This window comes from Gopherus evgoodei, chromosome 2 (genome assembly GCF_007399415.2).
Source record: "Gopherus evgoodei ecotype Sinaloan lineage chromosome 2, rGopEvg1_v1.p, whole genome shotgun sequence".
Classification (NCBI taxonomy): domain Eukaryota; kingdom Metazoa; phylum Chordata; order Testudines; family Testudinidae; genus Gopherus; species Gopherus evgoodei.
This window is the reverse complement of record NC_044323.1, coordinates 11604150-11748328: the sequence shown is the minus strand read 5'-3', so window position 1 is coordinate 11748328 and position 144179 is coordinate 11604150.

Sequence of the window (144179 nt, the reverse complement as noted above, 5' to 3'; positions counted from 1 at the left end):
CGCCAGAATTATTCAGACCCACAGTCCAGACATAATATGCCTGTGACATTGTGCACTGTATATGGTTTTATAAAAAATTAATAATAAGTGAATATAATGTAACAGGAATATGCTTCATGCAAAAGGTCTCTTGTAAGGTATCATTACAAAGCTTATAACCTACAGAGTGTGATCATCCTATTTGTATAAATGTACCACTCTTGTATCTGAAACTAGAAATATGAAATATAACTCTGAGGGCCTATTGTAATTATGCAAAGTGTGGGCCATTAATGGTGGTTTGGAATCTTGATGACTCCCATTAACTAGGACCATTGTCTGCAAACGGCTGTATTTTACCTTTAAGTCTTCCTGTATATGTGTGTGCTGGCAAGTGGGTAATGAAGTCTTGCAGTGACATTTGATCATGTCACCTGATCTGGAATCCATCTTTAACCTGCTGTCTTTCTATTGAGAAAGAGGGGCTGGGAACTCAGAGAGGGACAAAAGGATTCCCGCCTTATGCAAAAGATATATAAAGGGGTGGAACCAGGGGTGAAAGTAACTTAAAGGACTTACTGGTACTCTGGAGTCCCTAGGAGGGAGAGGGCCTCAACTGGAAGAGGCGTGGCCTCTTCTGGAAGAGGCAGGGCCTTTAAATCCCTGGACTCTTTGAATCACCCCGGAGCTACCAGCTGCACAGAGCTATGGGTGATTTAAAGGGTTTGGGGCTCCAGCTGCCCTACCGCAGCGCAGCCCCAGGCACTTTAAATCATCATCGTAGCCTGAGGGGCTCCCAGCTGCCACCCCAGGCTCTGGTGGAGCTTTAAAGGGCCCTGGGCTCTGCTGCAGTAGCAGCAGCCGGGAGCCCCATGCCCTTTAAATCACCACTGGAGCCAGTGGTGACCTGGAGCCGGTTCCCACCGGTTCTTGCTAAATTTAGAAGCCCTTTTAGAACCGGTTGTCCTGCAAGGGACAACGGGTTCGAAAAGGGTTTTTAAATTTAACAAAAGCCCCAGCAGCTCCCTGCCCTTCTCCTGGCCCCAGCTCACCTCACTCCGCCTCTGCTTCCTCCCCTGAACGCTCCTGAGGCTTCCCCCGTCCCTCCACAGCTTCCCGTGAATCAGCTATTCACATGGGAAGCCTGGGAGAGCTGAGAAGGAAGCAGCGGCTTCCCGCAGGTGAGCTGGGGCAGGGGGGCAGGGGTGCGAGGATGGCTCCAGCTGCCGCGCTGCTCCGGCCAGCCCCTGACCTTGGCCGGCTGAGCGGCGCAGCTCCGGCCCGGCCCCCAGGCCCAGGCAGTGCAGTAAGGGGGCAGGGAGCATGGAGGGGGTGTTGGATAGAGGGCAGAGGAGTTGGGGGGGAGGATTAGTGTTGGGATGGTCAGAGGGCAGGGAACAGGGGGACTGAATGGGGGCAAAGGTCCCGGGGGGGCAGTCAGGAAGGAGCACGGGTTGGATGGGGTGGCAAGGGGCAGTCAGGGGACAGGGAAGTGGGGTGGAAGGGGCACGGGTCCGGGGTGGGCTGTGAAGGAATGTGGGGGGTTGGATGGGGCAGGAGTCCTGGGGGGAGCATGACCCCCTCATGGAGTGAGGAGGGGGGAACCAGTTGTTAATATTTTGGCAGCTCATCACTGACTGGAGCCCTGGTGCCGCTACCCCAGGAGTCCAGCAGCCAGACTTCAGTGGTGATTTAAAGGGCCCTGGAGGTAGCAGCAGTGGGAGCCCTTTAAATCCTTCAAAAATCACCGACGGGGCAGGATTTTTGCAATTCCTTCTCAATTGCATGAAACTAGTCCCTAGATTGCTGCAGGGGTCAGGGGGAGGACCCAAACACCTATGAAACGTTTAAAGGTTTTCACTCAAAAACCATCCCTATAGCTATTGAGAGCAAACACCTTGCATTTTCTGGAGTTCTGAAATTTCCTATATTTCAAATTGCCTTGTGCTTCCCTGCCAACTGGTCCCCCTGCCCCACGCCTCCAGCGGCACCCCGCCAGAGCCTGGAGCCCTGGCCCTTTAAATCATCCCCAAGCCCTGTTGCTGGATCCCTGAGGAGGAGGCAGCAGGGCCCTGGAGGTTATTTAAAGGGCCGGGGCTCCGGCCGCTGGCGGGGCGCTGCTAGGGGTGTAGGGTAGTGGGACCGGCTGGCAGAGCGCTGTTTGAGGCACAGGGTAGGGGGACCAGCTGGCAGGGCGCTGTTGAGGGTGTAGGGCAGGGGGCCTGGCTGGTGGGGTGCTGTTGGAGGCACGGGGTAGAGGGGACCAGCTGGCAGGGCGCCGCTGGAGGTGCAGGGTAGGCGGGACCAGCTGGAGGGCTGCTGCTGGAGGCGCGGGGCAGGGGGGCCAGCTGGCGGGGCGCTGTTGTAGGCACGGGGTAAGGGGACTGGTTGGCAGAGAAGCACAGGGCAATTTGAAATATAGGAAATTTCAGAACTCTAGAAAGTGGAAGGTGTTTGCTCTCAATAGCTATAGGGATGGTTTTTGAGTGAAAATCTTTAAATGTTTCATAGGTGTTTGGGTCCTCCTCTCCCCCTCCCCAGCAATCTAGGGACTAGTTTCATGCACTTGAGAAGGAACTGCAAAAATCCTGCCCAGTCAGTGGTTTTTGAGCAATTTAAAGGGGCCCCAAGCCCTTTAAATGGCTGCCAGGGGAAGTCAATGTGCCTCGGTAGAGTGCACCGGCTCTTGCCAGTATGCCATACTGGGGCGCACCGGCTTACTATCATCTCTGGGAGGAGCCATCATGAAGAATCCCCTAGCTACCACCTAAGCTGGAACAAGAGCTGTACCAGGGGAAAGAATTGTGCCCAGGCCTGGAAGGTGTCCAGTCTGAGGAAAAAACTTACTGAAGCATCTCTGAGAGTGAGATTATCTGTATTCAATTTGATTAGACATAGATTTGTGCATTTTATTTTATTTTGATTGGTGACTTACTTTGTTCTGTCTGTTACTACTTGGAACCACTTAAATCCTACTTTCTGTATTTAATAAAATCACTTTTTACTTATTAATTAACCCAGAGTATGTATTAATACCTGGGGGGGGGGCAAACAGCTGTGCATATCTGTCTATCAATGTTATAGAGGGCGAACAATTTATCAGTTTACCCTGCATAAGCTTTATACAGGGTAAAACGGATTTATTTGGGTTTAGACCCCATTGGGAGCTGGGCATCTGAGTGTTAAAGACAAGCACACTTTTGTTAGCTGCTTTCAGCTAAACCTGCAGCTTTGGGGCAAGTAATTCAGACCCTGGATCTTTGCTGGAGCAGACACGAGTGTCTGGCTCAGCAAGACAAGGTGCTGTGGCCCCAAGCTGGCAGGGAAAGCAGTAGCAGAGGTAGTCTTGGCACATCAGTTGGCAGTTCCCAAGGGGGTTTCTATGATTGAACCCATCACACGCCTTTGGAAAAACCCTTCCCTTTTAATTACTCGCTTTATTATCCACAGGCCTCTTTTGTGGCACTGTCATTCCCGATCACGAGCAACACCTCCTGACAAGGGCATCGCTTAGGGGAACCCAAATATTGTGACACCAAGGCAAAGGCTTCATTGGCAACTTAATGGACGCCCCAGGCTGCATTAAATTTACATCAGGGTTTCCATCAGAAATAAAAGCACACAGCCATAATCTTTCTTTGTGCAGGGATGCGGGCAGGAATTCTTTAGTGTCTGGAGTTCACCTGCAGTCAAATCTCATGGTAATCAGCTTTGCCCATGCCCTGCAGCTGCTGGGAGAAGGGGTTTCACAGGCTGCATTTTAGGATGCTGCAGACTGTATTTTGCTCCCTGGGCATACAAGAACTCAGCGCAGGTTCCATGCTGCCAGAACTGACTCACACCATCTGAATGCAGGATCAACCTAGTTGCAACCCACAGGGCAATTTCCATGGGAAGCAGCTGTGAGGTGGGGGTGGAGAAAGTTCTTGAGGAATTCTTGCAGAATTTCCCTGGAATAGTTATTGTGAGAGTGAAGCCAACCCCCTATGGAATGGACAGTAGGTGCTGTGCCTGGACACCACAAATCCCAGGAGATCCACATGAGGCCAGGGCTCTCCACAAGGAGACTATCTGCCCTGCCCCAGTGCCAGGTCTGGGCTTCTTGCAACCCGGTATCTAGGTTCTTACTCCATGGCCCCAGCACTGTGATAACTACAGCAATCCCAGTTCCGATTCCTGGGTAGGACAACTCTATTAGAGCTGAGCTGCCACTGAATCCTGAGCCCTCAAGATCCAAGGAGGTTGTCAGGTGCCTTACGGGAGTCAAGTAAAAATGAACAGAGCCTGTTTACCGTATCCAAACTGTTTACCCCAGTGGTTCTCAAACTATTGTACTGGTGACCTCTTTCACATCGCAAGCCTCTGAGTTCGACCCCCCCCCCTATAAATTAAAAACACTTGTTTATATATTTAACACCATTATAAATGCTGGAAGCAAAGCGGGGTTGGGGGTGGAGTCTGACAACTCACGACCCCCTAAGGGGTCCCGACTCCCAGTTTGAGAGCCCCTGGTTTACCCTATCCAGCATCTCAGAGCATCAGGCCCTAAAAACACTCGGGTGTCCCTATGTTCTAGCAGGACAGGCACCCAGCAAATCAGCAGATGTGGCCTCACTGCTTTGAAGTCCAAATGATATTCAAGGCCAGTATAAATAACAGGCAAAATTTCAAGTAAACAAACGTGCTTTAAAATTGGTAGATGATTTTACTGGCAGCCAGTGAAGAGCCATGATGTGATCCAAAATCTGGCTCCAGTAATAATTAGCCAGGCTTTAAGTTTTGGGGATTTTGTCCCAGGTGTGAAACTCCCAAGTTTCCTGTCAAGTAGAGTGAGTATAATATTCCAGCTAAGTCATCCCATCAAATTGTGCTTCCATATTTACAAGGATGATTGTATCATCATGAACCAGTTAGTATGCATGTGCACAACTGCTCTCTACTGGATGGAATCAGAACTGCTCAACTATGTGTCACAAAGCCTATAATGCAAAGAGTGATTCTCCTTTAGCTCATGTAGTAGAGTCCTGTGTTTTCTATCGCCATACTTGCTGTGACATTCCAAATGGCCATGGTGTGCAGAATAGTGACAACCAGGAAGTCCTGGGATTTTGGAGGGAATTGGCCAAGAAGACAGCTACAGCAGAGGAATTTAATACAGTGTGCCTACCCCAGGGCATTCATAGGAACTGCCCTACCATGAGAAGAAGAGGTGAACATCTGCAACAATCCTAAAGACAAGACACTCTTCAGAGCATCTCATTACCCACTGTTCCCACCAGCGTGCACACACACACTGGTAGGGAGCAAATTCTTCCCTTGGATGCTTGCAGCCATCAGTGACAACAGGGGTTATGTGCATGGCTCTGAGACGGGAATTCAGTCCAAGGACTCCATCCAGGTTGGTTGAACAGAAAATCTGACCCTCTTTGATTAGATGGATAGATTCTATCCTTTGTCAAAACCAATTGAAGGCTAAATTTATTCATGGCCAGTTTATACCCATTTCTTCTTGTGCTACTATTGTCCTTTAGCTCAAATAACTCTTCACTCTCCCTGGTGTCGTCATCCGCCTCCTCCCTCCCAAATGTATTTTTAGATATAAGATTGCACAAGCATAGCCGACGGCAGAAATTGGACCTCATTGTTCTATTGCATTGTTTGCTTAGATCATGCATTTTGAACAGTACACTTGTATACAGTACAGCACTGTTAAATTCCTGCTGTGAGTTAGGCGAAAAGCTGAAAACTTTGCTGGTAACAGGCGTGTGAGTGAAGTGGGGGAAAGCATTTTATCGGAGTCCATATTGCGGTATCAGGTTCACGAGCGTGTGCATCCCAGAGTGCAGACCAGAGAAGAGGTTCTAGACAGGGGCTGCAGAGAGTGTCAGCTCAGGTCAGTTTAGTCACTTCAGTTTAGATCAGCAACCCTGACCTGAAGCCAAGTTTCAGAAGCCAAAAGGCACATGTGCCCTTAACTTGACAGCTTTCAAAATAGATGCTTTAATTTGACCAGAACTTCAGGGGAAACCTCCTGGTGAGCAATTTCCTTCTTCTTCTAACCAAGACAAAGCAAAATGCACCAGGCCCAAGCACATAACAGCAGCAGGGCTAGCCCTCAGCTGGGGAGGTCCCTGTGTGAAGCAACATGTGGCACCTCATGCACAAGATGGGAAGGGCTCACCTGGAAGAGAGTGTCCCATAACAATAGGGCTCCAAAATATATGAGGCCATTGACCCCCTTTTGGTGAAGCTCCAGTGGGATGGTCCAGTGATTAGGGCTCTTATCTATGAGTTGGAAGACTGGCATTCAAGTTCCTGCTCTGCTAGTCTTCCTCTGTGACCTTGGGCCAGTCACTTAGCTTCTCTGTAGCTCAGCTCCCCAGCTGTGTGCATACTGAACAGATAATTGTCCTCTTCTATCTCCAAGGGGTGCTGAAAGGCTACACACATTAAAGATTGCGGCTGCTCAGGTACTATTAGTGTCATTAGTACCTAAGATAGAGCAATGGCACGTGGGTTCCCATCCCAGCTCTGTCATTGAGTCTTGGTGTGACCTTGGCTGTTACAAAGACCAATGTTTTTACACCGGGTCATCTAAATAGCAGCATCTGGATTTTCTGAGGTGCTGAGCAACCACAATTCCCACTCCCTTCAGTGCGGACAGGATTGGGCCCTTCATCGCCAAGCTCAGCCCCTCCATCTAGGTGGCCAGTGACTGAGCTATGGGTGGGGAGCTAGAAGCACCGTTTTCCAGTGAGCGAGCCAGTATTTCCACTGCACTTCACAAGTGGGGGGGTCTGGGATGGGGCCATTCAAAGAGGAAGCAGTGGTCTGACCAAACCCCTGGCCTGTGATTTTAGAAATCCCAGGTTTTTCCCCAGAAACCCCAGCCCCAACCACATCACTACCCTGTTTGGGGTGATCTCCTGGGGCTTTGGGATGACAGAATGGCGAAGCTGAGCAGCACCAGCACCTGGGGGCTGCAGAAGGAGACACATTTGTAAGGAACATGCCCAAGCTTGCCTAGAAAGACTCATCTTCATGCAATGGGAGCCCTGTTAAAATGTACAGCCACCCTGCCTCTCTGAGAAGCGTAGAACAACCGTGCATCTGATTCTCCTCTCACAGTGTAAGTCCACTGGCTTCTGCAGAGTTATTCCTGAGTTACACCTGGGTGAGAGCAGAATCAGGCCCATCCTCTTCAGAAAACATGTCCTCGCTAGGTCCTATTTACTGCTTGTATTTTTCTGCCTTTTAGATTAATAGTAAAGATAGCTCTGGATTTCTAAGCCCCCCCACCCCACACCAGTTCCAGGTGCTCAGATGTGGCAGGGCCATCTCTCATTAGCAGAGATCTTAGCAGCTGTGGGTCCAGTCCTCCAAGTGGGTGAGCTCTCAGGAATTTCTGAGTGCCCCTTTGAAGCTGGCAGGCCAGGTGCCAGCTCAAGCCAGGATCCCCAGGCCTCAGTTTAATATTGACAAACCCATAGCTGGAAGCCCTCTGGCACACCTGTGTGTTACTGTTGTTAAAACAGGCCTTAGAGGTATAAGAATGTGATTAGCGTTTAGACTCCATTGAATGCTCGTGAGTTGCTGCCTGCATTAATCTTACTCACAACATCTATACTCCATATTGCAAGGTAATATCTGAGCATTTGCATTGCAAGCCTCTGTAACTGTGTAAATCACCAGGCAGGAGAGAGACATTCATTAGTGTGGAACGCTGGTCTCCAACAGATGGTGTTTTGTCCTGCCCAGCAAGGAAAGATGGACTAGAGTGGAACATCAAAGAGGACAGAAGATTTTGTTGTTTACTCTTCCTACCTCCCCCAGTGAAGATGAGTCTTGCAAGTGAATTCCTCCCATCGGCAAATGTTGCAACTCAAGCAGAATGGGGGAAAGGTACAAAGGCCGCTAACAAGGAGAAACGGCACTTTATGCTTCTTGGATTCTAGGGGGCAAGGATTACTAGGCATAAGCAAAAGATCCTCAGTGCTTAGCCTGGGTTAGGCCTAAAGGACATACAAAGCTTGCTGATTATAGAAGCATCTATTATTTTTTGAAACTTAAGATTGGAACTCATTTATGGGTATATATGTTTACCCTCTTTAACCTTATAAGTAGCATTTTTGTTTCCTTTTCCTATATAATAAATCTTCTGATAGTTTATTACAGGATTGGCTATATGGGCTGTCTTTGGTGTCAGATCTAAAGTGCAGTTGACCTGGTGTTAGCGGCTGGTCCCTTGGGACTGGGAGTGACCTGAATATTGTTGCAACACTTGATGTAAGGGACAATCTATCACAAAGATAGGCTCTCCTGGGTAGCAAGGCAGATCGGAGTTTGCAAGGGGACTGTTTGTGACTCTGTGTATAAAGGAGTTTACACTTGATAATTGGTTGGTGAAATCTAAGTATGGAACTCACAACCAATTTGGGGTTTGTGCCCTGCTTCTTAACAGTCTCCCCTGCCGTTGGTACTCACGCTTGTGAGTCACTGCAGGACAGCTTGACAGCCCTCAGTTCCCATTAGGATGCTCACCATCTCCTGGGGCTGAGCCCCAGCAACTCCATACAACCAGGTGCCTGCTGATAGACAGGGGGAGGGCGGGGAGAGGGGCAGAGTCAGGGCAGTTGGCTTCAGCAGTGTTACTGAGCATGCTCAGTCCACGTGAACCTGCTCAGTATAAGCCAAATAGCAAATCTGTAGCGAGGCATGTGACCCCGCATCCCCTCTCTCCCATCACCTCTGCATACAGCCAATGAGGAGAGGAAGGGAAGGATATCAGATCCAAATGAAACCACAGGGGCAATTGTGCTTGTTAGAAGGTAATTACCCATAGTGGAATATGGCCAGGATTCTAGCATTAGCATAACAAATATGCTGTCTAAATGGAATAGATGCTGCTGTTTGCCATGAGGTATAAGCACCAGCTCTCTAAAGGCTGTATTTTTAGCACAAATTAATAAGAGAACACTCATCTCTGCTGAAATGGTAGAGTCCACCAGTCAACATTTAGTCAAAGGACAATTTTTTTCCAATGATAATAATGTTCCCATATTTGGTATTATATCCCCCTGCTCCCCATGACGGAGTTAAATATCATTATCATCATTTCACAGATGAGGAAACTGAGACACAGAGAGGATAAGTGACTTGCTTCAGGCCACAAAATTAGTCGGTGGCAGAGATGGGATTAGAACTCAGGAGCTATGTTTGCTTCTAGCTGCTTTGTTCCTGAGCTGGTTCAGAAAATATTATCTCCTTCTCTGATGCATCCAGATTTTCTTGACGTAAATTGCTGAAATTGCTGAAAGAGGCATTTATTTCAAAGTTCAGCACGTTATGCACAGGCATAGCAGTTGAGTAACTAGAAAAATCAACTTAGAATTGCATCACTGGGAGTTAGAATGTTTGCTCAGTCTTCATGTGAGATGAAGCAAGCGCCTGCCTGTCCTCATCCAAGCGTGCGCAGTCAAGAGATAAGGAAGGGTTTCTAAAGTGATCCCTTAGAGGTAGGGATTTCAGGCATGGATGTACCTCAGCAAAATACCCCTCACAATTCAGGGCAAAAAAGGGCCTCTCTATACTGATAATTATTCACTAAGATACAACACACACAGAGGGCCAGATCCTCAGCTGGTAGAAATCAACAAGCCTATAGTGAAATCAAAGGAGCGATGCCAGTTTGCACCTGCCAAGGATCTGGTCTTTCCCAGTAAAATGTAAACCCATTATTTTAGTAACATATCTGCGCAGTTCCATTGATGTCAAGGCCCAGTCCTGTAAAATGCAGCTCGAGAAAATGATTGTCCTCCAGAGACTTCCAACTGCATTTGGGGCCAGTGGGACTGACCAAGTGCAGATACATTAGCTCCTTCCCAGACTGCTCCGCAATATGAGCCAGCTTTTTTTGCCTTCTGTCCATCTGCATCTCCCTGCTCCTGACAGGGGACTTAGGAAATGGAGAGTGTTTTCCCTGCCTGATAGATTTCATCCTGTATGCAAGATTTAGAGCTGCTCCTAGGTAGGATTCCCCTGCATCCCCTGCTCCAATTCATTTAAAATCTCGCATTACACACTAAAACATACTGCTCTGTGCTAGCTGCCACATTCAGGGATTGCCCAGCTGCTAGGGTGACCGGATGTCTGATTTTATAGGGACAGTCCCAATATTCAGGGCTTTTTCTTATACAGACACCTATTATCCCCCATCCTCTGTCCTGATGTTTCACACTTGCTATCTGGTCACCCTAACCAGCTGCTATGTTGTGTGTACAAAACGGAAGAAGTGAAAATACAGCTGTGGAATCTGAAATTTTATGGGTTTAGCGAAGAGCTTTTACTGCTCTCTACAGAATCCAGCTTCTCCTTTACTCCTTCATCCCAGGCTGGCTTTGCCAAAGGGACGCTACATCTCAGAGCATTCGTCTGCAAATGATTTTAAATGGAATTGAGGCCCGAGGTTTGATTCATACTTGCCTTTAGTTTTAAAATACACATAAAGAAACTAGTTATTGCCTGTAACCTCGGCTATGGTGAAAACTGAAAGTGTCAGATGTTTGGCTCAGATGCACAATCAGAAGTACAGATGCTTCTCAGGACTGTTTAAGCCTTTGAAGTCTTTAGCCTGGAGTTGTGAAAACGGGGTTTCTTTCATGAGTGTTCCATCAAGAAACACAATTTAAAATCATTCAACCCCCAAACTAGATTTGATTCGAATGTTAGAGGAAGGTTCTGGGCAGTTTTGTTTTTGTTTTTCTTTAGTTTTTTTTTTACATCTAGACTGGCTCAGCCATCTCAAATTTTGTGATCCAGTAGCCAGAGAACACAGCCAGGAACAATGCACCTGCTAATCTCAGCTCTGACAGTTTTTTTCTTTGAGTTTAGGTAAATCACTTAGGGTTTGTCTACACAGGGAGTTATTCAGGAATAGCTATTTCTGAATAACTCCATGTGTGAACATGCTTCTTCTGGAACAGGAGTGCTTTGCTCCTATTTAGACAGACAAGCTGGGTGAGGTAATATATTTTATTGGACCAGCTTCTATTGGTGAGAGAGAGAGAAACTCTTGAGTTTACACAGAGCTCCTCCTCAGGCCTGAGAAAAGTACCGGGGTTATAAATTGTTGTACTAAGCCATAAATCCAGTGTCTCTATTCAGTCCATGATTTTTAGTGTCTAGCAATGTTACGAATTTAAGATCCTAGGCTCATCTTCTGAAGATGTTGTGCAGGTTTCCTTTGACGATGAGACGTGAGGCCTGATCTACAATCAAAAGTTAGGCTGACCCAGCTACACTGCTCAGGGGTGTGACCTTAAACTCCCTCCCACCCCTGCGTAGACAGTGCTATGTTGACTGGAGCGCTCTCTCCCATCAGCTCAGAACATTTTCATCAAAGCACTATAGCACTGCAGCTGCATCAGTGCAGGTACGCCGATGCAGTGTTTGTAGTGTAGACCTGCCCCTAGTTAAGCCGACCTAAGCCCCAGTGTAGACAGTGCTAGGCTGATGGAAGAATTCTTCCGTCAACCTAGCTACTGCCTCTCAGGGAGGTGGATTACTTACACCAATGGAAGAACCTCTCCTGTTGGCATAGGTAGTGTCTACACTGAAGCACCACAGTGGCGCAGGTGGAGCACTGCCGCTGTGCCACTGTAGCATTTCAAGTGTAGACAGGCCCTTAGAGGTCAGATATAGAGTGATGGCTTTGTGTTCCTGTTCAGCACAGTGGAAGCTAAATTGGAAGCTAAAGAGGACAAACTGTATTAGATTAAAATTCAGGCACCCAAACCCATATCCAGGCAGCTAAACAAAATGGTCCAATTTTCAGAAATTCTGAGCAGCCACAACTCATGCTAATATCAATGGAGTTACTCCTGGTTTAAGCGAGAAGAGGCTCTAGCCATAATCTTCATTATTAGAGGTACAGAATATCATCTTTATTGGATACATCCCATCAGACTGACCGTCTGTCTAGAACTAATTAAGCCTTCCAAATGGGTCCAGAAATGTTATGTTGTTTTCACGGATTGCGACTCAGACCCATATACTGAGATGAGGCAGTCAAAGGGCGGTACCAGGGTCAGACAGGCCAAAGTTTCTCAACTCCCTCTTTCTCCCTGGCTATAGTTCAGAAGCTTAGCTTGAAGGTTAACCAAAGAAACAGAGAGGCTCAGCTGCCCTTCACCTGTGACTCATTCAGCTGCTTTCCACATATGTTCACACAGTCTTAATGCTGAACACGGGTTCAACATCTCTGAGACTTCCTGGGAAACACGTGGAGCTCAATCACTTCCTCCCAAGGAAATGTCTCCAGGAGGGCGCTCTGGAAGGAGTCAGCGTCTGTGCTGAGTTTTCTGAGGACTGCTCCAGCATGGCTGGGATGAGGCTGATTCACTGAGCAGTGTCCAGCATTGTTTAGAGCTGCGCTTTCATCATGCCGCCCATCTGAGAATGCTGGGCTGGTGGCTACATTAGAACAGACCACTTTGGATGTCTGTGCTGGGGGCTCCCCCGGCTGGTGTTTTGTTCCAAACTCCTACCCCTTCCGTAGGGCTGGTGAAACTCCCCACCACCACCACCCCAAAACCTTTGGGGAGGCAGAAATTCACCAGAGCTCACTCCAACATCTTTATCAGGCCAAATGCCCTCTCTAGCCTCAGACACCAATCAGGGCTCCCCCTTCCCTTGCAGTTCTGGAAAGTCTCACATGCAGTGCATGCAGCAGAACCATGGTCATCCAGCCGGGCTGCTCCCTGGCCCATTCTGAACCTGGAGCTCAGACTCCTTGGCCCGCTGTGACCCTGCATCACCACTACCATGTGCCCTCTCCAGCAGCCTGTACGGTTCCTTCTCAGTCCCCCAATCCTATCTTCCAGTTAGAGGAAGCAGGAAGGGGGAAATTCCTGCTATTTCTCTAGCTAGCCACAGCCATGGGGGGTGTAGACAAGCCAGCTTCTTCTAGCTACCCATCCCTCAGGGAGGGACTCCAAGCACAGGACCAGCCTTCACAGCTGATCTGTGGAGTCCAGGCTCCACTCTCCATTGGGTACATCTACACAGCAATTCAATATCCATCGTCAGTTTAGCCCAGGTCAGCTGACTCGGGCTTGCGAGGCTTGGGCCGCGGGGCTGTAAACTTGCAATGTAGAAGTTCGGGCTCAGCCTGGAACCCGAGTTCTGGGAGGGTCCCAGAGCCTGGGCTGCAGCCCAAGTCTGAACATCTACATGGTAATTCTTAGTTCCATGCCTCAGCTTCTTTATTCCAGCATAGATGTACCCATTATTCTTATCTTGCTGACACTGTGTGGAAAAGACAAGACTGGCAAGTGTTGAAGTCTTAAGGACTGTTCTTTACATTGTACAAGTGATCAGGACATGTGTGTCATCACAGTGCAGTCAAATCCCCCAAACAAATACTTGACTGTGGAGCAGGGACCATGTCTCTGAATGAGTTTGTATGATGCCTAAGGAATGAGATCCTAACTCTGATTAGAGCTCCTAGCACTAGTAGAATCTAAATATTAAACAACAGAACTCAGCCGAATTTTTCAAAATTCAAAAACAAAAACAAAACAAAAAAAGGAAGAAAAATTAGACATTTTGTTTTGCCTGTTTCCCCACCAGCTATGAAGCTGGCCAAAAGCATTTCAGTTTTGGGGGAGAAATTCCAAACATTTTTTGTAATGTCTGCTCTCTTCTTTAAACAACACTAGCCACCATAAAAGCTTGGTGTTGCTTGTGCACAAGCTTTAACAAATAATTACCTCAGGACTGACCAATTTCCACCCAAAAAAGAATTTGCAACTGGTGACTGTTGTTAGAGGCAGGGTTTTTGTAACCGGGTTGGTTCCAGGATATTAGAGAGACAAGGTGGGCGAGGTACTATCTTTGATTGGACCAACTTCTGTTGGTGAGAGAGAAGCTTTTGACCTAAATAGAGCTCTTCTTCAGGACTGAGACAATCCCATCAACAGAAGTTGGTGCAATCAAAGATATTACCTCACCTACCTCGACTGCTGTTAGACCCAGTTCAGACTGGAAGCTTTGGGGCAGGGGCTCTTTTTGTTCGTAGCAAAAGGAAGCCCTCATCCATGACTGGACCTGCTAGATGCCTCTTCTTTCAAGCTAGCTCTGCTGATCGTGACCATGGAAAAAGCTAGTTTAAGGTTTTTCTGTAGAATTGCAGCTGCTGTCTCATTATTATCATCTGTACCCAGGGCCAGTGCAAGGATGTTTTGCACCCTAGGTGAAGCTTCCACCTTGCGCCCCCCCCGCACCCTTGCCCTGAGGCACTCCTCCCCCTGCTCTGAGGCAACCCCTTTGCGGCAGCTCCCCACTCTCCGCCATGAGGCACTCCCCCACCACAGCTCACCCCTGCTCCGCGCACGAGCACAAGCACCCCAAGCGCGTCGTTGCTGCTTCACTTCTCCCGCCTCCCAGGCTTGCGGCGCCAATCGGGGAGGAGGCAGGGCAGGGGTGAGCTGGAGCGGGGAGTTCCCCTCCGTGCCACGCCCCTCCCCCGTTACTTGCTGCAGGTGGCCCTCCCTGCGCTCCCCTGCCCCAGCTCCCTCCCCCTAAATGCTGGTGGCTACCGGGGCAGCCGAAGATCTGGCCGCCACGGTCGCTGCGAAGAAAATGGCACCCCCCCAAATGCCAGTGCCCAGGACAACCACCTAGGTCGCCTAAATGGTTGCACCAGCCCTGTCTGTACCATGGTAGCATGTAAAGGCCCCAACAGAAATCAGGGACCAATTGGACTACGTGCTGTGCATGCACGTTGCTAGACACAGTTCTTGCCTCAGAGAGCTCACAGCCTCTGAATGGATGCACGTGGAAAAATACTTTCTCTAGACAATTTAAAAATCATCCACTTTGTTTTGTTGTTTAAAACGCAGTGTCAGATTAAAAGTCCCCAGCCCATGTGAATGAAGATCAGACAGCCCAGGATTGGGGATTGTTATGAAAAGAAGCCTTAGGATTGAAATGTTTGTCATCTTGACCTTGGAAGACCTCATTACCTACATTTCTCACTCAGACCTGAATTAGCACCATAACAACACAGGGCTATAAAACTACATGTAAACCTCCCAGCTATTTCTGGTTTACAGAGGCTCTCTCTTTTTCAGTCTAACCTAGTTTTTCAATGGAAGCTTCCTAAGATCTAGAAAGAGACGTCCCAGTTTTCCTCCCTATGTAATTATATAAAGACAGGCCTATATTAGTGGCCTTTTGCTGCTTTTCTAGTCAGTTAAGGATGCTGTCCTCTTTGGAATAGTAAGGAGCTGGAAAGTGATTGACCTCTGACCCCTGGCTTCGGGCCCAAAGCGAGATGGAAGCAGCTTTCTTCTGCTTTCCATGGCACATGAGAGCTTCCTATTAAGCATGTCATTAGATGTCGTTTGCATTGTCAAGGTCAAACCTCATTCTGCAGCTCCACAGGCTCAGAAGACCCTACGTAGGGCAACCGCCCTAGCTGATCTGCAGCACTGAGACAGATGCTCTGATGGTGACGGCACTGGATACGGGTCTTGTCTTCACTACATGTGTTCTCACAGTAACAATTCAAAGGAAGGCAAGGAAGTTTCATGTGAAAACTACAGTTAGCAACAGGGGGAGCCTCGTAAAACTCATGTGAAAAGTGCAAACTGCCTTGCCAGCACTAGGACTGTAACCTGAGCTAGCTCAGCCAAGCTAAGCACACACTCTTTTTCTCACTGTGCTCCAGACATGTGGGGTCTTCAGGTGCAATAACACAAATAGCAACACCTCTGAACCCCATGCTGGGGTGCAACACTCCCCGGCTGGCTCCCCTGGCAGCAGCACAGAGGATACGGGTGAGAATATTGGTGTCTTGGAGGAAGCAGAAGAGGACCAGAAAGGGAGGCCAGGCAGCGTGTACATAAATCAGCAGGCATCAGGGCTATGTGGTCGGCATGCTATGGAGTACAGCAGCCACTCTCCATGACATGTTCCCTTAAAGACCATGTAAATTCCTTGCTAGGAACACATAGAAATTCCTCCTTGGGGGACACACCACTGGACAGATTTTGGTTTTGCAAAACCAGAACCCAGTGGGATCAGACTTGGGTTCAATTTTTTTGAAAGCTCTAGTGCTAGGATGAAGGTGGGTTTGGATAAATGGTCCCAGTTCTGACCTGTCTTTACAAAAGAACTCTTTCCAGCTTCAGCCTGGAACACTTGGCCAGTGTGTTCCCATGGATTGTAATGGGCCTTGGAAAAGGCCTTATATCAATGCATCAATTAAATGCCATTGAGTTCTGCAGATTGGGATGGGTATGGATGAAGAAGTGGATGTGTGTGGATAAGAAAAGGCCACGTAGCTGGATATGCCCTGGAAAATGTGACAGGCCATTCCAAAGCCCCATGGCATGTGTGACATGCACAGTGCCTTGGCTCAGCTGGAAACTGAGTTCTAACAGAAAAGCAACCTGGAATGGACAAGACTTAGCAAGTTTGGGAGGCTGCTAGTGGGCTCTTCCTGACTGAGCGGTAGGTCTTGGAACGGAAGCTTGGGACTAGGAGTGAGACAAGCCTTGGGCCAGGAAGTAGAAGCAGGGGGGTCATGGGGAAGGGGAGAAAGGATGCCTCCTGGACAGATCTGGCAATGCCTGTGGGATATGGAAGGCTTTTCTGGCTCTGAGTCTCCTGACTCATGCTGTATGTATGTCATAAGTAACAATAACACTGAATCAAAACCACATCCATACACAGCCTTTCCCTGTCTCCAGAAGCTTGGGGTTAAACTCACCCTTGGATCAACCCCACTGCAGTCAGTGCATTTATTTGAGGGGATGAGTCAGACACCCTCGCACCCCCAAATCTTGAGATTGCCCCCCATATCATGATTAAAACAAAGTTATATTGTGTTTTTGATCTATCATCTGATTTTCAAACTCCCCTGGGCCCCTCACCACTCCTGGTGTGTGATAATCATTGTGGCCAACTCTCTAAGCTTCATAAAGAGAGGTGATTTGGACCTCTTGCTGGAGGACTCAACTGAGATCAAATTTACACTGATTTGTCACTAATGCTGCCTGATAATATACTGCTTCCAGCTTCCCCCCAAGCCCCAACCTTTTAATTAATTCTGTGCCCCCATAGACCCACATCTGCCTTTCCCCAGCCCAGCAATTAATTGTGAACCTCTAGCCCTACATCCGTCCATCCCCAGCCACACATCATTTCTACTCATCACCCCACCTCTGCCCACTCCCTACGAGCAATGCTCCTCCCTCTCTCAGGCCTAATGGGCAGGGAAACTCCAGGGCTAGTCACCCCCTGATCCCCCTCTCCAGATTCAGTGTTGCAGAAACAGAGAGGGAAAGGGGGAACAGAGAGCAGACTGACCCATTTTTTCAGAGGAGGGGTATAGCAGTGTGGATGCCTGCTCCTGCCCTGAAGGGGTAAAAACAGCCTTGGGAGGGGGCTGTGGTTGGAGAAAGCAGCTTTTAGGCTGGGCTGATTGGGGGAAGTGGCTGCAGCTGGGGCCATGCCCCAAACACTCAGCTGGCCCTATAAAGGTAAAGAAGCCAGGGGCAAGGAGTCTTCCTCTGCCTGTAGAGGGAGAAGGGCCTGGCTGTAGGGAGTGAGACAGGGTACCTGAGTGAAGCAGGGCCAGGGAAAGGCTAAGGAGCTGGGGAACTCCAGCCTGGAAAGCCCCAAGCTGCAGCCTAGTGTTGGGCTAAAAGGTACTGGAGGTTTCAGAGGCAGCCCAGGGGTAGGCCAAGGCAGCAGGTCCAAATCCAACCTTGCCAGAGATGAGTAGGCTGATACTGCAGTCTGCCCCAGGGCACAGGGGTTAGACAATGACTGGCAGTAGCCATATGCTGAGGCCAGGTGTGGCTAGTGGGTGGAGGCTCCCTGGGGAGGGGAGACCCTAAGACTGGGGGGTTACTGCCAGGGGGCAGCACCCCCATGTAAAGGGCATGGGGGCCAGATGACAGGTGGATCACTGGCCTGCAGAGGGTGCTCCTGAGCTGGAACAAGCTAATTCCCAGGAGTCACCCGCAGGAGGTGCTGGGGGGGTGAGTCTGCACATCTACAAAGGGAAGAAGGCAGCAGAGGTGCCCTGAGCTGATGGGCTCTTTCGGCTCCTCTCCTCCCCAGCCCCTCTTGTGAGAATGGGGTCAGATGCTCCTTCTCCCTTCCCCTATGGAACCCAGAGGAGTTTTTGGGTAAGGAGGGGGGCAGAGCTCGGCCTGCCTCCTGAAGTAGCTGATTGGTGCTCTTCCCCAGGAGATGGAAAAGTGGCAGCCAATCAGATGGGGTCTCCCCCCCACCAATCCAGGATGAAAATCCTGTAAAAGCTGGAGCTTCGGGTATCCTTATGGGGCAGACTCCAGCTGGGGCTCAGATCGCTTTAGGTCACAAGAGCTGCCAACATGGCTCACAGATTCACTTCATATGGTGAGCGCTCTCTGCACTGGAAGATGAGATGTCTGTTTACCATGATGGAAGAGGTGGGAAATGGGGAGGGGGCAGGAACAAACACCCCTCCACAATACTTCTGGCACATGCTCACGTATTGAATTTCTTACAGTGACCTGAGCAGTACAAAGAGGTACTGTCCACAAATATTTAGTCACCATGCAGCCAAGTATCCCTAAAAGCCCTTGCTCGTTTGCCTCTGCCTGAGCAATGGGCTTTGCTTAGCATTGAAAGGAAGGGCGGTGATTTATTTGGAGTCCCTGGGTTGGGGAGACAGCCATGCAGATCTATTCCTTTGGGCTTTGTGAATACAGAATACTCCCGTTTATCCAAAGTCCTACTATTCGAACCTCTGTATTATCCTAATACCTTCCTTGTGCCCCACGTAGCTCATGTTGGGGGACAAAGAAGGGATTCGGATACCGTGCAGGTTCAGATAATAGAGCAGAGGTCCCTGGCCAGGACTGCGAGGAAGAGGAGGATTAACCCCTGGCCATAGGGGCAGCCACCCTGCTGCTGCTGGGGCTGTGACAGCACAGGTGCAGATGGCTTCCAGCACTGCTGCAGAGCTGGTGACACCTGATCCCTGCAGGTGCAAGGTGGAGGGAAGGCTACAGTTCTGGCAGGGCAGAGTCCTGACCGGGGGTCTCTGCTCTGTCCGCACTTTGCGCTTGCAGGGATTGGGCTCTCTTCAGCCCTGCTGTCATGGGAGTGCATGAGCAGGGCAGAATGAAGACCGCAGGCCAGGACTGCGAGGAGGGGGAGGATGAGCCCTGGCCAAAGGGGGGTGGAGCCTACTGCTGAATGGCTCCACTTGCCCTCTTGATTATCCAAACTCCCACTTAGCTGAACAAAATCCATGGCCCCTGCTAGTCAGATAATGTGGGGGTAGGCTGTATTCCACATCGGTCTTCTGTAGACTGTAAGCTCATTGGCACATGGCCTATCTTGTATTAAATGTGTGCATAGGGTTCAGCACAGCAGGGGTCTCTCTTCAGGGCAAGGGACGTCTATGGCTGTTTGTACAGTCCCCGGTCCAATGGGTCCCCTCTCTTGGCTGGTCGCTAGGCTCTATCATCATAAAAAGGTTAATAATAATTACTCTGTATGGGGCCTCCAGACACTACTGCCGTGCAAATGACAATGATGGTCCCTGTGCACAAACGCCAGATTTCCCCCCGAAGAGGCTTACATTTGGGCAAAGAATTCAAAGGACGAACACAAAAGCTTTGCCTCTTTGCGACCCCGAGAAAACATGACACTCCACCAAAAGCGAGACTCTGTTCACACAGCTATCTGCAGGTCTGTCACCTTCCTGGCCTCCTCGAGTTTTAATGAACACTATAAACTTGACTAATGAGGGCAGCTGGCAAAGCTGAAGCCACCCAAGAAAAGGAGATTGGCTTGGAAGAGCAAACATCCTTTGCTTGAGAATTCCCTATGGCCCCCAGCCCCTGGTGACCTCCTCGTAGACACTGAGTTTCAATGGGAGGTGGGTATCGATCTATCCTAGACATTCCCATTGAAATTCCCAGCCTGACGGGTTATCAAAGCAGGCAACTGGGATAACAAATGTGCTGGTTCCTATTGGCTCCATATGCAATTGGAGTAGCAAAGAGGATGGGATGAATATCCTTGTGGTGCAGCCTTCTACCAGTATGAGGAGTGAGAAGGGCTGGGCAGCAAGAGGGGGAGCCTGAAAGGAAAGGTGATCAACAAAAATATCTGAACAAGAGAGGCTGAAGTGGGGGCACGTTGACCAAAAGCTGAGGTCTGTCTTTTTGAACACAAGAAGTTGTGTTTTGCCTAAAACCAAGACATATTGCCTTTCAGAGCAGGCAACTCACTTTTGTAGCCTTAGCTAGTGCATTACACGTGCACAAATATTCATTGCTAGCCTACTGGCTTCAAAGTCCTCCTGTCTTACAGAAGATTTTTTTAAAAACAGGAACTTAATGTGACCCAATGGAAATCACCCTGCAGGGCACGGAACCTTCAACAGCACAGGTCAAATTTTATGGCTCCTCCAGGAGTATTCTCTAGAGCAGGTCGGAAATTTCTTTTCCCCCCTGCAGAACACTGAGACTTTTCATCAAAAAATGTTTTCAGTCTGTGTCTGAAAACAAAAAAGAATTCAGACAAATGAAATAATTTTCTAAGAAAGCAGACACTTCTCGCAAAATTTTCCATTTTGTCAAAAACCCAGACATTCACTGAAAAAACTTTCAGTGGAAAAATTTTGACCAGCTCTACTATTTGCTCTGTCCAGCTACCATTTCAAAGATTATGGTTTGGGCTCACCTTTAATTTTTAGTGTAGAACCTTCCATTGACCTGGGCTTTGCTAAACTACCTTCTTCAAAAACTGGCCACTTTTCTCCAATGACCAGCAACGATCTCACAGCAGATCATAGGCATCCACTTGGTGGGTGCTCTGGAGTTGGAGCACCCGTGGAAAAAAAACAGTGGGTGCTCAACACCCACCAGCCACCCGCTGATCAGCTGTTCAGCAACTGGTGGGAGGAGTGGGGGAGGGGGCAGAGTGGGAAGAGGTGGAGCGAGGGCGGGGCAAGCTCAGGGGAGCACCCACCCGGAAAGAAGAAAGTTGGTGCCTGTGCAGCAGAGGACATAGCCAGTTCTCCTATACAACTGTTTAATCTTATATTGAAAATCTACTATAGTCTGTTTAAAGGCATGACATGAAATTTTACTATAAATAATGACGATGAAAACTATGGCTGGGAAAATAAACCCATCAAGATGAAATTTCTTTGATTATTGTGATTGTGTTTGCTCACTGGCTCACCAATCCAGTCTGAAAATTAACGAGCACCTACTGTACCTTGGCAACTCTATCTGGGTTATAAAACTAAACAGCAATCAGAGCAGTAATGACCATTAATCTCATAATTGTGACTTTTTTCCTCTCTGCTTTGCCCTTTCTTACTCACCTCACTTCTGACTTATCCTGAGCCAGCAGAACAGGATTGTCTTATTGTCTTTACTACAATAAAGGTACATTCTAAATTCCCTAGACAACGAATTCACATTTATTTGTTGTGTTACAGAAATATAATATTTGTTGTGAATTAATAGGAAAGAAAAGCACATTGTAGCCATTTGTCAACACGAAGATGGCCATCGCCTCAGGGCAGGGGAAGTCATCGTTGTGTGCTTGAATAGAGTCTAGTGCAACGTCTATGACTGGAGCCTCTAGGATAGCAGTTTTCAACCTGGAGTCCGTGGACTATTGTTAGGACTTCCCCTGGCCCTCCCTTGGTTCTCGTCATGCAGACAGAAAGCAGAAGGCCAGAGTCCATAGCACAGGCAACACAATATTTACTGGGGTTACCAAGCAAGCATAATCCACAGCTCTGTACACCAGCAGAGCTTTTCATTTCCCCCTACCTCTTTCTTAGTAAGCTTAATTATATCTATAGTGCTCGCAATGGGCTGTGGGTATTGTAGGTAGGGGGAGGCTGTGCCTCCCCAAAAAGCCTAGTGTGGCCCCACTTCCACTCTGTCCCCAGGCCAGGCCCTCTCCTGTGGTTCCCGGTGTTCTGCCCTGGCTAGCCCAAGTTGGCTAGGGCTGGCTGGCCTGCATCCCAAAGGGACTCAGGGTGACTGGTGCTGGGGCCACGCTGCCTGGCGCACCAGGGCTGGGAGCACTGCAGCTCCACTGCCTGGTGCTCTGGGGCTGGCCACCTGGCACACAGGGGCTGGGGGCACTGCAGCTGCATTGCCCAGAACACCAGGGCTGGGGATGGCCCGGCTGCTCGGAGCACTGGGGTTGGGGGGGCACTGCTGCCAGCGCGCTGGGGCTGGCCGCCCAGTGCACCAGGACTGACCACATCGCCTGGCCGCCCAGTGCACTGGGGCTGGGGGCACTGTGGCCTTGCCGTCCGGCTGCCCAGACCACCAGCCTCAATCCCTGCCCGCTTGGTGCTGGCACTAGGGGGCTGCAGTGGGGTCCTTTGGGCTCATGCAAAGGAGGGAGGCAGAAGGGGAGGGGCATGGCCTTGGCACAAGGAGAGAGCCTGGGGGCTAGCGTCCCCCAACAGATGGGTCACTGGCTGCCTTTGGTGCCTGCCCCTGGTACCAGCCCTTACAATTTATGGTCATGTTCCATTTTGGAGGCTCTAGCATCTGGGGGCTTCGGTACCACCTCTTTTGTACCCCATGGGAGGGGTAGGGAGTAAGGTTGTGTTCCAGCCAGGGACACCTTTTCTTTGGCTTTAGTGTTTCTTATATCTTTGCCCCTCTCAACTGGTTGCTTGACCTTGTCTTGAGATAGGAGTCGAGGCAGTCGTATATTAAACTCCCACCATGTCCAGCAACTCTTTAGCACTATTTCTTATCTTTTCTCATTATACTAAAAAACCCATCTGGTTGTAGGCAAAGCAACACACACTGTTTTTGTTCACATATGTTAAAGAGGATATAAGAATATCAAAAACCAAACGGACAAACAAAACCCAACATTCTATCTCAGGTTAATAAACAGGCCTAAATACTATATTACCATCACTAACAACTATAGCACCTCTATTTGAAATTTTTTAGGGGTTGGCAAATAACAAAAGGTTGAAATCCACTCCCCTAGAATCTACCATAATACAAATATGATTAGGGGGCTGGGGCACATGACTTACAAGGAGAGGCTGAGGGAACTGGACTTACTTAGTCTGCAGAAGAGAAGCGTGAGGGGGGATTTGATAGCAGCCTTAAACTACCTGAAGGGAGGTTCCGAAGATGATGGAGCTCCGCTGTTCTCAGTGGTGGCAGATGACACAACAAGAAGCAATGGTCTCAAGTTGCAGTGTGGGAGGTCTAGGTTGGCTATTAGTAAACACTAGTTCACTAGGACGGTGGTGAAGGACTAGAATGGGTTACCTAAGAAGGTGGAGGCCTCTCCATCCTTAGAGTTTTTAAAGGCCCGGCTTGACAAAGCCCTTGCTGGGATGATTTAGTTGGCATTGGTCCTGCTTTGAGCAGGGGATTGGACTAGATGACTTCCTGAGGTCTCTTCCAACCCTAATCTTCTATGATTCTATGATAAAAGGGAGAAACTTTTGCTATGCTCTCTCTTTTCCACCTCGATCTACAAATACCACCACTAAGCCAGTGAAGTGCTAATCAAAGGAGAGAGCCTGGCTGAAGGGCAACCAGCCAGCCTGTGGCGAGAAGCATCTAAGTTTGTAAGGGCATTGAAAGTGTTAAGATCAGCTTCGAAAGCGTTTTGTTTTTATTTCATTTGATCAAATTTGATTTGTTGTGCTTTGACTTATAAACACTTAAAATCTATCTTTTGTAGTTAATAAATGTTTGTTTATTCTACCTGAAGCAGTGCATTTGTTTGAAGTGTGTCAGAGACTCCCCTTGGGATAACAAGCTTGGTACATATCAATTTCTTTGTTAAATTGACAAACTCATATAAGCTTGCAGCATCCAGCGGGCATAACTGGACACTGCAAGACGGAGGTTCCTAGGGATGTGTCTGGGACTGGAGATATTGGCTAGTGTCATTCGGTTGCACAATCCAAGCAGTGGCCGGCCAAAAGTACTCACTCACATAGCTGGAAGCAGCATACATGCCAGACGCTGTGTGTGAACAGCCCAGGAGTGGGGAGTCTCACAGCAGAGCAAGGTAAGGCTGGCTCCCAGAGTCGAGGATTGGAGTCACCTCACAGATCAGTGGTCCAGATAACACCAGGGGAACATCACAGTTTCCTCTTCCTCTGTATCCCTGCCTTGGCCCAGGTGTGGCTAGATCAAAGGGTATGTATCTACTTTAAGCTGGCAGGGTAATTCCCAGCATGAGAAGACATACCCGTGCTCATTCCGCTCAAGCTAGCATGCTAACAATAACAGTGTGGCCGTGGCGACAGGAGGGGCTATCCACCCTGAGTACGATCCTGTCCCAGGCCATAGGGCCATGCTCGGGGCAGCCAGCCCCTTGCATTGCAATGGCTAAACTTCTGGTTTGAGCTCAATCTGACCTAGAACAGGTATGTCTCCTCCAGCTGTAAATCACACCCCTTCACAAAGTACTGCTATTGCTACTACTACCAGAAGATCTAAGCATCTCACATCCTCTTAATGTATTATCCTCACAACACCCCAGGGAGGTAGAGAAGTGCTGTTAGGAAGAGACACTAGGCAGTTTGCTTAAAAATCACACAAGAAGTCTCCTGCAGAGGAGGAAACTGACCCTGATCTCCCAAGTCAGCACCATAACCACTACACCATCCTTCCTTTCTTGAAAAGGCACCATAAATGTAGCTTTGCTGAGAGGATTCGTCATAACTAGGCATCTATGGTATCCTTCAAACAAGCCTGTTGTAAGGTTCCTCCTTGTGGTGTCTAATTCCCATCTTCTTGTAATATAAGCAGGAGTACATTATATGCAAACAGCAGCACCATAGCTTTTGATTGCCTGAACCCAATAAGCAGGTACCAGACAAAAATAATTATTTTTAAGTCACATTATTCCATCTCAGAGGAACCCTGTTTGCTTTGCAAACTTTTGCTGATGCAGGAGAAAAAGAAAATCTGCCCCCAGGGTAGAAATAACCATCCCAGCTCCTTTTTCCAACCCAGAGCAAGCTCTGAATGAGAGCAGCTGCTGAACAGAAGTCTCTCCAAATAAGGGTGGTTTAAATTAGTAGAATTCTGGCTAATTAAAAGACCATAAAGACATAATTAAAAGAACGGAGACCAAATGATATCAAATTAGTCCACCAACCGCCGTCTTCTGAGCCATTGCAGTAAAGTGCAGATTGTTGCCTTCACCTACCATATCCAAACCACCTCCATTCTTTGAATACGCGAGCAGGAAGGAGGTTTCAGAATAGTGTGGGATTTAGATGGGCGAGGTGGAGGGGGTGGAGAGAGAGACTCTTCATTCAAATGTGAAAGGGAATCCCCACTGGGCAAGAGAAACCTCAGTGAGAATTTCTCCTGGAATTTCCCCCCAACAATCGTGAGGGAGGTGAGCCTCTCTAGGAAGGGGTGAAATTTAGCAGGCTGTTCAATCCCCTGGCTAATTTCTTCTCTCACACATCACTGCTCCCCTTGTGCTGCTCTGTTCCCACCAGGCAAGGAGCTGCAATATACATGTGGAATCCTCAATTAAAATGTCCTGGAGTTCGCAAATGAGCTCAGGGGGCTCTGCCTACCAGAGGGCTCTATCCAAAGCCTATTGAAGTCACCCTTGGTGGCGGTGGGCTTTGGCGCAGGCTTCTAGTTAGAGAGTCTGAGGCAACAGCTCAAAAAAGAGAGGCCACAGGATGGTTCCACTGCCTGCGAGGGGTAAATTCCTCACCTCCCGGAGCATCGTTTTCAAAGGCTGCTTTTCTATTTGATAGTCCTGCTGCGAAGTAATGGCAGACCTGATGTGGAAATGAACCACCATTCAAAAGCCCAGTGAACAGACACTTCAGAGATGAATGATAACTGTGCTGAATGCTGTATCTAGCTACCATATGCCAAGAAAGTGAGCACTGGCACCATCTTTCAGGTAGGACTGTGGATTTGTTCAATCCCAACGGATAAAGAACTGGAGACAACACGGCCATAAGTAAGAAACGCAAAGTGTGGCTTCCAGCAGAAACAAGAGTAGCACAGCACTTATGGGTTTGGCCAGGGGGAGGTGCCCTTTCAGTTTGCCTGGCGGAGCCACTGCCTATGGACCATAACTATCCACAAAATGCTAGACCCATCTCTTTGCTACAGCTTCCTCAGAACTAAAATAATAAAGAGCATTGTAGACGGGGGTAGGACTGCTCTACTTTACAGCTGTCACACATAGCCTGCAGCCCAGAATAGCTGAAACACCAGTCACATACTCCCCTGCCCTCAGTACACCCCTAGCATGCCCCTACCCTACAATAAGGTGGTAGTACAGGGCCGCAATGTGGTCCTTACACCATGCTCTGGGCTTGCAATTCCCAGTGGGGGGAATTTGCATCTCTTTATGCCAGAGTAGCATAAAACAGGCCAACCCCTGCTCAGGATGGACCCTCATCAGGACAAAAGAAAAGTGTGTGTGTGGTTGGGTGTGTGCGCGTGCACACACAGGGACTCTCTTTCTTTCAGTCATCATGTTTCTGGCTGGCAGCTTGTCAGAAAACTTCCGCCCCACGAGTGAAATGTGTTGCAAGGTATGGACCTGGATGGCAGATGCTTAAACACCATCTGGTGTAAGTCTCCCTTCCAGATGCTTCCCCTGCAAATTCAGGCTGCTTTCTCCTTGTGACTGTTATGGAGAGTACTTATAACAGCCCAGGGAGACCTTACATTTTTCTCCCTACACATCATCATTTAGTTTTATTTGTTAGGAGAAATGATTTTTTGTTAAAGGGAGTGCGGACCTTTTCCTCCTATATGCAACTATCGAAGTGAATGATCCACAGTTCAGAAACCGTCGCTGCCATAAACTATTTCAGTCTAATTCACGCCAGCTCCAGCGCTGGCAAGGAAAGCAGATGACAAGCAGCGTATTCCAGTCAGTGGAATAAAGCAAGATACTTGTAATGACTCAAAGAGACACAGTTAAGTACTTTAGGGACAAAACGGAGTGTTTCTTAAAAAAACAAAAGGGAGGGGGACCTGGAGTGTAAGGAAAGCTTGACTCATGGGAGTGCTGGTAAAACATGTGATGTTATCAGTTCGGTGTAGCACATGACTTGTGACAATGGTCAATACTCTTGTCATATGACAGTATCTACTGACCTTGCTGGGTGCTAGTTACATTGCATGATTATATAATTGGAGATATACCTATCTCCTAGAACTGGAAGGGACCTTGAAAGGTCATTGAGTCCAGCCCCCTGCCTTCACTAGCAGGATCAAGTACTGATTTTTGCCCCAGATCCCTAAATGGCCCCCTCAAGGATTGAATTTACAACCCTGGGTTTAGCAGGCTAAGGCTCAAACCATTGAGCTAACACATTTATTAAAGTCCTTGGTACAATGTTAAAAATTATCTGATGTGACAATTATTTATATTATGGTAGCATTTAGAGGTGCCAGTTGAGATTGGGGTCCATTGTGCAAGGCACCGTACAAATACATAATAAGAGACAATCCTTGCTCCAAAGAGCTCACATTCTAAATAGACAGAAATTAAATGACTTCCCCAAGGTCCCACAGGAAGTCGGTGACAAAACCAGGTGCCCTTCTAAGTCCTAGGCCAGTGCCTTAACCATGAGACCATCCAGCACTTCTAGGTTAGCTTTGAAATGACTGCCATGCTAAGCACTGCACAGCCCACCGAACCCCAACTAACTCCTGAAGTCAGAAACTGGCCGGGCAGCTAGTAGCTATGTTCTTTGGGGTAGTCTGGGCCAGCCCTGGTGGCACCTGGATAGTGGGGAAAAAGGAAGCAGATGGGAGGATATGTTCCTGTGAACACAGAATCCTCAGAGAGTTGACATATTCAGAGCTGACTTACTGCATAATACAAATCTGTTGAATGGTTCTGTGTTCTGTGGTCCGATGTTGTCTTTGATATTTCCGGGATGAAGGAACTAACTGCAGTGATGGAACTCCATGTGATGCAAACACTTTAAGACTCTCAGAGAGATAAGCACTCTGGGAAGACCAAAAAGTAGTGGAATCCCTGAATACTGATGTGGGATGATGGCAAAATGTGGTTAAATTAATGAACTTGTGGGCCAGGTCCTCAGCTGGTATAAATCATTATAGTTCCCTGATGTCTGGAGAGCTAAGCCAATGGACCCCAGTTGAGGATCTACATAAAGTGCTTCCATAATCTTATGGCCCACCAGTGAGTCTCATTTCCTAAAAACATTGTGTGTCATAGCTGGGGATTGATGTGCAGATTTGAATAAAATACAAACTGACTCAGCCGTACTTCCCAAATACAAACTGAACTGGAGTGTAATCTGATATTGTTGTTTCAAAAAAATGTGGTTATATTAAAAAACCCCAAACCTTCTATTTATCATGCCACATCACTTCCTGGTTTCATCCAAAAGCAGAAGCATTAAAGTGCAGCGAGAAAGGCTGGAAAGGTGGAATCAGGAAGGACCATAAATCTTGCTAGACAGCCTAACATCAATATACTTCCTCGCCCAATTTCCAAGCCAAAGAGTTTTGACCAAGCTTTAAAGAAACATCTGAAGTTTTGGATGCTTCTCCAAGCTAAACCTCTCAATCTTTCGAGGGTCACCTATCGGTAGTAGTAAACTTTGCTTGCTGCCCATGTAATTTGTTGATTATGCAAACACACACCCCTTAACACCAACCTTTCACGAAGTCCTCAGAAGCCACCCACACACTCTAGCCATAGACAGTCAGACGGCGCTGATTTTAAGTGAAAGCAAAAAGATTTTTCTCCTTCAATGCTATAAACGGACAGCGGCAGTGAAACTTCCAACCATGCAGATTTCACCCACAGACATATCATCAGCAAGTTGATGGAAATTATCAGTGAGAGATACCTTCTAAAAGCCAGCCTAGACATGAAAAACTTATTTGGGAGGTAGAATTGCATAGGTCTACAGAGGAGTCTGAGCATGGTAGTGTGTTGTGTTTTCAAAAAGATGAAATGGGAGTGGGAAATGTTGTGATTGTTTTTAAGGTCAGAAGCCTCAGTCAAGAAAGAAACAGACCTAGATGCACACAGACAGCCAGGGTTCTGAAAATAGGAAAGGATGGTGTGGATGTGCTCTGAGAATCCTGAGAACAAAGAGAGGGACTATTCCTTGAAAAGTGACATGTGCCAGACCCTGTAAAGATCCATGACCAAAGGAGCCAACCCTGCCCAGCCAGTGAGACAGGCTGTGTGTAAGGCTTGGTGGGGTTTCACTTCTTGATGCTTTGTACAAATACTGGTTTTGATTTTCAATCTATGTAGGTTTATATTAATCTTCGCTTCCCCCAGCACACATTTTGCTTGGAATAGACTCAAAAACTTCCTAGCAAACCAAGGGCAAGATAGCCATGTTCCATCACCATCCTAGCCAAAGCGGGGGAAAACCACAAGTTTCAAATTATTGGCAAGCAGCAGCGTAAACTGGGCTGGGTTAATGAGAATCTAGGCCCAAACCTCAGTGAATCTTTGGAGCAACCATGTTCTTGCTTTGAATTTGTAACAAAACCCCAAAGGAGGAGAATGTAATATGGCATCAGGCTTCTTTGTGGCCAGTCTCTAGATGTGTGGTGGAGACTTTGCTTCAGGATCCCAGTACTACAGCTGGACACTGTCTCTAAAATGGGCCTAACCAGACTATAGGTCCAAACACCTGGGAATCTTGGAGGTGTTCAACATCTGGATCCATATTCCAAATCTGCAGTTTGGCCGACCATTAATTTTGATTAAAAGGATGGGGCTCTTTTAAAGTTAGGGAGACAGAGCTTTGATCTAGAACTTTGTTTTGTGAGATACTTGCAGTTGAAGGGTATGTCTACATCTACAATTTTGCAGCGCTGGTTGTTACAGCTGTATTAGTACAGCTGTATAGGGCCAGCGCTGCAGAGTGGCCACACTTACAGCAACCAGCGCTGCAAGTGGTGTTAGATGTGGCCACACTGCAGCGCTGTTGGGCGGCTTCAACGGGGGTTCGGGGAACCCGAGAGCAAACCGGGGAAGGAGACCAGCTTCCCCGCGGTTTGCTCTCGGGTTCCCCGAACCCCCCTGTAAACCGCAGGGAAGGAGACCTGCTTGCTCGGGGATTCGGGGAACGCGAGAGCAAACCGCAGGGAAGGAGACCTGCTTGCTCGGGGATTCGGGGAACGCGAGAGCAAACCGGGGAAGGAGACCAGCTTCCCCGCGGTTTGCTCTCGTGTTCCCCGAACCCCCCTGCAAACCGCAGGGAAGGAGACCTGCTTGCACGGGGGTTCGGGGAACGCGAGAGCAAACCGGGGAAGGAGACCAGCTTCGCCGCGGTTTGCTCTCGCGTTCCCCAAACCCCCCTGCAAACCGCAGGGAAGGAGACCTGCTTGCTCGGGGATTCAGGGAACGCGAGAGCAAACCGCAGGGAAGGAGACCTGCTTGCACGGGGGTTCGGGGAACGCGAGAGCAAACCGGGGAAGGAGACCTGCTTGATTACCAGAGGCTTCCTCAGGTATGCTGGGATACCTGCTTATTCCACGGAGGTCAAGAAAAGCGCTGGTAAGTGTCTACACTTGATTACCAGCGCTGATCCTCTACACCCGAGACAAAACGGGAGTACGGCCAGCGCTGCAAACAGGGAGTTGCAGCGCTGGTGATGCCCTGCAGATGTGTACACCTCCTAAGTTGCAGCGCTGTAACCCCCTCACCAGCGCTGCAACTTTGTGATGTAGACAAGCCCGAAGAGTCTAGAGGCATCTCTAGAAAATACCCTGTTAAAGTAACCTCTGGTCACATCACTCCAGCATATAGATGTTGCCTAAGAGGATTGAAGAGTGGAAATTCCTATGGAGTCTCATTGCCCTTTGGGTTCAAGAGCTGCTGCATGACAGTGCCCTATAATTTTAACTCATCATTTCGTGGCAGGCTATCAAAACAATAGAAATGTAGGGCTGCAAGGGACCTCAAGAGGTCATCTAGTCCAGCCCCTGTTCTGTGGCAGATTAAGTAAACCTAGACCATCCCTGACAGGTGTTTGTCCAACCTGTTCTTAAAACAACTCTAGGTAACCTGTTCTGGAGCTTAATTATTCTTACAGTTAGAAAGGCATCCTAGTATCTAATCTAAATCTCCCTTGCTGCAAACCAAGGTGATTATTTCTTGTCCTACCCTTGGTGGACATGGAGAACAATTGATCACTGTCCGCTTTATAACAACCTTTAACTTATTTTACATATTTATATATGATCATAGCCCCTCCCCACTCAGCCTTCTCATCTCTATACCAAGGCCTAGTCTACACTTAAAAATTAGATCAACCTAATTACATCGCTCAAGGCCATCAAAAACTTCACACCCTGAGTGCTGTAGTTAGGTCAACCTCATCCCCACTGTCAATGCTGCAAGGTTGAAGGAAGAATTCTTCCATTGACCTAGCTACAGCTCAGGGTCGCCCAGAGGAGGGGGACAAGTGGGGAAATTTGCCCCAGGCCCTGGGCTCCGCAGGGGCCCCCACGAGAGTTTTTCAGGGGCCCTGGAACGGGGTCCTTCAGTCGCTCTAGGGGCCCCGGAAAACTCTCATGGGGCCTAGGCCGCTGAAGCTTCTTCTGCCCTGGGTCTTCAGCAGCAATTCAGCGGCGGGGGGTCTTTCCGCTCTGGGACCTGCTGCTGACATGCCCCGAAGACCCGCTGCAGGGCGTTCTTCTGCCCCGGGACCCGCCGCCGAAGTGCTGGGTCTTTGGTGGCCCCCACCGCTGAAGACCCCAGGCCTCCTGAATCCTCTGGGCAGTCCTGCTGCAGCTTCTTAGAGAGGCGGATTAACTACATGACAGAAAAGCCCCTTCCTTCAGCATAGGAAGTGCCTACATACCAGTGCTTGTAGTGCAGACATAGTCTAAACATGCCCAGTTCTGTTAAGCTTTCCTCATAGGCCATGTTTTCTCTAAACCACTTATCATTTTGGTTGCTCTCTTCTGGACTCTCTCCAATTTGTCCACATCTTTCTTAAAACTGGACCCAGTACTCCAGCTGAGGCCTCCCCAGTGCTGAGTAGAGCAGAACAGTTACCTCCCATGTCTTGCAAACCACACTGCCATTAATACATCCAGAATGATGTTTGCCTTTTTTGTGACAGCATCATGCTGTTGACTCAGATGCAGCAGTTACTGCTGGGGATAAGGCCATTTCTTCTCTTAGTTCTTTGAGTTGTTATGGCCTTGTCGGGAACTTCGGGCCTAATTCTGACCTCTCTTCTTCTGGGCCTGGACAGTGTCTTTCTTTGTATTTGTGCAGCACCTCACACAATAAGGACCTGCTTCTAAGTGGGGCCTCTGGGGGCTTGGAAAATATAAACAGGATGATAATCCTACACTAGTTTTACATTACTGTAACCCAGTTGATTTCAATGGTGTTTTGCCTGATATTCACCGTTGTAAGAACAGAATCAGGCCCACAGACTTTTTAGCATCAACTCCAAAAGGGGATAGGTTATGGTGATCAGAACTGATTAGCCGATTCGAAATGCAAAAGCAGCAAAAGTGCCAAGTTTAATCATTTCACTTATAGGAAACATCTCATCAATTTGTAATGCAAATCCACTTAAATCAACCCTTGAACCGGAGCTCAGAACAGCATTCTCCAGGAAAACAAAAGGGAAGAAATTCCCACATGCAACTTGAGCAGCTGCCACTGGCTTCTGAGATAAATTAACGCTCCATAATACAAGAGGCATTATGGGGATATAATGTCAAAGTGCCATCAGGGGACTGCAACCTATTTTAATAGGAAATTAAAAAAAACACCAGCTAGCTTTATTAGTATAAAATACAAGGTCACTGCACAGCATGATTTAGCCTTTAACCTATTTTGTATAATTCCAAGAGACTGGAACCTGGATTTCCACACTACGATCTCAGTTAAAGCCATGAGTGGCATGAGACCCTGTAACTTGTCAGCATCATAACTGCAAATTGCATTTAATGTTCTACCATTGGGAGCTGCTGGTTAGTGCCTGCTTTCCAGCATAAGCCCTAGTGCGGGGCAGCCAAACTCATTCTGAGGAGCTGGCTGGATTCCATGTTTAATTATGATTTGTGGGCAGGGGTATGAATTCAAGATGGCATAATCCCTTCGATCCATAGCGGAAACCCTACTGCTGTCAGTGGGAGGTTAGCACAGAGATCAAAGGGGAGAACACCACTTGGTGTAGTGACTAAACTCTTATTAATCCCCGTATTTCCTCCTTCGCAGCAACTCTCAATTCACGGTTTCGCTCCCACTCCCACTCCCTACTCCATTTAGAGAAGAGGGCTGTACTGATGTCTCGGTCCAATGCATCACAAGCGTTGCTATGCGCCTGTTCTGGAAACTTCCCTTTGAAGCCATCCAGACACTCTAGCGCCTCTGCCACATACTTCAGCTCAAAGAGTGGGCCAGGAGGAAGAGGGCTTTCAAGTGGCCTGGGTTCAGGGAGATGGCCTTCAAGCAGTCTCTTAAAGCACCATAGTCATCCCCATTCCATCCACTAAAAGAATCAGCAATGGAAATTTAGCATTGGCACTAGGCTCAGGCTTGGCCTTTACAGCTAATGCCTCCAATTAGATTAACGGGGCAGGTATCTTTGACTCAATGTTTCAGGCTGTCTGCAGATTCAGACACATACCATGATCTGACCCCGGGGCCACATATTCGAGACCCCTGCTTTAGTGCAGTGCTTTTCACCATCAGTCCAGTTAATCATAGGCCTGGTTCTTGCACCTTGTGTTGCCATTTTCACCTGTGCAAATTGGATGTTAATAGCTACCAGATAAAAATGGTAGCCTTTTGTACTGCTATGCAGTCACCAATGACGGTACAAGGTGGGAAATAGTGAAGAATCAGGCTCCAGAACTGGATTGGATTCTCCTCTGACACCAGGGTACATTAAATTAGGAGTAACTGCAAAGGCCAAATGGAGTTACCCCACTGTAAAACTGGTGCAAATAATTAAAATTTGGCTCTTACAGACAGCTTCCCACCCACTGATCTCAAAGCATGACTTTCAAAGAGCAGTGAGTGTCACTACCCCATTTTACATATGGGGAAACTGATGCACATCAGGGTGAACTGGCTTGCGTGATGTCATAGAGCAGGTTAAAGGGGAAGCCAGGAAAAGAAGCCAGGTCACCTAACTCACAGTGCAGAGCCATATCACCTGGGCCACACTGTCTTGTTTGAAGAGAATCAGTTTCAAAAGGCTTCAGCTCATGTACCAAAATGAGGAGCTTGAGTTTTATACTTGAGTCAAGGGCAGCTGCAGAGTGCTTAGCACCTCTGAAAATCAGGCCAGTTATTCAGGTGCCTCAGTTGGACTTAGATGCCTGACTCTAGGCACCCACCCTGGAAAATTTTGTCTTAAGTGACTTGTGTGAAGTCGTTCTCAGGAAGTCTGTGACAGGGCCAGAAATAGAACAGAGATAGCCTGGTTCCTGTGCCTTCACCACAAGCCTGGCCTTCCCCTATTCCATACGGTTCTCACATCCTTTTCTGCAGCCCTACAGAGGCATAAGGGTCTGTAAGTCCCTCTCTCCCCATGCCCTGCCTGGGTCACGAGTATGGATATGAAGGGGACAGCAGGGTTTGTGGGTGGAGCAAGAGGATAGGGCCTGAGTGGAGTCTTGCTTGGCTCCCTCCCGCTCCCAGCACAGCCAGCAGAAGTGGAAAGTGAAATTGGCTTTGTAAATACAGTAGCTGCAGTGATTCATTTCCCTCTGGGATAGGGTGACCAGATAGCAAGTGGGAAAAATCAGGACAGGCAGTGGGAGGTAATAGGTGCCTATAGAAGAAAAAGCCCTGAATATTGGGACTCTCCCTATAAAATCTGGACATCTGGTCACCCTAACCTGGGAGCAAGGGCAGAGTAAAGAAGGATTTGTAACTCAGAAAAGGATTCTAGTATGCGGTGCAGCTACATGCTGGCCCTCACTGAGGAGTAGAAGATGGGTCCCAATCTTGCCACCAGTTCCACTCGGACAGGAGACCAAAGTCACCTTTTCCTATTTCAAAACAAGTCTCCTCTTTGAAGTGGCACATGGAGACAGATGCAGTTGAGGACTTGAACATCTATTCTCCTTGGAGCTTCTTCCAGTCCTGGTGCAGTTTGTGAGGAGGAGGGGAAAAATTGCCATGCATTTGTACAATACCTGATATCGCCCAGCTAACGAACGCTATGTGGGTTAAATGCATGTAGGAAGCAATACAGGAGAATATCCATTACATTGTAGGAAAACAACCCCAACTCTTATCCATCTCTCTGTGCCTGAGGAAATAATTTAAGGCAGACCACATTCTCAAAGAGTTAAATCAGCCAGAGCAGATTGCAAGTTGGTGCTTTAGCCATTTTAATAGATAATGGTTAGGCCACGTCATGAGGCTGGGTTTTCATGACGCTATCAAGCAATCTGTAATTTAATGTTTAAAATGCAACCTTGGCAATACAATTAATACCATTTTATTAGCCTACAGAGGCTTCATGTAACTACGCTGAGCCATATAACACCATCCGGTATCACAGGACCATATAAATTCATCCAGCAAGATAAACTTTTAGGTCTGCAGTCGGAGGCACTGGAAATCTGCAGTCAGCAAAAAGTAAATGGCTTTCACATTTGATAGAATATCACTTTGCAGGGTCACACCTGTGACTCCTCTGCTGAGAAATACGATGGTACCAAGACCTTGGAGGAGAGACAAGTGCAGAACATGCCTAGAAAGTCGTCCTAAATCATTCTTACACACACACAGTTTTCTGCCTCATACCTCCCTCCCAGAACGGAAACAGAAACCCGTAGGCACAATGCTCTGTACTGAGTCAGAATCCTTCTGTCTGTTCATATGAACCCTGCTACTATGGCATCTGAGCACTGTCGCTCTGTGTTCAATGCAGTCTCATGATTGCCAGTGACTAGTAACAGCATAATGGCCAGATCCTTTCAATCCTTACACCAGTAATCTTCGCTCACAAGAGTGGTCTACTCATGGGATAAAATGTATGCAGGAGCAGGCTCTGCAATCAGTCTATAAACCTCACAGTATGTCAGACACAAGGCCTGTTCCAAGTCTGTGAAATGAACTCCCCAAGGAATGTAGGACCATCCCAAACCTCACCCCCTTCCACTCTAAGTGTATTTCTTTGACGGTGACTCCTGTAACGTGCACATATAGCAAGGTATCTACATCTTTAAAAAATACCAAAACAAGACACCGCCCTGCCCACATTTCTCCTCCAGCAGAGAAGATGAGAGAACCAACAGGATGACTCGTTAGTAATGTTGCTTAATGCACTAGTGGAAGGGTGAGCACAGGAAAACAACCTAAATAGCACAGGATAGACCGTCTCTGCTGAGATGCCTACTAATCCCTCCTATCTGGCACAGGTTATGTCAAAGGTGAGTGGGACTTCCTTTATTCTGGTGACCTCTGTTCCCTTTGTGACCCTCCCACCTGCTTGTCTGTTTTGTCCACCTGCCACATCTTCTCTGACACCTAGATCATGAACTCTCTTAGGTTTTTTGTCTGGAACACTGGGGCCCTGATCTTTGATGGGGGTTCCTATGTGCTGCCATAATAAGCAAATTTTCAGCACTTTCTGCTTTGCTCGGACACTAGTAACAAAGGAAAGGCTCCCCGGTCAGGTTCTGTTACTATTATTTAACATAGGTACCTAGAGCCAGAGGGGGTGCAAGAGGCGGCATGGAGAGATTACACCAGTCTAACTCAGCTGGGCAGAAGGTAACAGCCAGAAGAGTCCTGGTAGTCGTGAGAAAGGTGTGTTCCAAGGGCCTGACACAAAGCCCATTCATTGAAGTTAGGGGGAGTCTTTCCATTGCTGGAAATGGGTTATAGATCAGGCCTGTAACCCCTAAACTATACCAAACTGTCCAGGCTTCAGGTTTCTTTATAAACTTGAGTCTCAGCCCAAGTTGGCCCATTTGTTTGCAGAGCTTTGAGGTGAATCTGGTTCCAAACGTGAGTGAAGCTGGGCACACTGAGACCATGTGAAATTGGCAATGAAATGGAATGCAGTTTTCAATGATTCACTCAGTCTGGGCTTTGATTTGGGGGGTGAGGGTGGGATCTTTGAATTTAGCTCAAAGGTAAACAGCGCAAAGCTCCCAGATGCAGATCAGAAGAGAGGGCTGGTTCATTCGATGCCTTGTGAAAGGAAACTGCTGAGCTTTCCACAGTTTAGCCTTCCACAGTTTAGAGCAGGGGTAGGCAACCTATGGCACGTGTGCTGAAGGCGGCATGCAAGCTGAATTTCAGCGGCATTCACACTGCCCGGGTCCTGGCCACTGGTCTGGGGGGCTCTGCATTTTAATTTTATTTTAAATGAAGCTTCTTAAACATTTAAAAAAAACATATTTACTTTACATACAACAATAGTTTAGTTATATATTATAGACTTATAGAAGGAGACCTTTTAAAAATGTTAAAATGTATTATTGGCACACGACACCTTAAATCAGAGTGAATAAATGAAGATTCGGCACAGCACTTCTGAAAGGTGGCCAACCCCTGGTTTAGAGGCTCAGGCAGGGTCCCTTTGTGCTCAGTGCTGTATTTACATACAAGAAGAGACAATCCCTGCCCAACAGCACTTACACTCTAAGGGTATGTCTACATCTACAATTTTGCAGCGCTGGTTGTTACAGCTGTATTAGTACAGCTGTATAGGGCCAGCGCTGCAGAGTGGTCACACTTACAGCAACCAGCGCTGCAAGTGGTGTTAGATGTGGCCACACTGCAGCGCTGTTGGGCGGCTTCAAGGGGGGTTAGGGGAACGCGAGAGCAAACCGCGGGGAAGCAGGTCTCCTTCCCCGCGGTTTGTTCTGGCGTTCCCCGAACCCCCGTGCAAGCAGGTCTCCTTCCCAGCGGTTTGCTCCGGTGTTCCCCGAACCCCCTGCAAGCAGGTCTCCTTCCCAGCGGTTTGCTCCGGTGTTTTTTGAACCCCCGTGCAAGCAGATCTCCTTCCCCGCGGTGTGCTGTCACGTTCCCCGAACCCCCGTGCAAGCAGGTCTCCTTCCCAGCGGTTTGCTCCGGTGTTTTTTGAACCCCCGTGCAAGCAGATCTCCTTCCCCGCGGTGTGCTGTCGCGTTCCCCGAACCCCCGTGCAAGCAGATCTCCTTCCCCGCAGTTTGCAGGGGGGTTCGGGGAACGCGACAGCACACCGCGGGGAAGGAGATCTGCTTGCACGGGGGTTCAAAAAACACCGGAGCAAACCGCGGGGAAGGAGATCTGCTTGCACGGGGGTTCAAAAAACACCGGAGCAAACCGCTGGGAAGGAGACCTGCTTGCACGGGGGTTCGGGGAACACCGGAGCAAACCGCTGGGAAGGAGACCTGCTTGCAGGGGGTTTGGGGAACACCGGAGCAAACCGCTGGGAAGGAGACCTGCTTGCACGGGGGTTCGGAGAACGTGAGAACAAACCGCGGGGAAGGAGACCTGCTTCCCCGCGGTTTGCTCTCGCGTTCCCCGAACCCCCCTGCAAACCGCGGGGAAGGAGACCTGCTTGATTACCAGAGAGGCTTCCTCTGGTTTGCTGGGATACCTGTTTATTCCATGGAGGTCAAGAAAAACACCTGATGACCAGCGCTGGATCACCAGCGCTGGATCCTCTACACCCGAGTTTCAACGGGTGTACGGCCAGCGCTGCAAACAGGGAGTTGCAGTGCTGGTGATGCCCTGCAGATGTGTACACCTCCTAAGTTGCAGCGCTATAACTCCCTCACCAGCGCTGCAACTTTGTGATGTAGACAAGGCCTAAGTAAACCAGGCAGGCAAAAGTTGGGAGAAAAGAAGTATTAACCACATTTTACAGATAAGGAACTGAGGAATGCAGAGATTAGGTAACTTGCCCTACATCACACAGGAAGTCTGTGGCAGAGTTTAGAATCAAGAGATTTTGAGTCCTCATCTAGTGCCTTAACCACAAGATCACCCTTTCCTCTCTTAAGTCACCTGTTCCTGCTTCCATTGACTTCGGTGGCTCAGGATTAGCCCCTAATTGCTTGACCACTGGGTCCAGATCTTGACACCCAGCCCCTCAGCACACAACCTCTGCTTCCTATCAGCAATAAGGAGCTGACAAATCCACAAATGAACAAAAAACACCAAAAACAAAAAAACAAGGCAGTCCCCGTGTGGTCAACACTTGCAATTTGACCACAAGTCTCTCCATATTTGATGCTTTTCTTAAAGCCCCAGCTCTTGGAGTCAGGTGAATACAAAAAAATCTCAGCTTTCATGTTAAAAAAGTACATTTCTAGCCCTCCTGGCTGCAGAGAAGAGCTTGAAAACGTGCATTCTCTAAAGACTCATAACCAGAGGGTAAATAAGAAGAGCCTACAATTTATTTTCTGCTTCCATGATTTTTAAGCCAATCTCATGATTTTTTAGAGCCTGACTCATGGTTTTTGAGTTCTTTGGTCTGGCAGTAGCACAATTCAGAGGGCCAATTTCCACTCTCTCTGTCTTTAATGCAACCCAACATGCAAAATCATTGGTGCAAACATAGTAAGGAAACTTGTGCACTGATCTGTGACCCTTGCAAGTCCAGGAATGACAAGGCTGGTTGAGAAGTGAACAGATGTCTTAACCCTGAATTTCCTGGCTTTTGTGGGTTTAGGATGGATTTTTAGCATTATTTGAACCATTTGTGTGCGTGTGCATGCATGTGTGTGTGTACTGTTATCTCTGAGCTTATGCAATGCACACAACTGCGATGGCACAGCCTCCTGAATAGATGTGATGAATGCCCTTGTCTGAGATGATAATGACAGAGGGGAGTCAGAAATGCAAAGTTCTAGGTTAGCTCCCCGAAAAGCTGGAGGACCCAAAAGATATGAAAAAGCAGAGTCATTCATAAGAAGCAGTGGGGAGAAAGATAAGAACAGCAGGAGAGGTGAGGAGTGAAAAGCTCAGTGTGGAGCATGCTTTAAGGAGAGGAGGCAGGGGAAAATAATATACTAAATCTGTCCTGTGGGCAACAAGGCTAACCCAACACCTGCGCTGGAGTGAGAACTTGCTTGACTGGCTGCTTGTCCACTTGGTCCATCAAGGAGAAGAGACCCTTCCTTGATCCCCGGATAGGTTACTGGGGAAAATACTCCCTTTTCCTTCATGTGTTCACTCCTTCTGTTCCACCGGCCCCTTCTCTCCTGCAGGAATCATCACTGGAAAGGCTGCCCCGGAATCACCCACAGTCTATGCAGATGCCAGCACCTCTGGTTTCCCCCTCTGCTCCAGCAGGGCTGTCCTTGCTGCAGTTAAGAGGCAAATCGGGACAGGATCCTCCCTATCCAGACCGAGTTCCTATTCTGCTGAACATCCCCAGCACTCGCTGACTTGGTGGGAGTCACAGAGTGTCCCCAGCCTGGCAGGCCTAGCATGGAGTGCAATCATCATTTCCCGTGCCTGGCACCACACACTCCAGTTTTCATGAGCTGCAGGCTATACTGAGTACTCCACTATCACCTTGAGAAATGCTGCCAGCCAGAAAACAAATATTCCGTTTGATGGAGCACATGGCCCACTGGACTCTACCTCTCAGGAGGAGCCCCTGCCAGCATGGGGAAAATCCTACGGCAAGCCTAGGGAGTTTGTCTCCAAAGTGCGTTCTATTTTCCCCTCGCTGGTTTCCAGCTAGCTCTGGCAGAGCACTTCAGAGCTATGTGGCAGGTGGCCCGTGATGCCAGCAGAGGTGACTCTGCACTGTCGCCTGTTTTATTTTTCTCATTGTTAAAACAGTCAGCTCAGCTCAGCCTTTACTATAGTGGGGGTGCCACTCCCTTGGGCTTCTCTCAGTCTAGCAGCTCATTATTGTTCTTTGTATTATAGGGCACCTAGAAGGCCCAGCCAAGATCAAGGGCCCATTGCGCTAGGTGCTGTACAAACTCATGGGAGGAAATGGTCCCTGCCCTTGCAATAACACTGTGCTCCCTTTGGCACAGAGCTGCTGGCAGGTTAGTGTTTAATACAGCACCTTACATGTCAGAGAGCCACAGCAAGGGGCCAAAGCGATAAGTTAAAGTAGCACCTGCTATTGTTACTGCTACTCTAGCAGCACCTGCTAGCCTCCATGGTGTGCTAATGGCTGCTCTAATACCAAATATGGGACAGCCCCTCCCCCAGGGAGCTCACCATCTGTCAGCCAGAGAGACAGAGTGGGAAGAACCGAGCACAAGGAGTCCCAGTCGTGGACCGGGACCGCGTTGTGCTAGGCATGGTACAAACACAGACCACAAAGACAGACCCTGCTCCATAGCCCTTTCAATCTAAGGCACTGAGCGATTCTGTGACATGCCTAAGGTCACACAGGCCAGGGCCTTAGCCACCAGACCATCCTCCTTCCGCCGACCAGCAGCAAACTGGGTTCTCCGGAGAAATATCGGTCCTTCGGAAAAGGAGCACCCACAATGGCAAAAGGAGGATTTCTGTCACCTTTGCACCCTCTGAGGCTGGCATGGTCCCTGGCATAAATGAGGCCTCTCTAATTTATGGCGCCTTCCCAGGGCTACCCAGCGACCCAGAATCCCGCCCCCGCCCCTCCAGTGTTGAGCTCCATGCTACTCTGCCTCTCGTCCCAACAGGACTGTCAGGGTATGTGTGCAGGGCTATTTACATCAGCCTTATGCAACTACTGTGGCAGGGGAATTTTCCCTTCTCCATTTGCAGCTCCTGTACTTCCCCCCCACATAAGCCATCAGAACAGTGTATAGGGGTGGAATCAGCCTCTTCATCTGCAAATGCAGATACTATGTCAGACCCTCAGCTAGTATAAATGGGTGTAGCTCCAGCCTGGATCTGACCCAGCAAGTGGACCTGATTCTCCTTTCACCCAGACAGCAGGAGGACTGACTCCATTCAAGCCAATGGAATCATACAGGAGTCAACCCAGCGTGAATGAAGAGTCAGGGCCGATAATTCCTACCCGCTCATGCTACTTGGTTATCAGGAGGCGGCTTCCTTCTACAGTGCCTGATGTCTGCTTGCTAAGGAGTAGATGTGATGATCCAATGCAAGAGCAATTACTGTATGCGTTCTGGAGACAGTTTCCCAAATCTGCTACCACATAACAATCCACAACGTATAATGATGCAACATCTGACAACTCCAAAGCACCATCCAAATATTAGCTAATTAACATTAAATACTGATCCCCCCCTCTGCTCTTAGGTGAAGTCCAAATGTCAGTGAGGCAAAAATCATGCTCCAAAGCAGGGTTCAAATCCAGTGTTGTGGTTATTAGGGGCTGACTGAAACCCCCCTGAAGTCACTAGGTGCTGTTAGTATTTCTACATATCATGGAGGGATATTGAATTACATCAGGATCAACACGTTTCTCCAGACATGCAAGTCAATATTAAAGTAGTACACAAAATGCATCATAATCAATGTAAGGGCAAGAAAAGACTATATGCCATGCAAAGTCTTCACCACACATACTCGTCCTATTACTTTTCTATCTTTCATTGCTTCTCTGTGGCCCAGCCAATACATCATCTCAATAAATACAATGAATGACTGGTTTGTGAAGCTGTCCTTTTGCCAGTATCTTTGTACAAGCTCTTAGTCAATGCAGATTTGGGAGCAAATTCTGCTCTCAGAGCAAACGCCCGTAGGACCCCACAAACACCCTGGAGCTGCTGTGGGTCTTCTGCATAAGGAGGTGGCAGGGGAGGGAGAATCTGCAGATTTGAAAGGAGGAGCAGGCATGATGTGTGCAGTGCCGAGCCCAGTTTTGCCATGCAGTGGTTGGCTCAGACTCGTTGTCACGGATTCCAAGGTCAGACGGACCATTGTGATCACCTGGTCTGACCTCCGGTGTAACACAGGCCAGAGAACTTCCTCCAAACAATTCCCTTCAAACTAGAGCAGATCTTGTCCAAATACGTCCCTATCTTAATTTCCAAATGGTCAGTAATGAAGAATTCACCAGACCCTTGGTAAACTGTGCCAAAGGTTAGTTACTCTCCCTTTAAAAAATTTACCCCTTAGTTCCAGTCTGAATTTGTCTAGCTTCAGCCTTCAGCCATTGGATCATGTCGCAGAGGCCAAAAGATGGATCCTCTGCAGTGTAAATCCTCTGTGTTCTTTTCCCCACAGAGAAGAGCCATAGCTAGCGTCTGACCAAAGTCACAGCCATGAAAAATGCATCATGGACCGTGAAATCTGGTCTCCCCCTGTGAACTCTGGACTTTTGTGCGCATTTACCCTATACTACACAGATTTCACGGGGGAGACCAGCTTTTCTAAAATTGGGGTCCTGACCCAAAAGGGAGTTACAGGGGATCACAAGGTTATTTTAGGCGGGTTGCAATATTCTCACCCTTACTTCTGTGCTGCCTTCAGAGCTGGGTGGCTGGAGAACAGCAGCTGTTGGTCGGGAGCCCAGCTCTGAAGGCAGTGCTGCCACCAGCAGCGGCACAGAAGTAAGGGTAGCAGTACCGCAACCCCCCACTACAATAACCTTGTGACTCGCCCTTCCCCCCAACTCCTTTTTGGATCAGGACCCCCACAATGACACCACCATGAAATTTCAGGTTTAAATAGCTGAAATCACGAAATTTACAATTTTTTAAATCCTATGACCGTGAAATTAATCAAAACGGACCATGAATTTGGTAGGGCCCTAGCCATAGAGTTTAAGGCCAGCAGGGACCACCAGATCATCTAGTCTGACCTCCTGTATATCATAGTGATCACACACTAAACCCAGCAACCGAAATGAGACCAAAATATTACAGCCCGCAGCAGACTAGATTGCTATGTGCCCCAGGCAGAGCAGGAGGGACCGAGGTGCACCAGCGCCCGAGGCCCCCACAATGACAGGGAAATAATTAAGTGAGTTCAGGGCTGGAAGGGAAGGCTAGTGCAGAGGAATATATTCCAATGCTTAGGGTGAAGAAGCAGCCATTCAGGAGCACACTTACCTCTCCCCAGATTCAGGGAGAGGATTCCTCTCCCCTTTTCCTATGACAATCCCCAGCACCCGGTGGAATTACTAGAGCTGGATGCAAAGCAGAGAGTTTGCTCCTCTGGCAGTAAAGCTTAGATAGACTCTAAGTGGGATTCATACAAGTCACTGTGCAAGAGCAGAGCTTGTTCCACTGGATTCTTGTTTTCCCAGCTCAGGTTTTAAATCATTTTCTTGTACTGTGTCCTTTCCCCCTTTGCCCTAACAGCTTGACTTCACAGTACATGCAAAACGACAGGGTCTAAATTACCTATTGCCACTCAAAGAAGAAATTTTGGAGTCATCATGGATAGTTCTCTGAAAACATCTGCTCAATGTGCCAACCGACTGTTAGAAACTATTAAAAAAGAGATAGATAACAAGACAGAAAATATCATAATGCCACTATAGAAATCCATGATACGCCCACATCTTGAATACTGCTTGCAGCTCTGGTCACCCCCATCTCAAAAAAGATATATTAGAATTAGAAAAGGTACAGAGAAGGGCAACAAACTGTTTAGGGGTGTGGAGTAGCCTCCATATAAGGAGAGACCGTTCAGCTTGGAAAAGAGACAACTAAGGGGGGATACGATAGAGGTCTATATAATTATGAATAGTGTGGAGAAAGTAAATCAGGAAGTGTTATTTACCCGTTCACATAACACAAGAACCAGCAGTCACCCAATGAAATTAATACCCAGCAGGTTTAAAACTAACATAAGGAAGTACGTATTCACACAATGCATAGTTAACCTGTGGAACTCATTAACAGCGGATGTTGTAAAGGACAAAAGTATAACTGGGTTAAAAAAAGAATTAGATAAGTTCATGGGGGATAGATCCATCAACGGCAATTAGCCAAGATGGTCAGGGATGCAACCCTATGCTCTGGGTATCCCTAAACCTCAATAAACTGCCCTGTTCTGCTCACTCCCTCTGAAGCACCTGGCAGCTGGCAGTATCAGCAGACAGGATACTGGGATAGATGGACCATTGGTCTGACCCAGTATGGTCATTCTTATTTTCTTAAACTAGTATCCAGGCGTTCAAGGCCAGGACTTCATGTGCAACATCCAATTGCTTTTAACATATTGTTTAACAGTAATGAAAACACACCAAGTGGCCTCAGGAAGTGGAACGTAAGAACTGATATCTCATATCACATCATTAACTGCTTCACTGCTGGTTCCCTAGACTTATATCTGTGCTGCACTATAGTCCTTTAATATGCTCGTGAAATCACAAGGGAATGGTACAATATATCTGGGACATGGGGAAGCACTGGAAGATCACTTTTTCCTGGCACAATAGGGACAGAGAGGAGGTTAATTCCTCGGATATGGTATCTACTGTACCATATTGTACTATCTGATGCTTCAGAGAAAGGTGAACTAGATACAATTATGGAACTTGTTAATTGTATAGTGCTGTATATTAGGAATGGAAATTACTTCCTAACCCCTGAAGATAAAAAATGAACAGAGATGAAGACTGACATCACTGTAGGGCCAGAATTAAGTTAGTTTTGATGGTACATGTCTCTAAGCATGATAGATGATGTGTGTGTTGAATGATGACAGCTCAAGACTCTGTTGTCTGTAGGACACTGTTGATTAGTTGGGTGGTGTAGCAGGGTGGATCCCTGCTCCTGCCCTGCAGGGGTTAAAAGCAGCCCTGGGAAGGGGGCTGGGCCTGGAGAAACCAGCCTGTAGGGCTGGGGCCCAAAGCCTGGGCTGATTGGGGAAAGTGGGCTCAGCTGTGACCATGCTCCAGTCAGGCCCAGCAGGCCCCTATAAGATGCAGTGAAGCCAAAAGGCCAGGACAGTCTCTCTCTAGCTATAGAGGGAGATGGGCCTGGCTGCCAGGAGCTAGAGGCAAAGTACCTGAATGGAGCAGGGCTGAGGACAGGCTGAGGAGTGGGGGAACTCTAGCCTGGAAAGCCCCAGGCTGTGGCCTAGCATTAGGCTAAAAGGTACTGGGGGTTGCAGAGGGCAGCCCAGGGGTAGGCAAAGGCAGCAGGTCCAAACCCCTTTGCCTATGATGAGTGGCTGATACTGCAGTCTGCCCCAGTGAACGGGGGTTAGATGGAGACTGGGCAGTAGCCATATACTGAGTCAAAGTGGGGATAGAGGGTGGGGGTCCCCTGGGAAGGAGAAACCCCCAGAGAAAGGGGTGACTGCTTGGGGGCAGCACTACACATAAAAGGGCACTGGGTCCAGGGAGGGACACAGGGCCAGAGGACAGGTGGATCACCGGCCTGCAGAGGGCGCTCTGGGCTGGAACCGAGCTAATTCCCAGAAGAAACCAGCAGGAGGCGCAGCAGGGGTGAGTCCGCCCCTCTACACTTGGCATGTTTAACATAACTAGATTTCTTAATTTTTTTTCACATTTGGGTTGGTGGCTGTATTTAAAGAAGCTTAACAGTTATACAACCGTTTTTTTGTGTTAGAGTTGTCTTTGCATCTGCAAATGCGAACAAAGCTATCAGAGATCATATTCTGGATAGAGCTGTGCTTCTAAAAACCCCACTCATAAATAGATCAGTATAGTATTTCTCATTTAAAATCTCATCCTTTAGTAGGACAAGTGTCAGAGGAATCTCCAAAGGTCCAGAAATTTGGTTCCAGTTGAATGAGTCTCACACAGTTTGGAGGCTTATCGGCCACTCAAATCCACCCCTTTGGTTTTCAAACACTCGAGACTAGTTTCTCTTGCATCCTGCTTTTAGCTAGACTGGAAATGCCCCCGCAATGGCCTTTTTAGCCTGGTATTTTAGTACTTCTGCTTCCAACTGAAAGCAGGAAGTGGGGAAGAGCCCTAACATTTTACAACACAAAGGGAATGTAACTTCTGCTAACCTCAGAAAAGTCAGTGTCAGTTCAGTCTGAGCCACATTTTGACACTGACTCAGATGAGGTAGCGCTCTGTTCCATGAGTAGCTTCATTAAAATCAGTGGAATGACTCACAGAGAAAGGCACTAGTCAGTGTGAATCAGAGTAACAGAATCTGGCCCCTTGTGATTCAAGTAAGGGCTTCAATCAGTTTCTGGTTTATCTGAACCATGTTCACCTACCTGGAATAGACTGAGAGTTGTAGTCAGTGAAAATTGAAAATAATAGTAATAAAATAATATCAGAAAACACTTTTCATCAATAGAGCTCAAAGTATTTTGCAAAAGAGGCCAGTACCTTTACCTGTATTTTACAGATGGAGAACTGAGGGATTACCGAGGGAATGTGTTAGGCCATGGCTACACTAGAGAGTTGCAGCACTGGTGAGGGGGTTAGGGCGCTGCAACTTAGGATGTGGCCACACTTGCAAAGCATGGCCAGCGCTGCAACTCCCTGGTTGCAGCGCTGGCTGTACACCCGGTCGAGCCTCGGGTGTAGCGATTCCAGCGCTGGTGATCCAGTGCTGGTCAGCAAGTGTGGACCTCACCAGCGCTTTTATTGACCTCCGGGGTATAAGGAGGTATCCCAGAATTCCTGTCCACAACAAACCAGAAGAAAAGGAGAGCTCAGAGTTCAGCCAAACTGCTTATTTAAAAAACAAACACAGCTCCTGTTTGCTGAGCGAGCGGAGGCAGGCAGGGGAATTACTTTGGAATGTTCACGGCTGTTTGCTTGAAGAGAGAAACAGCTCACATGGCAGAGGGGGAGGGGGAAGTCCATGTTGAGCAGATGCTTATCTGGTGGCTATTTAGGAGTGCATAATTTGCATTTAGTGAACGAGAGAGGGGTGGGGGAAGGGGGTCAGAACTTTTAAAATGATTGAAGGTAGGCATTGTTCAGTGTCTTCCAGTCCTTAGAACTTGCAAGGCAGGGAGCTGAGAACAGTGTCAACTCCAAAAGTCCATTGTCTGTCTGTCTCCTCCACGCTCCCTGTCACATTCCACCCCACCCCCCTCTTTTGAAAAGCACGTTGCAGCCACTTGAATGCTGGGATAGCTGCCCACAATGCACCACTCCCAACACCGCTGCAAATGCTGCAAATGTGGCCACACTGCAGCGCTGGTAGCTGTCAGTGTGGCCACACTGCAGCGCTGGCCCTACACAGCTGTATGAACACAGCTGTAACTCCCAGCGCTGCAGAACTGTAAGTGTAGCCATGGCCTTAGAGTCCATCACTTGGAGACTTTAAATGGAGACTCTCTCTTCAAAGAGATACACTCTAATTCAACCACCAACTACTGGTATGGATGCAGGAATGACTGGGTGACCCAGGGCCTGGAGTATCCTGGAGGTCTGCCTAGAGGACCATAATGGTCCCTTCTGACCTTAAAATCCATGAATCTAACCAAGGGCCACTCTTCCAATGCTGGAATGTTGCAGCCTGAGGTTGTCTTGTATTGCATTCCCTCCCTTTCTTCTAGAAAAGCCTCTCACTACATGCTTAGGGTCCCAAGCTCCAGTCTAGAGGTGGTTGCACACAGTGTGGACTGCTGGAGGTCCTTTCAAAACAAAGAACCCACATTTTTGAATGCATGAGGCCTTTTCTCCCTACAGAGATTCACCTGCTTGCAAAACTTTCTTTGATTTCAATGGGAGCTGCACCTTCAAAAGAACTGCAGGATCAGACCTCATCTAAATTATAAAAATAATAGATCAGCCATTTCCTCTGCCAAGCAGACAGAATACCCTAGCTCATGAGATCTAGTCTTGTCAGTTGTTTCATGGCACCGGGCTTACTGAGCGGAGAAGATCCAGTCCAGGGCAGAGAGCGGGATACCAAATCTGGAGCTTTGGGAATGTGAGGCAGGCATGGACAGAAGAACACAAGTGCAAAGCCACTGGGGAACGAATACAGAAAAAGAAAAAAATAAATTGGGTGCCTATGTTGTTGTGCTGCATAATAACTGGCATGGGGCCAGTCCACCCATCCACCCAATCTCATTGAAAGTCAAGCAACAGAGATGCTTTCTCCACAGCCCACAGAGGAGCAAGGTGAAAGATGTGCGAAAGAGTCAAGGTCAGAGCTACTAGATCACTTCACAAATGAATAGCACAGGCACATAACTGCCAGCTTTCTCGAGTGCGCACACTCTGAACATTGTAGACACAAAGCCCTCAGCCACGGTCACACTGCAGCTTCGCAGGGCGGGAGCGCAATGCTCAGGAAGTATGAAATGATATATGCTTGAGGACACAGATTCCAGATGTCCTTGGTATTTCAGATCAAAGCTCCAGCGGGACTCCTTTTCTGCTCTGTTTATGGAATGGTACGGGGAAAGTCATCGGGGTGAAATGTCGCTTCTGGAACGCAAAGAGAGCATTTGTATTTCAATATGAAAAGCTGAATTGTACAGAGCTGTGATATAGCAAATTAGTCTATCTCATTCACAGGCGTGCACCCTAGTCTAGAGGATGAAATTAAGGTAATTCCTGCTTTCAAAATACACTGCTTGACTGGGGAAAAAATTACCACCACCGTTCACTTTTCCTATAGCGCCCCCTGTGAATGACTGTGATGCTATCAGATTTCTGGACACGGTAGCTGTCACAAGAGGTGGCTGCATGAGGCTTCTATATCAGTTTATAGGGCCAGTCACACATCTCTTAATTCTACATAATTGTCAATTTATCCCTGCAGTCTCATTGACTTCACGGGGGCTACTCACAAAGGGTTACTCACATGATTACAGTTTGCAGGATGCAGTTCTAGCTTTGTAAACCACCTTGGAGGAATCCTTTGAAGTCGAAGGCAGAGTATAACATAAAGGGCCAGATCTGCAGGTGGTTTAGATTGGCAGAGCTCCACTGATTTCAATGCACTTAGGCTGCTGTTCTCCAGCTGAGCATCTGGCTCATGTTACTGGACCCAGTACCCCCCAAAATGGGAGTTTTGCCATTGATTTCAATGGGAGCAGGCGCGGGCTCATTACTGTTTCTGGATTAGCAAGTAACCTGGCCATTTTATTGTAAAAGACCAGTGTTTTATTTTATATATAAAATTCCTCAATCCTCTTATGGAAATGGTAACTAGAATGTAATAGAGATCAAACCAATGAAGATCTAAAATTGTACGTACAAATTTAACAGAGAATGAGATCCTTGCTATGGAATTTTTAAAACCACCTTATGGCATTTAATAGAAAATTAAACTGCTACCATACAGTTCTATGGCTTAGTTTAAAAGTTCCATAGAAAGTGTTAGCATTCCCCAATAAATCTGAGAGCACTTTGTCTTAAGGGTCTGAAAAGAATCACTGATAAAGTCCATCACTGACCACATACAATCCCGCAGTTTGCTAGTCATGTTGCTCTAATCCTCTATTCCAGCCATCTGAATTGGGATTACCCTGTGCGTCACACAAATGACCTCTCGTATCATAGAAATGTTGTTTTCTGTTTCCCATTAAAGCACTGGATCACCTTTAATTCTATGAACCATAGAGGCTCTCTCTAATGGCCCAATCCTGCAAGGTGCTTCTGGTGGGACTCTAGGGTACTCAGCACCTTGCAAGATCAGGGACCTACTAGCCCCATGCTACACAATTCTGATTTGCATCTACAATATTAAGGGAAAACACTGTAGCCTATTAAATTAACAAGCTACCACATTCCATCAACCAGTTCTCATGCCCTCAAGGCATCCTCTGGAGATTTCCGCGACATGCCAATGAAACATTCAAGCTACAAGACAGCCCAGTCACTTCCCATCCATTTTTTATGGTCCCATGGAAACAAAGAGTCCCTGCCTGGCAATTGCTTGTTCAAGCTTTCAATAAATCATTTCACAACTAGCAGGGGCACGTGATCTCGGTGTCCTCGCCTAAGGGATCAGACAGACTCACATCCCCCTCGCACCATTTATCCTCTCCGCCACCTCCCTTCCAAAAAAAAAAAAAAAAAGGCAGCATTTTTTCATGAAGAGTTTGGAAGGAAATCCGTTTCTTTCAGGCTTTTTTATTTGGAGATGCTCCTTGAGTTTTGTTTTTGGAACCAGTCCCGTACATGTGCTGTGCTGATGCTAAGCCAGAGCCTTAGTCAGGGAGGTGGTTTTGCAACACTGAGGGGAGAAGAACAGACACAGTGACTCCTCTGTTGGAAAAGTTACCTTTTGTCCTCTCTCAGGGAATTGTCCCGCTCACCCACCATCCCAATCCTGGACTCTAATCTATACACCAGACCAGACTGCTCCTTCTTCCAGTGCTCAAGCAGCTCTCCACTCACGATAAGTGACTGGGTAACATTTTCCATTCTATTCAAAACAGCACTGTCCTGAGGAGACGTGGGACATGCAGGGCACCCTCCCCTGCTCCCCCCTCTTCTCCCCGGCTCACACGCACTTTCAATCTCATCTTATGTAGCTATTCTACAGGAGACAGAACATCCCAGCTTTTCACAGCCAGGAACAAACAGAACCTTCCGGCTTAATTCACATGGACCAACAGTGTATACTGGACACAGGAATTGTGCCCATCTCCAAGGCAAACAACCAACCCCCCTTCCTTGCAGGGCCCAGTCACCGACACAAAAGAGTTGCTGAATGTTTGGCTGCATTTAATATTTTACTGTAGTGTTGCCAACTCTCAGGATTTCATCATGAGTCTTAAGGTCCTTGGTGTTTTGTTTAAAGCCCCCACCGAGGGCAAGTCAGCAGGTGAAAAACTTAGCTTTCATTTCATGACCTAAGAGCGTGAAAGGCCCAGGAATCAGAAGGCAAATAACCCCCCAACATGTTGTTATTTTTAAAATCTCATGATGTTTAAGCCAATCTCATAATTAGGGGTGGGTGTGTCTGAGCCACATTGAAACTGGTATAACTGAAATCAGAGTTTGGCTCAGAAGGTCTTATAAGATCTGGAAGTGGTACCAGAGCCAAACAGAACTTTTGTCTCTAGTACCATATGCTATAGTTCAAGAAGATTTTACCATCCCCACCACCTCTTTCAAAATCTCTCAGTGCCGATGTGTAGGTAACACAAGGGTGCATGCCAAGGCACATCAGCTGGAGTACGAGTTTATAATGGTCTTAACTTATTGCATAAAAGCTTCCCCAAATTTCAGGGCTATTCAGATCCAGGTGTTTGGTTTGGGCCAATATAAAGAGCCACAGATGAGTCCCAAAGTTTGGCTCCAAATCTGGCTCAAAGCATCACCAGAATACAGGTATGTGTACTGAGATCTGGTGCTATGGTTAGAGTGCCATTAGATACTGCTGCTGCAAACTGGGCCTAATCCAAAGCCCACTGAAGTCAGCGGAAAAACTCCCTTTGACTCCAGAGGCTTTGGATCACGGATGAACATGACATTGGTTTGAAATTAAACCACAGACACACAACCAAAGAGGAAGAGGAGAAGTGACCCTTTGGGTGACAATCCAGTATTTTTAGGAAGTGCTGTGCTTGGGATTACTAGGTTTAAGCATATAATAGTGGCACAAAAGAATATTTAACTGAAGTTGCCAAAATGATGGCCAGGTTGTCATAAACAGATAGCTAAGGGTTAATGTCTCTTTCACCTGAAGCACCTGACCAGAGGACCAATCAGGAAACCGGATTTTTTCAACTTTGGGTGGAGGGAATTTTGTGTCCGAGGTCTTTGTTTTCTGGCTGCCTGCTTTCTCTGAGCTTTGGAGAAGTAGTTCTGTTTTCTAATCTTCTGTTTCTAAGTGTAAGGACAAAGAGATCAGATAGTAAGTTATATGGTTTCTTTTCTTTGGTATTTGCATGAATATAAGTGCTGGAGTGCTTTGATTTGTATTCTTTTTGAATAAGGCTGTTTATTCAATATTCTTTTAAGCAATCGACCCTGTGTTGTGTCACCTTAATACAGAGAACATTTGTATGTATTTTTTCTTTCTTTTTTATATAAAGCTTTCTTTTAAGACCTGTTGGAGTTTTTCTTTACTTCAGGGAAATTGAGTCTGTACTCACCAGGGAATTGGTGGGAGGAAGAAATCAGGGGAGATCCGTGTGTGTTGAATTGGCTAGCCTGATTTTGCATTCCCTCTGGGGGAATAGGAAAGTCCTTTTTGTTTCCAGGACCGGGAACGGAGAGGGGGAGTCACTCTGTGTAGTTTCACAGAGCTAGTGTCTGGGTATCTCTCCAGGAGCACCTGGAGGGGGGAAGGGAAAAAGGATTATTTCCCTTTGTTGTGAGACTCAAGGGATTTGGGTCTTGGGGTCCCCAGGGAAGGTTTTTCAGGGGGACCAGAGTGCCCCAAAACACTCTAATTTTTTGGGTGGTGGCAGCAAGTACCAGGTCCAAGCTGGTAGCTAAGCTTGGAGGTTTTCATGCTAACCCCCATATTTTGGACGCTAAGGTCCAAATATGGGACTAAAGTTATGACATGAGTGGCAGTGGGTGGGATATAGACAGAATCCAGAAGCCAGTAGGAATATTATATTTTTCTTTTCTCTGCTAAGGGCTTTTTAGCAGAGAGAAACAGTTTGGTTTTAAAAGGGAACCAGAGAGAATTTTTTTTTTCTGCTCTCTCTGGCAGTTTGTGGCTTGCATGTTAAGCAAGAAGTCGTTAAGGTGCTATCACAAGTCTTTTGTCACACAATAGCACTCCCATTGAGAGTCATTACCAGCACTATATAAATGCAAATAAAGTGGTTTTTCAGGTTTACTTAACATTGAAGATTAGCTAAAGGCACTGTTGCTAGGCAGACTTCAGGAGGCAACAGAGAGCCTGCAGTTCAGAAGAGAAACACCGGAGGGCACCCCAACACAAGAAAACAGGAACCATGTCTACCAAGGCAAAAATTGAGGCCGAAGACCAATTCAAACAAGCTGAACACCGGCGACAACTGGAGCTAAAAGAAAAGGAAGAAAGCATCAAACTGGCAGCCTACCAAAGAGAACAGGCAGCCTTAGAGGCAGCACACAAAAGAAAACTAGAAGAAGAAGAGGTGGCCTACCGAAGGAAACAAGCAGAAGAAGAGTTGGCCCACCGCCGAGAAATGGAAAAACAACAAAAAGAAATGGAAAAACAACAAAAAGAGAATGAAGAAAAGGAAAAACAGAGAAAACATGAACTGGACTTGGCAAAAGCTGGGCTGCATGTGCCAGCCAACCCTAACAACCCAGCGCCAATTATTGCTCCACAGCACAGGAAATTTCCCACCTACAAGGCAGGTGATGACACCGAGGCCTTCTTGGAAAATTTTGAAAGAGCCTGTCTTGGGTACAGCATCCCCGAAGACCAGTACATGGTAGAATTAAGGCCACAACTCAGTGGACCTTTAGCAGAGGTGGCAGCTGAAATGCCTAAGCAGCAAATGAATGACTATAACTTTTTCAAACCAAGGCCAGATACAGAATGGGGATAACCTCAGATCATGCCCGTCGGCGCTTCAGAACCCAAAAGTGGAAACCAGAGGTGTCATTTCCCAAACACGCCTACTACATTGCAAAAAACTATGAGGCCTGGATAACAGGAAACAACATTCAAACCTTGGAAGAACTGAACCTCCTCATACAAATGGAGCAGTTCTTGGATGGTGTTCCTGAAGACATCACACGGTACATACAAGATGGAAAACCCAAAGATCTCGCTGAGGCGGGGGAGATTGGAGCCAAATGGATGGAACTGGCAGAAAGCAAGAAAGCTACTGTCAAGGGGAACGATTACCCCAGGGGGCACACAGACCATAAACCCTACAACCGAGGACAGCCAAAGACCCCACATACCACCCAAGTAAAGCCACAGACACCCTACCCTTCCACCTCACCGGTCTCCAGTAACTCACCTCGGCCCAGTGACCCATCAGATGGAAGATGCTTTAAGTGTAATGAACTGGGACATATCAAGGCCAACTGTCCAAAGAACACCATGCGAGTGCAATTCATTACACCACCATCACACCAAAGATCCCCAGGCCCGGATGCCTCTCAAATACCCTTGGAGCGAAGGGAAAATTTGAGAGTGGGCGGAAAGAAGGTTACTGCGTGGAGAGACACGGGGGCACAAGTGTCAGCTATCCACCAATCCTTCGTTGACCCCAAATTCATCAACCCAAAGGCCAAAGTTACAATTTACCCCTTCATGTCACAAGCTGTAGACTTGCCTACAGCTCAACTGCCTGTCCAGTACAAAGGCTGGTCAGGAATGTGGACTTTTGCAGTCTATGACAATTATCCTATCCCCATGCTACTGGGGGAAGACTTGGCCAACCAGGTGAGGCGGGCCAAGAGAGTGGGAATGGTTACACGTAGCCAAACCAGGCAAGCTTCCAGACCCATTCCTGTTCCTGAGCCATCCACAGAGGCCCCGTCTGTGTTACCAGAGACCCAGACAGAGGTAGTGGACCCGGATTCCATGCCTAACACTGAAACAGCCACAGCATCTCCAGTCCCAGGCCCGGAACTGGAACAGCAACCAGCACCAGCAAGTGCAACCCCAGCTTCAATCTCAACGCCAGAGGGCGCCAGCGAGCCAGAACTGGCAGAAGCACAAGACAGCCATACCCAAAAGGCTCAGCCAGAGCCTGAAATACCCTCAGGTGCACCAGCGGAGAGCGGTTCACCAGCAACGGAAACAACCCCATCACCTACATCGCTTCCAGAGGGACCAAACCCAAGTCCACAGTCTGAGGAAGAACTGGTGACCCCAGCCTCAAGGGAACAGTTCCAGGCTGAGCAGGAAGCGGATGACAGCCTTCAGAAAGCTTGGGCGGCGGCACGGAGCACCCCACCGCCTCTCAGCTCTTCTAATCGATCCCGGTTTGTTATAGACCAAGGACTTTTATACAAGGAAATTCTTTCTGGGGGACACCGGGAAGAATGGCAGCTGCAAAAACAGTTGGTGGTTCCAACTAAGTACCGGGGGAAGCTCTTAAGCTTAGCCCATGATCATCCCAGTGGCCATGCTGGGGTGAACAGAACCAAGGACCGGTTGGGGAAGTCCTTCCACTGGGAGGGGATGGGCAAGGATGTTGCCAAGTATGTCCGGTCTTGTGAGGTATGCCAAAGAGTGGGAAAGCCTCAAGACCAGGTCAAGGCCCCTCTCCAGCCACTCCCCATAATTGAGGTCCCATTTCAGCGAGTAGCTGTGGATATTCTGGGCCCTTTCCCAAAAAGACGCCCAGAGGAAGCAGTACGTACTGACTTTAGTGGACTTTGCTACCCGATGGCCAGAAGCAGTAGCTCTAGGCAACACCAGGGCTAACACTGTGTGCCTGGCCCTAACAGACATCTTTGCCAGGGTCGGTTGGCCCTCCGACATCCTTACAGATTCAGGGTCTAATTTCCTGGCAGGGACCATGGAAACACTGTGGGAAACTCATGGGGTGAATCACTTGGTTGCCACCCCGTACCACCATCAAACCAATGGCCTGGTGGAAAGGTTCAATGGAACTTTGGGGGCCATGATACGAAAATTCATCAACGAATTCTCCAATAATTGGGACCTAGTGTTGCAGCAGTTGCTGTTTGCCTACAGGGCTGTACCACATCCCAGTTTAGGGTTTTCACCATTTGAACTTGTGTATGGTCACGAGGTTAAGGGACCATTACAGTTGGTGAAGCAGCAATGGGAGGGGTTTACGCCTTCTCCAGGAACTAACATTCTGGACTTTGTAAGCAACCTACAAAGCACCCTCCAACACTCTTTAGCCCTTGCTAGAGAGAACCTAAAGGATGCTCAGGAAGAGCAAAGGCCTGGTATGACAGACATGCCAGAGAACGTTCTTTCAGGGTAGGAGACCAGGTTATGGTCTTGAAGGCGCAACAGGCCCATAAGATGGAAGCATCATGGGAAGGGCCATTCACGGTCCAAGAGCGCCTGGGAACTGTAAACTACCTCATAGCATTTCCCAATTCCTCACTAAAGCCTAAAGTGTACCATGTTAATTCTCTCAAGCCTTTCTATTCCAGAGATTTACAGGTTTGTCAGTTTACAGTCCAGGGAGATGATGCTGAGTGGCCTGACGGTGTCTACTACGACGGGAAAAAAGACGGTGGCGTGGAAGAGGTGAACCTCTCAACCACCCTGGAACGTCTGCAGCGGCGACAATCAAGGAGCTGTGCACTAGCTTCGCCCCATTGTTCTCAGCCACCCCAGGACGGACTGAACGGGCATACCACTCCATTGATACAGGTAATGCTCACCCAATCAGAACCCCACCGTACCGGGTGTCTCCTCATGCCCAAGCTGCTATAGAACGGGAGATCCAGAACATGCTACAGATGGGTATAATCCGCTCATCTACCAGTGCATGGGCATCTCCAGTGGTTCTGGTACCCAAACCAGATGGGGAAATACGCTTTTGCGTGGACTACCGTAAGCTAAATGCGGTAACTCGTCCGGACAACTATCCAATGCCACGCACTGATGAGCTATTGGAGAAGTTGGGACGTGCCCAGTTCATCTCTACAATAGACTTAACCAAGGGGTACTGGCAAGTACCGCTAGATGAACCTGCCAAGGAGAGGTCAGCATTCGTCACCCATGCGGGGGTGTATGAATTCAATGTCCTTCCTTTCAGCCTTCGAAATGCACCCGCCACCTTCCAGAGGCTGGTAGATGGCCTACTAGCTGGACTGGGAGAATTTGCAGTTGCCTACCTCGATGATGTGGCCATTTTTTCAGACTCCTGGCCCGAACACCTACTACACCTGGAAAAGGTCTTTGAGCGCATCAGGCAGGCAGGACTAACTGTTAAGGCCAAAAAGTGTCAAATAGGCCAAAACAGAGTGACTTACCTGGAGCACCAGGTGGGTCGAGGAACCATAAACCCCCTACAGGCCAAAGTGGATGCTATCCAAAAGTGGCCTGTCCCAAGGTCAAAGAAACAGGTCCAATCCTTCTTAGGCTTGGCCGGATACTACCGGCGATTTGTACCACACTACAGCCAAATCGCTGCCCCATTGACCGACCTGACCAAAAAGACCCAGCCAAATGCCGTTAAGTGGACTGATGAGTGTCAAAAGGCCTTTACCCAGCTTAAGGCGATGCTCATGTCTGACCCTGTGCTCAGGGCCCCGGACTTTGACAAGCCTTTCCTAGTAACCACAGATGCATCTGAGCGTGGTATAGGAGCAGTGCTCATGCAGGAAGCAACAGATCACAACTTCCATCCTGTCGTGTTTCTCAGCAAGAAACTGTCTGAGAGGGAAAGTCACTGGTCAGTCAGTGAAAAGGAATGCTATGCCATTGTGTACGCCCTGGAAAAGCTACGCCCATATGTTTGGGGATGGCGGTTCAAACTACAAACTGACCATGCTGCAGCACTAAAGTGGCTTCATACTGCCAAGGGGAACAACAAGAAACTTCTTCGGTGGAGTTTAGCTCTCCAAGATTTTGATTTTGAGATTCAGCACATCACAGGAGCTTCTAACAAAGTAGCTGATGCACTCTCCCGTGAGAGTTTCCCAGAATTCAGTAGTTAAAAAGTGTTCTTAAAATGTAAAAGTCTGTTAGTTAGATATATCCTTAGTGGTATATGTAAAGGTGCATGTGTTGTATTAATCTGTTTATTTTCAAGTTCTAAAAGGAAATCGCCGCCAGTGAGCTTCCCCACTGTCTGCAATTTGGGGGGTGTGTCATAAACAGAAAGCTAAGGGTTAATGTCTCTTTCACCTGAAGCACCTGACCAGAGGACCAATCAGGAAACCAGATTTTTTTCAACTTTGGGTGGAGGGAATTTTGTGTCCAAGGTCTTTGTTTTCTGGCTGCCTGCTTTCTCTGAGCTTTGGAGAAGTAGTTCTGTTTTCTAATCTTCTGTTTCTAAGTGTAAGGACAAAGAGATCAGATAGTAAGTTATATGGTTTCTTTTCTTTGGTATTTGCATGAATATAAGTGCTGGAGTGCTTTGATTTGTATCCTTTTTGAATAAGGCTGTTTATTCAATATTCTTTTAAGCAATCGACCCTGTGTTGTGTCACCTTAATACAGAGAGAACATTTGTATGTATTTTTTCTTTCTTTTTTATATAAAGCTTTCTTTTAAGACCTGTTGGAGTTTTTCTTTAATTTCAGGGAAATTGAGTCTGTACTCACCAGGGAATTGGTGGGAGGAAGAAATCAGGGGAGATCTGTGTGTGTTGAATTGGCTAGCCTGATTTTGCATTCCCTCTGGGGGAATAGGAAAGTCCTTTTTGTTTCCAGGACCGGGAACGGAGAGGGGGAGTCACTCTGTGTAGTTTCACAGAGCTAGTGTCTGGGTATCTCTCCAGGAGCACCTGGAGGGGGGAAGGGAAAAAGGATTATTTCCCTTTGTTGTGAGACTCAAGGGATTTGGGTCTTGGGGGTCCCCAGGGAAGGTTTTTCAGGGGGACCAGAGTGCCCCAAAACACTCTAATTTTTTGGGTGGTGGCAGCAAGTACCAGGTCCAAGCTGGTAGCTAAGCTTGGAGGTTTTCATGCTAACCCCCATATTTTGGACGCTAAGGTCCAAATCTGGGACTAAAGTTATGACACAGGTCCATTTTGATTTGCAGAGGCCCACGCTTGGTCAATCACATTTCATGTTTGATTTTAATTTATCAGTGTAATGGACTGTCTAGTGCATAGGAGTAGCACGGCCTCCTACAGCACAGAGTTGGAACTGCTCAACTTGGTGGCAGCTCTGGAGGTGCTCCCAACTATGGTTGCCCTAAAGACCTGGACTGCAATGCAGAGAAGACACTATACAGAGTTCAAGACAAATGGATTACATAGTCTCCAAACAGCTGGGTGCAACTCCACAGACTTCAGTGGAGATGCTCTTGATTTATAGTGAGAACAAAATCCAGACTTTGCTGGGTAAAGAGAAGAGAAAGACACGGGCAGGGGCATGCGCAGGAATTTAAATTTGACCACTTTTGGAGGAGCATGTTCTGTGCCCCCACTGTGGCCCCAGGGCCGGAGGAACTCACTGTACTTGCCACAGCCCCGGGGCCGGAGCGGCTCCGTGACCCCGCCACAGCCCCGGGGCCGGAGCGGCTCCGTGACCCCGCCGCATCCCTGGAGCCGGAGCGGCTCAGTGACCCCGCCAATTATTGGGGGGCTGGGCCCCTGCATGCCCCCCTTGTGTACGCCCCTCCTTACGGGCATCTGTATTAACCCATTTGTTACTAGAAACCTCCCCTTCCAGTATGCATTTTCTTGCTGGTGACTTAAATTCACATCCCATCGTACGTACACAATGAAGGAGCTGCCAACACGCACTCAGGTCTTGCTGGCAGCATGGGAGGCATCATGCCTTTGCCAGATGGGCCTGACACATGAGGCAGCAGTTAGCTGGTTACAGGCACGGGTTTTATTAAACATTAATGGATCCAACCCAGAGAGAGAGTCTCTCCCGCAGCGAATAATAAAAAGAATCATTTGGGTTTATTCTGACACAAGTAAAGAAATTTTGAATGATCTGCACCTTCTTAAACACTCTGGGCCTGAACCTCAGTTCCTGTGCTTGGGGCAGAGGCAGAAATGAGGAAGGGTGATAGGGGCTTTAAGCCACTTTTGTGCCCTTGATCTATTGGGGATGCTGTGAGCCCCTGGGACAAGTCAGGGTTGTGCTTGGCTTCCCAGGATCCCCCATAGACCCTAGGGGCGGAGGTGGGCAAACTTTTTGGCCCGAGGGCCACATTGGGGTTGCACAACTGTATGGAGGGATGGGTAAGGAAGGCTGTGCCCCCCCCCAAACAGCCTGGCTCCCACCCCATATCCACTCCCTCCCACTTCCCGTCCCCTGACTGCCCCCCTCAGAACCCCAACCCATCCAACTCCCCCCTGCTCCTTGTCCCCTGATCACCTCCTCCCAGGACCCACGCCCCCTATCCAACCCCCTTGCTCCCTGTCTCCTGACTGCCCCAACCCCTATCCACACCCCTGCCCCCTAACAGCCCCCCCGGGACTCCCACCCCCTATCCAACCGCCCTCTGCTCCTTGTCCACTGACCACCCCATTCTGGGACCCCCCCTGCCCTTAACTGCTCCCCGGGATCCCACTCCCTTATCCAAACCCCCCCCCCCAGCTCCCTGTCCCCTGACTGCCCTCCCGACCCCTATCCACATCCCCGCCCCCTGACAGGCCCCCCGGGACTCCCACTCCCAACCTTCCCTGTTCCCCATCCCCTGCCCGCCCCCCCCCAGAACATCTGCCCCATCCAACTGCCCCCTCCTCTCTGACTGCTCCCCAGAACCCCCACCCCCTTGCCCAACCCCCCTGCTCCCTGCCCCCTTACCAGCAGCAGGAGCTCACAGTCACGACACCTGGCCAGAGCCAGCTGCGCTCCCCACGCTTCCCAGTGGGAGCGGCAGGCCAGAGCGCAGCACATGTGGCAGTGTAGCTGCGGGAGAGGGAGGCAGCAGAGGAGGGGCCAGGGACTAGGCTCCCAGCCGGGAGCTCAGGGGCTGGGCAGGATGGGCCCACGGGCTGCAGTTTGCCTATGTCTGTCCTAGGACATCAAGACTAACCATAGTGGAGTGCAGTGCCCAACTTGACCTTAGGGTCTGGGGGTAAGTCTTGCACAAAGCCTTGTAAGTTATCCAGAAAAGCCCTGGGTGGGGAATATTCAAAGGTGGCTTATTTGTCCACTTTAAGGTAGAACTAGTAGAAAAATTTCTCTCTGAACATTTCTTTTTTTGGATGGATTTTTTTTCTTCCTCAGTAAAATGTACAATTTCATGGGAAAGGCCCATTTGCATCAAAAACGGATTTTTCTTTTTCAGTTTGTTTTTTGACAAAAGCCCGGAAAGTTTTGAAGAAAACTTTCTGATGAAAACAAACACATTCTCCCACTCCCATCCATTTCTTTGTTGGGGGCAGGGCATAATTTTCCAACCAGCTCTAATTCAAAGCACATTTTATGCCATGAGAGGGGTGCAAACGGGACTTTGCTGAAGTGAGAATCAGACCACCCCTCCCTCCTCTCCCCCCGGGCTTCAGAAAGTGACCCACAGCCCAGAGGCAGCTTGCTTATTTACTGGTGTGCTGGGTGTTTATCTGCTGGTACAAATACGTTGTTTGTTTTGGCATAAGCTTTATGGCTCATTTGAAAAATTTCACAGAGAACTGAAGGTCGAGGAGGGAGGCAAATGTTTTAGGGAGGAACACACGATTTTATGAGTGTTAAACCGCAGTGTTGCTAAGTACTTATCTATTATTTACTGAAGAGAAGGTTGTGTTCGCTTCTGAAAAGCACACCCCAGGCTCTGTCTAGACCTCCACACGCCAGCGTGGCTTGCCCATCGAGCTAAGTACAGCAAGCCACACTGCACCTGCTTAGGGTTCTCACTGCAGGCGTCCGTTATTTTAAGACTTTCAGACTTTGGCTTCAGAGGCTTCTTCCCCTTTTGTAGTTTCAAAAGAACACATCTGTGAAGGAGTCGTCACGACACACTTCTGCCAGTATCTGATCTGTCATGATAACCTGCTCTAATGAGCTTATAGCTCCCCTCCTGGCTTGCAAACACTTTGGAGCTGCACACACTGAATGAGACGCGAGGTAATTAGAAAGACGTACTTTCGTGCAGACAGAATAAAGGAACACGAAGGCAACAATCTAATTCACTTCACTGTTAATAGATTGTATCCGCGTAGCCCTAGTGCAAACGTAATGACAAACTAAGAAGAAATATAGATAAAGGCCCAGACTTGAAGTGTTACAAAGTCACGCAACTATGTTCAGGCCAGTATATGATCTAGCTGGACCCAGCACAACTTTACTTATTGTTCAGACTGGAGCTGGCCTGGCGGACAAAATCTGGATCTAGATCTAGGATCAAATGTTTCCAAAGTTCTAAGAGAGATTGGATCAAGTTCCAAGATTATATCAAGCTCCATCCAGGGTATGGATCACTTCATGATCACCTGTTCTGTGATCATGAGGCACTTGGCATTGGCCACTGTCGGAAGACAGGACACTGGGCTGGATGGACCTTTGCTCTGGCTCAGTATGGCCATTCTTATGTTCTTAAGATCCAGGGCCTGGCTTGTTATAGAAATAGAGCAGCGAAGCCACAAAGTTCAAATCCAGCTCTAAATTTCCTCAAAATGCAAAGCACCCAGATTCATTGCTTTGGTTTCTGGTCCACCTCTCATTAATACCTTCTTTACAGCTGACACTCGTCTGCTTTGCTTTCCTTTAGTGATGGGGACATGGGAGATGTCATCTTTATGGTGAATGGCAGAAGACCTAGAAAAGGTTGATGTTCTCTCCCGTGCCTCCTTTCCCCAGCACTCAGCAAAACCGTAAAGTCACATACTGAGGGGCTCCCTCAATTTCTATTCAGATAAACTCACACTCACTTTAATGAGAACCTGCCTGAATAAAGAATAAGTGAAAGCTGAGGAGAGAGGCTCAGGATTTGGTTCCAACATGCTGCTTTCCTATGACCTCACTCCCAGTGTGATTGCAGCACATCCCAGTTCACGGGTTACAGTATAAACAATGGATCAGATTCCTTGCTGGTTTTAGTTAGCATCGCGACCTTGATTTCTATTGAATGAGGCAGATTTACACCAGCTGAGGGTCTGGCTCTGTATCCTTGTTTACAGAAAGAAGATTAGGGGCAGGATTGCAGGTGTGTTTACTTTATTCTGTGATCCTGCCAATGAATTAGAAGTCAACGCCATTGTGGTTCTCTCTTCTCTCTCCTCATGTGGAGCTGCCCTCGGATAAGTGGCACCATTATCCCAAGCTAAACTGGCCAACTAGTGAAGATATGTGACATCACGGCTTTGCGCTGCTTTAATCTATCTCCTTAGCCACAGCTTCACAGCTCAAGGTAGAATATTTTACATCCCTTTGTCCTGTAGCGCCCCATTCTCGGGGGTAGGCCGGCCACTTTGCAGAATGACACGCTGCCCCTGAGATCTGGGATTCACTTCTAATTACCACGCGTGTGACAATCCTTACTATGATCAGAGGTGACAGGACTGAGACCACAGCTGCTGGACTGCCCCAGGATCTACCTAACAGCACAATGCGCAGAGCCACAGAAAGAGCTCGAGACTTATCCGAGCTGAATATCCATGTTCCCCCTCCCAGAAGCCCAGCAGAATCTCGCCCTCAGACTGCCACTATTTTTTTTTTTAAGATTCTGTGCATTATTCTGGCCTTACGCGTAACATTTTATTGTTCTTTCCTCAGGCAAAAATGCTGCTAGCTTCCTGAACAGGTTTGGATGTGTCAAAAAAATATAAATCTCCTCTTTGGCCAGACTTACCCTACTCTCACAACGTGAGCATATTCTGGTCGCTTCTTTGCTGATGGTATCATAGAAGAGGTAACAATACCCCCGCTCAGCCCCATGCAGTCACCATCTGATTTTTGGAGAAATGTAACAATGCAGCCCATCATTGCTCTGCAAAGCAGCCACATAACCATCTCTTACAACAAGCATCGTACACAGACAGTGGACAAAACTGACTGGAATCCAGTATCTCCTTTCTATTACAAAGCAGGTGGCTGAGGGGACGACAAAGCCTTTCACAGATAGGTCACTGCCCTGACTCTGACCTTGTTGCAGGTGACTGAGGGACAATCCAGGCCCTAAAAAAACAACAAGGAGTCCGGTGGCACCTTAAAGACTAACAGATTTATTTGGGCATAAGCTTTCATAGGTAAAAACCTCACTTCTTCAGATGCATGCAGTGAGTTACAGATGCAGGCCCTGTTGGGTAATAAGAGCTTTTCCATTGGCTTCAGTAGTAGCTGTGTTGCGGCCCTGAGCATAAGGCCCTGTGGGTCTAGAACCCAGCTCTAACCAGCTTGCGCTCCACTGCTCACGACCTGCTGTGGTCACAGAGCATGGGAAATCCTATCTCAAGGAGTCTGACGGACAGCAGCCCCATGGCTCCTGATTGGCTCCTTGCCCTATATGAACCCAAGGGGTGTTCCAGTCTATGTCCAGGCAATAGTGTGGATTCCCTGTAACTGCCATGACTGCTCCTTGCTCCCTGAACTTCTCCCTTTGACTTTAGCTTGATTTGGACTTCAACCTTCCGACTCGGACCCTGAAACCTGACTCCAACCCTTGGTATCAAGCCTGCTGGAGCCTGACTATGCACTCCTCCGCGTCTCCTTGCCTCAGGTTTCCCTGCTCTGACCCTTGGTTCTGATGCTTGTGTCGGGGGTTCCTGCCCCTGAGTTTGCCATTGGTAACCTATGTGAAATGAATCTATGGCTCTTAAGTTGAGAGAACTCAACTGGGTTTCATACATGGGTAACTATATTAAATTCTATGGCCTGTGATACACAAGAGGTCAGACTAGATGATCTAATGTTCCTTCTGGTCTTAAAAATCTCTGACATTCATAGAAAAATCAAAATAAAATTTGCACCAGTGCTGAAATGTTTGAAGGCTGTTTTTGTTCTACTGGGTTTCCAAACGGTCCAGCTTTTTAAAAAATTTCTGATACTTTTTTAAAAATTCAGATTTGTTCATTTTCAAAAGTTTTCTAAAACAAAAACTTTCAGTTTCAAAACTGGAAATGTTCATGCTAAGAAATCTGTTTATTTTGAAAACCAAATCTCATTCGTGACTAGGCTGCCCAATCAAAATTGGCAAAAGGAAAACAACCCAGCCCCCGCACCACAATAAAGGGAGTTTTTGTTGAAACATGGAAATTTTTAAGAAAAGTCAAAATGTTTTGGGAAAAATTTCTATTTTCCAAAAATTTCCAAATTTCCATTGAAAAAAATTATTTTGAACAAAATTTCAACCAGCTCTGGTGGTAGATGAACATCTATATAAGAAAACCGCCATCACAATTAGCAAACTCGCCATGAAGAACGAGGATTTAAAACTGGCCTGTACGGTGACCAGACCTCTTGTCTTATCAGGTCAATCTTCCAGGTTGAGGTTGAGGTTCATTGTTAGTGCTGTGATTGGAAGCCTGTCCTGCAGCTGTGCTGTGAATATTAATATCCTTCACTTCTACCACTGTATGTGTAGTGTGGGTTACACAATGCAGACTTGTTGGGAAGAAAACTTTGCTCTGCGGCTCTTTCTGCCTACATGGGACAGGCACAAAACAATTAGAAGATAAGACATGAGGGTTGGAGCAAGCAGGGTCACTTTGATCAGCGATGGAAAGAAAGGAGAAGAGGAGGGTTTTAAGGAGAGATTCAAAGGAGGAGACAGAGGTCATTGGAGGGCACAGGAAGGAGGAGGTTTCATAAGCAGACTCGGCCATCCGGAACAATGCACCAGCACTAAATTAAACTTATGGACAACTTTAAAGATGCTCGCATTGCATCAGTCACCACAAGCCAAAATATAGGGCCTGTTGCACTGCTACCTTGCACCTTGTGTAGTCATTTATGCCAGTGCAAAGTGGGAGCTCAGACCTTACTACAGAAGAACTATTTATGTGATTAGGCCATCTTGGTGTAATGCTCAAACAAGTTTGTAACTTGCCCCGTAACTGGCTTGATGTGTGCAAACATGCAAGTGTTTGTAACGTTTACTTATGCTACCTGCCAGATCCTCATCCAGTGTAAATCAGCTTAGCTCCATTCCCTTCTCTGGTCTTACACTCATTTAACTGATTTACACCAAATAAGGATCCGGTCCATGGTGTTTTAAATCACTAACAGGATGTAAGTGCAGGCAGAGAAATTACAGGAAGCCTGATTCTGCTCTTGCAGAGCAATGTCACTGGCGTCAGAGAAGCTTCTGCAGGCCTACAACAGCATGAGAACACAAAGTAGGTAATGCACATCGGGCCCAATCCTGAGACGTGCTGACCAACAATGGGAACAGAAGGGACCTCACAGCACTGGGCCCCTAAAAAGCACTACTAAATTAAAATAAGAAAACTAGCGTACTCTGGTAGCTTTGGCACCAGCTTGCCATTTTCTCAGTGGCCACTGAAGTCTCTATAAAAAGGCACTGCTTTGCTACACCGAAACTTGTTTTATATCTTCATACATGGCAAAATTCAGGAGCAATACCTACGATGGCATAAGTTAGACTCTCTTACACTCAGTCTCTCAGAACTTGCACCCGCATGCAAGGGAGTGTAAAAGTTGGCCTAACTTACAAGCTGAGGAGTCAGAGGGAGAGGTGAGTTGAAGCCTTACCAGCACTCTTGGGGCTGCATCTAAGGGAGTCAGAAGCTCTGGGCTTGATGTTAGGGTTTGACGCAGAGCCATAACTAGCTATTTTTGCGCCCAAGGCAAGAATATAAAATTGCGCCCTCCCCCAGTTTGGTGGGTTTTAAGCGGATCCAAGAAGTCCTAATATATAATAAGCGTGTGCTCACTGGGAAAACTAGAACTCGATTACTCGATGACGGTTGTTGTGTCTGTAGACAAACGCCCTGACGTCATCTTTTTCTGCGCCTCCGCTTTGCGTGCCCAAAGCAAGTGCCTGACTCGCCTTGCCCTTGTTATGGCACTGGCTTGACGCCCTGCGTGATCTTGAGCAAGTCACTTCAGCTCTCTGCCTCAGCTGTATGACAAGGAAAATAACACCTCTTTTCTCCAATCTCTTGTCTATTTACTTTGTAAACTCTTTGGGGCCAGGACCAGATCTTACTATATATTGACTAACATGGCTACAAGAGTGCGTATATATTTATAGTACAATGGGGTCCTGGGTTCAGTGGGGGCTTCTAAGCCTGCCGTAATACAAATAATAATAGGTGCTTGTAGTGGGGTGGTCACCCTGCTCCTGCCCTGAAGGGCTTAAAACAGCCCTGGGAAAGAGCTGTGGCAGGGGGGAGCTAGGCTGATTGGGAAAGCAGCCACAGCTGTGGGCAGTTTAATCAGGGCCCAGCTGGCCCTTCTAAGAGGGCTGTGGGCCAGAGGAAAGAACAGATGCTCTCTCTAACTTTACCTGGCTGCATGGGAAGCTCAGGAGGGTACCTGAAGTGGAGCAGTGCTGGGGAAAGGCAGAGGGAGCTGGGGAGCTTCAGCCTAGCAAAGCCCCAGGCTGCAGGCCAAGCTAAGGGCCCACAAGAGGGTACTAGGGCTGCAGAGGGGCAGCCCAAATATAGACAGAGGCAGCTGGTCCAACCCCCCTTGCTGATGATGAGTGATTTATAGACTGCAGCCTGCCACAGGAAGCGGGGGCTAGACAATGACTGGCAGTAGCCACTGAGGCAAGGTGGGGATAGGGGGTTGGGGGTTCCCCTGGATGGGGAGACCCAGATTGCGGGTTACTGCAGGGGCAGAACCCTGACATAGAAGGGCACCGGAGTCTGGGAGGGACCCAGGGGCCAGTAGCAGGTGAGATACCGGCCTGCGGAGGGTGCTCTGCACTGAAAGAGCTAATTCCCAAGATGACCAGCAGGAGGCGCTGTGCCGGAGAGTCGTCACCCCGCCACAATGCTATTATGATGAATGTTGTTCTACATCTTCCTCTGGCAATTAGGCGTCTAAGACGTGACAGGAGATATTAAACTGTTAGCAGGTATATGCTAAATGTAGGACAATATTATAGCAGGTGCTTGGCCTGTCCCCATAACTCTCGCCGTGTTATGCTGGGTGAAGGAGAGCCAGCGGCAGGTTCCCTGCCTGCTGAAATCCAACATTCCAAGTGTCGGCACATGGTCTTTTTAGTCATTATTTGGCAGGAGCAACTAAAGAAGCTCTTTTCCCTGCCATTCATCTAGGAGCACCCCTGCTTTCTTAATGAAGGCCCAGCCCTGCTAACAGAGCAAAGGAGACACACTGCAGCTTTCGGTCAGCTGGAGAGTTTACTTAAGGCAGCAATTTTCCAGTTGCATGAAGAGTTGCCATTAGATGGCTTATGATCCCAGATTGCGAAATTACTTACCAGCTGGAGCCGAGCAGTCTTTGAGTCGGCTTCCTTTGTTGTTAGGGTGTGTATGTGCGTGTGTGTGCGTGGGCCTCCCCAGCCTTTGACTGAAGGAGAAAAGGAAATTCAGCGATTTGCTTGGAACAGCCTGAGCTGCTCAAAATGATCACAGGTTGCAACATAAAAGAGGTGAGCGAGAAATGGTTAAAACAACCAGTGAGTCCTGCAATATAGAGCCCAACCCTGCACAACTTCTATGACCATGGGCAAGTCATTTAGTCTCTCAAACTCAAACTCCCCAGCTGGGGATACAACTTGCTTACCTCAGAGGGGTATTAGGAGACTTTATTCATTGGGGCCTGATTGGGGCCCTTCCCTACACAGTCATGGAGGGCAGTAAGACACTCCCGTACTTTCTGTGTAGCCTCCCTGTCTGTCTGCTGCACGCAGGAGGTGGGTGGAGAGAAGGGCTGAGCCTTGTCTCTGCCCGCCCCAAGGTGCTAACCAGTGAAGCACAGCTTTTGATGGGAGTGGTTGTAGGGTTGTAGTCTACTTTGGGTCATTTCCTGGCTGGAAGCATGTGTGGGGGGAGACACTGGGCTTTGTATGCGCAACCCTTGGGCCAGGATGTCTCGGTGGCAACAAGGGCTGGGTTCACGTAGCTAGGTGTCCCTGTTAAAGTTAACAAACCCCACCGGCTCGAACTCACCCCCAGAACTTCTAGGATCACTAAATTACCTTCCCAGGGTGCCTTCAGTAGGTTATACCTCCCTACTCCCAAGCACTGGACGTGTCTGAAACAAGGAAAACTATTAGGGGAAAAGGGAACACAGCATCAATGTGGGAACACACAGCAACCATCTGTCTATATGAATAAGTAAAACGCCCCAAATAACCTTGGCAATAGCCTGTTAACCCAGTTCCCCACCCGTCAGTGAAACTGTAGGCAAATGTCTCTGCTACATCACTTCCTACTGCCCGCTGTGCTAACCCCCACTCACTGCCTGGGATCAGTGGGCAGGATGGTCCAGAGTCCTGAGGGGCCCTCAACAGGCCTGTCTCCAGTCCCTTGGGACGTGCTACTTGCTCTTGTCCTGAAGATTCCACCTACCAGATACAGTGATGTCAGCGTTTAGTGGCCGGAGCTCGCTCACCTGAGAAGCTGTCCTTTGCTGCTTTAGCAGAGAGCCCTCTCTGCTCAGCACCATTAAAGATCCACTGCTGAGTCATCTCCCACTGAAGAATCCGCCCACAGATTTTTCATATAAATGTCTACACTGTGTGTATTTAGAGCTGTCTCCTAATAAGAAAATCCTTCTTTAACATGATCATCCAGTGCTGAGTCAGCTTCCTAGCTGCGAACTGCACATCATTCCCCCTGTACTCAGAGCTGATCACACCATTTCCTCAGACCTATGAGAATCACCCAGCGGGGTGTGCTAAGCAGACAGTAAGCCATGTAGTCATAGGGAGAATGTGAGGTACCAGTGGCTGCCCCATGGGATCTATGGCAAAGGAATGACCCTATGTTATGACCCACCTTGCAGCAGTAAAGTGTGAGTAGTTTAAATGCACCAGTGACACCTGGCTGGGGGAATTAGCTGGTCATTCAGTGTGACCAGGCCCCTCCTCCTAACTCTCCCCCTATCCACTGGCACTAAGGCACTCTTCCAGAAAAGGAGAAACTATCCAATCCTGATCCATTTCACCACAGCTACTCTCGATCTTTCCTTAATTTTTCTTCTTCTGCCCCATTCTCCTTTTCTGTCTTTTCATTCATAGATGATCACCAGGAACTATTTTCTAAAACAACCTCCCTAAACACATACCTGCAACTCAGCCGAATTCCACCATATTTATCAGTTCTACTCACACGGGTGACTTCATTCAGTTCCTCTCAGAGGACCTTAGCTCTTCTGCAGTTAGAGAATTTCCCTTTGCCCACCTGGCTGTTGCTCACTTTAAGCACTTCACTCACGTATAAGGTGTTACGTTGGCCAATTTAAGTTAATTAAAAGGAGGTAAAATCCTAGTGAAGACAAGGCAGTTTGTAGTTTTCACATGAGTTTGCAGGTTGGGTCTAACTTGGCTTTGGTTTTCAAAACTCCAACATTTTACCAGAAACAAGAAATCTTTACAGAAAACTGTTCTTAAAAAATGATATTTGTTTTTGTGGTTTTTTAATATAAAAAACCCCCTACGTTTTCACTGGAAAATCTGAAAGAAACCACACATTTTAAATTTCCCCCAGAAAAATAATTTCCCTTTTTTCCCACCAGCTCTCTCTCATTGATACAGATGTTTCCTTAACTCTACATTTAGCAAAATTTAGATCCTGAGTAAAATTTTCGAAAGCGCCTCTGTGACTTAAATGGCTTCTAAAGTGCCATTTTCAAATATGACCTGGGCCTTTAGGAAGCTAAGTCTCACTGACTTTCAAGAATGTTTAGGCTCCTAAGTGTATAGGGCAGTTTTGAAAATGGCATTTAGAAGTCTAAGTCATGGATGTGCTTTTGAAAATTCCACCCCTCTCTCCTTTCCTCTAGAGACATGAGAGTAGCTGAGGAAGGCAAACACAGGACCTAGAAGATGAAACATTTAATTTGTTGCTGTAAGTACCAGAAGCTGGTGGAAAACGCAGCTGAGTGAAGAGGAAGATGGTCCCATTAACAATGGGAAACTGAAAACAAACACTGGTACATTCTCATAAGAGCCAGAGACTGATCAGATCATTTCTTCCATCTCCCTGTAAGTGCAGAATTATTCCTTATATAGTTATTCATATTTGTTTTTATAGAGTCTAGTTTTACTCAAGCCAAGAGATGGGGTTTCCACCACTTCCCCTGGGAGATTTTTCCATGGATGTTATGATCACAGACTATCCCAGATTTAATGCTGAACACGGAGCAGTAACATATGTGCATGTTGTTGCTCAGAACCTCACAATGTATCTCATGGCTGTACCACCTGTATTGGTCTTTCACAAGCCTCTTATAAGAAAATATTGGCTCTAGCCAGAGTAATGCAATGCACTGATCCAATTAATTCATCGCATGGCAGACAGGCACATCCTGACATTTCATTCTCCTCATGACAAAAAGAGCAATATCAGTGGGAATGACAACAAGCCTTAAGACTGTAATTGAGTGGGACTCTTTAGATGTTGTCCTGTTGGTAGGGCCCTGGGGATCTCATTTTAGACTCCAGCTCGGAGCCTGGAGCTGTGGAAGCTGAAGACAAGAACTCCCTTCAAATAAAAACGCTGCTCTGGTATTTCTGTGTAGCTCCTCACTGCACTTGACATTCCCATCTGCTCTCTGCCCCTGGCAAACTTCTCTAGTGGCAGCTCTTCATCTCTCAGCCCCACACGGGGAAATTAAAAAGCCCAGTAATATATTTCTTTAATCTGGTTAGGAAGGGAGCTAGCTGCACTGAGCTAAGTTGCACAGGAAACTTTGCATAGGCGAGGTTGCTTCACTCGTCCCCTGCAGTGAAATTCCCTCTCCATCAAAACTCCTTCAAACACGCAAACAAAGTGAGACTAAACATAACAATAATAATAATAATAATAATAATAATAATAATAATAATAATAATAGGAAATAAAAATGCTACTAGAAGTTCCATTTTAGCAGGAAACCCCCTGTGGTCCCACCGTTACTGGCAGCGTGCTGGGAGATCACTCTGCTGCACCTCCTGCATTTGCAATCGACAAGGCCACTGTCGTCAGAATCCAAGATCGAGCACCAAGCCGTTTGGACAACTGCTGCCCTTGCAAATTCTCACCTCAAAATAAATTGCTGGCCCAGAAACAAGGCACACTAAAAGGAATGAGTTTGGATCTCTGGACATCTCAGGCCATGTCTACATCTAAAATTTTGCAGCGCTGGTTGTTACAGCTGTATTAGTACAGCTGTAAAGGGCCAGCGCTGCAGAGTGGCCACACTTACAGCAACCAGCGCTGCAAGTGGTGTTAGATGTGGCCACACTGCAGCGCTGTTGGGCGGCTTCAAGGGGGGTTCCGGGAACGCGAGAGCAAACCGGGAAAGGAGACCAGCTTCGCCGCGGTTTGCTCTCGCGTTCCCGGAGCCACCCAGCAAACCGCAGGGAAGGAGACCTGCTTGCTCGGGGTTCCGGCAACGAGAGAGCAAACCGGGAAAGGAGACCAGCTTCGCCGCGGTTTGCTCTCGCGTTCCCGGAGCCACCCAGCAAACCGCAGGGAAGGAGACCTGCTTGCTCGGGGTTCCGGCAACGAGAGAGCAAACCGGGAAAGGAGACCAGCTTCGCCGCGGTTTGCTCTCGCATTCCCGGAGCCACCCAGCAAACCGCAGGGAAGGAGACCTGCTTGCTCGGGGTTCCGGCAACGAGAGAGCAAACCGGGAAAGGAGACCAGCTTCGCCGCGGTTTGCTCTTGCGTTCCCGGAGCCACCCAGCAAACCGCAGGGAAGGAGACCTGCTTGCTCGGGGTTCCGGGAACGAGAGAGCAAACCAGGAAAGGAGACCAGCTTGATTACCAGAGGCTTCCTCCTTCCACGGAGGTCAAGAAAAGCGCTGGTAAGTGTCTACATTGGATTACCAGCGCTGGATCACCAGCGCTGGATCCTCTACACCCGAGACAAAACGGGAGTACGGCCAGCGCTGCAAACAGGGAGTTGCAGCGCTGGTGGTGCCCTGCAGATGTGTACACCTTCAAAGTTGCAGCGCTGTAACTCCCTCAGCAGCGCTGCAACTTTCTGATGTAGACAAGCCCTCAGTTTGGCAACCCTCCTTCCCAGCCCAAATTCCTCTGTCCGGTCTCTGCGCAGAAACTGTTGCAGCTCCCCAGCCCTGGAAGCAATGTGGCAATTTGGGCAAGGACCCAGAGGGACAAAGGACCCAGACTAGGAAGGCATCCAGTCTGGGAAAGAGACTTATTGAAACATCTTTCAGAGTGAGATTTTATCTGTATTCAGTTTGATTAGACATAGACTTGCGTGTTTTAATTTATTTTGTTTGGCAATTCACTTTGTTCTGTCTGTTACTACTTGGAACCACTTAAATCCTACTTTCTGTATTTAATAAAATCACTTTATACTTATTAATTAACTCAGAGTATGTGTTAATACCTGGGGGAGCAAACAACTGTGCATACCTCTCTACTAGTATTATAGAGGACGAACAATTTATGAGTTTACCCTGTATAAAGCTTATACAGGGTAAACTCATAAATTGTTCGTCCTCTATAATACTGATAGAAATGCACAGTTGTTTGCTCCCCCAAGTATTAACACATACTCTGAGTTAATTAATAAGTATAAAGGACAGGGTAAAACGGATTTATTTGGGGATTGGACCTCATTGGGAGTTGGGCATCTGAGTGTTAAAGACAAGAACACTTCTGTAGCTGGTTTCAGTTAAGTCTGCAGCTTTGGGGCAATTAATTCAGACCCTGGATCTGTGTTGGAGCAGATGGGCGTGTCTGGCTCCATAAGACAGGGTACTGGAGTCCTGAGCTGGCAGGGAATGCAGGGGCACGAATAGTCTTGGCACATCAGTTGGCAGTTCCCCAGGGGGGTTGTGTGATCCAACCCGTCACACATACTAAGAACTTTCTTGGGAAGATTTTGTAAGATACTGTATTGTTTGAACTATGGTAGAGCCCAAAGTCCCAACTGAGATCAGGGGCCCATTTTGCTCATTGTTGGACAAGCATGTTACAACAGACACCGTCAATAGACAAGACAAAGGGTGAAAGGGAAAACCGAAGCATGGCTAGGTGAGGTGAGGTGGTTGATGCAAGCTCACACGACAGGTCAGTGATGGAGCTGGGAACCCAGATTTCCTGATTCCCAGTCAGTGACACAACTGCTGGACCCTTTTTGTGTGTGTGTGTGTGTGTGTGTGTGTGTGTGTGTGTGTGTGTGTGCGCGCCCGCCACCATAGTCTTCACTTATTGTGAAGGGAGGAAGCTGCCTCAAGACAATCTTTGACCATGGCTCATCAGGGGAGTTGTCTAACTGGGGAGCTTAGTCTATAGAGGAAAATAGGAACATGAGGAAACCAAACTACAACTCACACAAGGCACCATGGTGGGACATCCAAATCAAAACATTTCAGTTTTCAGGTGTCTAGGTTTTCCAACCGAAATCAAAAGTCTTCAAGGACACTTTGTTGAACAGAAAACCCAATTTTCCACCCAAAAACAGTTTCAGTGGAAAATTTTTGATCAAAACCTCATTCGAATTTTAACCACAATGTTTGGTGAAGATGAACCATGGGGATGGCATCCTGGAGCCCATGGATCTTGGGAGCTGATGTCATGATGCATATCTGCTCATCTGGCCAGAGTTCAAATAGTTTGGGATCCTTACCCAAAACTTCTGCCCGACTGGAGAGGAAGCAGTTCCCCACTTTTAGCGTCTAGCCCTCTAAGGGGTTTGATGTTGCTCTGAAAATAAAAACTGCGCCTGCTGGTAGGGAGGAGTGGGAGTTATCCTAGACAGGAAAAGAGTGAAAGTAGAAGAATGGTATCCAGAATTCAAAGTGGCTGGAATCCCTAGGGGCTTAAGTGGGATTTTGATGTTGCATATACCTTGTGCTGGCCCTTTGGAGCTCAATAAACTTCTGAATGGGACTGTATGGCTGGATGCCTACACTAGCAAGGGACTGGACACAATGACCCTGGAAGTCCCGTCCAGTCCTATATCCTATGTTCCTTTGCACAGGCTGAATTTTACCCAGCTGTACTGTGGTTGCCGTGAGAGGTAGCAATATTCATCCCACCCATAGGCCACAGAATACATATAATCTGAATTAAGACTTATTCTTCTAAACTGATTTAGCTCATCTCCACTGGCAAAAGAGAACAAAAAATCTGGAGGAGAGTGACGGAGCCCCGCATTGCAATGCTGCAGCGATCAGCACCCTGGCACAGTTGTGAGAAGCAGGTAATTTCTCAGGACCCTTGAGCTGCTAGGGGAAGGCACACCTTGCTTACATCTCATCAGATAAAACTTGGATCAACTCCCAGATTAGTTCCTCCTCACCTCCTCCAACAATGTTCACAGCTCCCGGACTTTGATTTAGATAGTTTTCTGTGGCTCTTATTTAAATGCATCAGCATTTGTAAAGCAGTCACAGGTGACTCATAGGATTACAAGAGCGGTGTTAAATTACCAGATATACACAGCCCCTATACTTCAGTACCTCATTTTTGTATCTTCTTTACGGCTCATGATAGCAGTGACCTTATAGTTGGTGACTGAAAAACCAGTTAAACTTGTTCTCTGCCAAAATAGTACTTTAAAAATTTCCTACAGGATATGAAACAAATCTTTACTCTCCCACATCTTTCCCTTCCAGTGAGACTCATGAGCAGGGCTTCAAGAATACATCAGCTAGACAATATGCAAAAAAAGTCTCCAAAGTACAAACTTAACAGCAGGCAGTGTTCAGTCGTCTGCATTAATATATTAATTAAGTGTGTATTATGTTGAATTAGATACAAATTAACCACAGAGAAAAATAAAATGCCTCCTCCTTTTGTCACATATGAATACTGGATCTGGTTAAAAATGGTAAATATGTTTAGCAAAAAATTGAGTTTTTCCCATTTTTCAGTTAAAGAAAAGGAGAACTTGAATATTTCCCCTCTTTTTCCATTTTGCCATTAAAAAAGGGTGGGTGTGGGGGAGGCAGAGTAAGGAGGAAAAAAACCACCAAGAAATCTCAAATGGAGAAGTTTTGGGGGATTTCCTTCCAACCCCACCCCCCATTCCCAGCAAATAAAATGGGAGGTGGGGGGGAGATTCAGAAAAAGCCTATTTCTGTTCCAAAAAAGTTGCAGCCAACTTCAGTTAACACTTTCAAGGGCGTGTGTGCTGCCTGTACAGAGGAAGAGCTATTGCATTGTATCACATCCAATAACGTTATGTTGGTGCGAGTGGGATCCAACCCTGGGCTGGTTCTATGCTGATGCAAGATTTGGGCTATGGAAGAACACCAAGGGGGTACCTGTCAGAGGCCAAGCCTGCTATAAAGTCAGCCTTCAATTCTGGACCAGCTTTTAAAAACTTCCCTCTATCTATCCTACCTCATCTGCAAACTACATAATACAACACTCTAAAATTCCACTGGACAGCAGCAGGAGCAAAACCAGATCTTAAATCAGGCAGCTGCTGTGAGTTGCTAATTCAAAGGTTAGACAGTTGATGCTTGGGTCACAGGATCTGTAGAAAATCTCCAGGGAAGATAGAGTCCTGAGTGAACAGTTGGTGACATACCTGGTTTGCTTCCAGCTATGTATGGACAATTAATTAGTCTACCTGCTTATAGCAGCACCTCCTGTCAATCATGCCTGAGGTGCCACAATGGGGTGGTTAGCCCACAGCAGAGGGAGAAGGGTGTGAGCGAGGCTCTGTAATCCACCAGAAAATGCAGGCTGAGGTGGGGGGACAATGGCACTTTAGGAATTTTATTTTTGAGAAACCCAGAGGATCTTCAAACTATATTATTGGAAAAGCTATTGTTGCATGGGTGGGCACTAGCTCTGCAGAGAATGTAAAGCCACTGTGTATGTGTCACTGCCCACCCCAAGATCTAGCTACCTGAGGTACTTACATGGCCTCCAACACTGTAGAATCTGACTGTCTTGTACTTTTTAATGGGCACTGCTGTTATCCCCATGATACAGTGACAGAGGTGAGAACTAAGAGAGACTAAATCACTTGCCCAATGTCACACAGGTGGTCTGTAGAGGAGGAGGGACTTGAACTCAGGTCTTACAAATTGTACACCAGTGTGGTGGCCACTGGGCCACCCTTCCACTTCAGGGAAAAGCCTGCAGAATTTCCCACTGATTCTCAGAATGTCTGTGCATTAGGAGGGCCCCATCCCCTTGTCCAATCCATGGCAAGGCAAGACACTCCTCTAGACAACATGGCGTGTTGGAAACACTTTCACTTCACTTTTCTACCTAACTTTAGAGCTCCACTGTGGTTTCTTCCTATGGGGAAAATGAGAGCTGGGCCTTAGAACACAAATGGAAATTAAACTTTGAAAACAAGTAAAAGAAACTCACGGTTGCTATAATACCATGTTCCCTTACAGGATATTATTCAACCACTGGATGTGCTGCACAGAATTCCACCAACTGCGGACACTGACAAACAAAGCAAACAAAGCTAGACCCAAGCTGTGTGGAAGCCTATTTATTTTTCTGTAGTTGTCGCTGTTTTCTTTAATAAATGCCTCCTGCTGAAGGAAAACTGTGGATCCATAGAGCATGTCAGCAACAGGGACTCCTGACAGCAGATTATCTCGCCACTGCCCTTCTCCCGCCTCACCTTTTTAATAAGTACGTTTCTTACATTTAAAGAAAGTGCATTGTTTATTTCAAAAATGAGCAATTATCTCTTGGATAAATGGGTCACATCCCATTTTCCAGCACACAGTCCCCAGTGGACACAAGATATTTCTATTACTGGTTAAAAACAAAGCCTCAAAAGCAGAACAAGAAACTCTGGATGGATCACATCCTTCCCCTCTCCGCAACCCCCCAAATTCTCTTTTTATTGGTGTCCTTTACAGATTGCTAACCAAATTGAAACATTCAACCTGAAGTCCAACTGTTACAAAGCAGCAAGGCATTCAGAGCATGCCTCCCCGTGCCGTGTTTAAAGTGCAGCACTAAGGAAATGTTCAGAAGAGTGAAGCTTTGCCTTTTATATATCCCAGCAGACCTACACTTCCTAATAGACCCATCTAAATCAACAACATATTCCCTTGTCAGGGCTGAGACTCGACAAGAACCACTCCGAGTCAACTGATGCAGCCACAACTTTCCACTAGAAGTCACTGAACTTTTAAAAACATTTTGGAGAGTGATATATGTGCGAGGCAGCTTGGTGTATCACAGTTAATATAATGCGTTCATTTCCCTGAGGGAGACCCAGTCGGCGCTGCCAGCTGGAAGGCTATTCTTCCAGTTCTTTTTAAAAATTCCTTTCCTCCTCGCCCACTCTGGTTTTGCTAGGTAAGTAAAAGGAAGCCAGATCCAGCCTGTACTAATGATCCATTTCAACAGTTTTAAGGTGTGTTTGAACAAAAAGCAAGATCTTAGATTAAATATAGAAGGATTCTTATTGATGTCTGTGTTTTGATTTGTCCCTGGAAATCAAGGGATTTTGAGAGTGGCTCAATGCCCTATGGATTTATGGATATGCATATTGTGACGTTGCACTCTATATGATTTTATGAAAATATGCTAATGAGTGTGAATATAATGTAACTGGAATATGCTTCATGCAAAAAGTCTCTTGTAAGGTATCATTACAAAGCTTATAATCTACTGAGTGTGGTCATCCTATTTGTATAAATGTATCACTCTTGTATCTGAAACTAGATATATGAAATATAACTCTGAGGGCGTATTGTAATTATGCAAAGTGTGGGCCATTAATAGTGGTTTGGAATCTTGACGGCTTCCATCAAACAGGACAACTGACTGTGGAGGACTCTGTTAGCTTGCAGGCCTTCCTGTGAGTCAGGCTGGGAAGGATGAAGGCTTGGAGTCTCACAGAACATGTGACCATGTCACCTGGTACTGGAATCCATCCTAAACCTGGGGCTTTTCCATTAGAAGGAGGGGTGGAGAAAGCAGAGAGACGAAAGATTCCTGCCTTGTGCCAAAGCTATATAAGGGGGTGGAACAGAACAAAGGAAGCTGCAATTATGAGGAATCCCCTAGCCACCACCTGAGCTGGAACAAGAACTATACCAGGGGAAAGGATCGTGCCCAGACTAGGAAGACGTCCAGTCTGTGATAGAAGCCTATTGAAACATCTCTGAGGGTGAGATTTTATCTGTATTCAGTTTTCTTACTGGATTAGGCATAGGCTTGCGTGGTTTATTTTATTTTGCTTGGTAATTCACACTGTTCTGTCTGTTACTACTTGGAACTACTTAGATCCTACTTTCTGCATTTAACAAAATCACTTTTTACTTATGAATTAACCCAGAGTATGTATTAATACCTGGGGGGAGGGGGCGAACAGCTGTGCATATCTCTCTATCAGTGTTACAGAGGGCGAACAATTTATGAGTTTACCCTGGATAAGCTTTATATAGGGTAAAACGGATTTGTTTGGAGTTTGGACCCCACTGGGAGTTGGGCATCTGAGTGTTAAAGACAGGAACACTTCTGTTAGCTGCTTTCAGGTTAAACCTACAGCTGTTAGGGGACGTGGTTCAGACCTGGGTCTGGGTTTGGAGTAGGCTAATGGGTCTGGCTCAAACCAGGCAGGGCACTGAAGTCCTTAGCTGCCAGGGCAAGAAAGCAGGGGCAGGAGTATTCTTGGCACATCAGTTGGCAGTTCTCAAGGAGGTTTCTGTGATTCAGCCCGTCATATGCAGTTTTGGAAAGCAGTAAAATTTCACATGCTCAAAATTAATCACACTGCAGAAAATGGACCACTTGTGACCTGCATTAAACTTCCCTCTTTGCTAATGAAATAGGCACAGCTAAGAAACATATATTGCAGGGGATGACTTAATAGATCAATGCTAACCACTTTTCATTGGCCAACAACACAACTCCGAGCGACAATGTAAGGAGGAAACATGCCCTGCTCAGTGCACTTGGTTTTGTGTTATTTTTAAAAAGAAAACAACATTTAAAAAAAATAACTAATCAAAAAGAGAACGCAAGCCAGAGGTTGGTATTTTAACCTTAGGTTATACCTGCGCTGCCCTGCAGTTCAGACTATGGGGCATGAATAGCCATATGCAGCAATGTCCTTTACTATAACTCCCTGTGTGGACTCTGCAGACGCAAACTACAAGGTTCCTAGTTCACGTTAATGTATCCCTGTTTGAAGAGGACTATCCTTAATGCAAACTAAGGAGCTTTTAATTTGTGCCTGCAGCATCCACACAGGGGGTTACAGTGCTGCGCTTTGGTGCACACTGTTATTCACGTCCCTTTAGTCCAAACTGTGGGGCAGTGCAGACAAGCCCATAGTATCCATCCATATTCCCAGCATTGTACCCACAACCACACTCACTTTCCCAGCACTTCCCCCCCCTCCTTGGCACACTTCCCCATCCACACACATCACCGCACTCTCTTTGCCTGGCCCTACCATATTTCTTCTTAGGAAATATACATAACATTTTATACCATAATATTTGCATTGAAAATTGAAGCACTTAAGGTGATATATTATTGTCAGATATTTCATCTTCCAGCAATATTTTGACACTTATAATTTCCTAAATTATGTGATTTGTGTTTTAATTTAAAACAGTTAATGGGACTATTTCTTCTGGCCAGCATCCAATAACCTTTAAATGTCCAGCAACAATATTTTAACATTAAATATTTCATCTCATTTTGTCTTTAAGTTACCATCCATTTGACATAGCTGGAGCAAATATTTTAAGCAAGATCAAAGGCTACTGAGGGAATACCACAATATGCTACGACAGCTCCACTGGATATTGAAAACAAACCCAAAAACCCTTAATAAATATGCAGGTAATAACAACGATACATGACCAGGAAGAAACCTGCAGTCTGAAGGGGTACTGAAGTTATCATAACCAGGGTTGCTGCTTGGGTGCCATATGGCCCTAATAATTACATTGTTACAATGGCAGCTGTTAGGAGAAGTGTTATTACAATAGTGAAAATAGCAGTTACCTGGAGTAGCAACTCAGCTTCTGCAAGTGGTTGTAGAGGAAAATGTGTCATCTGGGGCACTTCTGGCTGCTACTCTTCATATTCTGGGTGTAGAATTTCAGCTCTGTGAGAAGGAAGAAGCGGAATACTAGTGCAAGGAACGAAACCTCCATTGCACCACGCTGTCAGAATGGCACTGGTACAAACATTTGTTGAGACTATATAGGATAGATCCAGTACTGTATGTGGCCACTGGATAGAATATCTGTGATGGAAAGGTCTGATCTTGGTGTTTGATTTTCAATTCATACGGCTGGTTCAAGTCAGCCCATGAGATGGATTTCTCACACAAAGTTTTGTTACCTGTAATAAAGTGAGAGGGAAGGACTGTATGTAGTGGTTGAAGCATGAACCTGGGAACCTTAGGAATAGACGTCTACTCTACCAATGACTTCTAGTATGACATTGGGCAAGTCTTCTCTATGCTTCAGTTTGCCCACTTGTAAAACAGGGATAAATATTTATCTACTTCTCGGGGGTCCTATGACATGTGTCTAACGTGTGTTACAGAATGTCCTCTGAACTGTAAATATTTACTTGTGGGGCAGGTAGCAAACCAAAGCCAATCTTCCTGACTAATTATTAATTAGTTTTATTACAGTAGTCCCTAGAGACTCCAGCCAAGATCAGGGCCCTAATGTGTTGGCTCAGTACAGAAATACAATGAGATAGTCCCTTCTATTTATTCCTAGAGCTAACAGGAACATTTTTGACCAAATCAGATTTCGGTGAAATATGCTGTTTCATTGAAGCCAGACTGTTTCACGGTGATGGGTCAGTTTCAACGAAGACTTTGTCATAGATTCATAGATTCTAGGGTCAGAAGGGACCAATATGATCATCTAGTCCGACCCCCTGCACAAAGCAGGCCACAGAACCCTACCCATCCACTTCTATAACAAACCCCTAACCTATGCCTGAGTTATTGAAGTCTTCAAATTGTGGTTTGAAGACCTCAAGCTGCAGAGAATCCACCAGCAAGTGACCCATGCCCCACGCTGCAGGGGAAGGGGAAAAACCTCCAGGGCCTCTGCCAATCTGCCCTGGAGGAAAATTCCTTCCTGACCCCAAATATGGCGATCAGCTAAACCGTGAGCATGTGGGCAAGATTCACCAGCCAGCACTCAGAAAAGAATTCTCTGCAGTAACTCAGATCCCATCCCATCCAACATCCCATCATGTCCAAAAATATTTCATCTCAAGTATCTCTTTCATGCTCCGTAGCCTGAGGACTGAGGCACGGGCATGGGAAACCAGGTTCAAGTCCCTTCTCCACCCAATTCAGACTGATCTGGGATGAAGAAAAATTCATGAGATAGAGAATAGCCATGGAGTCCAGATCTTCTATATCCCAACACAGCGTCCAGGTTACAGAACATGAAAACACACGTTCAAACAGTTTTGTTTACAATGTGGAACTAAACCAAATTTTGAAACCTCAAAAGTTGCCATGAAAGTTATCATCCACCAATCAGCAATGCTTGTTGCACAGGATTTGAGCTATCTCCTACCAGTATGCCTTGATTGTTCTTGGGATTCAGCAGTCACTGTCCAGCCCCCAGCGTAGCTGCACCAGTGTAAAAAAGGAAAGCCATAATTTGCACTGGTTGAGGTTATTGTGGTTTTAAGCAGAGATCCATTGCACCTGTCCAATTTTGTCTGTCTACACTAGGATTTGCACCGTTGCAGCTGTAACTGTTATTGGCTAACATTGGAGAAAATCACCAGTATGGGCAAGTCCTTAAAGTAGGAGATCTTTGAGGTAAGGGTTGACAAATGCAGACCTTGTAAAGGCTTCCATTATGTTTAATTTTATGAAGGGTCTAGTAGAAACTGAATGATTGATTCATCAGCTAATGTCGGTACATCTCTTTGAAAATGTAGTGTTGCAGAAGTGCTAAGTGTCATTATCGATCAACCCTTCCACTTTACACTGTCCCCATAAGGAGAACAAGGGGTCACTCGATGAAATGAATGGCAGCTGAACTTAAAACAATCACTGCAAAAGACACTGGCTGTGAAATACACAGGAGGTCAGGCTGTCAGAGACTGTAGCTGGATTTTATGACCATAAATACTTGTACTTAAGGCTTCTAAGGCTGAGGCAATCAGATCTCATACCCCAGGGTGCAAGCTGATTGCCTCCAGAGGCCAGGCGTTGATCCCCACTCCTTCCATAACTGGTGAATTACATTGTCAAGGTTTTTATACTCCCTCCTGAAACAGGAGGTCAGACTTGATGGACCAATGGTCCGATCCAATAAGGCAAATCAAATGTGCCTACCAAGGCTCTGTTTCCTTTGCTGCTGCCATCCACCCAGCTGAGAATGCCAATCTGCATCAGGGCTTACAGCTAAACTGAGAAGGAAAATCATTCCATAGCCATGTTAGAGAAATGTTTTGGAAAGCCAGTTTAGTGAGCCCCGTGCTCCTGCTCCACAAACAGAGGCAGAGACACTGGGTGAGATTCTCCAAGTGGGAGAGCGTTTGCTGCGTGGCACCACCACACCATGCAAACAGGAAGTGGAATTTCAAAAGTTCCTGGGCCTTTAAAGAGGGAGGGGAGGATGCTTGTGTACCTGGGTGCAGGGCAGCGGAGTTGGAACTGCTGACCAGAGCGGTCAGGATGGGTGATGTGGGACACCTCCTGGAGGCCATTTCCAGTGATATAACCAAGTGTGGTATCTACACTGACTCTGTCGATATAACTTTGCTGCAAAAAGCTCGCCTCCCGTCGAGGTGGTTTAATTTTGTTGACAAAGCAGGACAGTCTTGCCAGCAGAAAGAGCACTGCAGTGTGGATACCTCCACTGTTTTGTTGAAAAAACCTGACTTTAGTCAACAAAACTCTGCAGTGTAGATAAGGCCTAAGAGCATGAAATCTTTGAAGCCCTGCTCTGAATTAACAGGTGCCTTCATTGAGAAACACTGAGCGTTCTATACCCCCAGTTCGCTCCCAGTGCTATTTTTATTCTGCACACACAATCCTCACTTGCCACACTCCTGCTTTAGGGAGAGTTAAAGAGCAGAAGGTGCCGAGTCTACACACGGGTGTGACAGATATAGATAGACAGGAAGATATGGAACTTTGATCACTGTCAGTACCACTGCAGCAGTGGAAGAGGGAGTGGTTTTCCATCATTCACTGCCACTTAAACACACCATCAGCAACAAGCTGAGAAAATGCCATGGGCTAACAAACTGTTTCAAATACCGGAAGGCAATTGGCTACCTCAGCAGTTCTCTCCCCTAAAGCTGATTTCATTAAAAAATTGTATCGAACATTTTATAGCCAGAGATTTTCAGGGAGATCTAATGATCAGAAATTAGAGCAAGGAAGGTTCTCCCTGACCTTTCAAGCCTGGATAATTATAGCAGCACTTCTGGGGCTGGATGGAGCCTTACTAGTGATTTTCAGAAATGTTCTGCTGATAACAGTGATTGCTGTAAGTTGCTGAATGAACACAAAGCACTGGCTGTCAGGAGATGTTGGGTGCCCTGTTTTCCAGATAAAAAGTGATTAAAGACTCCTTAGCAGGTTCTAAATCTGTTCTTTAGAAATTCCATTAAGCGATCTAATTAGCTAATTCAATTAAGTGATTAGGTGCTATTAATTAGTTAATTTGGGGGGAAATGTACAAAGCTATCACATGAAATAAAAAAAAGCAGGAGGACATTAGGCCAAGAGCTTCCTTTCTTAACCCCTGCAGTGCCTTAATCAGCAATTTAATTGGCCACCTGCTTTGGATAGGGAGTCATTACCTACCAATATGCACCAGTAACCTTTCCCTCCACTCTGGTATTGACTGGCATTTCAGTTCAGTGCCCATGTACATGAGATGGATGGTACCTAAAGTGATTATGTCACTACTATAATGGGTTGCCCCCCTTCGAGATACCACCTGATGTGCTGAGATATCACTGAGCTCCTCTGTTCTGCCAGCCTGGGGACCCTTTTCACCTAGGGTGACCAGATAGCAATTGTGAAAAAACGGGATGGGGTGGGGGGTAATAGGCACCTATATAAGAAAAACTCCCCAAAAAATGGGACTGTCCCTTTAAAAATGGGACATCTGGTCACCCTATTTTTCATCTGTCTTACTGAGCCAGGCTTTTAAGCCTCCTCCAGCACACACAGGCAGGGCCACACCCAACTGCAGAAAAAAACAGACACTGAGAACAGGTCTGGGAAGACTCAGCTTAAGGGACTTGCCCCAGCACTCAGATGTCCACCTCTCTTGAAGTACAAACCCAAAGATATATTAAGAAAACTGCCTCCTCCCTCAATATGAAGGAAGGTACGCACAGCCTCTTACCCCCCAGACTTCCCCCAATTATGAGCTGCACAAATGGGATTGTATTATAAACAAGAAATAAGTTTAACTATAAAAGGCAGGTTTTAAGTGAATATAAGAGATAACAGACAGAACAAAGCAGATTATTAAGCAAACAAAACACGCAAGCTAAGCTTGTTTCACTAAAGAAATTGTTTACAAATAGTAATTTCTCACCCTAAATATTGTCACAGGTAGATTATAGAAAGTCTTGAAAGGCAGTCAGGTATTTCCACTCACAGACTAGACACCCACACAGCCTGGGTTCAACCTTTCTCTCCTCAGTTCAGTTCTTGCCTCCAGGTGTTTTTCAGTGTCTCTTTGGGTGGGGAGGAAGAGAAGAACCATGATGATGTCACTCCCCAGCTTTATATAGCTCTTGTGTATGGCAGGGACCCTTTGTCTTCCGGTGGAAGAGCACTGGCATTCCAAGGGGTGGGTCCAGTATCCGGTGACTCAGACCCATGTCTCTGCAGGGCTGTGGCCGCCACTGCTCGTAGGCTGTCTGGAGTGCCCACAGAAGGACTAAGCTCTTTCACAGTCCAGTGCCTTTGCTAATGGGCCATTAGCTCTGTCTGGCTTTTCCATGTTGTACCTGAAGGGCTAGTTGGGGGTGACACCCAAAGTAACACATTTGAAATACAGATACATAGGGCTTGTCTACACCACACAACTTTTAGCGACAAGGCTGTGTTGACATAGCCTTGTCCCTTAAAGTCAGCGTGTGTAAACACTCTTTGTCGGTACTTTATCGGCACTTTTGCCGACAAAATACTTCCAGCCCCATGAGAGGTGTTAGATTTGTCGGAGAGTGCATGAGCATTCCCTGAGCTCCTTTCTAGACTCATAGCCTAAGACAGTGAGGTGGGAAGATAAAAATCTATCAGTAAGATACAGCAAAGCCTAAACTGTGAAACATTGGAGCCATCTGCATTATTAATATTCTCTGACCCAAACTGAACCTATGAACCTTGAGACACCCTGAACCCCTTCATACCTCATGTATCAGAGGGGTAGCCGTGTTAGTCTGGATCTGTAAAAGCAGCAAAGAATCCTGTGGCACCTTATAGACTAACAGACGTTTTGGAGCATGAGCTTTCGTGGGTGAATACCCACTTCATCGGATGCATATAGTGGAAATTTCCAGGGGCAGGTACATATATGCAAGCAAGCTAGAGATAACAAGGTTAGTTCAATCAGGGAGGATAAGGCCCTGTTCTAGCAGTTGAGGTGTGAAAACAAAGGGAGGAGAAACTGGTTTTATAGTTGGCAAGCCATTCACAGTCTTTGTTTAATCCTGAGCTGATGGTGTCAAATTTGCAGATGAACTGAAGCTCAGCAATTTCTCTTTCAAGTCTGGTCCTGAAGTTTTTTTGCTGCAGGATGGCCACCTTAAGATCTGCTATAGTGTGGCCAGGGAGGTTGAAGTGTTCTCCTACAAGTTTTTGTATATTTCCATTCCTAATATCTGATTTGTGTCCATTTATCCTTTTCCGTAGAAACTGTCCAATTTGGCCGATGTACATAGCAGAGGGGCATTGCTGGCATATGATGGCGTATATTACATTGGTGGACGTGCAGGTGAATGAACCGATGATGGTGTGGCCGAGCAGGTTAGGTCCTGTGATGGTGTCGCTGGTGTAGATATGTGGGCAGAGTTGACATTGAGGTTTATTGCATGGATTGGTTCCTGAGCTAGAGTTACTATGGTGCGGTGTGCAGTTACTGGTGAGAATATATTTCAGGTTGACAGGTTGTCTGTGGGCGAGGACTGGCCTGCCACCCAAGGCCTGTGAAAGTGTGGGATCATTGTCCAGGATCGGTTGTAGATCCCTGATGATGCGTTGGAGGGGTTTTAGCTGGGGACTGTATGTGATGGCCAATGGAATCCCGTTGGTTTCTTTCTTGGGTTTGTCTTGTAGTAGGAGGCTTCTGGGTACACATCTGGCTCTGTTGATCTGTTTCCTTATTTCCTCGAGCGGGTATTGTAGTTTTGAGAATGCTTGGTGGAGATTTTGTAGGTGTTGGTCTCTGTCTGAGGGGTTAGAGCAGATGCGGTTGTACCTCAGTGCTTGGCTGTAGGCAATGGATCATGTGATATGTCCCGGATGGAAGCTGGAGGCATGAAGGTAGGCATAGTGGTTGGTAGGTTTTCGGTATAGGGTAGTGTTAATGTGACCATCACTTATTTGCACCGTGGTGTCTAGGAAGTGGACCTCCCGTGTGGTCCAGGCTGAGGTTGATGGTGGGGTGGAAGCTGTTGAAATCATGGTGGAATTTTTCCAGAGTCTCCTTCCCATGGGTCCAGATGATGAAGATGTCATCAATGTAGCATAGGTAGAGATGGGGCGTGAGTGGACAAGAGCTGAAGAAGTGTTGTTTCAGGTCAGCCATAAAAATATTGGCATATTGTGGGGCCATGCGGGTGCCCATAGCGGTGCCACTGATCTGGAGATATATATTGTCATCAAATTTGAAATAGTTGTGTGTGAGGATAAAGGCACAGAGCTCAGCAGCCAGTTGTGCTGTGGCATCATCAGCAATACTGTTCCTGACAGCTTGTATTCCATCTGTGTGTGGGATGTTTGTGTAGAGAGCCTCTACATCCATGGTGGCTAGGATGGTGTTTTCTGGAAGGTCACCAATGCATTGTAGTTTCCTCAGGAAATCAGCAGTGTCAAGGAGATAGCTGGGAGTGCGGGTGGCATAGGGTCTGAGTAGAGAGTCCACATATCCAGACAGTCCTTCAGTGAGAGTGCCAATGCCAGAGATGATGGGGCTTCCAGGATTTCTGGGTTTGTGGATCTTGGGTAGTAGTTAGAATAACCCTGGTCGGGGCTCTGAGGGTATGTTGATTTGTTCCTGTGTTAGTGTAGGGAGTGTCCTGAGTAGATGGTGCAATTTCTTAGTGTATTCCTCAGTGGGATCTGAGGGAAGTGGCCTGTAGAATTTGGTATTGGAGAGTTGTCTGGCGGCCTCCTTTTGGTAGTCAGACCTGTTCAGACGACAACAGCACCTCCTTTATCAGCCTCTTTGATGATAACATCAGGGTGGTTTCTGAGGCTGTGGATGGCATTGCATTCTGCATGACTTAGGTTATGAGGCAAGCGATGTTGTTTTTCCACAATTTCTGCCTGTGTACGTCGGCGGAAGCATTCAATGTATAGGTCCAGACTGTCATTTCGACCCTCAGGAGGAGTCCATGTGGAGTTCTTCTTCTTGTGCTGTTGGTGGGAGGGTACCTGTGTATCAGTGCGCTGTTCAGTGTTGTCCTGAAAGTATTCTTTGAGTCAGAGATGGCGGAAGTAGGCTTCCAGATTACCATAGGACTGTATCATGTTGGTGGGGGTGGCAGGGCAGAAAGAGAGTCCCCGAGATAGGACAGACTTTTCTTCTGGCCTGAGTGTGTAGTTGGATAAATTGACGATATTGCTGGGTAGGTTGGGGTACCACGGTTGTGGCCCCATGTGGCAGGTAGGAGTTTAGACAGCTTACAGTCCTATTTCCTTTGTAGAGAGGTGAAGTGAGTAATGTAGATCTCCTGTCTTATTTAAGTGAAGTCCGTTTGTATGGAAGTTTGGTTATTAATGAGAGTCTCCAGGTTGGAGAGCTCTTTTTTGATGTTTTCCTGTTTGCTGTATAGGATGCTGATCAGGTGGTTCCTCAGTTTCTTTGATAGAGTATGGCATAATCTCTCACTGTGTTCTGTGTAGTATGTAGATAGCAGTGGATTTTTTACCTTTAGTATATTTGATATGATGTCTATCCATTTGCATTTGGAAAGGAAGATGATATCTGTCTGTATTTGTGCAAGTTTCTTCATGAGGTTGATGGATTTCCACTCCATACGGCTAAATGCAGTGCCTTGCATGGTGTCAAGTATCAGAGGGGTAGTCGTGTTAGTCTGGATCTGTAAAAGCAGCAAAGAATCCTTTGGCACCTTATAGACTAACAGACGTTTTGGAGCATGAGCTTTCGTGGGTGAATACCCACTTTGTCGGATGCATGTAGTGGAAATTTCCAGGGGCAGGTATATATATGCAAGCAAGCTAGAGATAACAAGGTTAGTTCAATCAGGGAGGATGAGGCCCTGTTCTTGCACCATCAGCTCAGGATTAAACAAAGACTGTGAATGGCTTGCTAACTACAAAACCAGTTTCTTTCTCCTCCCTTGGTTTTCACACCTCAACTGCTAGAACAGGGCCTCATCCTCCCTGATTGAAATAACCTCGTTATCTCTAGCTTGCTTGCATATATATACCTATACCTGCCCCTGGAAATTTCGACTACATGCATCCGACGAAGTGGGTATTCACCCACGAAAGCTCATGCTCCAAAATGTCTGTTAGTCTATCAGGTGCCACAAGATTCTTTGCTGTTCATACCTCATGAGAGTTCCAAATACAGCACAGTTACAGTCATTTTATTCATGTCATCAGGACCAGATATTAGAGACAACCTATCACCTTGTGTTCCTCTGTCTGTTTGTGTGTATCCACCACAGCCTTACCTTTGTACCTTTTGTCTTATACTCAAGTTATGTCTACTTCTTTACCCATATAAGCTATACTGATATACTAGACTAGCAGAGCGCTCCTACTGTGGATGCAGTTATACTGGTAAAGTTGCAGTTTGTACCGACACAGCCTCTCCCCTGGAGCAAAACCAGATATATCAGTAAAAGTGCAGCTGTACCTGTGTAACTGCATCTACACTAGGGGCTTGTACTGCCACAGCTGTGTCAGTCAGGGATCACACCTTCTTTACACCCCTGACTGACATAACTATGCCAAAAGATGTTTGCAGCACAGACCAGGGCTGGATTTAGGGCCAGGCAACCCAGGCAACCACCTGGGGTGTGGGTTTGGGGGACTCTTTTTGTTGTTAGCGACAAAAGGGAAAATGGAATGTTTGAAGTAGCATGTTTTGGGTATTCCGTATGTGGATTCATTTTTCACTAAGCTTCTAGAATGTTCTGGACCTTTGTAGAATCTCGTGGAATCTTCAAGACTTTCCGAGAACTACATTTTCCTTGAACCTCCTAGAATGTTGTCAGCCACGCCCTTGCAGGTATATAAGGGGCAGGGCATCTCCAGTCAGTCAGTGAGACATAAGAACGAAGTGAAGTGAGAGCCCAGCTGCGATATTGTGACGGAGAGACTCACATCGCTTGCTATTTTACTGTTTGAAAATGCCTTTGGCCAGTCTTTGGATCTCTCGATACTTTGCTTCAGTTCGCGAAGGCAAAGGCAAGAAAGGCTTCCTTTTGAACTAAAGGCCTAGGGTTAACATTCTAAGGCTGTCACCTACTGTAACACGATTTAATACTGGTCCACCCCCAGTGTCGGTGCACAGTTCAGTTTGTCATGTTAGTACATTTCAGTTATTCTTCAAATTAAAAAGTTTCTATAAGCATAGAGGAAACAATTTTTTTTATTTGCTTATCTATGGCATGAATAAATAGAGATTTATAGATCCTAGCATGCAATTTTATCATCTTATATGACAGGGATAAATCATGAGTGCAAATCGTGCATCAGAGTTGTGAAATGGGCTACCAATGCAATACAAAATAAGGTATTCAAAAGTTTAATGGAGGGGAGGGGCACCAAAGATGCCCCTCACCTGGGGCGCCATTTGGTCTAGGGCCAGCCCTGAAACAGACATAGCCTTAGATGGTAAGTTCCATGGGGCAGGGACCATCTTCTTGTTCTGTGTTTGTGCAGCACCTGGTACTGCTCCATGACAGGGGAGTCTTAGGGGCTATTGCATTACAAATACAGGTAAAAATATAAGATTATCTACTCCAAACATTCAAAAGAATCATGAATCACGCCGCTAAAAAAATCATGAGATTAAAAAAAAAGGTGTTGGGTTTTAGTAAATTTCTGCTTTTTGAGCCTTTTGGTAACACTCGCATCATGTTTTCAAGTTTTTCTCAGCAACCACCAGGGCCAACTACCTAGCTAGAAAGCAAGCAAGCCTGCAAGCCGAGATTCTCACATATTACCAAAACTCTAGGAGCTGGGGCTTTAAGAAAAATATCAAATATTGGCACCACCACAGATGTTTTCCTAATTATTGCTTGGGAGGATGGCCTGTGTCCTGGCTGGGGGGGCTGGCCCACTATTCACAGCATTCACAAAGTCTCCTCTTCCATGAATATATTTCCTAGCCCTAGACTTTGCAGCCTTGATCCCAACTGAGTTTTTCATTTGGGTCCACTTGTGATAAGAATCAGGGAAATTCCAAGCGAAAGCTTCAGCTCCTTCTCATATGCACCCCACTCAAGGCAGTGAATTCACTTCTGTAATGTACTTGGAAGGCAATAAGCACCACATAAAGTAAATGCTGATTATTCTGACTTCTTATCAGATGCACCTAGGGTCACCAGATGTCCCGATTTTATAGGGACAGTCCCAATTTTGGGGGCTTTTTCTTATATAGGCATCTATTACCTTCCACCCCATCCTGATTTTTTACACTGACTATCTGGTCACCCTAGGTTGCACCCAAATCAGAACTTTTTGTTTGAACACATGTAAACATTTGGGCGGGGGTTAGATGAAATGGAGACCAGATCCAAACTACCCCAGAGGTTTCGTTTCCCCCTAAATGCCCCCATCTCTATTTGAAAAGTAGAAGGGCCAAACCCATTTATCCCAAACTGCTTCCCCTTCTAAAACTTGGGGTCCCAGATGAAAAGAAGCATGGATCCAAAATACCTTTGGTTTGCTCATAGGGTGACCAGATGTCCCAATTTTATAGGGACAGTCCTGATTTTTGGGTCTTTTTCTTATATAGGCTCCTATTACCCCCCACCTCCATCCCGATTTTTCACATTTGCTGTCTGGTCACCCTATTTGCTCATCTCCATTTGAGCTCATCTGCATCATTAAAACTTCTGGGGAATGAGCATAGATAGCAGCATCCCCCTTCTATGGGTGTGAAACATGGACAGTTTTCTGCAGACAGACACATTAAGCAGCTTGAAAAATATCACATGCACAGTCTCCGCTCTGTTCTGAAGGTCCATTGGTGAGACAAAATGTCAAACATTAACATTCAACCAGCCTGCAGACAATGCTCATCAAGGCTCAGCTGAGAGGGACAGGTCACGTGATCAGAAATGGGCAATGAGAGACTCCCAAAAAGTTTTTCTATGATGAGCTGATACTTGGAAAGCACAGGAGAGATCAACAAAAAATGCTTCAAAGACACCCTATTTCAGAATCTCACTTCAGGCAGTTTAAATCTCAATACCTTCAAGATCTAGCCAAGGACCGACCTGACGGAAGAGCAACTATCAATAAAGATTGTAAACACTTAGAAGAAGGCAGACGCAAAAAAACAAATAAAAAAAATGGCCAGGCATCCTGCCAAGTCTTCAGTGGGAGCCTGCACATTGCAGTGTGACATCTGTTTGCAATCTTGTGCCTCACAAATCAGACGACAGAGCAACATGAGAACACACACAATGCGGTGATGACATCGTCGGACAGTCACACTCTGCACAGCACAGTACAGGGCTAGATGGGATGTGTCTGGCAATGGAGTGCAAGTGTGTTATGTGGAAGTTCCTCTCTTGCCTGTTAAGGTCCAATCTCCTATTATTATGAGCCTAACTGTGACGTTCTGACCTGGACATTTTTTGAACCCAATTATCCGAAGAATTCAGGGGTGTAAGAGTTGTAGTTTCTGTCCAGCTTGTTATGAATTAAGCCAAATTGGGATATTCAGCTGTGGTTTTGGTGCTCTGGTCTGGATCCATCTCTAGGCATGATCATATTGATGTCTCATTAACAGAGCTCTTTGTATCCTGTAGTTAGTTATATCACAGCAGCACCTGAAGATCCCAGTCAGAGAGCAGGGCCCCATTGTTCTAGGCTTTATACATACTCATAATGAAAAGACTGTACCTGCCCTAAAGAGCTCACAGTCTGTGACAGAGACAACAGGCAGATACAAACAGACCAGAGGAGCACCAGGGAACCGCCAGTGAGAAGATTATGATTAGCATCAGCAGCAGCTGTCACAGTACACAACTCATAGTCACTGTGGAGTGTATTGCAGCAGAGGTGAGTTTTAGGGTGAGATTTGAAGGAGGATAATGGTGTGGCTTAGTGGATTTTTATGGAGAACTCCAATGCATCTTTGATCGTTCTGTATTCACAAGCGCACATGAACTTTTGAGAGGATCCCTTAAGCTGCAGAAGTTGGTGCTAGAGTTCAGCTGTAACAGGAGCTTTGTTTAGTGGTGCCTCAGAGCAGAAGGTCAACAGCAGCTGCTTTGCCAGGGCTTTTAACGCTTTGTTCACCTCCACACTCCGGTCCACACTGAGTTCTCTGCTCTCTAGTGGATCTGGTTAAGAACAGCTGTTTTGCTATTTGCATTACACGTTAATCTTGCAGCAGTATGTAGAGGCCAATCAGGTTGGGGTCCTATTGTTGGACGCTGTAATACATTATCAAAGTGATTCATCCGTGTCTTGTCACACTGAGATCTTAGGAAGCACCAGGATATTTTGCAGCTTGTTGAAAAAAAAAAAAAATTATGGTACTTTTCAACAGGTGCAATGGAAAAATCTAGGCAAAAGTAGAACAATTTAAGCTCTGAGCTTTACCTTATTCTTAAATAGAGAAATACTGAATGATTGCAGACGGTGTGACTGTTATTCCGAGAGCGTAAATATTTCTCTCTAAAAAGCTTCCCTTTGATTTGCTGCTCCTGAGTAAGTGCAGCACTAAAGGGAATGCTTCATCCACTGACAACATCTAAAGAGCCAAGCAATTGTACTGCATGCACAGGCATTGGGGTGACAGGTGAAGGTTCAGAGTTTAGCTTGACTAGGCACTTCAGCCTCGGAGGAGGCATCTGTATGTAGTGGTTGGAGCACAGGCAGGGAAACCAGCAGTGCCTTGAGTTCTAGTCCTGGTTTTGCCACTGATTTGCTGTGTGGCCTTGGAAAAGTAATGGGAAACTCTTCATCTCAGTTCCTTGCCTGTACAGTTGGGAATTATAATTCTCCCCCTGTTTCCCCCCAACCAGGAGCATTGCAAGGGCTAATTCAATAGTGCTTGTACAGGGCTTTGAGGACATCATGTGATATAATAAAATGACTCTCTCTCCCCTGCAGCCTCACTGACATCAGGGTATAAAGCAGCATGGCATTTGGCCCTACAGAGCAGTATCCAATGTTTCTGTCATACCAGGCTGGAAGTCTCAGGAGCGATGTTCGCACAGGATTGCTGAGACTTCTGGTTTATGGCCAGATGAACAATACTGGGCAAATAGCCCATCCAATAGTATTCTGACACTTCTGTTGCTTCTTCGAGCCAGAACAGATTAGACCCAATTAGCTGGCCTTCCTACCCTGCTACCTAGATATTAGGGCAATAAGTATTCTAGAAAATTCAAAACTAAGAGCCAGGTTCAAGCTACCAGTTTCAGACCCCATGCGAGCTTTCCCCTAAATCTGGGCATGCTCACACGAGGAAACATGGTTGCATATACACAGATACCAAGTACATCCCTGGGGACTGAACACAGGATAGTCCGGCCTTCAGCACATGAGCACTCAGATACTACCTCAGTGACCTCAGTAGGTAGCCAGAGCTAAAGAACTCCCTTTGCTGTAAGTAAAGCTGCTATAGTGGCCGCTGATCACACCCACTAAGGCAGTATTTCAGACACACCCTGTTAGCCAAGTCCAGCATGAGCCTCTCTGATCCACAGGCCTTCAAGTCCCAGCTGCTGCCATTTTGCAACACTCTGAACCAAATTCTCCACCGCTGTAATGCCACTGACTTAAATGGAATTACAGCAGCAGAGAATGTGACCCACCATGTCCATGGAGGGCTGCGGAAGGAGGCAGATGTCCTTCCCTGATCTGCACCAGATCACCCACTTCTAGCAGGCACAATGGCAGTGTGCAGTCTTGGACCAATTGGAAAAATCTGATCCCTGATTGGGGTCTCAGTGTGATTCCATAACACATTCAATAAAGCCTGCCTAAAGCACTGCCTGTATAATATTATATAGGGCCGGCTCCAGCTTTTTTGCCAACCCAAGCGGTGAAGCGAAGAAAAAAAAAAAAAAGAAAAAAGAGAAAAGGATAAAGCTGCGATTGGTAGCACTTTGGCGGCAGCTCCACCGCGCCGCTTCATTCTTCGGTGGCAATTCGAAGGCGGGTCCTTCGCTCCGAGAGGGACTGAGGGACCCGCTGCCAAATTGCCGCCCAAGACCCGGATGTGCTGCCCCTTTCCATTGCCCACCCCAAGCACCCGCTTCCTTAGCCTGGAGCCGACCTGATATCATACCATAGCATGTAGTTTGATAACACTTGTCATTTCACATTATACTGTTTGCCAATTTTAACCATGTTGTCTGGTCTTTTAGGTTTGTTAGCATCCCCTGTACCTTTGTGATTAAACAAATTGCATCCCTGTTAAGGGTTTACAAAAGATATTGGCCTCTTGTAGCATTGTATTTTGGATTTAAATGAAGTGGCTGATAAAAAACAGCCACCTGAAGATATGCCCCTTGAGATGGTGAAGATGCAAAAAAATCTCTGCATCTGTGTGAAACTCTCCAGGGGAATCCAGGGTCTACAAGACTGGGCTTTAGACCGGCTGAGCTGCAATGAGAATGGGACCCCTCCAGCAGCCATCTAGGAACAAGCTGGTAGGGAAATAAAAAAATAAGTTTCAAACTCCAGACTTGCCCTTTCAGGACGACATTGGGAATGGATTTATCAGCCTCAAGTGAAGTCACCCAAGAATGTGTTGTGCCAACTGGACACACTTGGCAACCCGGCTCCACAGGGTGCAGCTGTTCTTAATGGTAATCCTAACGTACCCATTAGGATGGAAAATATGATCTATTACACAGCAGCTGATTAATGATGGGAACAATGCTGGTGAAGGGCCCAGTTCTCTGCCCACCTACACCACCGTGACTCCGCTGGAGTCAATGGAGTGACAGCAGGATAGGATCGAGTTCTCTCCCCCAGCTCCCCCCAGCACCAGATCAGCATTTCCAGCGCCTCTGGAGAGCCAGCTGGGAGTCCATTACTAACAGAGGAAGCAAGACTCACACTTCTGGAGAAACTCCTCCAGAGTCCAAGAGCCATGAGACCAATGAGATTCCAAAGTAGTGAGTCAAAGGCTACAGAATGCAACAGAGAATGAGCACTTGTCTATACTGTTTTTTAGTGCATTCAGTAGACTTGCTTAGCAGGGTCATAATTTATTTAATTCACGAGGATGGTTCAGAAACCCTACAGGAAGTTTATCTTCCTTAAATAAATTCTAATGAGCCAGCTTCCCTTATGGCCCATTGATTAGAGCCCTGCGACCCAAGCCAAATTTGACAACACCCAACTACGAGTGGTGGGCCTGGGTGGGAAAACAACCGGCCCCTCTTAGGCTTGAATCAGCTCTCCTCCTCCTGCCCATAGGGTGGCCCAGGGACAGCCACATGCCCTGCTCTGGCCAGCCACTACCACCTTGTTGCGCTGCGTGTGCCAAGGCACAGTGCAGCAGGGAGCAGCAGATGGCAGGAGCAGGTACTTGGCTGCCACAGTGCTGGCTCCATGGGCAGGAAGAGACAGCAGTGACTGGGCTGACCTAGGTTTGGGGAGAAACATTGGGTCAGGTCAGGTTGGAAAATGACTTGCCCCTTTTAGGCTTGGGTCAGATCTAGAGGGCTTCAGTCAGGGATGGTCTGGCCTAAAAGTTAGGCCCAAGCATGGATGTTGTAATGACCATATGTTGCTTTTATTTCCAACCCCATTATGAACCAGATTCATCAGTTAAGCTTTCAAAAGTATCTTTGTCTATTCTAGTCTGCCCCACTTCTTACAGCACCCTCACCGCTGTCGTATCTGAGTAATGCCTTCCAGTAATGCACTGACTGGCACTGAAGGATGCTAAATTCTATTGTCTTAAGCAAAGAGGTGAAGACAAGGTCCCAAATTATACCCCATAGCTCCTGTGGGACACAGTGTACATAATACACGTGTCCTATACATCCACTCGTGGGTGTCTGCCAGCTAGGGTGACCAGATAGCAAGTGTGAAAAATCGGGACAGGGAGTGTGTGGGGGAGGGGGGTAATAGGAGCCTATATAAGAAGAAGCCCCAAATATTGGGACTGTTCCTATAAAATTGGGACATCTGGTCACCCTACTGCCAGCACGTCAGGTCCGACACAACATCAAATGTTAAGCAGAAGTGCATGACTCCCCACCTACTTTCTGACTGGGGGATTCGAGGGCACAAAGAGCGGCTAAGCACCCAGATCCCAGGGTAAGTCAGGGGAGACTGGGAGCCTAACTGCCATCTGTGCCTGTGACAATCTCCCCCTTTATCATCCTCCTCCTCCTCTACGTTCTTGGAAAACTCACAGCCATAGTCTTTATGGGAACTGAAATATTAACAGGGTAAGAAGCTGGTGGCTTCGATAATTGAAGGATCCTGGAGCCTCTCCCAACTTCTAATTACCAGTTTCCTGCTTCAAGTACTTCCCTTCCTGGCTCCCTTTTCTTTCAACCAATAGGGTTTTTTTAGTCCTGTAGTACTTGCCAGTTCCCCTCGCCCCTCATGTGGTATGATGTCAAATCTTCAGCGAGCAGTCCAGGATCAACAAATATTCCAGTTATCCTCAGCACTACAGTAGAAGCTTTCAACGCAGCCAGTAAATGCAATCCTCTGCAGGCTGATTCCTTAGCAGGAGTTCTTTTTGCAAGAACGTCACCATGTACATTGCACAGACCTAGTGCTAGGCAGAAGGCTCCCGTGTTTACCAGAATAAGGTTGGTGAATCATATATATCTTGTTGCTCACTGCAGAAGGGTTTGCTAGAGTGGCAATTCAGAAGAAGGGTCTCTGATGCGTAAGGCATGTGTGGACTTTGGATAAGTAACCATAGCAAAGGTACGCAAGCAGCACAATTTGCATTAATATGGATTTCTGTCTGTTGGCAGGGATGCTGTCACCCAGCCAACAGGACAGAACAGACTGAGATCCACAGCTGCTTGCTGTCTGCAGGCACAGGAAATTGCTCACATAGCCTTCTTCAGTGCTCCAGCAGAAGGGGAATCCCCTGAGGTTCCTGTCAACATGGCCTGAGTGAAAACTCCTTCCTGACACCACACTTCACACTCATGTAAGCAAGTGAGAATTACCGTAGTTACTTAGCCAAAGATGGAAGGTTTTTTCCTTTTTCTGAATCCTGCTAAGTATTAGGACTCAATGCTACCTTCTGGCAATGAGTTCCACAGGCTAAATGTTAATTATGTGAAAAATTATTTGTCTTTACCAGTTCTGAATTTGCTGTTCTCCATTTTGTATCTTCTTGATCTTGCATCATGAGCAAGATGACTAGAAGTGCACCATCTACGTCCTCTCTATTATTTGCTAGTTTTATATACTACTGTCAGGTCCCTCTCAGTCATCTCTCTAAGACAGACAATTCCAGTTTTTCTCCATCTTCAGCTGGTCTTTCCTGTAAGATCTCCAGTTGAAGCTCTGATCCTCCTGAGTCCTGAGATCCAAAAGCCATCTTCTATTCTATGAATTACTAAGACTTGTATTATTGACTGTAATTAATTACCACTGTATCACTATAGAGGTGGACGGCACTTTACAAAAGCAGACAAAGTCCCTGCTGCTGCAGAGTTTGCAAGGCAAATTAAGGAAAGAGCAAGAGGACATGAAGTCAGAAGATAATACATGGTGCTGTGGCCAATGGCTAGAGCACTCAGCTAGGAGTCCAGAAGCTGCTCTTCCCTTGCCACTGACATACCGTTGGCTGTGGGCCAGTCTCTGTTTCCCTTCCCACCCTTTGTTTCTTGCCTAGCACACCCTTAGGGCAGGGATTGTTTAAGCAGTGTGTCGCACACTCTGGTGCTACTGTAATATAAATAATGTGCTCACTCAGAGAGTAATGCACGTCTGTCTGGTTTGGATTTTTCAGTGAGAGGACAGTTGTTTAAGCACCTCCTACAAGAAGCAACCTGAAGTTGGAAAAGCTCTGATCATGGCAGACAGAGTCCAGAAAAGATTTCATGGGGCCTCAGCTCTTAGCTTGGACAATAATACTTAGCTCTTATATCCTGCTTTTCATCAATAGAGCTCAAAGCACTTTACAAAGGAGGTCAGTATCGATATCCCCATTTTTCAGATGGGGAAACTGAGGCAAAAAGCAGTGAAGCAACTTGCCCAAGGTCACCCAGCAGCCTAGCAGTCAACCCCAAAAATAGAAACCAGCCCTGGAGCACCCACGGAGTTGGCACCTATGATTCAGCCCCCAGTAGGGGGTACTTGGCACCACAACACCCAGGGCTTCTCTACATGGCCCTGCAATTTGGACAATGGGGCTGTGAATTGCAGAGCGCACCAAAGTGCTATGCTGTACCTGCGACATGGGGTGCTGTTAACATGAACTAGAAGGCACCTCGTTTGTCTTAACGCAGGCCTGTTGGAAGAGGATTGTGTTAAAGTGAACTGGTTGCCTTTTAGTTTGCACCAGCAGCATCCACCCAGGGAATTTACAGCACTTTGGTGTGTGCTGCAACTCAAACCCTGCAGCCCACACTGCAGCACAGTATAGACACAGCCTCAGTTCTAAACTGCCCTCCTGTTCCCGAGTGGTGAGAATCACTCTGATCTGCTGGTCATGTGTGGATAAATCAGCGAGTGATGGTGCCCTCTGCTGGGCAAGCTCGGAGAATAAAGGCCAGCCAGTTTAGCAAGTTCTCACATTCCAACGGTCTATGCTCTTGGAGCTGAAAGCGGTGGGTGCTGGTCCCAGCTCTCTAGTTGTGTGTAATCTAGATAATAATGTCATGAAAAACTGAGCAAAAAGAACATTAAGGTTGCACATGCAAGCACTTCTGGGAATGCCAGAATTAAGGTTGCCTGAGCGACCTTAATGCAGCCCCATTGTGCGTATATATTGTGATGTAATCTTACTAAACCTAACATCACATCAGAGGGCTGTAGCATAGCTAGACAGAGAACTGAACTCTGGGTCCAAGTCCACTGCCTTAAACAGAGACCTCTCTCTTTCTTGTACCTCTTCATCTCACTGTCCCTCCTGTGCCCTGAATGAGGCTGGAGTCCTGTACAAAGTTCATATGTGATCCCATCTTTAAAGATTATAATGCCTAAACACAATGGTGAACTCAAGTTTCACAGGCAGCAGCCTTAATTCTAGCATTTCCACACTCCTGGGTACTTAACTTTGCAACCTTAACATTCTTTTACCATTGGTTTTTGTAAGGCATTTCCTAGGTTTTTAAAAAAAGCAAACTGTAAAAACCACAAACCCCATCATATGGAGCAATACAGAACACAGCCATAGATCATGAGCAAAGTCTGAACCTGGGACTTTTAGATCTACAGCACAGATCTCTACCACTTAAACTAAAGGAGTAACAACTAGCAGTAGTAGGCTACTTAGCCACAGCAGAGATGTGATATACGCTTTGCCAGAGGTTTACACAGCTATTCGCTAGACAGCAGAGGTATGTTGGAAATCAGGTTTTCTGGGTTCAGTTCCTGGCCTCTGGAAGGAAATATCATCTAGCAGAGGATACCTGCATCTTTCAATGTAAGGGGCTTTTCCTCTCCTCTGCACCACCTTATCCATCAATTTGCTCCTTACTACCTGAACCCAGCTCCATAAATCCACCTTCCTTCAGTTCTGCCAGTCACCTTTTCTGTAAGCCATTTAGTGCCGCTTTCTACAGCAGACATTCTCCAGATACAACTGCATGCTATTGCATTGCATCTGCCTTGGCAGCAGGAAAAGCAACGCCACCCTGCTCCGACTGTTAGGGTGTTTTATTTTCCCCATACAAGAAGCCCTCCCAGACTGCTCCATTGTACAACCAGCGTGTCCATTTCTATGGCTTTGGAGGGTCTGTTTGAAAGCACCCTACTAGGCCAGCAGTGAGAGGAGCCAGCATGGTCAGAAAGACAAACACAGCAGGGCTCAGTAGGATCTGGGAACCTGACCAACAAGGCTGGCTGTGGTAGTTAGTGAGAGGCCTCAATCCTGGTAGAACAAAAGTCAGGACATGGAGGAGGGGGTAGACAAGTCTGCAAAGCTATGCTCCTTTACACCCACTGAGGCTCTGGCCTCGAAGAGCTCTGCATAAGCACCTGGGGCTGAGTTTAGCACTTCTAAGGATGAGAAATCAGAAGAGGCACCCACCCTGCATGTCGCACCCATTAAAGCCCTCCCCCCCATATTAATGGGAAAATACTTCCTCTGGCTTTCTTAGGGTTGCACATTTAAGAGAGGTTCCTATTCAGCTGGTCCCAATAAAGCATCACTTGGCCACTACTCCAACTTCTGCAGAACATGCATATTATTCAGGCAAGCTGCTCTCTGCTCCAGTTACCTTCTGTGGGTTTAGTGGCAGACATGTTCTTTAGCTGCCCTGATCACCCGCCACTGTCCACAGTAGATGAGGTGTAAAGGGACTGCAGCATTCCTCCTAAGGGCTCCCCCAGACAACATACGGTGCTGCAATGGCAGCTCCAGCATTCTTAAGGTGGAGCACCATGGGCTGTCCTCTGTGTCCAGCTAGTTCTTCCAGCTGGGGGTAGGGTCTGAGGGAGCATAGCTCTTGTCTCCCAAACTCGTTCACTTTCATTGGATACAGACTACAGAACACTAGCAGGGATCAGTATCTGCCCCTGGAACCAGGGAAGAAGCCTCATTATGGCCTTTGTTCCCATTTCACACTGGCCTAGTGTGGGTGACTAAGATTTGCTCTGCTGGCTTGCCCCAGAAACTATAACCCTACTGGTTCCTCACAGCTAAGGGAGCTGTCCTTTTGGCTCAGCTGGTCATGGCCTGTGCTTTTTTCCTGCCAAAGGTCTCAGGTTCAAACCCAACTGATGACCAATTCACTGCACAAGGCCAGACACAATCAAGCCCTACATTCACCCCAGGACCAGCTGGGAACAGGCAGGGTGACCTGCTAGAACCTTTGCATCCCTCACTGCTAGGGGTCTGAGTCTCGAGGAGTAGCCATCTCTGCATCAAGGATGTGACATGCTGTCTCCAAGCACTGTGTTGACATACACTTCCTCTCCTCGTAGGTGTGAGTTCAAAAGAAATTAGCCTTGTTGACTCACCGGGTCCAACATGCCTTGTTATCCACCAGCTCCAGATGAGTCATCACCATGGGGGAGTAACATCCAGCATCTGCAGTGCATATTTATGGCATCAGCTATGTCAGCAGGGAGGTTGTTTGTAGGGAGTAACTATGGACAGAGGAAAGTTGGCAAACACTGAGAAACTAGGGATGGGGGAAAATACCCCACCTCCACAGCCTCCAAACGCCCCACGTTGCTGGAATCAAGCCTCTTTTCAATGGAAATATTTGCTTATGGCTTTTCCTGTTCATTGTTTTCCAGCCAGGACTAGAATGGATGAAATACCAGAATACTTTTGTGGTGTTGCCAGCTGGGACGGAAGTCCAGCAGATCCTCTAAGGAAGCTCATTCTTGCAGGATTCCACTTCAGATTGCAAACCCAAGGGGCCACATCCTCAGTTGGGTAAACCGGAGTGGTTCCACCGAAGTCTGCAAAGCTATGCTCCTTTACACCCACCGAGGATCTGGCCTCGAAGAGCTCTGCATAAGCACCTGGGGCTGAGTTTAGCACTTCTGAGCTGCAAAGCAATTTTTTGCCACTCTTTTCACCCAACGCAACTGATTTCCACCACTATGATCACAGCACAATGCCCAGGGCTGGGCTCAGGAGTCTGGGCAAGATTAGTGGGATGATCTTTTGGAATACACCCCAAAATTTAACAGAGTCATTTTATACAAAATGTATATGTATGCTGGGTTGGGGGGTGATATTTGGGTCCAGCCAGCTTCCTGTTCCTGAAACAGAGCCCAGATTCAGCATCTTTTAACTCCAGCAGTTGGGTTTCTATTGTCTTTGCAAGGAACCAGGGCAAGAAATGTGCTCTTTTTAAATGAAAGTTTATCTGAAATGTTCATTAATAGTTTATAAAGGATTATTAAATGATTAATAAATATTTTAATTAATGGTCAATCAATTATTATAGAGTCCTTCAGGTCAATAACTGATAGCTATCAATAAAACCTCCTGCTGATGGGCTTCTAACTGTCACGAAGACATTCTGCTCAGCCTATAACATCTATGTATCATTTATCAACCCTTAATGAACTATTTATAAATGTGGCTAGTTTCCCTTTATGCAGTTGTTCTCCCAACTCAGAGGTGCCATAAGCTGGAAGTTTCATAGGGTCCAGAGATTGAATCTGCTCTGAACCTTTGAGGTTTGTCCATCTCACCAGCAGGGACTTCCCAGCTAAACAAAGAGGAAGTGCAGTTGTGCTGGTAGTGGCTTAAGTCACGCTGTGCCAAGATTCGGTGATGAAGCAGGAAAAAGCCTCGTTTTCACAGCTGGGGAAAAAACACGCTACCAGCATGGAAGCTTGCCAGAATTGGATGCACGGTCTGTCTCCTCTGACCCTGCTATAGACCAAAACTGCCAGCTTCAACTATGGTAAAATTCACCTGAAGTCATTCTTTTGACGATGGTCATTTATAAAGTTACTTAATGTATTTAAAGAAGCAAAATAGCATGAGGTGCAAGATGAGTTTACTCGGTATTTCTCTTCCCATACGCATTGTCTTCAATGCGAAAAACGGTGGCTATTTTACCTCAGTGCAGCTAACCCATGGGAGCTATCCTGAGGTAAAAAAAGCAGTGAAGGCAAGGCACTTTGGTTTTATCATGAGGGGAACTAGGCAAGGTCAGCACTATACCCACACCTGGGGTTGTCCTCGCTTAGTTTGCCTCACAGAAGAACTAAAGTACTTTGTTTCCCTGTGGTTTTACCACAAGATAGTGCCTGCCCATTAGTTACCCTGTGGTAAAAAAAAACACATCATTTTTATAAGTGCAGCAAAGCCCGCACTGGTCTTCACTAGACTTTTTTACCTTGAGTTAACTGATAGCCAGTTAACTCTAGGTACTTAGCATGTTCATTAAAACCAGTGTGGACACTCCCCAGACATTTGATCTAGACTACAAATGAGCAATCTGCTGATAATATGCTGTTTCCTAAAGTTTGGAAGTGTTTGGATCTATCATAGAAATACAGGCCAGCAAAAAAAATGTTGATCTAGAGCAGGAGTTGAATTCCCTATAGTTTGGGGTGTATTTAGTTCTAGGCTTTGCTTCAGGCCCATCTTAATTTGCATCTTTTGCAATGCAGTAATTTAACATGCCCAAAACATAAAGAGAAAATTCACTGCAAAGCAAAATTTTATGCAGATTTGGCAGGGAAATGGAATGAAGGGTTTATTCTGTCTTCTTTCCTATGACAAGAGAAGTGATTAGCAACATTCAGATAACCAAGGTCAGATTAGCGAGCCAATGGATAGCTTCAGAGGTGGCTTGGTGTCATTTTGAGATGCCACCAACAAATGATCGAAGTGGGCACTGATTTACAATATGGTCCATAGTTTTTGACTGGTGTCCACAGTCACACTCTGCATTGTCTCTCATCATCCAGAAGTAAGAGGTGACAGCATCTGCCATACAGTTTTCTAAAATGGTTCCATCTGGACCATTGTTTCTGGGGTAGTTGATGCCTGGACATGCTTTTGAGAGGTCAGCAACCAGGTGTTTGTTTGGAACACAAGCATTGTCCTAGAATTCTTTCCAAAGTGACTCAGGACTGAATGAGGAGGCTTTAGGAGCTTTAGCGCAATCCCCAAAAGGCTTGCAAGATTCCAGATGTGTCTTTGGAAGATGCTGGAGGTCTTCACGAATTGGTAAGCTGAAGCTAGCCATGGTTTGATTTTACTCCAAACTGTATGTATACTGTCACTCTGGATTTAGGGTGAGGATATATGTGCCAGAGTGGGCAACCTTTGAACGTGTATTGATTTCAATATTCCAATTATAGTTCTTATTGTAGCATGATGCTGCACATCCCAGGGATTTGGTATGTGAGCTACTTGCCCAGACTCATACACAATATTCAGCAGTCAAGTATACAAGAGCTAGAGTCACTTTATCAAGTGTGTATGCCTCTGCACCCCATGTGTTGCCTGCACGTTTTCGACTGAGATTAGTGCCAGCTTTTATCTTCCAGGTGAGCTTTAAAAGTGAAGCTTGTGCCCAAAGTTACATCCAGATACTTCAGGTGAGGCTCAGTTCTGATCTGCTGATTGCAAAAGGGGACATTGAATCAGGAGTGGCGGAAGGTCTCTAAAAGGGGCAAAGGCCACTAGCGCCCCATTATCTTGCAAGTTGTGGAGAGGAGTGATATTGGATGATAGTTGGTGGCATCAGGCTTGAGAAGAGAAACAACTATCTCCTAATGCCAACTTTTGGGGATCTTCCCATCTAACGCATGGCAGTGAATAGGTCTGGCAACCGTACACATTCCTTTGCCCCTCAAAAGAGCTCATCCTGAACCTTCTGGCAAGTCAGTTTTGGTCTTTGTATTATGGAGAAGATGAGGCAACAGCACTGGCTGTCACTTTCGGTTGACAGTGTTTTACAAAGACAGTAGCTCCAAGCTTATGGAGGAGTGCCCGGGCTTTGCAACTGGAATAAGTCAAGCCAAGACCCTCCACTGTCTCTTTCCCTCTCTCCAGGCAGGCAGAGTTCAATGACTAATAGTGCTTTTGCTGGATTAGGATAACTGCTCTTCTCAAACTCTTTGAAGAATACTTCTCTCTCCAGCTGCCAACAAGGTGTAGAAACCTTGCTATAGCCTTGAGGAGTGTATTTCACAGCAGCTTGGCTTAGATGGCAAACAAAGCAGTCATAATTTTCTGGGGCTGGCTTGATATGGTGTATCTTGTCTTCAGCTTTTACAGTCTATGCAGCCTAGTTTTCTCTGCAGAAATTCCAGCCTGGTTTTGGTGTTGATACAATCAGCGGAACTCCACACATAGAGTAATGGAAGTTTCTGAGCACAGTTCGTCAGGCTTGCAGAGGAACACCGCTATTGTCGTGTGTCAAAGTTAGAATCAGGACTCACAATTTGTCAGACCACTCTGTTTATTAGCGCAGCGCTCCACCAATAACATTCAGAATATGTGAGTGGCCATGCAAGGCCCAAACAGTCTTATTTATACAGATAAAAGAGCGTGAATTTAGACAAAGGGACAAAGAAATCAAAACAGTAAAATTCACCTGGGGCACAGCATGCATATCCTATTTCCTTACTAACTGTTATCGATCTAAAGGCTAATGCTTCACCAATTGCCCTTAAACGGTGCAATTGTTCTATGTTAATGTCTGTATTCCTGACACCTGGTTGCAACATTTCAACAACTTTGCTTAAAGGTACAGACAACATTTCTTTAATCCTTTCTATTCTTACTATATAATTCATTCTACTTTCACAATCCCTCCTTTTGGTCAGGCGTACGCCATAACCAACCCTTACTGAGTTCCTCAAATTAACCGTTCCTTATCTCTTAGTTCCTCAGCGATATTCAAAATCATCATATTAGCACTCTGTTTTGGGGCAGCCATCTGGGTGACACAATTCTGGATACAACAGAAGATTAACTGAAAGCATACAAAAATCACTAAGATTCCAAACAGGATAGTTAGGGCTCCCTGAAACAACCAGTTTCCTATGCCAGAGAAATTGAACAGGTTACTTAGCCACTTCCATAAAGAACTCGGCTCTTCATGAGGAAGATATGCGATTTGTTCTAAGTGGCTAGTATGATCTATTACCTCATTGGTATTGTCAGGTATAAACACACAACATTCTTTTCCAATGAGAGCACAGGTCCCTCCTTTGGCCGCCAGCACCATGTCTAATGCTTGACGGTTTTGGAGGGCAACCTGTCTGATCACCCCTGTTTCTTTGGCCAGGGTTTTTAAACTTTCTCCGGTTTCATTTGCCATTATTTCAACCACTGCTTGTAACCTTAGGAGTCTTTTTGCATGGTGTATTACTCCCCCAAATGGGATAAAGGAACTACCAATAGCCTCTTCCCAGGTGTCATTACTGTTCCATATTGTGTTAAACGGACAAGGTCCTCCAGTGAGGTCTGGGGAATTGAGTGGAATAGCTAGGACAGGAACACCAGTTTGAGAGTGGGCTGGGACATGGCTGCAGACCCAGCATTTAGAAATAATAAGGGTCTGAGCTATCCACACTTGCTGCTGGATAAAAGAATTGTCATTGTGGACTCCCCAGACCTTAAGACACCAGCAGCCGAAGAACAGGCACAACCAGAGGCGCATGTTGGAGGCAGGGCCCTTCTGGTTCTGACAACCTCAACTGAGGGAACTGCAGTTACAGTTTTATGTCCACCAGGCAGCAGGCGCTAGGCTCACTACTGCTTCTTCTTGGGTCTTGCTTTATGTAGTCATCTGCTTCTGGCAACCCTTACGACAGCGTAGATTGTAAGGTATTGCAGGCTGTTCCTCTACGTCTTCTTCTGGAGTCAAAAAATTGACTCTGTGTGGTCCTGAGGTAGTGTTTGGTTCACTGAGGGTGGTGCATTCTTACACTGCAAAACATGTATCCACTCTGAGATGCCAGACAGTTTAACAGCCGTCTCTTGAGTCTGGCTATAACAATGGCCTTCACACCTTATCTTTTCCTGATGCATACGTTCCTCATTCACACAAATAGATTGAGAATACAAACAGTAGTATTTTATATCGAACAAAAAAAGCATTGCAAATTAAACCTTGTTAAGTTTTACAATTGATAACTAAGACAATGTACATTGAGACCCAGGCCTTCAATGTTTCTCTAATTTACTTAACATAGACACAATAGAGAATCCTGTCTCTTACTATCTAAATTTTAAAACAAAGAGTTAGAAGGGGCCCAATTTGTAATGCATATGGGAAAACAGAATCTTATAGTCCCAGGGGGTCATTTATTTCTGCTATTTAAAAAAAGTGGCTAGCAGGATGAAATCAAATTATACTTTAATTCTTATGGGACATTATAAAATCCTGCTCCTACATATCTCCCTTTTGACACTAAGATTATTAATCGCCAGTGTCACTTCTTATTTAGTCCATGTAATAGAAAATACTGGGAGATGATTTGGGCCTGTGGCTTTAGCTTTGCACACATTTGTTTTATCCACCAGCACATTGTAAACATTTCAATTACACACATACAATTTAAAACCAAAAACACAATTAGGGGTAGTAACATTAGTATGCCAGTAGTTGTGGGAAACCATCCAGAAAATATGTTATACCAATGGTAAGCTATGATGTTTTTCTGTAGTGGCAATTCTTAACATGTTCCCATTTGTGTGTATAATATGAATGGTCCAGTAGGTTGCTAACACTTTTTAAACACTTTTCCCCAAGAATTAACACATACACATAGCCCATTATACAGTACTTTGGATTATCTGAAAGACAAAAATAACATTTTTCTATCCCTTTTGGGGTGGCATTGATTATTACTTAAAAGATTCCTTTCTTTTACAAATACCCTTGCTGATTGCAGGCAAAACAGAGGAATTACCCCATATTTTCCTGTGGTTTATTTTTTGTTCTATAGGCAGGCCGGGTTTTAATGGCTTTTACTTTTTAAGGGTTATGCGGAAATTATTCCACTGTTTAGTTATTAAATTCATGACGTTGTGTACCTCAAGTTTTTCCTCTTATATAGCAGACCAGGTTTGTAATGTTTTTCCTGCTGTGTTAAATTTTAAGTTTATTCACAGATAATAGCTGAGAAGCATCATTACCATATTACTTTAAAGGATTTTTCCAAAAATCATACACTCTAACTTGTTACAGGGGTACTTACTAACATTAAATTTATTTCAATGTTTAATATTAACAGTAACATTAGCATCAAATCTATTAAAGGTATCTAGTTATACCATGCCTTTTATGTAGGAAATTTGTTTGCTGACCAGGTATGTTATTTATTTGCAGCTTCTTTTGTGCTGGCAGTTCTCACCTTTCTTTATCAGTTAGGTAATTTGCATCAACACAGACTTGACTTTTGGATTCAAAGCCATCAGCAGAGCTCAGAGACTCTGTCTTAACACACAGGGATCTGAAAAAGAAAAAAAAACAGCCTATTGCTGCTCTTTTTGGAGCCCTAATAGGATTTTAATTCAGCAGCATGTTTCATTTGCATTTCTTTTACCCCTTTTTACAATATACACCGCACATGTCCGAGGGAAAATGCACATTCCTTCTATACTATAACTTTTTAAAAACATTAGCCATATCAATTTTTACATAAGGTGTAACTGTTTCTTTTGTTCTTACAGAGTTTTCATATATCCTTATCAAAGTGATAGTCCGATTCCACAGAGCCATTTTTAAGGCTCAGTGTTTTTAACATTGCTTCTTTTTGTTTTGTGCACCTGATCTCTACTGTTGCTTCAGAGGGTCACTGTTAATTTCTTATTCTTTCACTACAGCTCTTATCTGCTATTGTTACAAAAAAACAAATCAAACAAACAAACAGACTCCAGAATCTTTACCTATTCTCCTGATTTTGACTGCCCTATTGCAGCCATGACTTGGTCTTTATTTAAAAACATTTTAATTTTTGTAAAGAATGAAGTTACTCCTTAAGGGTTAAATGCTAAATCCCAAAGCCAAACAATACTAATTGCCTGTGTCTTGCAAAAAGGTCTGTCAGTTTTGCAACTTTGAATTAGAGTCAAATGAATTTGTAGTGGCATTAAAAACAAAAACAAAATCAATTTATCTTACCCCTACAAAACAGGAGTTTTACAAACCAGATGTGCTGGTTTAGATTCTTAGAACTTTACCTATTTTCACAAATAGATACATACACTTTTTTTCCTTAACATTTCTTTACACTACTTTGTTTTTACATAGCTGTATATATATTTGGATGATTTACAGGCATTCTTCTGGAAAAGGGCCCATTTTCCCTTCAGAATGGCTGCAAAGAAACCAAGAATTCTCTCTTTAACATGGTCCTTTTTAACATTTTCCACAAAGTTTAACTGCTTAATTCTCTCCAGCCTCTGTAGAGTTAACTTTTTACTCTCTTCCCTTAAATCACTTGTTTATGTCCCAAAATGACACCTTTATCACCTCAGATTTCACCATTTTAAGTATTGTTCCAGGGATTCATGCCTGCACTTACTGCTTTTCTTACTCCTGACACTATGCCCTTAGGGCTTCCAACCTGTTTTTCAGTTTCTTTATCTGTTGCTTGCCTGCTTTTCTGGGCCCGATCCTGCTTTTTTTTCCAGTGAACCATATGTGAGTGCTATTGTGGTCACTTCACAATTTTGAAAGAAGTGTTCAAGGAAAGGGACCAGGAAGGGTGGGGGCTAGTTGAGGAGTCCCCCCTCTTGCTGAATTGGTAGTGGAACACTAACGAATCAGTTTCTGAGGCAGACAAAGGGGAGCAGAACAAGGAGCTTTTTGTCCTTTTTACAATGAGATGGGAGTATGAAGGGGGTTGGATCGATCCGGGGTTTGGAGAACGGGGTAAAGAGGAGCACTCGGTCTGGTGGTGGGAGAGGAGGCTTTTAATAAAGCTTTTAACTTATTATTTGAATAATTGAGAGAGGCCAGTTTTGATTTTGTCCACCTATGATTTGCCTCTTCCCACTGTTGGGTCTAAACTTTTGGTGAACTTTGGAGCCAAAACACACCCAGACTGGCCGTCTCTGCATAATCCTTTCTGAACCCTTTATCGAACAAAGCACTGACCTGCAAACTACTCATGACACCCCCTTTATCAAGTAGCCATTAGCCTTTATCTCTATGCATTTACTTGTTAAACTTGCTTTTCCTGTAAAATCTTGATTGATTATGCATGACCATTATCTTTTATTAATCACTTTGTTTACTTGTGTGTATAAATATTGACGCTCACCCCTAATAAAGGGGCCACACTTATTCTAAAGCTTTTGGGTTAGTGTGAGCCCGTTGATCAACGCATTTGTGTCTGGTCTCTGACAGAATTGTGTGCCCATAGCCTCCCGCATGAACTCGGGTGCTGGAGAGGTGAGTAAGGACTTGCTTTATTACCTAACAATTTGGGGGCTCGTCCGGGATACCTTCTGGTGCGGTACCTCTGTCCAGTGGTCAGACCACTCATATATGAATTGGCAAGGCGCCACAGGAGATTTCTCCCAGCCAATTCAATATTGAAGGGTCGTGTATTGGACAGCAGGGTAAATGCCAGTTGGAGGGCTCCTGTCAGACACCATGGGTCAAGGGACTAGCGTGCCTCTTGAGAGTCCGTTGGGGATTGTAAATAAGTTATGGAACGAAGGGAAACTCCCAGTACAGACAGGAATGTCTAGGAAGAAGTTGTACACACTATGTGTAAGGAATTGGACTGGGTATACCGCGGTATTGGCCGACTCGGAGATGAGGTGGCCTTCGTATGGCTCTTTCGAACAGGCTGCCTTAAGAGGAGTAAAGAGCCAGATCGAAAAAGACCATCCGGGACAGTTATGTTACTGGTTTTGTTGGGACACAGCAGCAGAGCTGTGGAAATCTTTAAAAATTATGGCAGTCAGGTACTCTCCCGAGAGTGAACCCCCTCCAGGTTATTTCGATGAAGGGTGTAGACCACGGCGTGTTTTGACTCGTCAGCTGGTCCCCTCTGCACCTGCCCCTATTCCTCCGCAGGGGGACTCTCTCCTTGTAGCAGAGGGGAATCTGCAGGATACCAGATTGGAATTTCTGCAGAAGGATGAGGAGGAAATGGAGGGGCAAACCTCGGGAGGAGTAGTTACTAGGCTTATGTCCAAGCAGGTACGGCAGGGTGCATGCCCCCCCCCCTGAGGAAAGTATAGTTAGAGAGATGCCTTTACAGGTGCATGATCAACCTTATATGGGCAATGATGGACGGTTGCAACATGCTAGTATTGTGGAATATAAAGGATGGCTAGAATGGGACTTGAAAGAGTGGGGACAGTTGTCAGGGTCTTTTGGGGAAAATCCCCGAAAGATCATAGAACTTCTAGAAAGATTGTTTTTAAGTTATAATCCTACTTATACGGATGTGGATCAGTTGTTAAGTAGAGAGAAAAAGGAAGAATATAAGCTGATGGCTTTAGCTTTTCACGGCGGTGTTCGAGGCAAAGGCCGTGGCCGTGGCAGGGGATTCCAGGGTGCCCGAGGAAGAGGGTCCTGGCGACCCCAGCCATCAGGAAATTGTTTTCAGTGCGGACAGCCTGGTCACTTTAAACGTGAATGCCCCTGGGGACGCCCAGAGGGTCTGGTTGCATCCGCAGATGCTTATACAAGTGAGGAATACACCCCTGCACCACCAGCTCAGCCCATCCCCCAGGCCTGGATCAACTACGGAAAACAGCAGCAGCCGCAGCAAACTCAGCCTCCTCAATGACGGTACCCCGGGGGCGAAGGCAAACAATGTAATGGTCTTATTTCCTTAATGTCTTTAGCCGGCTCCTTTCTCACTTTCTCCCCTCTCAGCAAAGAGCCTCGTTTAACCCTTTCAGTCCAGGGACTGCCTGTCTCTTTCCTCATTGATACGGGGCTACTTTCTCTCTTTTAAATCATGCCCCCTCTCCCTGGCTATCCTCTGAGGTTAAAACTGCGACTGGGGTGGAGGGCAACCCACAGTCTCTGGGACTCACTTTGCCTTTGAATGTTATTTATGCTGATAAATGTTTTTCTCACCGTTTTCTTTTTTCCCCAGCTTGTCCGATCCCTTTGATGGGCCGGGATTTACTCTGTAAGCTTGAGGCTACTTTAACCTGCACTCCTGAAGGGGTAGGATTATTGATGACAGTGTTAGGAGATTCGGCCCCTACTCAGGGTAATTGGGAAACACCTCTCTCTCTCTCCCCTGACCTCACTGACTTGCCTTCAACCCTCTGGGGAATTTCTGACACTGATGTTGGCCTGCTCCTTTCGGCAGAACCCGTAAGGATTCAGGTGAAGCCTTCCTTAACCCCCCCGTCAGTCCCTCAATACCCCCTGTCGCTGGAAGCCCGGGAGGGCATCCGCCCCATTATCGAGGGATTCATTGCACAAAAGCTAGTCCGCCCTCAGCGCACTCCCTGTAACACCCCTATACTGCCTGTCAAAAAGCCTCCTAAAAAGGACGGAGACCCTGTTCGTTGGCGCTTTGTACAGGATCTACGAGTTGTTAATCAGTATGTGGTCCCTCTTCATGCAGTAGTCCCTGACCCAGCTACTATCATCAGCCAAATCCCCTGGGATGCTGAGTGGTTCACTGTTATTGACTTAAAATCAGCTTTTTTCAGCATTCCTGTGCACCCAGACTCTCAGTATCTCTTTGGTTTCACCTGGGAGGGACAAAGTTATGTCTGGCAATGACTTCCTCAAGGCTACAGAGACAGCCCCACGATTTTCAGCCAGTGCCTCCGCCACGACTTGGAAGGTTTCACCAGTCCGCAGGGATCCACATTGGTCCTATACGTTGATGACATCCTATTAGGTAATCGCGAAAAAGCTGCCCTCCGCATCGATGGTAAGGCACTTTTATTATACCTACACACCAGAGGCCACAAGGTAGACCCTAAAAAGATTCAGTGGGTCTCACAAAAGGTCAGATATCTGGGCTTCCTGTTAACCCCAGAGGGAAAACAGATGGACCCAGCCCGCATAAAGACTATTCAAAACTGCCCTCTACCGAACACCAAGAAACAACTTCGAGGTTTCTTAGGATTAATTGGCTTCTGTCGCCCCTGGTTGCCGTCCTGCGGGGAGTTAAGCAAACCGCTCCACCGACTCACTGCTAACCTTGCTCCTGACCCTTTGCAGTGGTCCCCGGACACTATTAAAGCCTTTCAGTTACTCAAGGACAGTGTGGCCTCCTCCATGTCTCTCCGCCCCCCCAATTACAGCAAACCCTTTCACCTTTTTGTCCACGAGAGGGGCGGAATTGCTAGTGGTGTCCTTACCCAGCTGAGCGGGCCCCACCATTTCCCGCTTGCTTTTTACTCTCAGCAAATCGACCCTGTCGCTCAGGAAACCCCATCCTGCACCCGGACTCTGGCAGCAGCTGCCCTGCTGATCACAAAGGCAAAGAGCCTAACCCTGGGTCATTTTACCACGGTTTGGACCTCTCATGCCTTGTCAGCCCTTCTGCGTAGGGGCACAACCCAAGTCTTTTCGGCCCATCGTCAGCAACAGCTAAAGGCCGAACTCTTAAAAGACACTAACCTAATTTTTGAACGGTGTGGACCCCTTAATCCAGCTACCTTGCTTCCTGACCTGCCAGTCCCCCAGGACCAGCACAACTGTGTGGAAGTAGTTTACAGCATCTTACAGATAAGAGACAACCTGTTTGACGTGCCACTGGACAACCCCGATTGCATCCTCTTCTCGGACGGAAGCTCCTTCTATGTTGATGGCAAGCGTTTCACTGGTTATGCTGTCACCTCTGAATGGGACATTCAAGAGGCCGCCTCACTGCCAGGCAACTGGGGAGCCCAAGCCGCTGAACTCTATGCCCTGGCCCGAGCTTGCCAGTTGGCCGCTGGTAAAACCGTTACCATTTTTACTGATAGCAAATATGCTTTTGGAGTTGTGCATTGTCATATCCACCTCTGGAAGTTTCGAGGTTTCCAGACAGCTGCCGGTAAACCCATTCAGCACCTCCCCCTCATCCACAAGCTTTTGGACGCCCTCCAAAAACCCTCTGTCCTGGCTGTAGTTCACTGCCGGGCCCATACTAAAGATAGTAGCCCCGTTACCCGTGGGAATGCCCTGGCTGACGCCTCCGCCAAGAAGGCTGCCACCTTACCTTTAGCCATGCCCACATTGGCTATTGCAACCTCCTCCTTTACTCCACCGCACCCCGTACCAGTACCCGCTGCTGAACTACAATCGTGGGAGAGCCTCGGGGCCACTCTGGTCAAAGGGACCTGGCTTATGCCAGATGGCCGAGCCTGCCTCCCTCGCTCCACGTACCCCGTGGCAGTTCGCTGGCACCATGATAAAGGGGGTCACTACGGCACGCACGCCCTCGTGGACACTATCGCTCGCTTTTGGTATGCTCCAGGCATTCAACCCTATTGCCTATCAATAGTGAAAGCATGCAGCACATGTCAGCGTAATGGACCTGCTCCACCTCTTAACAAAATTAAGGGTGGAAGACCTCCGCCTGCTGCTCCATTTCAACATCTTCAAATTGATTTTGCAGATATGCCAAAGGCTTTTGGGAAAAAGCACCTCCTTGTTTTGGTTTGCCCTCTGACTTCCTGGGTCGAAGCTTTTCCTACTGCTAATTGTACTGCTGCCACAGTGGCGAAAATTCTCCTTAGAGATATTGTACCCCGTTTTGGCATCCCTCTTGTGCTCGACTCAGATCGCGGACCTCACTTTACTGGTCATGTCCTTGGCCGTTTAGAACAAGGACTGGGCATTTCACACTCCTTCCATACACCCTACCACCCCCAGTCTAGCGGGAAAGTTGAGCGTATGAATAGGAAACTTAAGTTTACATTGGCTAAATACTGTCAGGAAACAGGATTAAAGTGGCCTCAGGTACTTCCCTTGGTCCTGTTTCACCTTCGTACTCGCCCAACCCGCGCATTGGGATTATCCCCCTTTGAACTGCTCTATGGACACCCCCCTTTCAAAGGCGGGGCGCTACCACGTGCTGATGTTTCACTATTGGGAGGGGATCATATGACTGCGTGTCAGTTTCTCTCCCTACAGGCTCGCCTCCGTACCCTTTGGAAAGCCTCGCAGTTTTCCCAGACCGTGCCGCTGGAGGAACAAATCCACCCGTTCCAACCAGGGGACTTCGTCTGGGCCAAAAAGTTCGTTCGTGACGACACCCTCCAGCCAAGGTTTACTGGACCCCACCAGGTTCTTTTGACAACCCAGACTGCAGTGTTCCTGGAAGGACGCAAATCTTGGATCCACCACTCCCACGTCAAGCCAGCCGTAGTGGACCACAGTGACGGATCAGCAGCTCTTGTCACCACTGAGGACACTGCCTTCGACCAGTGGACCAGCTTACCTCTCTCAGACATTAGACTTAAATTAACTCGAAAAAAATGAGAGGACCCTTTATTCTGACAACTGTATGTTTTTTATGCTTTTTTAGTTTATTTTCTGCTTATGAAGATAATGCTTTTATTAGATATTCCCACGAGGTTAAAACTCGTATTTTAGGAAATAGAAGTGATTGCTGGGTATGTACTCAATTTCCAGTAAATGCAGCACAGGGACTCCCCTTCACACCCATTCCCCTAACCACTGCTAATATAACTTGGATGCCACCAACTAGAATAAAAGATCCAGTCCAACCCAATCTTACATGGGACAAAACAGAATGGCTTTAGATATGATGTTAGCAGCCCAGGGAGAAACTTGCGCCCTCATAAATGAAAAATGCTGTGTTTTTGTAAATGACACCTACTCTGACACTTTTCAACGTACCAAACACCTAAGGAAAATGGCTAAAAACTACTCCTCTGGCCAGCCACCTTATAATTGGTGGGGAGCCTTATGGAATTGGCTGCCCGGACTTGGGTGGGTTAAAAACCTCTTGGTGGGTGTTGTTGGGGCCATAGTAGTCCTTATAATACTGTGTTGCTGTATTCAGTGTGTCCCCTCCCTCATAAACTCATGTAAGTCAGTTTATTCTTTTCCCACTTCAGCTAAAAGCCTTACTCTCTTCGAATTGGCCCAGGCTGAAATTGCCAAGCGGCCCTTAAAATCTTGAAATAGGGTGTAGCTTTTTGATTAATAGTTATCTCAAAGCTACAAATGGAGGAATGTTGGGTCTAAACTTTTGGTGAACTTTGGAGCCAAAACACACCCAGACTGGCCGTCTCTGCATAATCCTTTCTGAACCCTTTATCGAACAAAGCACTGACCTGCAAACTACTCATGACACCCCCTTTATCAAGTAGCCATTAGCCTTTATCTCTATGCATTTACTTGTTAAACTTGCTTTTCCTGTAAAATCTTGATTGATTATGCATGACCATTATCTTTTATTAATCACTTTGTTTACTTCTGTGTATAAATATTGACGCTCACCCCTAATAAAGGGGCCACACTTATTCTAAAGCTTTTGGGTTAGTGTGAGCCCGTTGATCAACGCATTTGTGTCTGGTCTCTGACAGAATTGTGTGCCCATAGCCTCCCGCATGAACTCGGGTGCTGGAGAGGTGAGTAAGGACTTGCTTTATTACCTAACACCACCACTGCATGAAACAATTAACCTCTCCTTTAGCCAATTTAGTTTTAGGTTGGCCGAGTTTGTCCTTTAAGACGTCCACTCAGTCTTTGTTCCAAGATTTTAACAGTGGCCACTGAGTTTTGGGATCCCCCTGAGTTAGCCTAGACCATTTTCCCAGAAATTTACAGGAGTCTGGACCCTTTTTACAGGAGTCTGGACCATCCTAAATACATAAAATGAGCCGGCGTTCATTTAGGGGACTGTCCTGACTTAGACGTCTGGTTACCCATACAGGAGGACTTCACACACCAATCACACAAGAAGGAAATTCGGGTTCATCAGAGCGATGCCCAGTGCAACACACAAAAGGAGCCCACAGACTACTGCCTCAATCGCCCTTGCTTTCACACCTGGGGTTTTACCCAAAGTGCGGTGCAGCTGCAATTGTGCAAATTCCACTCACTCAGACCGCGGGGACAGGAACCCCTTGGTCGGCCGATCCCCAGACAGAGACGGCACCCAGACTCAAACACTCCACAAGAGGACAGATAGACACAGAGACAGGACAGTCCTCAGTCCAGACAAAACACAGAAATAATTACCTGACCAGATTCCTGATGTCAGATCCCGGGATCCCTACCAGAACAGAGTGGGAACCAACAGGTTCGATGGCGTAGACCTCACTGTGGCTGTGCGCCTTTCCGCTCTAGTGGGGGACCGCTTGGGCCAAATGCCCAGGTGTCGGCTGCCACAGTCATCCTACAAAAACAGTCAGGAATCACACAGCCCCAGTGAAGACGGTTGCCATCTCGGTGGAACCTCCAAATTGTCAAAGTTAGAATCAGGACTCACAATTTGTCAGACCACTCTGTTTATTAGCGCAGCGCTCCGCCAATAACATTCAGAATATGTGAGTGGCCATGCAAGGCCCAAACAGTCTTATTTATACAGATAAAAGAGCGTGAATTTAGACAAAGGGACAAAGAAATCAAAACAGTAAAATTCACCTGGGGCACAGCATGCATATCCTATTTCCTTACTAACTGTTATCGATCTAAAGGCTAATGCTTCACCAATTGCCCTTAAACGGTGCAATTGTTCTATGTTAATGTCTGTATTCCTGACACCTGGTTGCAACATTTCAACAACTTTGCTTAAAGGTACAGACAACATTTCTTTAATCCTTTCTATTCTTACTATATAATTCATTCTACTTTCATACATGCCACAGAGGTGCAGGTCGTGTTCAGCATCTGGCTGGGCGAAAAGTCATTTCTTTGGGTCAAAAAGAAGGTGGACATTTACAAATGAAGCTCAGTCTGTGGGTTGATCACCAGCTGCATTGTTTCTGCGATAGCCCCATTGTGAGTGGTGGCTATTTGAGTCACCAAGGTACACAGCTGGTGGGAAAAAATGGTAACGTAGGCTTTGGCCATTGAAAATTTGGAGGTTTGTAGAATTTACTATGGTCAGTTGTCAGATTCTTATTGCAGCAACAGAGATTACCAGGGCTTTGGATTCTTCCAGGACCGAGCCATCTTTAAGACTATGCATGATATACGTGGTGAGACGGTATTTCACATTGTTCACTGTGGCAGTAAGTTCATAGCTATGAGTTTTGTGTGATACAGCTTGCTCATGATCTGCAGCATGAGTTCTTTGTAGTCCGAGCACATCAATTTCATTCCCCTTGGAGCTCTTGAAAGATAATCAGACTTTGCATGCGACAGACTTTCCACATTAAGTTGGTACGCATGTACATCTGGTCCCACAGGTCTTCCATGCTGTCCCCCACAAGGGATCGTAACAGATTTGGCTTTGCCAATCATACCAGGAGATGAGCAAATTGATATCTGGTAGCCTTTTGATGATATTCATTGTGTTCATCAATAACATGTAACCAGAATGCCATGTGAAGGCCATTATCTTGCTCGCTTATTCTATAAACTGTACACGCACGCATGCTCGTTAGAAACAAGAGATGGATTCAATTGTTTGCAGAGGCGGGAAAGAGGGAGTCGAGATTTAACTATTAAAGCAAACCTCAGGAGAGGATGGAATTAGTTTCTGGTTGAGCCAAATATTTCCCTCTCAAAGAAACAAATGAATCAAAGCCACACTAAGTCAGTCAAATCACCCAGGCACAGGCCAGCACCACTAGTTTCCCTTGGTTTTATGCCACTTCAGGAGAGCCAGGCAGCGCTCTCCCTAGCTGGGAGGAAAGCATTCTGAAGGGGCTGCCTTTGTAGAGATTCCCAAGTGAGGTTAGATGAATGATTTACTGTTAGTCAGCTTCAGAAGAGCTCTACGCACCAAGGGCTTGGCTTGGATTTCAGTTACGTATGTGCATGTTGGGAAGACACTTGAGTCTCTACTACGTGGCACCTTGGGTAGCCCACTTGCCCCGTGCAAAGTGTGGGTAAAATTCCATCAAATCAGAATTCCCCACTCACCCTGGTAGCAGCATTTAAAACTCACCTGCATTCAGATCTTGCTCCCCTTTTTGCCCCACACTGGCAGCACAAAGCAGGCTGAAATCTGTTTAATTAGTTCCCCAAGGATTCCCCCAGTATGGGCAAATCCCCAGATGGCACAGAACTGCTACAGTGTCTTCTACGTTACCCTACTTCTGATCCCCAGCATAGAGGCATGGCTACGGAGCAGCTACACCTGACAGATCTTCAGCTGCCGTAGCGGCCTCTTGGGGGCTGTTACCAGCTGGTGCACCTTAGAGCAGCCTTAAAACAGTTCTCATGTCATGCCTTAGGGTCAGACTGGTAGGACACTGCCCCATGAACTGTACGGTCGCCAACCCTCCTGGTTTCACTGGGAGTCTCCTGGAATCAGGCTTTATCTCCCAGAGGCTACTAACGCCAATCTGGGGGATTTTAGACTGCTAGAAGTCCAGCAGCACAGCGGGGCTAAGGCAGGCTCCCTGCCTGCCCTGGCCCCACACTGCTCCCAGAAGCAGCCAGCAGGTCTCTGAGGCCTCTGGGGGATGGGGCAGGGGTCTCCGCGCGCTGCCCGCATCCTGAGCACTGACTCCACAGCCCCCATTGGCTGGGAACGGCATGCAGGGCCACTTCGCAGAGCCCGCTGACCCACCACCAGGTGCCACAGGAATGTGCTGGCCACTTCCAGGAATGGCACGAGGAGCCCACTAGCCTTGCTTACCTCCGGCGACTCCCGGTCCATGACACAGCAGGACTAAAGCAGGCTCCACCCCCACAGCTCCCATTGGCCACAGTTCCCAGCCAACGGGTGCTGCGGAGTTGGTGCTTGGGGTGCGGGCTCAGAGTGGAGACCCCTGCCACCCTCCATAGGGGCCAGAGACGTCAGCTGCTTCTGGGAGCACTATGGGGCCAGGGCAGGCAGGAAGCCTGCCTTAGCCCCACTGCACCACTGACCAGGAACCGCCCAAGCTAAGTGCCACCCAGCCAGAGCTTGCACCCCTCCCTCCCACACCCCAACCCCCTCCCCAGCCCAGAGCTCGCTCCTGCACCCAAACTCCCTCCCAGAGCCTGAACCCCCTCCTGCACCTCAACTTCCTGCCTCAGCCCTGAGCCCACTCCAGCACCAAAACTCCTTCCCAGAGCTTGCACCCCACACCTCCTCCTGCACCCCAACCCCTGCCGCAGCCTGATGAAAGTGGGGGTGGGGGAGAGTGAGTGACAGAGGGAGGAGGGATGGAGTAGGGTGACCAGACAGCAAGTGTGAAAAATCAGGACAGGGTATGGGGAGGGGGAGTAATAGGAGCCTATATAAGAAAAAGACCAAAAAATCGGGACTGTCCCTATAAAATTGGGACATCTGGTCACCCTAGTACGGAGTGAGCAAGTGGGACCTTGAAGAAGGGGTGCAGGAGGGGCAGAGCCACAGGGAATGAGCAGGGCAGGGGTAGGACAAGGGTGTTTGGTTTTGTGTGTTTAGACAGTTGGCAACCCTAATGAACAGAGATACGTGAAAGTGGCTTAAACCTGTCTTCATACCCACCTCCTTTCCCAAGCACAAAAGGGCCAGTCCCAGGGATCTGGCCTCCTATCGCTTGCTTGTTCTAGGGGAGTCAAATCCTCCTTTTCTACCTCAACTGTTTTGTCCAAGTCGCACACTTCTTAGTAAATTTAAACTACAGCCAAAACGTTGGAATTTGATGAGGACAGTGGGTGAGAACACCCTAACATGGTGAGACGTGCCAGAAGATGTCTGATGAACACAGCTGGTTAATGTGATGTGTTTAGCTTTGTAACCTTTGTTTTCTTTGTCCTGGCCCTTTAAAAATCTAAGGACCGCTCTCGGCAGAGACAGGTGTCCCTTTTGTGTTCACTGCAGCGCAGATTGTCAGAGGACACGCATGCACACACACTGTGCTCTCCCCATGGAGACCTCACTTTTGTTTGTGTTTGTCTTCCTTAATTTAAAATGGAAGTCATTCAGACTGAGAGTATATGGTTCTGCGTGTACAGATGCGCCACCTTTAGGACCTTGTTTGCAGATCTCTAACAGCACCGGAGACCCCCGCCACAGCATCGCCCTAGGGCGTCAGTGCAGTATTGACTGTCCTACTGTAAGGAGTGCCACTTCCTGAGTCACCAGCACCACTCTCTGCAGAGCCCAGGGTTTTCCTGGGGCTGTCTCCCAGTCACACACCGACCAAGCCAACCTGGCTTTGCCATGGAATCTCATGCCAAAGGTGGGGTGACTGAAGGCTACAGAACATGAAACTTTAATTGGCGATTGCTTCCTTAATGCGTTAGGAACACAGGCAGACCCCTCCGTGTAAAGTCAGTGGCGAGCTACCCTGAGGAAATACACTATTCACATCTGTTTGTCACCTCGCCCCGTATCCAAGATGAAAAGATCATTTAGCTACTTAGTGTATTATGTGGATACCGAGGGCAAGAATCATGTAATCACTGTAGTCGGCCCCACAGCCAGCCTCCACCAGCTCCTATGTAATAAGCAAGAATGAAGTAGGGAATGGGGATACTCTGCTGGTGGCCTGATTTTCAGGGTTTAGATCTCCTCTCCCCAAGGAGTGTAGTCTGAGCCTCAGAGGCCAGCCAACAAACACAAAATCACATAATCCAGGAACTGCCTAAGTGGACTCTTGGGGATTTTGAAGAGCAGAAACCCTCTTCATAGGCTCCTCCATTAGTAACAACCGCCTGGATGGATCCATAAGTCCACTCTTCCCTGAGGTGAGAGATGAACTCTCCTCTGCCCTAGTTTTGCTGTAGCCCCCACGTCCCTCTTTCTTGGGGGAGATGGGACCCTGTGCTGGATGGTGCAGCATGACCCCCTTTGGGGTTGCAGAGACCCAGCACAGAATTCCCACCCAGGCTTCCAAACCTCTCAGGTGACAAGCCTTCAAAATGACTCTTGGAACTGGGAACTGGCTGACTCGCCCGGGGCACAGGTGGCCTGGCAGGTTTAAATCATAGGCTCAGACAAGTCGGAGATGGAAAACCAGCTTGATCATCAATTCTTACAAGTACAGGATTTCTCGCCTCCCCCATCCCACAAGTGGGGATGTTTCAGTTACTTAACTAATGCTACTCTTGATCTTACACGACCGAGGAGTGGGGGGTTGGGAAACTGAGGCAGGATCTGTCTGGGAAGCAGTGTAGCCTAGGGGCTAGGACACAGATTGGGAGTGCTAGTCCTAGCTCTGCCACTGACCTCCTGTGTGACTTGGGTGAGTCACTTCATCTCGGTGCCTCTCTTTCTCCTTGTCTATGTAGCATGTAAGTGCTTTGGGGACAGAGACTGTCTCCCATTGAGAATGTGTACAGCACCTAGTCCAATGGGGTGCTGATCTTGGTTGGAGACTCTAGGAACAACTGCAACAAACAAAGAAATAGGAAGCCATAACAGATGCTCCACAGAGGAGCTGTTTCACAGCGACTCTCAAATCTCGTGGGATTTTGCAGCCCATCAGTGCACCTCTGGGAGCAGCATGCCCCTCAGGTCCACAACCAGAAAAAAGAGGATGTGGCCACTGAGCTGTGGGAAAGTCTTGCAAAGGTTTCTGAGTCTGGAGGGCTCTGACTCAGCACACTGGGAGAAGAACGGGCCAGCTGATCTGTGTTCCCATATAGGCTTCATTAGCATCCGTAAAGTGCACTGAAGCTGGGAAGTACTAGATATTCTGAAAAAGCAGCAAAGAATCCTGTGGCACCTTATAGACTAACAGACGTTTTGGAGCATGAGCTTTCGTGGGTGAATACCCACTTCCTCATGCATCTGAGGAAGTGGGTATTCACCCACGAAAGCTCATGCTCCAAAACGTCTGTTAGTCTATAAGGTGCCACAGGATTCTTTGCTGCTTTTACAGATCCAGACTAACACGGCTACCCTCTAATACTAGATATTCTGAAAGCATCACTGATAGGGCCAGGCAGGGTCTGGAGCTCCTGCAGACAGAGAGTGCATGGAGATGACCCTGCCCTGCAGAGGCAGGGGTTTTCCGCAGCAATTAACCCACTCCCCCCACCCTCCTGCACTGGAGACAAGAGAAGCACCAGGGAAGAGTGGTGAAGAGACTGAACCAAGAGGGCAGCTGGGAGAACAAAGGGGAAAGAGATGCAGTTTTTGCAGAGGAGGAAACACTCTGCAGGAGGGTGGGTTGGCTGCCAGGCCCGTCTTGTGCTGTAGTGCAGCGAAGCAATGCCGCGAGAGCTGCCCGTCACGGCTGAGGGACTGAAACCACCCAGTGTAGAGCATAAGGTCCTCTCCTCACATGTCCTGCTGGGCTCCACATCCCAGGGAAAAGCACAGGCAGAAGGGAACCTGAAACATAAGTGTGTTGGGGGGGGCAGTGTGGACACCTGGCTGCATAGGCTTGCGTCAGCACTTGCCAGGCCTTGTAGGCAGGGCTCTGTTATCTGGGGTTTCCTACGTGTGGAGGAGAGTCAGATTCAGCCCTCGGTTACCCCTGTGCAGAGCCTCACTGACTTCAATTAATTGGCCTCCTTTGGACGAATCCTGTTTGGTCTCATAGGGGCAATTTCAGTGCTAGCAGTGGGGTCCCCTGGGATTCAGAGCCATTCCCCCGAGGGCAGCAGGCCATCTCCTGTGTGCGGAGTCCCTAGCTCAAAGATTCTCTGTGTTCAATGCATAGAGCCGTGGCCGGCTCTGAGGCACCACCGTAACCAACAGGATTAATAGCCATAACAGAGCAGCCCTGTGTGTGTGTATGGAGATCTAGGACCCTGGGGAAGCCAGGCCCCATCCTGGGGTGCTGTGTGTCCAGCAGCAACGTTGGACAATGGCAGATCAGGTTTCTTGCCTGCTCTCTCACATGCCCAGCAAGGAGGTTTCTTTCCTCAGGCAGAGAACCACGGGGTGTTGGCGTCAGAGGCGGTCCCGCTGGCTCTCAAAGCCCTGCTCCTAGGAGCCAAGAGGCTGTGGCAACAGGCCCTGAAACAGCCCACACCCTGCCCAGAATGGCAAGCCAACCCCTGCGGGCTCCTAGAAGCAATGCCTTGGCCCAGGTCTGCAGAGAGCATGGAAAGGCAGCCCCAGCTCCACGTGAATCAGTGCCTGCCTTCCACAGGGCAGGCCAGAGGAGCTGGGAAGGAGCCTAGCACGTTGTCCGCCCCGGGGACGCGGCTCCGCATGCGTTCCACTCAGGCCAGCCCCTGTCCTCCCTCCACAGCAAACACTGCTTCTCCTCTCTCAGTCTGCTACCATCTCAGTCTCTCTTGGTGGTGCCAGGCCAGCTCAGAGCCAGTCCTCCGGGCTGCTGGGAACAGACACTGGGCCAGCTCATCCGCTGGCACAAATCAGCCTCGCTCCATTCATGAGCCCTGCCCACCAGCTTCAAACTTTATATATATATATAAAGCACTTGTCTTGCATGGATCTATGCCATTTATGCCAGCTCAGGATCTGTCCTTCCATGGTTAAATACAAGCTATTTCCCTTTCGTTCTTATAAAACGACCGTAGTATTCTGCAGTAATCACCCACAATGCTGTAGTAACACTAGTGTAAGCGCCATTAATCAAGACCATTGCTGGAGCGCTTCACAGAGTGTGGAGCTGATTGGCATGAATTGGCAATGAGATTTTTTTTCTGGCATGGTACAGAGCTAGAATTCCAACATGGTCATAAATTTAAATACAAATCCTGCAAAGAAGGCTATTTTTATAGCAGTTAGGGGCCCTGTTTCCTCCTCTTTCTGGGCAACACACAATACTCCTCTTTCCAGGGCTTCAGCTATCGAAGCATTCAGCTATCGAAGCATTTATAAGTAGCAGCACTATACTTGCCCCTTTGCCAGGAGGCAGCAGACTTTGGGGCTGCGAAGTAGGTCACGTTCCCAAAGAGAGAAAAATCAGTGATCGAGACTAAAGATATTTGTGAGTGTCATTGGTTTGCAAAATGGACACAGGTCCTGGAGTCCAATGTGGATCCAAATCATCCCCAAATTTGGTGGTGGGGTGCAGGGGGGCAGATTAAGGGTTGGGCCTATTTCAAGCCAAAAGATGCAAAAAACAAAACTCCGTTTTGGTGTAAAGTGAGCTGAAAGCTGAGTTTCCATCAAAATTTCAACATGAAACAGCCTGAAACCCATCTAGTCCAATGGACAAGCTGTGTAACTGCTCCTGCTGGTGTATGCGCTGCACCACATAACTCTGGACACAGCCCAGTGGATGCTCCAAGTTAAAGTTTTAGGTTGGGAACTAGGAACCGCCACACCAGAGGGGCCAGAAGTCTATCTAGGCCAGTGCCTAATGCCCCATCTCTAGCTGTGGCCAGTACTCAGAGCTTCAGAAGCGAGTAGAAGAAACCCTGATAGTGTTTCCTTGTGTTCCCTCTCGCCCCGGTTTCTGTTCATTCTATTCACTGCTGTCTCACCCTATACTTAAAATGTAAGCTCTCGAGGGTATAGAGAATATCATTGTTCTGTGTTTGTAGCCTAGCACAATGGGGCCCTGGTCCTCAACTGCGAATTATGTGTTATTAGGATATGCATCTTCTCATTCATAAGTGAACAGATATGGAATAACTTGCCCTGGCGGTAATTTCTTCTCAAGTCCTGTCAGTGAGAAATTGGACCATAAAGGCTTATATCTGATTTCCCTCCCATCTAGAGTCTCTGTAGACGTTCTCACTATCCATATTAACATCCCTTTTCTGAATTGTCACTAGCCTTCCAGGGCATTTGTGACCAAAAGCAACCCTATCCCAGAGAGATTTCCCACAAAAACTCCCTCAGAACCACCTGTCTTCTGTAAATTTTCAACCTGCTAATCAAGTATCAGAGGGGTAGCTGTGTTAGTCTGGATCTGTAAAAAGCAACAAAGAATCCTGTGGCACCTTATAGACTAACAGATGTATTGAAGCATAAGCTTTCGTGGGTGAATACCCACTTCATCAGAGGCTAATGTCGCATCATCTCCATCCCCAAATTGTAAATCAGCCTAGGTTCGCTTCCATGCCTTGTGACACTTAGCAAACCCTTTAAGAGGCTTGGGTTATATTTTAAGTTTGCAATAAAACATGTAGCCAGGTGGTTTTGGGGTATGTGATGAATGTTTCACACAGCTGGAGATTTCCAAGATCGGTGCAGATTACAACAGCCAAATAGGTCACGCATTCATATTCTGGACCTAAATTACCCAACAGTCATCTGCTAATGAGACAATTTAGTCTTTTTGCAACCTCAAGAACCACAGTGGGTCCATTTACTTCCTAATGCCCACTTCCCCCTGTGTCACAGGGTGCATCACTCACCATTGGTCTGAGGCCTCCTTCTGGTCACTCAGGGGATTCTTCCTTGAGGTGGACACCTCACCATAACTGTGTTTCTCCTTCTGGTCTGCAGCTCTGCTGCTGCTCCAGGACTCTCAGTCTCTCCTTTGTGACTTAGACATCCAGCTAGGTCACACAGCAGCCCCGCTTCCAGGATAAAGTCCATCAGCAGTTGTAGGCAGTTTTCCCCTTCCCTGCCTCAGTTCTATGCCATGCCCTCAGTGGCTGGTAGGGGAACCTGGGACAACCTTCTTCTCTGAGTTCCAGTCCAGGGACCCTCAGCTCAGCAGTTCTGAGCTTCCTCACTGTTCCTTCCCTGGACTGCTCCTTACCACTCTGGTTCCCCTTCTTTCTCTGAGTGCACCATCTCCAAGAACCCTCTTCCCAAGGAGTGACTGCTGCCTGCCTTCCTGCAGCCTTTCCCAGAAGCCCATTTGTTTCCAGCTTTATAGGCCCTGCCTGTTCCTGCAGAGGTGGGTCTGCTCACAATCACTTAGTTCCCTGCTCCTCCAGGTGCACCGTGTGGAGTTAGCTGGCCTGCCTGCCCGTTAATCCATCCAAACCTGTGTGGGGTGGCCACCCCACCACACCCTGTTTTAAGAGAGGCTCAAGCTGCAAAGTTTGGATCAGAGCCTTACAGAAATAGGGATCAGCCATATAGTTCTGATCCAGTCTAAACCCACGCTTCCCCCCAAATCCAGGGGAGTTTGTATCCAGTGATTTTGTTTGGTCCAAATCTCCTTTTTAATATATATTATTAATGGAACCACAATTTAAGTGGTCGTTGTCCTGATTTTACTTCTTATTCCCTAAATATGATTTAAAAAATGGTCTTCCAGAAATAAAAGGGAAAATTATACAGCAGCTAAAAATAAATTCTGAATCTCACCAACAATGGAAAACAACCAGTATTCCCATCCAGTGATAATGAGGGGTCTGCTGATCCAGCCACTGAAGTTAATGGGAAGTTTGCCATTGACTTCTAGAGACAAGAAGGCCCTGACTACTATACAAAACAATTAGCTTGGCTGGTAACTGAAATACTTTGCAAAGTGAAATAATCCCAAACCTTGTTTCCAAGATATCCCAGTTAGATAGCCAGCCTTGGCGGGGTCTCGTGTATATGACTCGGGTTTGGGGAAAGGCCCACTGAGACAGACTATGCTTCAGAGATGCAAGGTTTTAGTTTGGAAGTGGGCAGCAGGGAAGGCCTTGCTGTTTCAGAGCCCCCTGCTGCCTGATACTGGAAATAGCACCAATGTCCAGTCGAAAGTAATTTCTAACACTCTTTTCCTGGGATCCCAGTCACAGGTAAGGAAGTGACAGGATGACTTTAGCTGCTGAAATGAGATGAAGACGTGGAACTGTCAGCAGGTACAGCAGCAAGAGCTCATCATAAATGCAAGAAACCAGGAACACGCCCAGAACAATCAGATGCTTCATAGAGCGGGTGCTTTACCAATACCTACTTAGACAAATTCAATGCACATGCAATACAGATCTTGAGCCAATAGTGAAAATGTAGCTTTCACAGAACTAGAGAAAAGTGGTGTCAGGGACACGACTGGGGCGTGGACAGTCAGGTCTAATGGTACGAGCAATGGAAGTGGCCAAGGCAGGAGGTTACAGCTGAGCTGAGCTGGAGTCAAGAATCTGGACCATGGGACACCTCAAGTAGTAGCTAGCGCTACCCTTCCACCAATCAGGAAGTACAATCAATCAGGCAGCCCTGGCCAGGATCAGCTGTGCCTCACATGTTGCTAGGAGACTGACTCTGCTGCAACTGGCTCCCTGACAAGTTGTATCACAGACATATGGGATATGGGCCTTTGAACGCAAGTCTTGGCGATTATATAGCACTTTACACCTGTAGATCTGATGCTTTACGAAAGTGGCTGCAAATCATTACCCTCATTTTATAGGTGAGGAAACTGAGGCACACAGCAAGCTGAAGGTCACACAGCAGATCAACAGAAGAGGCTAGAATAAAAGCCCATATCAGGCGGCTTCTTGGCCAGTGCCCTGTGTAGTGAATCAAGTGGACTATCCTACTCACAACCTTGGTCCCTGTCGCAGGCCCAAGCCTTTCAAAAACACACTTTTTGCTGAAAAACTCGTTTTTGTAAAATGAAAATTCTTACCAGAAGCATGGCAGTTTTCTTCAATTTAACCTGAAAATGAAAATGTTTTGACTGTTCACTACCTCCTTCTTCCAAGAGGAGAAAAGGGAACCAACCCCTTCCTGCCAAACGCCCCTCCCCACACATTTTCAAGTACACAAAAATTGTTCCTTTTCATAAGTTTCTGATCTAAAATTGCAAAAATTTTAACATATTTACAACAATAAAACCTGTGCCCATTTTTCAACCACTCACCTCTGTTACCAGCCCTGGAGGAAATGGGTCAATGGAATGCTGTAGTGTAAAGCTATTCTATTTCAGGCAAGCAAAAGTTTGAGGAGTAAAGAAATCCGGAGAGGAGGGTTGAATAAGGAAAGATTAAAATTCAATAGGGTAGAGGAAGATGGAACGTCCTAAGAGGCAGTGTAATTAGATTGCAGTTTCACCAGGGACTGTTCAGCAGTCTGAGGTTTAAAAAAATAAGACTCTTGGTAGTTTACATGGAAGAAGAGACAGCAGATCAAACAAAAAATTATAGGCTACAAATATGTGATGATAAAGGAGCTATAACTAGGACAAACGGAATGGATTTGAGAGGGGAAAATTGAATCTGAACAAGAAGAACATCCTGACAGAGGTTAACGCTCAGCCTCTCTCTCCCAAGGGAAATGCAGCAGACTGATCAGTTGATGCATTTATAAATCAAATTAGACCCAAAACTGGTTAATTTCCAACAGGAACAGCCCTGCAGTAGCAACAAGGGGGAGCAGGACACCCCATAGATTTTCCCCTCTTTAGATTTCATTATTAGCATCCTGTGATACCAAAGTCCAGGTCCTCCAACAATCTTGCCAAAGTTTTCCAAGCTTAAAGGTAGCAAGGAGGACCTGATTTGAGGTGTCTGGAAAAGAATGCTGGTATTTTTTACCTAGTGCTGGATACAGGGAGGCCCTTGATTCTATTTCAGGTCTTTAGAAGCGACCATGATATCATCATCATCCCTATTTTTTCTATGTTAAGAACAAGCAGAAAACAATCCTTTATAAGAAATACCATTTCAGAACCTTCCTAAGGCTCCTGTAAGAACAGGGCAAGGCACACACTATCATTGTACAGCAAAAATCACTTTTAAAACTACTATTTTGCTGTTTCAGAAAAAAGCACAATACAACAGGAGCATTAATTTTCATGACATTCTGTACGCTAGTCTGAGGGAACACACTTTATGCTTTATTGGCTTGTGTTCAATTTTTAATTATTCGCTTTTTCCTCATCTAAATTTCAACATGCTCCCATTGTACAATGATGGGACCCTCTTGTAGCTAATTAACACCTATGCACACTATGGATGGTAGCCAAAGACTCATGTATCCTAATGGATAATAAAATGTCTCCCATATTTCAAAGGAGGTAAATTTGCATCTGGTTATGGTTATACTTTTATTTTTTTTAAATCTCTTATTTTTTTCCCATCACTACAATTAGAAATTAATTCTTGCCCATTTTTCTAAAGCAGCAAAAAAGTAACGTTATCCAAAATATTTTACATGTCTCAAAGTCAAGCTAAAAAAAGGCACAGCTTAGCCCTGTGCAGATGGGATAGATACATACCCAGCCAAGTTGGAAGAAGGCTAGCCATTTAAATTATCATGTTAAACAAGACAAAATATGGCTAAGATTGATCATAATCCCACACAAGTGAGCTGTGAATTGGGACAGGGAATCAGGTTATCCCTGTATGTGTATTGTTTAGCTTGGTAGGTTAGGTTATGCCTTTTCAAAGGTAGCTATTTTTCTAGACATCCCCCCCTCATGCATTTCTAAACTGATTTTCTTTTTGATACACACAATGTTTTCAGCTAGACATACATATTGTACAGGAGGTTCTCCTGCCACAGGGCTATTTAATTTAGGCAAATTATACCAATCTCTGCATTCCTTTCACAACTCAGATTTTTTTTTCTGGTTTCAGAGTGGTAGCTGTGTTAGTCTGTATCAGCAAAAACAGCCAGGAGTCTGTTTGGCGCCTTAAAGACTACCAAATTTATTTGGGCAAAAGCTTTTGTGGGCTAAAACCCACTTCATCAGATGCATGGAGTGGAAAATACAGTAGGCAGGTATAAATACACAGCCCATGAAAAGACGGGAGTTGCCTTACCAAGTAGGGGCTCAGTTCACAATCTCAGCTGAGACAATAAGGGCTGGATAGGCATGTACTCCAGCAACCACTTTCTCCCCACGGGCAGCTTCACCCGTTTCGCCGCCTGGCGGTTCATACACCGCGCCCGCCTGAACTGCGTCCCGCTCAACGGAGCCGTCCATCATGGGAACCGAGACAAGAGCTGCAGGAAGTGTGGGTACACCCTGGAGACCATGCCCCACGTCCTGTGCAACTGCAAACCCCACGCCAGAGCCTGGCAGCTGCGTCACAACGCCGTCCAGGACCGGCTGGTGAAGGCCATTGCCCCATACCTGGGTGAGATCGCAGTCCACTGCACCATCCCCGACACCGACAGCCTGCTGTGCCCGGACATCGTCGTCACGGACGAGGAACGGAAAAAGATCATCCTCTTCGACGTGACGATCCCGTTCGAGAACAGGACTTCGGCCTTCCGCGAAGCCCGAACCCGTAAACTTGAAAAATATGCCCCCTTGACTGACACCTTGCGGGAAAAGGGCTACGAGGTTTATACCGACGCCCTGATCGTCAGGCACTGGGTGCCTGGGACCCCTGTAATGAACGAGTACTTAGGGCCTGTGGAGTAGGCCGTCACTATGCATGGCTCATGAGACGTTTGATGGTCTCGGACACTATCCGGTGGTCTAGGGACATTTACACAGAGCACATCACCGGCCACCGCCAATACCAGGAGTGAGCCAGTGTGGCTTCGTGCACCCACAGGGGGGAGGAGGCCTATAAACTCCCCCTACTGAACCATATCCCCTGAGCCCTAAACCCACCGAACTGGATTCCACCATGCGAGGGTCATCCTGTCCCCATTACCCGGCCCGCTTACCTATACCCATAACTGCGTGTAACACTGTATGGGCGATGTACCCTCACTGCTTCCTTACTGCTTCTTGATCCCACCCACCTTACACCCCGCATTGGGGACCTTACAGTCTGTATATGTTATGTGCTAACCAATTCCCAAATACCAGCGTCCCCCTATACCCTGTATGTTGCCCCCAATGACCAATGCTGACACTTCAAACTCTTTGTATCATCTTTATTTAAATATTCTCTAATAAACTTTTAAATCTGAACTAGTCTCTGTACACAACAGGCAGTCTTGAGCAGATCAAGGTTGAGGAACAGTAGGAGAGAAGTTTGCACTGCAGCTATATTTGACCTTTCTCTGATTAGAAGATTTCCATCTCCAAGACCACCAATCAATACATTAAACGACTATAACTAAGCAAAAGTTCAGCCACCTCTGGGGTGAAGCACAGTCGCTGTTTCATAGAGCACAACAACAGTTTGGAGCAAGAAATGAAGAGCACCATATCCAATTTAAATGAAAACAATTTTCTGATTGCGTGTACTCTCATATGCTCTTTGCATGTGTGTGTCCGTCTGTGTCCATGTCTGTGTCCTCTAGAAGAGCAGAAGTTATTTATAACAAACAGTTTGTTCAGTGAATTTCCCCACTTTCTGTTCACAAATTACCTGGTTGTTTTACTAATTTCTCAAATTCATTCTTTTGACAAAATTATTCACCAGATAATTTCTGTGCATAATTTCAGTTTTAAGATTGTTCACAGGCACTTCAAAATTGGAGCTAATGATTGGAGACTGGTATCATTAGGAATGAATGTTGCCTTAGTTTAGGATTTTCTTGCTCTTTCATGTTTGCATTGCTGTGAGGAAATATACCTGAGCAACTTTTTATATTAGTTTTTTGTCTGGTCAAAAAACAAATAATTTAAATATCTACAGACAGACACAAATGAATACATACCATCGTGCATTTTTAATGCACACCTACACCCTGTAGAGGTTTTAGTTACGACTGCATAGTTACTATTGAGTTGTATACTTAATACACACACACACTGTGAATAGTATATATTATATAATATGTTTGCATAATTGTACACATAATATGTATAATTAGCACAGATAAGAGAAGTATGTTTGCATGCATGCAAGCATATATATATATATATACATAAATATTAGAAATGAACCAAATCTACAAAAATCAGATTTGAGCCAAACCTTCTGGCTTTATGTATATTTATGATAATCTGGACACTAACATCACTGTTGACAGTGACTATTATTTGGTTGTAGGTACAATATCAGGTTTCCTTTTATGACCTGCACACGTTGTGGAAATGTTCTGTATTCGATTAGCTTATTAGTTCATTGCTGACATTTTTGAGACAATCTAAGGATGAATAATGCAAAAAGCTACTTGTCTGAAAAGGGAAGGGGAGAAAAAATCACCAAGGTAAAGTACAGCATGTTCAGTAGATTCCAGTCCCTTGGCTGCCTGCCCAATGACTTTCCTGAGTTGAGTTCTCCTAGCAACCAGTCCCCAGCCGCTTGAATTTTTATGTATCACTATGTCTGTAGTGATGTCATGGTTTCCATAGCTACTATCAGCTGGAGGAACTACGACACTTATGCTGCTAAGTAACTGAGAAAAATTGACCTGACTGAAATATTTCAGGCAACTATTGGCGATGTTTGTTATTCAGCTCACACGCCTGCACTACACAGTACACGCGGCAATGCTTTTTGCTGATGAGAGTCATTCTTCATGAGTGCACTGGTGCCTTTGCACTCACAACTGAAGGCAGACGCTTTGGCTGTACCAGAGCAGCTGCCGCAGTATTCAGTCTTATCTAAATGCTTCACTTTAGAAATTAAATATTGTTATTAATTAAAATCCCCATCCCACACACTGCCCGGCCCCATCCAGTTAGAACATGCCTGTGTGAAGATGAGAGACAATCCATTTGTCATTCAGTGACAACTTTTGGCATCCGTAATGAAGTGTTTCAAGAAGAGAAGGCTTTGATCCTATTCATAACACTGTATTAAAATAATTGCTAGCTAGTCTGAGATGGCATGCATTTTCAAAGAGTGTGCATCGCGATTGCAAAAGGTTGGCTGGAACCTTTGGTGTGGAAGCTAGTTGGGAGGACACTATAGTTTGGTTTAGTGATTAGGTTTTAAGCTGTAGCTTTGTTAACAAAGAGTAGGGGAGATATAAGAAGATGGTCCAAACATGTTTTTCCTGCCCACAAATGGCACAGAACAAACATATAATGTGCTTACAATATTGCAGCAGATATTTTCGCTTGCAGCTGCTTTTCTGCTCACTTGAATATCTTAGAGATCCTCCTACAGTACTTTCTATTTCCTAAATGGAGAAAATTCTACGTCCTCCTCTTAAAGTAGGTGTTTATCTCCATAAAACTAAAACAGATATACAGACAGAGTTCTTGCCACTGGGTAAGCATTCTGCAGGTGAAATCCTGCTCCCATGGAAGTCAACAGCAAAGCTGCCATTGACTTCAGTGGGATCAGGATTTCACCCCCAAAATCCACATTTTTACCCCATTCCTGTTCTCCTCTCCAGAGTTTGTCACACAATCCTAGTCTAAGGGATATAGTTCTGGCTACAGTTGGCCAATAAATGGCTTTATCATGGGATTTTGGAAAGCACTTAAGTAAGTTAGGAGCACTAGTTCCACTGAAAATTGATGGGACTTGTGCTCTTAATTCTTTTAGGTATTTTTTCACTGCAGAGTTAACTCAGGTGGTCAGCACTAGGGGCTGAGTGACCTGGGTTAGCCTAGCCCAGGTGCCAGGGGCCATGCTGCAAAGCCCTACCTGGGTTACTGATGCTGCTCTCCCCTGTGTGTGTCACTAGGAATTCTGGGCACACATTCCATGGTTCTTAGCACAGCAGTAAGATGAGCCACTCTTAGTCCTTCACAATGAATTATGGGAGAACTTATCTGTTTTTCTGGGCACACTGGAGGAGTTGTGGGAAGGCACTGGAGGACTCCTGTCACTCAAGTGGTTTAGCCTATGTCCTCACTTCAAAGTGGCCAGGCTATCAGTCCGAGTGAAAGCAGGACCCAGGCTCTAACCCACGCCCTCAGCCTGGCCAACTAACCCAGGCAGAAAATACCACCAAACTCCAGTGAGAGGTTTACACATGGAGACAGGGAGCGGTTTTGGAGACAACACAGTGTTAAGAGCCCAGATTAACTGCAATGAAAATATACCCACATGTGCTTCTCCTCGTTGTTCACAAATTGTCTGCGAACAGCTGTTTCTTAGTTATTCCCTGACCCATGTCTAAGATTCATTTTTGGTCTGTAGGCTGATCGGTTCTTGCAGGCCACGTAGTTCTTTGATAATCCAGAACTAGTGAGGCAACATCCCATCTCAGCAGTACGGATGCTCTGCACTTAGCTTCAGCCAGCCTCCCTTTCAGCTACAAGTGAAGTTGGCCTTATACAAATGTCACCCCAAAGGGAGCCCAGCCAAAGCTCTGGGCACTCCTGATGTACATTTAACACCCAAAGCTACAATGTGTCCAAAGGTTAGGTTCTCTGGACTCAAGGCAGCGGTGCAAGTAGGGCGGTATGGTCCAGTGTACCAGAAAAACGAGGAGCAGAACGTGGGGCTGCTGAGCGGCCCCATGCCTGCAGCTCCTCTGGCACACAGTTGTCCCACCCCCAGCCCTTCCACACAGAATCTCCTTTGGTTTGTACAGCAGCCAGACCCACTGGAGGACAGGGCTGGGGCAGTACAGTGGCGCCGGAGGAGCTGCAGGAGTGGGGCTGCCTTGTGGCTCCATGTTCTGCTCCTTTTCCTGCTGTGGTTCACAGAGCTCTCCTAGGTGCAGAACCCCAGCGCCACCACCTGCCTTTCCATGCTCCTCCGTCTCCCAGCAGCAGCCGTGCTGGGGGACAGGGCAGGGGGCAGAACAGCCCAGTCGATGGAGGAGCTGCCAGTATTCTGCTCCTTTCCCCGCTGCGGTTCCCAGGAGAGCCCTGAACTGCGGGGCTCTCCCAGGAAACATAGGCGCCAACTCCATGGGTGCTTCGGGGCTGGAGCACCCACAAGGAAAAATTAGCAGGTGCTCTGCACCCACCGGCAGCCAAGCTCCCCTCCTCACCCTCCTCGCCTGACCTCCTCCTCCGCCTCCACCCAGTGTGCTGTGTCCCTGCTCCTCCTTCCCTCCCAGCGCTTGCGCTGCCAAAGAGCTGTAGCAGGCTCTGGGGGAGAGCAGGGGGAAGGAGTGGGAACATGGCGTGCTCAGGGGAGGAGGCGGGGAAGAGGCAGGGCTGGGGTGGGGATTTGGGGAAGGGGTTGGAATGGAGGCAGGAGGGGGCAGAGCAGGGGTGGAGTCGGGGCAGGGCCGGGGGCAGAGGGAGGTTGAGCACCCACCAGCACCAGAAGAAGTTGGCGCCTATGCCAGGAACCACAATGAGGAAAGGAGCAGAGCTTGAGGCCACCGGGCGGCCCCATGCCAGCAGCTTCTCCAGAGTGGCTGCTGTACTGTCCCCAGCCCTGTCCTCTGGCAGGGTTGGCGGCTGTAAAGATGGAGGAGACCCTGCATGGAACAGCAGCCAGGCCAGGAGGAGGACAGGGCTTCCCCTCCCCAGATAAGGGGGTGGATCACGGGGAGGGGATGGGGAGAGCATGGGAGCCCAGGCTGGGGGTGGGGCGGGGAAGAGTCATGTGGAGGGTTATGTGAGGAGGTTACGTGCCTCCTGGGGGTGGGTGCGTACTGGTAAGAAATGGATTTTACTTGCACCACTGAGTCACGGATACATTAAGACTCCTGTCTGGTTCTACATGTTACACTCTTGAACATGGAAGGTGTGCCAGGAGCCATTTGCTCATCCCAGGGCTTTCCCAACTCAGTGTGGATTTGTGGGTGAACTTGACAACAATGCTGGAACACAAACACACCACCTCCTTCTGGAGCTTATTAAGAGAGGCCACTGTAATTCTGTCAACCTCTTCCAAGTGTAACACGGAGAATTTCTCATGTCATGCACACAGGGACAGTGGCAATCAGTTCTCTGACCCAGACAATGATACTACAGCTAAATTTTACTCTCCTAGACTGCTTCCACGTGACATCCCCTGCTAAATCAGATCTCAAGCATCTGTGAATTGCAATACCTCTTGGTTTAAAGTGGAAGCAACAGGACTTTTAGCAAAGGCTTAAACCACAAAATCTTCTTCCACCTTTCGTTAAGTCCAAAGAGGAGTGTAAATGTGTAATAATCCCACCTAGCTCTTACATAGCCCTTCTCTTCTGTACAGCTCAAAGCATTTTACTGAGGATGCAGGTATCATTGTCTCCATTTCACAGATGGGGAAATGGAGGCACAGGAGAGGGAAGTGACTTGTCCAAGGTCTTGCAACGTGTCAGTAGCAGAGTCAGGTAAGCGGCTCAGGTCTCCTGAGTCCCAGTCCAATGCCCTAACCATTGGAAAATACTGCCTCACCAGTGCAAACCCACGACGCAAAGGAGCTGCACTGGAGTTGCTTTGCTGGTGTAACTGCATCTGTACAAGTATCCCCCAGCCTAGACAGGCCCAGAGTCATCACATTCCAGGAAGTGTTGTCCCAGGCAGAGCAGTGAACTGGAAGTTGAGAGACTTGAATTCTTTTACTGATTATGCCATTGGTAGAATCAGCTGACCTAATGTCCTGTGCCTCAGATTAGCGACCAGTAAAATGGGTCTAGTGTTTGTGTGCTTCCCAGGGAAAGGTGGCTTAATGTTTGTAAAGTGCTACAACGCATAGATGCTGAAACTATTATTGGTACTTGCCAGATTCATCACTGAAAATAGAAGTTGAGACGTGCATTCAGTTTCTTGTGTTATTTTCCAGGAGGTAACTAGATTTGCTAGAGGGTGCTGCCGCCAAGAATTGTCGGATCTGCTATTTTCAAGCATAATTCTGAGTAACGTACAGCAGCAAAACCATGAATGGTGCTCCCCAGGGATATTGCAAGTCATTTGCAACAGTGCTGTAAAGTTTTTAATGTGCCATCATTTTATTTCAGTTGTTAACACAGATGTCTGTTGAAACATAAAATTGACTATTACAATCTTTCAGACACCAGGGCAAGACTGCTTTCTTAGAGATGTAGTCCCCAGGCAGCCTCAGTCACTGAGACAACATCATCGGAAGATGTGTGCTAGCATCTCTCTCGTGTCTGACCTATACCTAGAAAGAAAGGCCCAGATTGTCAGAATTGTGAGCACCAAAAAAATGCATGCAGGTAATTTGTTCAAGCAATTACCATGATGGTACGCACAGTACCAGCTATTTGCATGTGCAACAGACCAGCTAGACATCCAGCTGATCATTTGCATAGGCATCTACTATGATTGCATGCAGAATTACAGTAACTGCTTTTACAAACCACATAAGTGACCAGTGGAAGTCATTGCAAGCTCCTGGGGGCAGGGACTGTCTGTCATGTCTGTAAAGTGCCTAGCACACATGGGGTCACAGTCCAGGATGAGGTCCTACAATAATGCAAATAAATAACAATAAAGTCACTAGATATTACAAGACCTGAAGTTTACAGCGTTGTTAAAGGATTGATCGTTTATAGCGATAGCAAGGACATCCAGAATCCAAAAATGTGTAAGGGATATAAGCCCTCATGCTTCAAGTCATTAGTCACTAGCTAATGAGAGGTAGGCTGGAATCTTTCTAATGGACAGGTTATTCTTTAATTGTCCTTACAGGGTTTCTTGCCCCCTCCTCTGAAGCATCTGGTACTCCTGCCTGCCTGCTCCTTGTATCCCTCTCTCCTCGTTTAGGTTAGGAAAAAGCAGCGGAGTGGCCGTACCCCGCAGAACAGGCTGTGGGAAAACGGTCGTGGACTTGGCCATGGCGAGTAAGTGGGTTAGTAGCTGGGAAGCCACCAAAGTTGGAAATAACTTACCCCGAGACATCACAATGTTTGTGATCTGCGTGGGGAAGACAAGTGAAAGTGCCAGTTGACGCTTTGCCCTGGTGCTATCTACAGCTTGCAGCAATGCCGCTTGGTACCATAATCTGTCTGCTTGTACTTTGCCCATCTCTGAGGCATCTGCCTTGTTCTACAGCTCAATCTTGGTCTAGTCAGGTCTATATGTGGAAGGGACATATAGAGACACCATAAAGTGACACCAAGAGGTTGCAAGAGGTGGTGTTTGTAATTAATTAGTCGGCGCACTTCCCTCGGAGACAGTGCTAAACTAATGCTTCAGTTGGGAGTTAGGGGAAAACATGCTGTGAACATGTAATCAGTCAAGACCTCTGGGCATTTTTCACCGAGTCAGGGGGTTGGTACAGTGAGCTAGCTACAGTCCCGCCCAGGCAATTACATTCCACCAACTGAAACTCCCCCTGCAGTTCTAATTGGATTTCACTGCTTAGCCATAGAGATGCAGCATAGTGTTGCTGTGCATTGTTAAATAGCTGCCCTATTCCATCCCAGAGGCGGTTGCATTTAGCTGATGAAGGAAGCCATTCTATATCCTTTACTTACCTCACTAGGGCATTGTGGGGGTTAATAAAATGCCTGTACAGCAGTTTGGAATCCTCAGATGACAGGCACAGAAGAGCTACAAAGTGCTATGACTGTATCTGTGCAAGTCTGTAAGTGATGAACTCCAGGAAGTGATTCAGTCTGAAAGCTGAACGAAAAGCTGTTCAGTCACAGACGCGTGCTTCCACTGTCACCCAGTGATGAATGGGGCATCAGCACTCTGTAATGCTCTCTTTGACTGAGAGAGCAATGTCATTCTGAAGGGTATTCGTCATAAACCAGATCAGGGAGTTTGTTCTTACATAACCAGATTTGCAAGGGTGTTCGCCACCCTCTAGCTCCCATAGTCCTAAATGGGAGGGCAGGTCCTTTGAAGATCTGGCTCACAGAGCTAGATAATCCCCACACTCTCATTGCAATATATACATGCATGAACTTGAAGATTTACTATTGTCTTATATTAGTATTTGGGACCATTTGTTTAGTTCCTGAGTGGAATGTCTCAATATCTGACACTCAAACCCACACCTCACCCAAGAATATCCCAAACTGGATAGTGCCTCTGTACCCCAACTATTGGGATCATATTGTCTGTTTTGATAGATGGGTTGTAAAATTGGGGTAGGGGAATAGGAAATGGAAAGTTAATATTGATGAAGATTCAGGAGAATACATATTGTCCAGAAAGTTATGAATTCACAAAACAAATTGCAAATAGGGTAATTTACAGTTAATTTTCATTGCCTGTGGATGTATGATAGACTAACAGCTACATCTAGGTAGAGTAGGTAGGTAATTGGCAGTGGATAGAGCACCATATTGGGACTCAGGAGAAGTGGATTCTGTTCCTGGATCTACCACTGGTCTGCTGGGTGATGTTTGGCAAGTCATTTTACTGTGCCTCAGTTTTCTCATCTGTAAAATAGGGATAACCATAGTGAGCACCTTTGTAAAATGCTTTGAGAGCTATGGATGAAAAGTACTATGCAAGAGCTGGGTATTATTATTACTGGATGGACTTAGTACTTCCAGTTAGAACATACCTGCCCTACTGCTGTGATACTATCTGTCTAGGTACTTCTCGTAACGGAATACACCCTAAACACCAGTGGTCCCCAACCTTTTTGTGACCAGTAGCACATTCATGTTTTCAGAAGAGCATGGTGGGCGCCAACAATTTTTCAAGGTTTATTTTGTATTTGTACATTAAATAATACAAAAAAAATATTTAATATTACATAATATATGAATCCAGAGAGAAGAGAAAAGCCGCGAGGACAGAGAACACTGGTGCTTGCAGCCCTGGAGTACTCTGTCCCCAGCAGGCGCGGGGCCCCAGGTTCTCTTCTCTGCTGGGCACTAGGTAGGCCCCGCACCTGCTGGGGACCGAGAACACGAGCACCTGCAGCCCCAGAGTTCTCTGTCCCCGGCAGGCGTGCGGCCGCTGCTTCTCTCTGGCTTAAGCCACGGCTCCAAACCTGCCAGAGACCGAGAACACAGGTGCCTGCAGCCTGCAACCCCAGAGTTCTCTGTCCCTGGCAGGCGTGGGGCTGCAGCTTCTCTTCCCTGCTGGGAACTAGACAGGCGCCACACCTTCTGCGAACAGAGAATACCACACCTGCAACCTGAGTTCTCTGTCCCCAGCAGGTCCCCTGCTGGGCACTAGGCAGGCACACATAAATGCCCAGGCAGACACCACATTGGGGACCACTGCTACACATCATTATAGTGATCTTTGTACAAGGCTTGCCTTGTGAAGCATCATTTGAAAACTTATCGTTTGCTGGTCAGTATTATCCTGATAAAATATGTGTGGCAACTTTGTATATGAAGTTATGATTCCCCTGTATGATGTTATTAGCACATGTTCCAAACCCCACAGCTCTGCCCAAGCAGAAGTGGGCAGACAGGTCTGTTCTAAATAAAAGGAATGTGTGTTTGCCTTATCTTGCATTTAAACAGTAAACAGAGTCATCAAGCAGGAAGGGAAAACAAAGAAAGTTCAAGCAGGTAAAAAAACAACAGGGAGCATCCTTCCAAATCGATTGTCTGTTTCCTGGTTCTCAGTTGGCAATGCTTTTCAAGAGAGGGACTGAAACTATGAAAAGGAGGGACAAACACTCCAGCCACCCCGCTCTCTCTCTGACGCTCCCTGCCCATCGCATTCACCCCTCCTGAGAAGACAAAGGGAAACAGCCATTGGATTCTGGGGGAGGGGTCCTGACCTGGAGAGTTTGGTGAGTAAGACTGCTGCTAAAACATGTGGTGAGAAAAGTTTGCTTTGAATCTCATAGAGTTTGTTAAGTTTGGCACCAAGAAGTGTTTTATCTTTATTTTTCATCACCATTTTTCACTGTTATGCCTCATTACTTGTACTCACTTAAAATCTCTCTCTTTGTAGTTAATAATCTTGTTTTTTGTAATCCAGTGTGTTCAGGTTGGAGTATCTGGGTACGCTATTTAAAATTATAATCTGGCCAATTTTTCCTTACAGGAATAACAGATGACATATTTGCACAGAGGGCTGGGCAGTATAGGATGTACATTTCTGGGAGAACATCTGGGACTGGGAGGGTGTTGGGGTCACCCTACAGCATAACCCAGGTTGGTAAAAGCCAAGGGGTGGCTGGCTGGCTGCAGCACACACACAGACATAGCTGGGAGTGACTTACATGCTGGAGGCTGTTTGTCAGCAGTCCAGGTTGGAGGCTACAGCAGCGAGGCATTGTAACGGGCACCCCAAGTTACAGGGCTTGGATGCCACAGATATTCATTAGTCTGGACTGTACCCCTGATATGTCACATTTATATCACCTCAGTCAATGTGGTATTTAACCACCTGACAAGACTCATTTGACATGAGGAACCAATGCATGGGTGTTAAGTCACTCACCTGAGGTCACATGGCCAGTCTGCGGCAGAGCTGGGAACTGAATGTCAAACTCCTGAATCCCTCTTCGTTGCCTTCACCACAAGACCCTTCTTCCTCTCCTGGGCATTACACCCAGACAAAAGGAATCTGCAATGCTGCTGGATATGGATGACATTCAAATCTGCAGTACCTTCTAGTCATGATTTTTTTTTCTGCTAGTCTCAATGGTCCCCAGGCAATCTCAAAAATCCCTGGAAGGACTATGGTGTGTGTGATGCTGTACGATTGAAATATGACCATGCAGATCATTGTTGCTGCCACTGTTATATAACTGCAACAAATCTTATACAAAGTATGTCATGTAAGGTATCAATGGAAAAGTTACTATCGATCAAATATGGTTATCCTGTTTGTATGCATGTATCATCCTTGTATCTAACGTTATGATAGTGACTATGTACCTGCATTTCAAAAGTGTCTGTTCCTGGGGTAATACTCAGTAGGTAAAATCTACATTCGAAGCCAGACAGCTTTATGTTGATGGTCCATCAAAAGCAATTGATTCTCACAATAGGCCATAGAAGAAACTCCTCACAGCCCCACAGCCTCACAGAGCCTTCTTGTGGATGTTTTAGAAAGAACATGGGCAATGGCTTCTCCTGTAGTCATCAAAGCATGTAAGGGCATGTGACTTGCTTATGTGACCCTGGACTCCATCTTGTGCCTATAATTTCCCCCAAATTGAGACAGAGAGCTTTGTTTGGGACAGTAACATTCCATTCGCATGAGAAAGGGTATAAAAGACTTCTGGGAATATTTCCATTTTATCTTACTTCGTTTCTCTGGACTGGATTTCTAACAAGGAAGCTCTAAAGAAGGACTGATGACCCCCAAGCTGTTTAGGTAATTTCCAGAGAGACGTTTTGCAAACTAGCAGTTTTTCCCATCATTGCTTCCAACCTGATAGAAGACCTTTGCAATGATTGTATGCATATGTTTTCCTTAACCATTGTAACTCTATTT